Raw genomic sequence first — 133,047 nt, forward strand, 5'->3', positions numbered from 1 at the left:
ACTCATAAGGGATATGGGCAGGCTAGGTGTCATCTTTTACAAATGAGGAAACCAGCAAACTGAAAGGTAGAGTGACTTGCAAGAGAAACACAGCTATAAATGATATAAATGACAGACCTGGTTAATGCTCCTGACTCTGTCTCTAGCCCTCTGCTCTTCCCAATATCTGACTCTCGATCCTATACAGGTTTTGTGAATATCCACCTGAAAAAATATCCACCTGAAAAAAATGAACACACATAACTTGTTTAGCTCTCTGAAAAAAATGAATCTTACTGTAAATATCCTCAAATACGAACTTCAAGTTAAAACTTGAAGTTTGGAAAGTTTCTATTTTGGGGTGTGGGGAGGAAAGCAGAGGATATTTTTTGTGAGAATGCAGAAGTTCTTTCAAAGTGAGAAAGTAACAGAGAATCATAAAGGAAACTTTTCCACATCCTCCAGTCCAGGGCTTTCATACTTTAAGATGGGGATATTATTAACATGCAGATTGCTGAGCTCCACCCCCAGAAATTCTGATTAAGTAGGTCTGGAGAGAAGTCGCCGTTGTTGCAGCTCCCAAGGTGATGCTGGTGATGCTGATCTATGGACTACACATTACGTAGCCCTGCTGTAATCCACGCTTTAATTTTTTTTATATACTAAAAGAATAAAGATTTTTATTAAGCATTGTAAGTTGCATTCAGTAGCCTTCAGACACACCACACCACAACCCATCTACAATCGGTCAAACCCAACAGCAGTTCATTCTTGCACAATCCATGAGTTAGGGCAAAACTCCTTTCAACTTACAGTAAGATCCTATTCAGGTCTTGTCACGCCTTAATTTTTTTTATTATTAATTAATTAATTTTTTAACATCTTGATTGAAATATAATTGCTTTACATTGGTGTGTTAGTTTCTGCTTTATAACAAAGTGAATCAGATATACATATACATATATCCCCATATCTCCTCCCTCTTACATCTCCCTCCCACCCTCCCTGTCCCACCCGTCTAGGTTGTCACAAAGCACCGAGCTGATCTCCCTGTGCTATGTGGCTGCTTTCCACTAGCTATCTATTTTACATTTATGCCTTAATTTTTAACACCCCTTACGTTGTACCTTTTTTTTTGCGGTACACGGGCCTCTCACTGCTGCAGCCTCTCCCGCTGCGGAGCACAGGCTCAGGACGCGCAGGCCCAGTGGCCATGGCCCACGGGCCCAGCCGCTCCGCGGCATGTGGGATCCTCCCGGACCGGGGCACGAACCCGCGTCCCCTGCACCAGGGAAGCCCAGCCCTGTCCCTTTTTAATGTGAACATTTTCATTTCTGGAAATCTTCAACTTGCTTTTTATATTCTTATTCTCCTGTCCTCTTATTTCTATGCTGTGCTTTTATGTCCAGGAGTAGTAACATAATAAACTTATCTATCACTTTCCAAAGCACTTGTCACGTACCAGTAACTGTGTTAGTGCTCTATTCATATCATTTTTTCACCCTTAAAACAACCCTGAAAAGAGGGCATTATTATCCTAGTTTTAGAGGTGAGAAAACTGAAGTACTAGGACTCCCAGTATGTGGGAAGAACAATTTACTTTCCATTTTACTGCCCTACCTCTTTCACACAGTGGTACATGTCACCAAGTCTCCAGTGACATGCCTTCTCAGTCCTGTCCCAGCTGCTTAGCTCCCCAATATGGAACACCCCTCACCTCAGAATCTGTCTAGATCCCATCCAGGCCTTCTACGCCAGGAAGCTTTCCTAGCTATACCCTGCCCATAGCCCACACCCCTCTGCATCTTTTGTTATAATCTGGCCATTTATCATATGTGTTTGCATTTCCATACCAAGGGATTTTGTCTTCCTAACTGGACTTGGAACTCCTCGAAGGAAGGGCCCATCCCTTGCATCTCTCGGTCACCCTTGGAATAGCCATGGTGGGGACTGATTGCCTCCCTTATCACCCTTTCTACTCTTCTCCTTTCCTATCCCCCCAGTCTCTACCTTGTCCTTTCCTAATTTGGTAAAATCAAGCCACATCAATGAGAAGGTGAAAAATAGGCCAGGCTGAACCCTTCTTAATCCCCTTCCCTGCAGTGCAGTTGTGGGTGGTTTGCTGGTGTTTGCCCTGTTGTTCCACAGTATCATGAGAAGGAAGGTTTCCATGCGGCCGTGCACTGGGCAGCAAAGTACCTGCAGTGCCCTTTAACCCTTGGCTCTTCTTGAGGGTTTCCAGACACCCCTCCCCTCCTTTCATATTTCCTCAAATCCCATTTCCTTTGTTTTACTTCCCAGTAAAACAAGAGTTTCGGGCTTCCTGGTGGCGCAGTGGTTGAGAGTCCGCCTGCCGATGCAGGGGACACGGGTTCGTGCCCCGGTCCGGAAGGATCCCACATGCCGCGGAGCGGCTAGGCCCGTGAGCCATGGCCGCTGAGCCTGCGCGTCCGGAGCCTGTGCTTCACAACGGGAGAGGCCACAACTGTGAGAGGCCCCGCGTACCGCAAAAAAAAAAACAAAAACGAAAACAAGAGTTTCACTCTCCATCCTTGTCTTCATTCAAGTATATGTCAAGAAGTTCTCACTTGCCCACTCCTAACTTGTACATCTTCGGAGTTACTTCCCCCCTAATGAAACCTCCTAGGGCCAGTACAGTGGGACACATTCACCTGGTCTGTACACTTTGGTTCTTTTCTCCTTTCTCCTCCCCTCCCCTTTCCCCTCCTCTTCCTCCTCTTCTCCCTCCCTTCATTTCTCCCTTCCTCCTTCTGAGGTCATCATTCCTGATATTGCTTGGTTGGTATTATCAACCCACTCTGATAGCTTACACATCTCAGGCCTTGTAAGCTTCCTTTTGTAATTTTCCCAAAACTTGTAAGGGGTCTTCAGAGCAACTGGGCCTCGTAGCAAAAGGGTGAGATTTCTGTGTTGCTTTCATTTCCTCCCTGTCCATTAGATGAAAGTATTGGTTGTGTCCGCCTCGTGGAGCTACACTGCTAAACGGACACCTGCACTAGTACATGATTCTAGATTCAATTAGTTTTCTCATTCAGATGGTTTTTTGTGACCATGGTTATGAACCAGCTCCGTGGTGATCCTGATACTCTCCTTCAGTGTCTCCGGGGTCTCAATTCCTTCCCCTTGGGGCCTCATTCCATTTTCTTGGATGCTTTCAGAGTGAAACCCTAGGAAAAAATGTCTTTCTGAGGACTGCCCTTTACTGTTTCTTTAGTGTTTCCAATGTATTAGGCATGGTGCTAAGCATTTTTTTTTTTTTTGCGGTACGCGGGCCTCTCACTGTTGTGGCCTCTCCCGTTGTGGAGCACAGGCTTCAGACACGCAGGCTCAGCAGCCATGGCTCACGGGCCTAGCCGCTCCGCGGCATGTGGGATCTTCCCGGACCGGGGCACGAACAAGCATTTTTATACCTTGTTTTGTTTAATCCTGTCAAAAACTTTAGTTAGGTATTATCCCAATATGATGGGGAAACTGAGGTTTAGGAGGTTGACTTGCGTGAGGTCTTGTGGCCAGTAAGTGGAACAGGCTAGATACAAACCTATGTCACATAATTCCAAAGCTCATAGTCAAAATTTAGTTTCTGGGCGCTTTCTTCCATCCTTCAAAAAATATAATGATTTTGCCAAAAGCTCTCACGTACATCACTGTGACAGTATAAATGGGTACACCCTTTCTGGAGGGCAATTTGGCCATACATATTAAAAGCTTTAAAAATGTTCTTATCCTTTAATCTAACAATTTCCATGCCTGAATTTATGCTAAGGAAATAATCATTAGTATGTGTAAAGACTTAACCCTAAGGAAGTTCAGGGCAGCAATATTCATAATATGAAAAATTTGAAACAGGCTCCATGTCCAACAGAAAGGAATTGGCTAAATTAAGTATGATACATAGAAACAGTGAAATACCAAGCAGTCATTATAAATTATTTGCAAAAAAGAATATTTGGTGGCATAGAAGTGTGTTCATGATGTAATAAATAACATACTATAGGATTTCAGGTATGTAGCATACATAAAAACTGTGAAGAGTCATGAGATAAAGGAGATAGAATTAAGACTGATTTTTATTTTCTTCTGGAGAAGAAAATCTCCAGATTTTCATATGTAATATGAAATATGTAATATGAAAATCTTTTTTCATATGTAATAATTACTTTTTTAATTGACATTGAGGGTTTTTTTATATTTATTTACTTTTTAATTGGAAAAATGGCTGCACGTTGTTTGGACATGCAGTCTTTGTTCACATTTACTTAGTGCTCCCATTTTATATTTATAATTTCCCCCACAAACAAGCATTTCTCCAGACACTGAGTTTATCTTTGCAGTTTCTTTTATTTATTTTTTTTTTAGTGTAGGTTTTCATTCGTTTTTTTCTCATTAGCCCAGTGTGCTTTGGTGTCCTGACCAGGTCACCTCCCAATTGCCTGTGCCATTGACTCACACTGATCTCCTGCACTCATCACACTGCCTCTCCTTCTTTCAGGACTCAAAGCGTCTTTGCAAAGTGCCCTCATTCTTGCCTCAGCTTTTCTTTCTGCTCTCACCACTCTCATCATCTGTCTGCTGCTTGCTTCATCAACCCCTTTGTATTCCCCTTTTCTGTTTCTGTCGGGCCCACCTGTCTGTCTCTTATCTATTTACAGTAAGTCCCCTACATACGAACCTTCAAGTTGCAAAATTTCAAAGATGTGAATGTGCGTTCCATCAACGTCAGGTGGGAGTGAAATTGCAGCTTGCCCTCAGTCCCCTATTGCTGATGATTCTTCAGCTCTACCATCTCCCACCTCCTCTCCCTCCTCCAGTCAGTAATTCTTCTTGCCTGTTCACTCCATGCCAGCCCCTGTATGCCAGCTGTTGTACTGTACTACTGTACTTTTCAAGGTACTGTACTGTGAGATTAAAAATGATTTCTCTGTGTTTTGTGTTTGCTTTTTATGTATTATTTGTGTGAAAAGTATTATAAACCTACTACAGTACTATATAGCTGATTGTGTTAGTTGGGTACCTAGGCTAACTTGGTTGGACTTAAACGAATACGCTCTCAGAATGGAACTCGTTCATGGATAGGGGACTTATTGTATATTCTCCATTTAGCTGGTAATCCTTGGTCTGATCATTTCAGCCTTTGATCTGGGCCTTCCCTGAAGCGTTGTTTCAGGTATTTTAAAACCAAGTTCCAACAAAAAAAAAAGAATGAATTCAATTCTTTAATGGAAAAAAAAAAAGTCCTACCACACCCTGTCCTGAGAGGGGTGTGGAGTTTTCTGACTCGTGCCTTTTTCTTTAGGACCTAATCAGTTGTAGAAGGAACAGTTTAACCTCAGAAAAATAAAATACTAAAACAAAACATTAATTAGCATTTCCTCTATAAGATATATATATATTATCCCTGACTAACCAAAACAAGAGTTCGTGACAGAGCATTAATTTCCACCCCTGGGAATGAATCCTAAGAAGATCTCTGGCAAGTGTTAAAGAAGTATTTGAAACTAGGTTAATTGAAATGTTGTTTGTAATGGTAAAAAAATAAGAACTATCTTAAATGCCCAGCAGTAGATGATTGGCTATGTACATTTGGACTCGTATATACTACTATAAAATCATTGAATATGATTATTCTGTATTTATAGCAATAAATAAACTGGGTTGCAGACTGGAATGTATAAGAGGATCCCATTTCTGTAAAGTTATACATGTACGTCTGTATAGAGTCAGCAAAAGGAAGTCTCTTGATGATGAACTTTTTGGATGATTTTTAATTTTCTGTTTCTTTTGATTTCTTCTTTATACTTTTCTACATTGCTTGCATATTTTACAGTTAGCAAATTTTGTTTTTAAACAAAGAAAAATCTTAGTTTTTTTCTTAGTAAATTACATAAATAACTTCAATTTTTGATTGTTTATTTTATATTTTCCTACTGGTTACAATGAAAACATCAAACATCCTTTGCCTGGCTTCTTATTATGAAATCTGTCATTCATATCAGAGATAAGTTATATTACAGTTTAAAGAATAATAATAAAATGGATACCTGTGTACTTATAATTCAGCTTAAGAAAATTAATTCTTTGGAGCCCGTATGTGCCTCTAGTCAAGTCCTACTCCTTTTTCCAAAGAGGTAACGACTCCCAAATTTGTATTTCACATTCCCTTGCCTTATAGTTTTATGAGATACATATGCTCAGTTCATTATGCTACAACTTGGTGTTACTGTAATGCCCATTGATTCATATGAAATAAGTAAATAAGGGAATTGTGTCAATATACACAGGAGTCACATTGCTTATACAGTATTTTTACCCACATGTAAATGTGCATCACCAAGGAGCAGCAGCTGACACAGAGTACACGGACACAGCTGAATGCAGCAAGCTGTGAACCTCTGTTCCCGAAGCTCGTCCACTCCAAGTTTTTCTCTTGGCTCACTTTGGCCTAATACCCTGTGTGGGAAGTGCTTGTTACACATGCCTTGATCATCAGGCGTTTTGTCCAAAGGCAGCTTCCTCAACCTTTCTTAAACCTTCCCCTAAGAAGCTATCTTCCTCTTTTCTCATATTTTCAGTATTATTTATTTATTAAGAATGCAATGTATGTTGTGATTATACTAATGTGTTTATTAGGGTTTTTATTGGTTTTATTAATACTCTGTTTACGAAATGATATAGCATTATTTTTCATTTTTTCCATAGGAAAACAGTCCATAGTCTGTTACTTTTTAAATTTTTTTTAACATCTTTATTGGAGTATAATTGCTTTACAATGGTGTGTTAGTTTCTGCTTTATAACAAAGTGAATCAGCTATACATATACATATATCCCCGTCTCTCTTCCCTCTTGCATCTCCCTCCCTCCCACCCTCCCTATCCCACCCCTCTAGGTGGTCACAAAGCACCGAGCTGATCTCTCTGTGCTATGCGGCTGCTTCCCACTAGCCATTGGTTTTACATTTGGTAATGTATATATGTACATGCCACTCTCTCACTTTGTCCCAGCTTACCATTCCCCCTCCCTGTGTCCTCAAGTCCATTCTCTAGTAGGTCTGCATCTTTATTTCCATCTTGCCCCTAGGTTCTTCATGACCATTTTTATTTTTTTAGATTCCATATATATGGGTTAGCATATGGTATTTGTTTTTCTCTTTCTGACTTACTTCACTCTGTATGACAGACTGTGGGTCCATCCACCTCACTACAAATAACTCAATTTCATTTCTTTTTATGGCTGGGTAATATTCCATTGTATGTATGTGCCACATCTTCTTTATCCATGCATCTGTCGATGGACACTTAGATTGCTTCCATGTCCTGGCTATTGGAAATAGAGCTGCAATGAACATTGTGGTACATGACTCTTTTTGAATTATGGTTTTTCTCAGGGTATATGCCCAGTAGTGGGATTGCTGGGTCATAGGTAGTTCTATGTTTAGTTTTTTAAGGAACCTCCATACTGTTCTCCATAGCGGCTGTATCAATTTACATTCCCACCAACAGTGCAAGAGGGTTCCCTTTTCTCCATACCCTCTCCAGCATTTGTTTGTAGATTTTTTGATGATGGCCATTCTGACTGGTGTGAGGTGATATCTCACTGTAGTTTTGATTTGCATTTCTCTAATGATTAATGATGTTGAGCATTCTTTCATGTGTTTGTTGGCAATCTGTATATCTTCTTTGGAGAAATGTTTATTTAGGTCTTCTGCCCATTTTTGGATTGGGTTGGGTTTTTTTTTTTGATATTGAACTTCATGAGCTGCTTGTAAATTTTGGAGAATAATCCTTTGTCAGTTGCTTCATTTGCAAATATTTTCTCCCATTCTGAGGGTTGTCTTTTGGTCTTGTTTGTGGTTTCCTTTGCTGTGCAAAAGCTTTTAAGTCTGTTACTTTTAATGCATGGTTTTGTAGGATGAGAGAGGTTTTTTTTTAAATACATATATTACCTTATGTGAGAAACACCTATGTATCCCTAAACAATGCATTGTTTAATTTGCATTGTTTTGAATTTTGTACAAATGGAGTCATGTTCTTTGCATTCTTCTTCAATGTACAGTTTTTTAAATATTTTATTTGTGAGAGTAATCCATGTTAATGACTATAGCTGTGGCTCATTCATTTTCACTGCTATATAGAATTTCATTGTACAAGTGTTCTAAAATTTATGTATTCTCCTGTCGACCAGCAACTAGTAGTTGCAGTTTCCTGCTGTTGTAAAAATAAAAATGTTGTTATAAATATATATATATATATATATTTTTTTTTTTTTTTTTTTTTTTTTTTTTTTTTTTGCGGTACACAGGCCTCTCACTGTTGTGGCCTCTCCTGTTGCGGAGCACAGGCTCCGGACGCACAGGCTCAGCAGCCATGGCTCACGGGCCCAGCCGCTCCGCGGCATGTGCGATCTTCCCGGACCGGGGCACGGACCCGTGTCCCCTGCATCAGCAGGTGGACTCTCCATCACTGCGCCACCAGGGAAGCCCGTTATAAATATTTTTGTACATGACTCCTTGGCATATGTGCAAAAATCTCTAGTGCATTCTACCTAGGGGAGGAAGGGCTGGGCTTAGAGTATGGACATCTTCATGTTTACGAGATAATGTGAAATGGATTTGCAAAGTGATTTTATGAATTCAAACTTCCATCATTAGCGTATGCAACTTCTCATGTATTCATGTCATTGCCAAGAGTTGAGTTGTTGCCAAATTGTTGCGGTTTTAATTTGTTTACAAATGTGTATATATTTCTTTCCTTGTCTACTCATTTTTTCCTCTGTGAAATGTCTGTTGATGTCTTTTGCCCATTGTTTTTCCATTGGGAGGTTTCTATTTTTCTTACAATAGGAATGCTATATATTCTGGATACCACTCCTTTTTCAGTTATATTGTTACAACTATCCTCTTCCTTTTTGCAGCTTATCTTTTCACTTAATAGGGTCTTTTTATGAATGGCAGTTCTTAGTTTAATATAGTTGAATTTATCATCTGTTCTTTTGTTGTTTGTGCTTCTTTTACTTGTTTAAGAAATCTTTCCATATTCGGGGTTATAAAGACGTTCTATATTTTCTCCTAAATTTTAAAAACTTTTGTCTATAACATTTAAACCTTCAAGCCATTTGCAATTGATTTTTGTGTATGATCTGAGTACAGGTCCAATTCATTTCTTTCCCACATGGTTAACCGGTTGTCCCAATACTGTTATTGCATAGTCTGCCCTTTCTCCTACCAGTACAGATGCCATCTGTCAACGATCGGTTTCATGTATGCATGAATCTGCTTCTGGGCTCTCTGTTCTGTAATATCTGTCTTCTCTGCCATTATCAACTGTTTTGATTATTCCAGCATAGTATTGTTTTGGCAGCTGGTAGGGTGAGCCTTCCTTCCATGTTCCTCTTCAGGAGTATTGACTATTCTCAGCCTGTTGCTCATCCATATAATTTTAGAAGAAGTTTGTCAAGTTGTGCACATGCAACACACACACCTGCTGTCAAGTACACACACGCATGCGCATACACACACACACACACCTGTTGAGATTTTTATTAGGATTGCAGTGAATTTATAAATCAGTTTGAGGAGAATGACATCATAACAATATTGAGTCTTACTATCCATGAACACAGTGGAGATCTCCATTTATTTCAATTTTTTCAAAAAGTTTTTCAATAATGTTTGAAATTTTTCCATACAATTCTTACACATCTTTAGTTCATTCTATTTTTGAGAAACTTACTTTTTTTCTATTATAAATAGTATCTGTTTACAAAGTATATATTTCTGTTACTGATGATTAATAGAAATGCAGTTGACTTATATAGTATACGTCTGGTAACTTTGCTCATTTCTCTTATTCTAATTATTTGAATGTGGATTCTAAGGTTATCATGTTGTCTATAATTAATGATAATTTTATTTTTTTTCTAAACCTTACACTTATGATATCTTTTCACTATGTTACTAAACTGGCTAAAACCTCTGGGAAAATGTTAAAGAGAAGTGGTGAGGGGGCATCCTTGTCTTCTTCCTGATTTTGAAGGGAAGGCTTTTAACATTTTATCATTACATGTTGTTTTCAGCACCTGTAGCACCAAGTTTCTGTGTATTTTGGAGTACACTTTTCTCATACTTAATTGGAAAGAGCGCAACTCAAGGTTAGCCTTGGAGAAAGGGGCACGATTGCTTGCCTTAGTCTAGATTATTTAGGCTAACGTAGTGGAGAAAGAGGATCCTCCATGTTGTTCACCCTCAGTTACTAGAGTTTGACATTGGGGTTGGGGGGCAAAGCCCAGCTAATATTCTCTGTACTTGCATTTTCCTCTGAAACCTTGAGGGCAGGATTTGAGTAGTTCTGAGTCCCCAGCCAAAACCACCTTATAATGCAGTGGGTGGGGTATCAGAATTACACATCGTTGGGTCCCACCCCAGAGTTTATGACTTGAAAGGTCTAAGTTGGGGCCTGAGAATTTGCATTTCTAAGAAGTTCCCGGGTGATGCGGATGCTGCTGGTTTTGGAATCACACTTTGAAAAACACTGTCCTAATACTGTCTCTTTAAAACATCCCAACACTGGGCAGAACAGAGACAAGGAAGCAAAATTATTAAAGTGCCTGAGAAGGAAGGAGGAAAACTCAAGAGAGTGACAGCAGCTACCATGAGTAGCACCCCTGGAGGATGACAGACGGCTACCTCCAAACATGGGAGAATGGAAGGAGAGGGAAATGCAGGAGGAAATGGGAGATTTGGGACAATGAACAATGGAAGGAACTCATGGGAAAGTATGAAGGGAGACCATGAATAAGCAAATACATCAGGTAGGGCTGATCATTCAGTTTGCATCCCACAAAGGACACTGAGGGGAACGACAAGAGACCTGTGTAACTTTAGGAAGGAGAAGTAACAGGATGGCCATTTAAGCCATGGTTCCTTGTAAAGATCTGTTCCACATAGAGACAGGCCTCTGCCTAGTAAGACAATAAGTGCTATATAAAACAGAAACCCAAGCCTCAGGAAATGAAACTTAATGCAAATTTCCTATTAAGCAGATAAACTGGATTTATTCTTTTTTTTTTTGATTTTTAGAATTTTATTTATTTTTTTATACAGCAGGTTCTTCTTAGTTATCCATTTTATACATATTAGTGTATATATGTCAATCCCAATCTCCCAATTCATCACACAATGAATTGGATTTATTCTTAAAGTGGAGAAGAAAAGGGGAAGTATTATAAGCAAACAAGGCTTAAAATCACGTTCATCACTTGAGGAGCTGCAATTCCTGCCAGAGACGCTTTGACTTGGGCTCAGGGCCTGCGAGGTGGCAGGAGTGGGACAGGGAGAGTCACTCGAAGAAGAGGAGGTTGGGGCTTTGCCCTGCTGGAGGGAAGGCAATACCAGAGGTGCCAGAGAGAGCCAAAGGCTAACTCTACACAGAGAACTGGAATCATATGGTGCTTTCGAATCTGGGTTTTTACTCATCAACAGTGTGAATAAGCAACTGATAAAAATAAGAAGGGCATGAGCTCTCCACTCCCCTTGCATACCTGCTGCCAGCCACCTGCCTGTCAAGGACTAGCTGGCTTTCTGGGGCACCATGTCATAAAGCTGCCTCTGGCTTTGATAGTGTACAACATGTCAGAGCTGGAAAGATCTGAAGAGGTGATCCTCACTGGTCCAGCAGGGCCCAGACAGCAGGAGTGACTTGCCAAAATTCAACCAGAGTAACTGCATTCATTCATTTATTTTATTTTACAAATTCATCATTAGGACTGCTTGATTCAATTTATTGACATATTAAAACATAAAAATCAGTATCCCCATATTTACTGTATAAAATCTGAAAAGCTTGCCTTGGATTTATGTAGTATCTTGCCTCTGGGTAAACTCAAGTAGCTTCATAGGTATAAGTGCATAGAAACCACTGAGAATTATATTCCTAGGAAGGGTTTTGGTGTTTTTTGTTTTCAGTGTTTTCAACTTAATTTTAATGATAAAACTCAGCTTCTCAGACTGATACATCAGATCTCACCGGCTCACTGGGGCCCAGATTCTTCTTGCTATGATCACAGAGTGAATGGCAGTGAGGCCTTATGCCCAACGTCCAGAGAGAAACTGAAATAGTACCTATGTGTTAAAAGGGCACATTTCATACCTTTTATATTTTTAAGACATTAAGGGAAAAAATGCAAGCATTTTAAAAAAGCTATCAAAAAAGCCTTCTTAAACTAAATGTTTTTCAATTATTTAAAAGCTATGCCTTAAAAAATATTTTTAATCACTCTCCTTTAAAAAAAAAAAGATTTATTTATTTATTTATATGGCTGTGCTGGGTCTTTGTTGTGGCGCACGGGATATTCGTTGCAGCATGTGGGATCTTTTAGTAGCGGCATGTGAAATCTTTTTTTTTTTTTTTTTAGTTGTGGCATTCGGGATCTTTAGTTGTGGCGTGCGGGACTTTTAGTTGTGGCATGTGACCTCTTAGTTGCGGCATGTGAGATCTAGTTCCCTGACCAGGGATCGAACCCGGGCTCCCTGCATTGGGAGCTCAGAGTCTTTGCCACTGGACCACCAGAGAAGTCCCTAAATCATTCTCCTTCAATGTTATTTGAAATGTCAAAATAAATGTTATGATTTTTAAATTAAGAATATTAAATCTACTTTTGCAAATCACCACTTCTGTCATCCCCACTAACAAACAACAACAAAACCCATTGCTTTAACCTGCAGCTCTCTGTGGCCACTAGTATTTCCTAGAGAAACTGTTTCCACCAGAGCCTGGTGGCTGCTGATTGACAGGCCCACAGAAGGGCTGTGCTGCCCCTGTGGGCAGCATCACTGCTGGGGCTCATACGAGGCCCGAACTGGGAGCTCCTAGGAAGGGTTTTCATCCCAAATTGGCTGCAAACAATTTTTAAGCAAGTTGCTTCATTGTTCTGTGATTCACTGAATCTTGTGAGACTAGAGGTAAAGGCACTTTAAGTTCCAAGAAAGAAAAGTGCAGGGACTTCCCTGGCTGTCCAGTGGTTAAGACCTCACCTTCCAATGCAGGGGGTGCGGGTTCTATCCCTGGTCAGGGAGCTAAGATCCCACATGCCTTGGGGCCAAAAATCCAAAACATAAAACAGAAGCAGTATTGTAACAAATTCAATAAAGACTTTTAAAAAATGGTCCCCATCAAAAAAATCTTAAAAAAAAAAAGAAAAGTGCAATATAAACTCAAGATTATTCTTAGAATTGCAGGTTCCTCTAGTTGGACCTACACGTCTCATGTCCACACTTACCCTGGCACGATGTCCTCTCTGCTTCCCTTACACCTGATCATCTAGCCTTTTTCTGAAAATGTTTTCACTTTCACTTTGGGAGGCATTATTTCCATTGTTGACTAGCCCTACTTGTTGTAATGGGAAATTTTTCTTGTGCTGTGTTGGAAGCCTAGTGCATTGCTGTACAATTCTGAGGTTAGAAAATTCTTCCTCACATCACACCAAAATCTATCGCCATGGAATTTCTGCCTGTCTGTCCAGCCCTATTCTCCATACCCACCTAGAAAAAAATCTGAGACTTCTTTTAGCATCTCGAGTGTCCAAACTATGTCCCAAGTAAGAGTTCTTTTCTCCAGGCAGACTCTCAGGGTTAGTTCCCACTATTGTTTCCTCCCCATGGCTTCATTTCCAAGCTTTCACTGTCCTGCTCTCCTTCTCTGAACATAGGCCAGCTTGTCTGGGTCCCCTTCTCTGAGACTGAGGTACACAAACTTGGACACCATACTGCATATGAAGTCTAGGCCAAGGCTGAGACTGATAGGTCCCCCTGGTCCTTGCTAACGATACATTGCTTTTAGTAATCACCTGACCCTGAGGCTCATGTATTGTCTTTATGAGGCATCGTAGACTCTTTTGTCTTTTTTTCTAACTATTTACAAATAGGGACTAAGCCAGTTTCATAAACACCTGTCTGAATTACTGAAATCACTTATTCCCTATCTGCCATTTTGACAACCATAGCAAGGAAAGGTCAAGGATAATCTAGGATGACTTGCTCAGGGTGGCTCCTGACTATTTCACCTGTCGTTTCTAAGAGGTGCAAGACCTCCACTTGAAGTTGTCTTTCTCATTTCTCCCATGTGGTTGTTCCTCTTGACCAGATTCTGCCTGTTGTCCAGGACCTATATCAGTGCATTGTCTGCCCACATTTAGCTCCTCAACATTGATCCTGTGTCATCCCCTCTTCTGGAGAACGCCAAGGTGACTTTTAGAAGTGCCTGCATTTCTGTTGTTTTGTATACTATTTCCTTATCCCTTTGTCCCTCTGGTCTCTGTGCCAGAGTCTGTCATTTGCTCTTTTAGGCTTGTTGATTCGACTTTATGACTCTGTTCTTTTTTTCTACCTACACTATCCATTTGAAGATCCTTTAATGGAGCATATCCATTTTACCCATTAAAGTCTTTATTTTGTGCTGTCTTGTAAAAAAAGAGAAAAAAAGGAAACAAGCTTCCTTCTGAACCTCTCTAAAATATACCATAGTAGCTTTATGGTATCTTAAATGGGAGGGGAGTGGTGAACAAGCAGTTTCAAAGCTGGAAGAAAAGCCAGTTCTCCAGCTTCTCATTTGTGTGTCTCAGACAAGAGCATGGAGACACAACCTTCTTATTCTTTCTTAGTTCAGAATGTTTATAAACCTCCAGGAGATAGTGGGGTGGGTGGGAGGTGGGGGTGCTGGGCTGGGCACATCAGGAGCATCTAATGCCACATCTGAGTCCCAGCTCTAGCCCAACAGGGAGAGGTGTACCACTATTCAAGTAAGCTCTGTTGTCGTTCACTTTGTACTTGGACTGTATAGGAATGCTTTACGGTCTAGACTCTAATGGCTAAAATTTAGCCAAGTAAAATTTTTCTTGGCTGCCAAGGAGTCCTTGGAATGAAAATGGCCAAAAAGGACCATTTTCCCTAACAGGACACGTGGCAACGAGGCAGTAAGGCCAATTCCTTATTTGAAAGTGCCCATAGCACAGTACTTTTTCATTGACTGGACTGAGGGTCACACAAAAGCCCATGATAAATGACTTGCTTTTCTTCAGAGTCATTTATTAACCTCAGGAGTGTGGAATGCATCACCAAGAGACTAATCTGTGTCACTGAAAGGACATAAACCAGAGTTTTCTGGACCTGTAAGGGGGAGGGTAGAAGAAAGGAGGAAGTAGGTTTATCCTTGCCTTTGCTACTTTCTCAAATATGGATGCCGCACCATCTAACAAATGGATAAAGAGCCTTGCCTGCACATAGGAGTAAGGTGGGCCATATTATGATTACCTCTGCCTCCGGGTGGGAGCAAAGGGCACAGCTGGACCGTTGGACTACGAATGAAGCATAAAATAACTTGTTAATTTATTTTCCACCAACACACTGGTGTGTGCACAGCCAAATGGGTGTGGTCTTCTTTTAAGAAAAGCCTTTCGAAAGGCTTTCCACTTATTCCATGATGCTTCCGTTGCTCAAAAGATTGTTGGGGAACTGGGTAAAGGAAAACACACACATGCACACAAATGACAACCATCTACATCTACAACTCAGAATTAGATACTGTTAATATTTTGGCATATTTGCTTCCAACATTTTTGTTTATTTAAGAAATCTCTTTCTATTGTTTCTCATTAAAATGAAACATGGTTTATTATAGCAATTTCAAGTCAGGTAGAAAAGAATAAATATTAAACGATTTTTTATAAACACCTGAAAGTTCATCATTAATATTTGGTGAACATTATTACAGGCATTTCTCTGTGTTTCCCATGCTTTTGAATATCTTCAGTTTGGGCCAAGTTTCCACCTTTGAAGGAGGATTTGATTTTCAGAAATAGGTCCAAGTTGCCAGGAGCCAGCTAAGTCTGGTGAAGGTAATGATTAAGCTAAGTAACAAGATTGTGTTGCCAAGTCAGGTGTAATTGATTTTCTTGGACAGCTTAGAAATTGGCTCTAAGAGGGGCACTCATATCAGAAGTGTTCTGACCATCAAGAGCTGCTCTCTGAGGGGCTGTCTCTGAAGGACATGTGCCTGGGATGGCAGAAGCCTAGGGAACCATAAACTCTGGAACCGAGCCAGGCTTGTGCCCTAACTTGAGGGCTGTGGCTTCGATCAGGTCCTTACCCTCGCAGAGCTTATGTTTGCTCATATTTAATGGGATGTTCCTAATGTCCACTTTTCATGAGCTGTTATGAGAATCAAATTAGGTCATGGACATGAAAGCTCTTTTGCAAACTGTCAAGCCCTATACAAATGTAAGGCACTATTATTTAAGTATGTTTGTCAAATTAATCTTGTTTCTTCGTAGGTGCACCTCCTACAAACACAGTCACTCCATGGCCACATCATCAAAGCATAAGTGGGTAGGACCATTCTCTTCCCTTTTGCTCTCCTTGGGCTGCAGGTTTATTATCCCTTCGAGGCTGCTTTGCCCTTGACCTTATGATCATTTTACCTGATTTTTCCAATACCCAAGCATGGGCAAGGGAAATCAGAGAAGGCCAGTGGGACACAGTTTCACACATCACCACTGGCATTTCTAGCTTTCAGCAGCAGGTGTGAATGATCTCAGTTTGGGGTGTCTATCTTGGAAGTTTAAAAGGATCTGATCGATTTACTAGTTACCTCAAAGTTCTTTTGACATTTGAAACTCATCAAATCATCTTTCACAGAACAAGGGAATCTGAGTTCCCATGATGCATTTAAAAAGGGAAGAAAGATTTAAAACTACAGTTATCTCATCTAGAAAAATGGGAGTAAAACTGTACCATCCTAACAGGTGGTTGGGTGGGCTAAATTTCAGGTACTAGTACAGTCTGGCACATAAAGCGTGCCCAATAAATGTTAGCTGTTATTTTTGGTGTTATTATTAACACGAAGATTGGAATCTATTGACTCTGTAAGTTAGAAAGATGTCAGTGTATATGTTATCAGTGACTTTTGATGCATGAAAGAGTACCTCAGCAATAATGAGCTCTACTACTCATACATAATTTATAGATATAATTTCACCATTTGGAATGTCTGCTTTTTAATTTTTATTCATCATATATTCATTGAGTGTTTACTACATCTAAGGCATTGTGTGTCCACTGGAGATACAACAGAGAACCAAACAGCCCTCATCCCCATGAAGCTTACTGCATAGTGAAGGAGACAAGCAGTAAACAATTACGGAAATGAATATTCTATTAGAACTTAAGTGCAATGATGGGAAAGTATAATTCTATGATGTCATGTAGCTGAGTAGACCCAATCTTGTGTGGATGAATGGGGAATGGGTAAGGAAGATTCAGGGGAATTTTCCTTAAGTACATGACAGGTGTGCTGAGATCCAAATAATGAGCAGGACAAATGTAGCGAAGAGTGAGGAGAAGCAGATTCCCAGTGAAAGGAATGACAGATGCAAAGGCCCAGAGGCTGGAAAGAACAGGACATAGTCACATCTTGGAGTAGTGAGAATGATGGGTGTGGAGCAGAAAATGAGGTTGGGGGCAGGCGGTGACCGAAAAAGGCAGGGCTTTATAGACCATGATAACAGTTGTGGTCTTGACCCTCACAGCAAAGGAAGCCATTGAAGTGACTTAAGCAAGAACATGAAATGACCAAATTCCTGTATTCAAAGATCACTCCCATTGCAAAAAGAAGCATGGATTGGAGGGGAGGGGAGCCCAAGTTAATGCAGGGAGACAGTGTGAGAGGCCATCACAGCATGCCACATGAGGGCTGATGGCAGCTTGACCTAGGTGATAGTGGTGAAGCTGGAAAGAAGTGGGAAGAATCAGGCGTTATCTAAGAAGCAAAAGTCTATAGGATCTCCTGATGAATTGGATGGTAGGAAAGGGGAGGGTGAATAGTCTGTTCATTCAGCAAATATTTATTGCACCCGTATTAAATTCCAACATATGCTAAGTACTGAAGATTCAGCTATGAACAAGACAGGCAGGTCCCTGCCCTCAGGGGGTTACAATCTAGGTTTGGAGCTTAGAGGGTTGATAATAAGTAAGTAAACAGATAAACAGATAACAGATAAACATGCTTGCCTTTGCAAATTACAATTCCGTGTTACAGAGTGTGTGACTACAGATAAGTGCTACGAATTTAAAATATACAGGGATGTCAGAGACTAGGTGAGGGCAACTTTTGATATATTAGTCAGGAAAGACATGTGGGGTCAGACCTGAAGGATGAGAAGGAGGCAGACAGAAGAAGAGCATTTCAGGTAGAGGTAACAGCAAGGCCAAAGAGCTTGGTGTGTTCCAGGAACAGGTAAGAGTCTAGGGTGGCTGAATATAATGAGCAAAGGGAGAATTGTACAAAATGGAGCTGGAGAAGCAGGTCATTTAGATTTAGATCGTTTAGGAGAGGCAGATCCGTCAGTATTTAAAAGATTACTCTAATTGCTATGTGAAAAATGGGGGGTGGGGAATGGATTATTTAGAAGGAAGCGTGAGAGCAGGGAGACCAGTTAGGAAGCTGTCATTCAGGAGATGGAAGATGATGGCTTGGACTAGGTGGGGTGTTGGTGAATCAGGGAGAGGTAGACGGATATGAGGTGGATAGTTGTGTTTCGTAGATAAGTCTAACTGGCTTCACTTAAGATCTAAATGGCCCCTAAAGCAGTGGTGACATGATTCATTTGCAGATTTGCAGAGGTTGACAGCCTGGTGTAACCTACCTATAGAAACAATATAGGGCTCATTTCCTGAGTCCAGGCAAGGATGGGGCTGCAATAGTCCAAGCTCCAGAAGAGCAGGTTGTTGGCATTAGGGAAACCCAGCCTGGATCAGGGATCAGAGACTCAAACCTGGCACCAGGGTAACTGGGATCAGAGTTCACCAAGACTGGGGTCGCCAAAGTCACACAGTGAAGGGGAAATCTGTTGAGCTAGGTCTCAACAGGAAGAGCTGCCTTCCTGGCACGAGAAGTAGGAACTGGTTCAAAACCTGGGTCAGGGCTGGGCCAACCATGGAGGTTAGAGTGGCAAAGCTGCCAGTTAAAGGTTAGAAGGATGGAGACGTGCCGCCTATCACACCAGTTTGATGAGACATTTGGAGGATGAGTCAGACATTTGAGATCTTTGTAGAATAGCACATAGTGTGATCTCAATGTTCTTTATTTCTTTGTGCTTTAGACAGGAGAAGTCCCTGCCTCCCAGTCTTGGTTTGATCTAGAGCATAAGACCTTTTGGAACCCTTGCTGGGAACATAATTGGCTTCATGATTCCATTCTGTTTCTCTGCCATTTCAACAGCATTTTGCACATAAGGTAAAATATTCAGAATTCTGTGACAAGTTTCATTCCAGTGCTCCCATGCTGGTATATCTGCACGCACATAGGTGTATACACACGTTGTGTCAACCATGATGAACACATGTGGCAGCTGGGGTGCGAGTAATGGCTACACTAAGGTGCATTAACCTGCAGGGTAACAAGCATCACCATGCTCTGAGTTACATATGAAGTTAAAGATAAGCAAAACTAATCTCAAGTAATAGAAAACAGAACAGTAGTTGGGGGTGTAATTGACTAGGAGGGGGGATGAGGGAGTCTTCCGGGGTGCTGGGAATGCTCTATGTCTTGATCTGATTGGTGGTTACATGGATGTTATACATTTGTAAAAGTTCATCAAGTTGTACTTTTATGATTTGTGAACTTTGTTGTATGTTAGTTTTACTTCAGTAAAAATGCTTTTATAAAAGAAAGAAAAGTGACACCTGATTCCAAGGCAGACGACAAATAAGGATGGTCCATTCTGGTGTCAATCACAAGGATCAGCAATTACCTCCTCCCAGAGCTTGGCTGCATCTGACCACTCCTTCCTGTTCTTCTCCCAATCTCAATCCCAGCCAACGTTAAATACCAAACAACACACAGAAAGTTTGGCAACTTATGACAATAAGCCAGAAGCCAGTGACATGTCAGATAGTACTGATTATTTCTAACTAATCCAGTGTGACATAGACTGAAAATTTCTAGAGAAACACAGAGCAGCATCCCTGTTCATCATCATCAGGGAATCACAGTTAACCACAAATGAATTAAATAAATCATAGAACATCAAGGACTTACAGCACTTTGAACTTGAGATCCAGGGAAGAGAAAAAATAAGAAGAAAATTAACAAAATGACATTAGTTTGTCTTAACTTTCAACTTTATTTACTATGTCCTTTTCTTGGAGATTATACGATGCACATTAGACTGTGTATAAATCCTGCAGTAAAGAGACATGTTTACTTTTATTTGACACTGTGTTTCCATATATATTTGACCAAGAACACTTTGCGAAATTCCACCTTAAGGCTATCGTTCATTTTCTTTTCCCCTTACTGCCTTCCTTGGAGAATCATCACTCCTCACCATTTGGTGCTAAAGTCTTTCTTGTCCCAGCCCCAGCCCCAGCCTCTCCCTGCCCATAGCAGATCTTCACCTGGATGGTCCACAATGGGGTAGAGTAAGGATCTACAGAGGTTTGGAGGAAGCTCTGAATTTATTAATCTTTCATTCAACAGATATTAAGAATGAACCTAATTGGTATAGAAGAGGCTCTAATTCTGCAGTTTTTATTAAGCCATTTAAACTCAAATCTTTTATTAAAGTTGTAGACTCTTTACTGATCTATTACAGCTAGAAAGACTGTAACAATAAAAACAACAACAAAAATCTCCAGTACACCAGTGAAGTCTTCTGGGAACAATCCACCCTAGGTTTAAATTCTTTCTCCATCATTTATTACAGTGTGACTTGGCCACATTGCTTCACATATCTGAGTGTCACAAAATTCATCCTGTGAGCGGGGAAAACATCTGTGGAGATCGTTGGGAGGGTTTAATGAACAGCTATGGCAGATACCTTTTACCTTTTACTCACGTCTCTCTTATTTGTGTATTAGCTCTCATCTTCTCCTACTTCCTTTGAGATCCCATTAAGCTGCACATTCTCCACACAAAATACCTGCATCCACATCTATGAAGCCCCTTCCTCCTGACCCAGGCACATCAACTAAGAATTCTACCAGAAAAGGAGAACTTTCTTTCCGGTTTGAGGTGGGGTTGGTCTTCTTCTGGGATAGCCTCTAAAAGACAACAGCATTATTTCAGAGTAGATTCTACAAAGTGAGATAATGGGGACTGGAAGAGGCCCTCAGGAGTGTCCATTCCCAGCTGGGGGTAAAGACAATTCACTTTGTCTTGACCCTTCATGTTCTCATTTGCTAAGTATTTCCCAGGGTTCCCTCCAGCTCTGATAGCCTAGGGGCAGAGAGTGTGTGCATAACGTGCCTGGCAGCTTGCCCATACGACTTGCCTATGAGAGATTCAGGAAGCAGGGAGGATGTCTTTCTAAAGGCATCTAAATGACCCTGTGACCATGTCAGTATGGCTACCGTAAAGTAACATGTCCTTCCTGAAATGTTATACCTATGAGGGACACCAGCAATCTGGAGGAGTGGCTTAGAATGGTCCAGTGGAAGAACATTGAAAGAGGAATGCGAAATCTGGCTCCAGCTGAGGCTTTGTCAGTTACCAGTTATGTAATATTGGGCAAATAAGTTGCTTAATCCCCGTGAACCTCAAGTAATTTTGCTTTTGCTGTTGTTTGTTTTCAGCATCATGGGACCAACACTAGTAATCTCTTCCCTATTTAGCTCACAGGGATGTTAATACTCCTCCATCTTTTCTTCCTTTGTCTATTCGTATTTTCAGAACAAATTAGTTTGACTGTACATTCTGTTCTGTAAATTTGTTTTTTAAATTTATTTAACAGCATATCATAAGTGTTGTCCCATGTCTTTAGGTAGTTTTACCGTGTGTTTTTTAGGACTGCACAGTCTTCTGTTGTGAGACTGTACCATCTTTGCATGCCAGTCCTCACGTGTTGGGCATGGAATTCCATTATTTGCTGTTATGAATAGTGTTGCCAGATGCAGAGAAAAGGAAGGAATCTGAGCTCCTCAGATTGAGGTCACACCTCTTGGGCTCTACTTACATAGACCCCTCTGTCTCTGGCTGGAATCAAGACCCTGAAAACCCGAGGGACTGAAGGGCTGGTAACTTTGAAGAGGGGAAGGGTCTGAGTAGAACAGAGCCAGAGCTGTGTCTGTTTATTGGGGACTAACACTTTTACGTGTGCCAGAACAGCAACACTGTGAGGTAAAGGTTATCCCCTAAGAATAGAACCACCACTGTGCCACCCCCTCCTGTGCTTCCTGTCCCCACCTTCCATCCCCCAACACCCCACTCCTTTCAAATACATCCCTCAGATACTCGCTGATTTATCTTTTCCGCGATTCTCAACCGCATATTGAGCAGTTTATTATGAATGACTTAACCCTCAGATTCTTAGGGTTACCACAGTTGATTTACACAGCCCTGCCTGCGTGCAATCACGTCCCTACAAGATAGACAAACTCCTTGAGCTTAAATTTTCGTGATCCCACAACACTATAAAGATACTCTATATTAAGTGTATATTTTATGGTAAACAGTCTTAAATTTTAAATGTACATAAGTCTGCTAAACACTTCTTACCAGCCTCCGTACTTTTCCCTCCCACTCCACCCTACCCTCAAAATCAGGACACACACTAGAAGCAAACTTTTTTCCTTTCTTACTGGATTGTGTGTATGGATTTTATTTGCATTTCTATTAAGATGAGTTTCCTTATTTAAAAACAGCTGGAGCAGTGGCAGGGTCTGTGGGAGTCTCTGCTCTTCTCTGCCACTAAGCAGTCCGTGACTGAAGTGAGTGAATGAGCCAGAAGACCTCTAATATCCTTTCCAAATTTAAAATTCCGTATCATTTGGACACAATATGTAAATGTTCCAGTGGGATGGATCTTTCTGTCGACAAAAACAAATTAGCCAACAGTCAATCTAAGAAAGAAAGAGAAAATTTTATTCAAGCCAAACTGAGGATTATAACCTGGGAGTCAGTCTCTCAGAGGGCTCTGAGAACTGTTCTGAAGAAGTAAGGGTGGGGGGTCAGAATATATGTGCTTTTGATGAGGAGGGTGTGTGCAACCAAGCATACGTCTTGGTAGAAGGTTGCTGCTGGTCATGAGGAACAGACATCTTAGTTAACGGTTTTAGTGCTTTTCTAAGTATGGGAAGATGCAAGAATCCAGGCTCATAAAAAATTTCTCCTGAAAATATCTATCTGAGAGCCAGTTCTGTAAGTTTTCCCAGGGCACAGTCCCTCATCCTGATCTTTGGCTCTGAGTTCCTTTTAGGATGTATTGTAGGTCAGCGACTGCAGTGGCGAATGACTTGATTCGTATAGAACAAGAGGTCAGGCAACAATTACTTTATAATCCCTTCCCTTTCAGACTTAATTTCGACCAAGATTTGGGAGGCATTTTGCGACCAATTTGTTCCAGGGCACTAGGAATGCTCATTCCCAGGTCAGGTGAGGATTTTGTTGTTAGGCCACTCAATGTGCTGTTATTGGACTAGGCCCTGTTAACAGTAGCCAGAAGCCTCTGGATTGCCTGTCTTATTAGTCTCTCATGGTCCAGGAAATGCTTCCCTCTTATTGCTTCTTCCCATATCTGGAGTTACACTGTTAAAATCATTGATCTTATAGGACTATATATTTGGTCAATTGTTTGTTGTTAATTTTATCGGAGGCTCAGTCACACATTTGGTAATGCAAGAAACAGCAATCTTATAAAATAGGCAGAATACAAGTAATATAACTAGTAACATTAATAAGGTCATAAATAAGTATTTAAGCTAAGAACTTCCATTAGGTGCGGCCCAGTATCTTCCCAGGTCAGCTGACCAATCTGCACCAACTGATATCTTTAAGGAGATAATACGTTGGCATTTGTGCATAACGTTCACCAAAGATGTCTGCACATGCAAGTCATTGTGACGTTACATTGTGACCTGTAAGGTCAGCCTTACGGGATTGAGAAAGGAATGTTATCTTCTGGGGAGCTACAGGGCTGGCACCAGAAGAAGAAAACTTAACTTTTATAGCTGAGCAGGTATTTCTGCCATTGGGGAGGTCTAGTTAAGACATAATGCACAATAGAGAGGAGGGGGGAGGCCAAAATGGGCAGAGAAAATTTTTATGTTTACGTTTTTCTTGTCATGCCTTAAAATATGAATTATTTCATCATTTCCATTGTTTTATTTTCTTTTGTAAAAAGTTTGTACACTAAAAAATTTTGAAAACCTTCCATTCCTTACCTAAGTAAGCTCTATGGAGTGAGAGACATTCACATCCTACTCCTAGCACTGCTAGAGGCTGGCCATGTGACCTTGGCAAGCTGCCTCCCCTCTCTGAGCCTCAGTTTACCCTTTTGTAAATGGGAGATTTAAGCTAAAAGTATTCCGAGATGACTTCTGGCCCAGGCATTACTGGATTCTAATTACGTATTCATTCTGCTTAGAGTATGTCGCTGATCTTAAGTTATCAATAACCCCTGGAGGAGCTAGGACCCTGGGCCGGGATGCTCCGAGCCCAGTAGAGGCACGCAGGGGCGGCCCTTCGGAGGAATGGCCCGCCTGGACCAGGAAGGCTCAAAGGCAGCATCCCCGCGCCGTGGAGCCGGCGCCCAAGGCCAGAGGGCCCCTCCTCTAGCCCCATGCATCACAAGTCAAAACAATCTCTCTTCCCTGCTGACGCCACGGCCGGGTTGGGGCTGAAAATCGATCTTCAATCTTTCTGCTCCAGCACAGCCAGCCCCGCGGCGGATGTGGGCATGGACGCACAGGCGGAAAGGCCGGCTGGCTGCTGACGGCGGAGAAAGCAGCCCGCGTCCGGGGAGAGCCCTTCTCTCCCCACACGGCGCCCCTAGCCGCAGGACGGTGGCTGAGACCCCAGGAGATGGGCGGTGGGTAGGAAGGAGGAGGGAGACCCTCTCACCCACGAGCCGAGGGGAGGGGACAGGAAGAGTGGCCACTTCTAAGCCCAGCAGTCACTGAGGCTCCGCCTGCATAGAAGGGTCCTCGCAGGACCCACGAAACCCGCGCTGCTCAACCCCGGCCCACTTACAGATGAAAAGACCAACACCCAGAAAAGGGCAGCAGCTGGTCCCAAGGGGCAGTGGCAAAGCCGAGCCTAGAACCACGGTCTCCTCCACCAGGTTTCTTCAGCCCGAGGGCGTTCTCTTGGTTTCTTCACTAGCAGGCTTCCAAGTTGTTGCGTTGACCTGTCAGATTGTTGGGTTTGCACATTGGGAACCTGAAGCCCATCCCTCCCTGTGGAATCTACAGCAGTCTTTCCTTGCTTGTTCTGCTTGCCATCAGTTCAGACTTTTTGCAGCTTTCTGAATGTCACCATCTGGCCTGTGTCACCTTAGAGATGTCAGCAAATGTTTTGATCATGATCCCATGTAAGAGTGTGTCACACAGCTAATCTCATCCACCCTGTGGACAGCATGCTAACTGCATCTGGGAGGGTTCCATTTCTCTAATCTAGCTGTCGGGTGACGTGCCTGGCTTTCTGAAGCAGTCCTGTCTCATCGTCATACACTTGCTGTTTGAAGGCAGCCATGCTGCAGGTGAACTAAACCAGGTGTGTTCTAGGACCAGAGGGAGATGGTACACTGACAGTTCTGCTCAATTCAAGTGGGGCATCACTATCCTCATCATATGAAGAACTAAGTTTCTTGAGCATTTACTATGTGCTAGGCTCTCTGCCAAGTTCTTACAAGTATTTTAATATAAGCAAACCTGCTATTGTTCTTCCTGTATTGTTATACAGATGAGGAAACAAAGTCACAGAAATTAAACAACTTGCCCCAAGTCAGCAGCTAGTGGTTGTCGAAGCAGAGATTTGAACCCCAGGTTCATCCAGAGCCCATACCTTCAAAGGTTATGCCCTGTTGCCGCTCGTGATGGGATAAACATTTTGTTGTAAGGGAAAGGATACTACATGAGGAATGAGGAAACAAGCCTTCTAGTCTAGCTCTACCTCTGTGGGCAAGTCACATAACCTTTTTTTCAGGTACATGAAACCCCTGAGACATTTAGAATCATGTGCAGATGTGCATTTTTCTGGGACGAGCCTCCATAGTTCTCATCAGCTGAATCTCAGCTAGATTCATACACCCTCTCTGCCTCCCCCCTGCCCCAGAATACTATATATGTATAAGAACTCTCTGAACTATCTTAGCTTTTATACACTTTTTCATGTCAGTCTTCTCTATATTCTCTTCTAACATTTTAGATAATGATGCAATAGCAGCTTCAGACTCCAGGACCTTTCTCTGGTTTAGGGGTGTGAAGGGCTCCTGGCTGCACTCTGTTCTTTCAAGCACACCCGCATGTCCAGATAGCGATCGCAGGAAAGACGACGTTGGAATAAGCTCATCAAATTAATCCTCCACCTCCTTGCAACACCTCAGCATTTTTACTTTAGCCCGTTGTATTCTTTACTTGCAATCAGACTGTACGTTTATATAGAGGCCCCAAGATTTCAGAATCCTTTTTTTACTCTACTATAAAAAAATTCTAGTGGTAGAGCCTCCAGCAGGCTTGGGGTAAAGCATCCATTCATTAGTGAGCATCTGCTGTGTCCTGAGCATACATCAGTGAACAAGATAGACCAGACCCCCGACTGCATGGAGACTCAGAGGGAAGTGTTAGAAAGATGCACAGAGCACAGGAGAGTGGGGCCTGGGGAATCAGGAGGGGGCCTGCTTAAGAACTGGTGTTTGAGCCAGTCCCTAAGGATGAGGAGGAATGGATTGAGCAAGAGGTGGAGATCATAGGGGTGGAACAGCGTTCCAAGCAGAGGGAACAGCTTGTGGGAAGGGCCTAAAACAGTAAAGAACCTGACCTGTTGGAGGAACTGAAGGGATGGGCAGGCTGGAGCACAGAAAGAGGGAGAGCAAGGTAGGCTCTCCCTGCACCTGTGGATGAGGCTGCTGAGGAGGTACAGCCAGTGTATGCAGGGCTTTCAGAGTCGGCTGTGACATGCCACCTGTGATGCTTACTGGCTGTGTGATATTGGCAAGGCAGGTAACATCTCTGAGCTTTCATCTCTTAAACTTAAACATGAGAGCTTTGAACTAGGTGGGGTTTTTTTTGTTTTGTTTTGTTTTGTTTTTTGCAGTACACGGGCCTCTCACTGTTGTGGCCTCTCCCGTTGCGGAGCACAGGCTCCAGACGCGCAGGCTCAGCGGCCATGGCTCACGGGCCCAGCCGCTCCGTGGCATGTGGGATCTTCCCGGACCGGGGCACGAACCCGTGTCCCCTGCATCGGCAGGCGGACTCTCAACCACTGCACCACCAGGGAAGCCCTGAACTAGGTGGTTTTTAAAGTCCTCTCTGTTTCCACTATCCTGTGATTTTGTGACTTTGAAAAAAGTGAAGTGGTTAGTGAAAAAGAGAAAAATGGCCCCTGATAACCAGGAGCAGGGTTGTACTGTCAGTGAGGCCCTGGCGTTCTCCTGTTGAACATAAGCAATTTCATAGAACATCACTATCAAACACGGCCACTCTGACCATGATAAATAAAGACGAAAATAAGGCCACTCCACAATCACATCCGCACATGGACAAAAGCACATTAACATTGTCACCACTCCACAGTCACACCTGAACACACACACACACAAAATTAACACTGTCCAAACCTCAAAAATGACCAAACATCCCCTCATCCTGGCTCAGATGACTGCTGCTTCTTTACCGATTACAGCTTCTGCATCACGCTAGTCTTCCTTCCTTCTAGACAAGATTTACTAAGATACCCAATCATAGAATGACCCCTGCTTCCTGACAGCATGCAAAGCTCTGCTTCCTTAAACCCTCCCCAGAATCACCGTGCACAAGCCCCAACCCCGTAAGTCCTTTCTAACAGTCTACTTCTCTGCAGTGAGTAATGAACCCTCTTGTCCAACCACCGGGGTGTTCCTCAAGCAGGGTGGGACTAGGGCCACTACAGCAAGCAGCGCCTTTTGCATTTTGCACCCTCGCTGTCTGTCTCTCCTTCCTCACCCTAGTTCCAGCCCCGTCCTAGTGTTCCTTGGCCAAAGGGCATCCGCTGCTGATGCTCACCCAGCTCTGGGCCTCAGGGTGTTAGGGAGTGGAGCCTTGAAGTTGTGGGGCAGGGGAGTGAGGAAGGGAAATGCAAGATGACGACTTCACACAGGAATTTGCTCCCATCCAGCAATGAGGGAGCGGAATTAAGACTACCTCCAGAGTGAACGTTTCTTCCCTCACTTGAAGCCCTGGGCTTTTTCCTTTGGGCCTACACCCCACCCAGATTATGCCTGGGCTACTTGGGAGGTAGCCGTACTTCTGTTGTACTTCTGTACAGCCACACCACATCAATCATACCCTCCCTCAGAGTCGTCTTCACAGGAAGGTCACTGGCTCCCAGAGAACTGACTCATTTGCCAGTGTTGAAGGGGCAGAAAGCGCTGCTGCTGGTGATTCAGCTTGGACTTCCCATTCTTAGCTAAAGTTTTTTCACTGGCGGGAGAGTCTCACCGCACAACCCACTCTATTCTGTTCATGTGAACGAATGGTAAACAGACACCACGCCTGGTGCCTTCTGAATCAGATGGCAACCAAGGGGAAGAAGTGACCTGTTTGGCCACAAAACAGACTGTTGGACTCACTCCTCTGAGAAAGCTAGTGGAGTCAGCTCCTTCTTACCTGCAGAAACCAGTGCTCTCACCGGCACATAACTATTTCCAAAGCTGTCATTATACAGTCATGGCAAAAGTAGAGTTTTCTCTGTGTTCAGTTTAATGCAGGAGTCAACAGACTTTCTCTGTAAAGGACCAAACAGTTAACATTTTAGGCTTTGTGGGCCAAACAGTCTCTGTCATCACTACTCAAATCTGCCCTTCTAGCCCGAAAGCAACCATAGATAATATGCAAATGAATAGGCATGCCTATATTTCAGTAAAACTATCTACAGAAACAGGTGGACCAGATTCGGCCCACTGGCTTGGTTTGCTGACCCCTGGTCGAATGTAATCCACACATGGGCACAGCTGAATAAGAAAGGAATAGTGTATCCTTACATGTAACTTTTAAAAGAGCCTTATTTTTCATCAGAAAGATTGGAAGAAGACTTTTTTTTTAAAGTTTAGAAACTTCCAGAAGACAAAGGAAAGAAAAGAGGGAGAGAAGAGAGAAGAAAGCAAAAATAAGAGAATAGGATTTTATTTCAAAAAATGAATGGGGACCTGAGATGGGGAAAGCTCTTTTAAGGCGTCTGGTGGCTGCTTCTTACCCCGGCCAGCTCTGCAGGAGCCCCTTACTGGCTCAGGGGCAGGCAGAGAGGCACTGAGAATGCACTGGATGGCCAGGGATTGCAGAGTATTCAGGACTGTTCCAGCTCCTGAGGAAGAGGCCTTTCTGAGCCCTTGGAAGGACTCCCAGAGAGCAGAAGAGACTGATGGTGCTGAACAGAGGGGATTCGTGAAGGTGACTTCTAATGGCCCCATGTAAACAGGGTCCCAGACCTTCCCAGGCTTCTGGGGCTAATGCACTGGCTGTGAGGAATATTCCCTCAAATTTTGCAAATCTGAAAATGGTTAATAATGAAAGATTTAAGTTTAAAAGTAGAGGTCCCAAGATTCTAACAGGGAAAGGTAGAAGAGAATGGTAACCAGATAGGTAAATCCCCTCCATTTCTCTGGGAGAAAAGGCAAGAAGTGGCTGGTCTATGGTAAATGGGCATTTTCTGTAGTTCACAGAACATGCATACTGATTATAGGTTCAGAAAGTTACCCTAGCAGTGGAGCAATGATTTCTGAATTGTGTTTCCTGGAAAACTAGTGTCATAAAATGTTAGCAATTATTGCATGAGAAAAATTTCAAGGAATCTGAAGAATGAATTGACATTGACAGGAAACTGTTGTGTTGCTGTGCATTTCTGTTTTGCTAGGTTATGCTCAAGGGTGTGGGGGAGGGAGAGTCATAGTATTAGGGAAAAAAAAAAAACACGTTCATTTTGAAGATTATTTTTAGGAAACAGATTTTTCAGGGCCAAGACCAGACTACTAACCCGAGCTAGTGCAGTGTTTCTCAAAATTGAGTGTACATTAGATTTATCCAGAGGGCTTGTTAAAACACAGGTTGCTTAGTCCCACCCCCAGAATTTCTAATTCAGTAGGTTGGGGTAGGACCAAGAACTCACATTTCTAACAAGTTCCCAGGTACTGCTGCTGATCCAGGGACCTCACTTTGCCCTGTACCCAGCCTGACAGATATGAGGCTCTTTATACCGTCACATTTCTATCTGAGGGGTACCACATTACAGAAAATCAATTGGTTGGGTTTCCACCATGTGTGAGGGTGTGTTGGATAATCCAGCTTCAAAGTCAGGCTTATAGAAACATCCATGGGATTTATTTGGGGAAAAGGCTTATTACTTTGAGACAGGCTTCCTCCAGAACAGCTGCAGATATCATTAGCAATGGAGCATCTTCTCACAGGGACAATGGAAGGGGGCATATTGCAGGATTTATTTTTTAAATGATGGCTCATGATTCTCCTGTGCTAAGCTGGAGAGGCCAGTTGATAAATCCTTAAATTTTTCACTGACATTTTCTGACAGGGAGACATGGTCCTTCAAAAATGGGAACAAAATCCAAAATGAATTTAACAGGGGGCTATAGTTCTTCGGTAATAAAATGCAAATTCAACAATTGCACTGTGATATATTTGGGGATTTAAAAAATACAAATATAAGTTCGGATAGGACTGTTCAAGCAAATGTATATTAGAAAAATGAAGAGGACCTAAATGACCAGAATGTGGATGTGAGTCAGCCAAATTATGGAGTTACGGGCAAAAGGCAACAAAACACAGTCATGGAAGGGCTGGGACATGATGCCTCCCAACCTTAGGTCAGTCTCAAACATGGTACCAATTTTTGTTAGCATACTCTAAAAAATGACATAAAGGAGTTAGAGAAAGTCCATGGGATATTAGCATATATCTCTAGAAAATATGAAATAGCCCTAAGCAGAAACATTTGAAAGTAATTTGGGTTGTTAAGCCTGGAAAAAAATGAAGACCACTCTATTCTATCTTTAAATGAATGAGAGTTTTCTGACTCTGGTCTTTCATTGCAGTGGTAAAGTAAGCAAGAGGAAATGGCCCTAATTTTTAAATATTGGTTTGGCCAAAAAGTTCATTCAGGTTTTTCTGTAAGATGTTATGGAAAAACCTGAAAGAACTTTTTGGCCAACCCAATATACGTGATTTTCACTAACTTTGAGGAAAACAATATTCTTTAAAACAGCATGATTAAAACACTGGGGCATGTCATTTTGACCTTGCAAATGTGCAAGAAGCTAATAGCAGTTATCCATATTTTTTTTTTTGCGGTACGCGGGCCTCTCACTGTTATGGCCTCTCCCGTTGCGGAGCACAGGCTCCGGACACGCAGGCTCAGTGGCCATGGCTCACGGGCCCAGCTGCTCCGCGGTATGTGGGATCTTCCCGGACCGGGGCACAAACCCGTGTCCCCTGCATCGGCACAGCAGTGAGAGGCCCGCGTACCGCAAAAAAAAATAATAATAACTTAGAAATAGAGAAATAAAAGTGGGCGAAGTTGGTCAAAAGGTACAATCTTCTAGTTATAAAATAAATAAGTCATGGGGATGTAATGTACATCATGGTGACTATAGTTAATAATACTGTATTGTATATTTGAAAGTTGCTAAGAAAGTAGATCTTAAAAGTTTCATCACAAGAAAAAAAAGCTTGTGACTATGTACGGTGTTAACTAAACTTATTGTGTGATCATTTCACAATATATACAAATGTCGAATCATTATGTTGTAAACCTGAAACTAATATAATATTATATGTCAATTATATCTCAATTAAAAAAGAAATAATATTCCTAGAAAATACTAGAGAATCAATGAATAATAAAGCTAATTTAAATGATAAAAGAACTCAGTAAGGTATCAGGATATATAATTAACATACAAAACTCAATAGCTTTCATAGACACAAACAATGACCAGCTAGAGGAGATAATGGTAAGAAAGCCCCATTTATAATAATAACGAAGGTGATTAAATACTTAGGAATAAATTTGACAAAAATGTGCAAAACCTAAAAGATGAAACAGTCTCGAAAGACACAAAGTTAGACTTGAACAAAAGGAAAGGAATTTCTGTTCTTAGGAAGATTCCTCATCATAAAGATGTAACACAATTCCAATAAAAATATCTAGGGACCTAGACAAGTTCATGCTCAAGTTCATAAGGAAAAAGAAACCTGCAGGAAGAGCCAGGAACACACTAAGAAATAAAAGCTACAAAGGTGGACTAGTCCACCAGGTATTAAACCATACTCTAAGTTCCCATAATGAAAACAGGGTGCTACTGCCACAAGAATAGATGTACAGACCAGTAGAATAGAATAGAAAGACCTGAACTAGATCTGGGTAAATATGGAAATAATAAACGTGGCATCTTAAATCATGGAAGCAAAGATGGGCTTTTTAATAAACGTTGCTGGCACAACGAGGCAGCCACTTGGAAAAAAGATAAAATTAGATCCATACCTCACCCCATACACAAAAGTAAACTCCACACTGATTAGGAAACTAAATGTAAAAAAAAAAAGATAGAAAATAATTTAATAAGCTAGAAAGTATGGTGAGTTCCTCTATAAACTCTGTAAGGAAAAGCTTTCTAACACTGACTCAAAATCCAGTGGCAATAAAAGAAATAATTCATAAATTTGACTACATAATAATGTTTTTAAAAATTGCATAGTAAGGTAAAGTCAAAGAAGAGCTGCTAAATTAGAAGAAAACGTTTACAGCATGTATCACAGATAAAGGGCTGATCCATAATATATAAAGAAGTCTTAAAATTTGAGGGGAAAAGGACCAAAACTCTGATGAAAAAATGGGAAAGCTATAAGAACAGAAAAAAATTTAAATAATAATAATAAAGAAATAAAAAAGGACCAGGCATGGGCCAATGATAAAGATATGTCACCAACCAAGGATTATGATTAATCCAATTTTGTGCACCTGAGGTTCATTAAAACTACGAGAATTCCCAAAATAGATTTTAGGCTATAATTGAAAGTAAGTTTAATCTTCTGAAGACCTAAAATAATACTAAAACACACTAGGGTGCTCTGACAAATCAGAAAAAAAAAGAAAAAAGAAAATGACTTCCTTTTCATCACAAAACCTCACACAGTTTTTTCAATGAGTTCTGAGTTCCAATTCCTACTATGATAAAATTGGCCACCACAGTCCAAACATCAGTGTGTCAGAAGCCTTCAGTGTGAACCAGATAAACTTCCCAGGTCCCTTTTACCTCTAAAATTCTGTATTTTAAACTAATGACCTGGTGTCCCAAATGGTCTGTTTAAATCCACCCACTCAGTTAATGAGGCAAAAGTGACTTTCCCAGGCCCCTTCCTCCTAATTACACAGGGAGTTTCACCTGGGGACACAATTGCCTACAGCAAAACTCTAGATTTATGCATTTGTTTGTTTCTTTGTGTGTTTATATCCCTATCACTGTTTATAAAAATGAAAGATTTAACATGGTGAGGAAATTGGAGTGAAATAAGAGCAGTAAGAAATAAAAAGTAATACTATAAGTAATATTAGAACACAAAAATGCACACTTTTGGTTTCTATCTTAGCTACAGCTGGGCCACACATTTGGCTTGCAGTTTCCTAACAGTTGGAGCAGAGATGGAAACAGGAGGAGATAAAAGATTCACAATGCCTATAAAGTAATTTGGGCAGTTTTTCCAAAGACCAGGATTCCACTTACTTAGAGATGTGTCCCAGTGGTGTGCTGCAATAGGTTCTACCAGTTCACAAGAGGCAGTGGTTAAATATCAAGGATTTTTGCAAGTTGGCTGTTAAACCATTGGTAGCTTGAAATTAGCCATGGTGGGAGTATTCAGCAAACACTACAAATCAGGGCATTTAGGGGTTTGTTTGTTTTTGTTTTTTCTTTTTGCCTTCAGAGAGCTGGTTTGCCAGCACTCCACTGCATGTTCCAATGGTCCTTGTAGGGGGACACAATGCAAGGCCAGAAGAGCTACAAGTAGGAGAGAGAAGGGCTCAGTGTGCAAACTTATTGAGTATAGCAGAAACTCCCTCAGGAGAAGAGAGAGGGCATATATGCCTGAGACCAGAGAATGATGGCAGAATACATCCTCATTCACCTAACCCACCTCAGTCCTTCCTTCTTTCTGGTACTACCCTTTGGAATTTCATAGCTGGGGTTACAAAAAATGTTAGGTCCAGTGAGAGGCAGACATACCTCTCCATTCAAAAATGCATCCAGAGAGACTGGGAGAGGCTCAGGTGAAGGGTTTTATGCTTTCCACTAGGTGAGCACTTCCCAAGCCTGTATTTCACAGCATTGTAACAAGTGTCCTGCAGGGAGAAAAGTGTCCCAGGCCGAAATAAATTTGGGAATGAGTGGGTTAAAGTTAAGCAGTTTTCTTTACTGCAGGTCTTACAAGAGCCTTTGGGAGGTGAATGTGCCCTTTGGCACAGAGTACACATCAATTCCCAAACTTATCTTACACGAGAATACCTTGCGGTGGCACGTCTTGGGACACCAGGCTGAAAAACGCCAGCCTGGGTAGTCAGGGTTCCTTGCGATTTTGAAAGGCAATACTGAGGATGTTATCCCACAGAAACATTACTTTCACGTAGGACTTGAAGCTCTGGCATTTTTCTTTATAAAAACATGACTTGCATGTCTTTGCTTTTCACCTGAACCGTTTCATTAAGTCTGTGGGTATCCACATATCCGTCAGCAGAGCTTACTTAAGGGAAATGTTTCAGGCCAAGGAATTTCGTAACTCGTGTCCCATGTCCCAAGGAACTCACTCAGTCCTGGACCACCCTGCATTAGTAATGTTAATGCCCAAAGCCAGTGTCCACTTACTTTCAACTCACCAGATTCTGGACCGGAGAAATGAGCATTTCTTGTCATTTTTTAACCTTGATTGTTCACCCCCCTCAACACCCATTCTATTTCTTTTTTCTTCTTCTGTCACTTTCTTTCTTCTTGCGATAGTTTCATAAACTTCTAAGACAGTGTATCATGCCGTGGGCACTCCACACATATTCAGTCCTTTACGGAGCCCCTCCAGGTCCCCAGGCCACGAAAGGGACGGACCAGGCCCTGCGTCAAGGAGCTCATAGTACAACATTAATGAATGTTCGTTTCCTCTCCTGTTTGTCTTCTTTATTTGCTTTGTCTCCGCTCTTTGCCCCACTTTGCTCGGCGCCCCCCTGTGCTGCTCCTCCCCATTCTCGTTCATCTTTTCACCTCCCTCCCCTGATAGCTTTTTCCAATGACTAACGGGGACCCAACTCAGCTGGTTTTTATCACGCTCCTGTCCTTGCATTTTTCCGACTCAGTTAAGCCATTACCAGAGCTAAATGAGGCATGGACTCTCCAAAAGTCACACCTGTCGTCGGGGAGATGGAGGGTAAGACCCTGTGCAGCTGGCGGGCGGGCAGCAAGCAGGGCTGGAGGGAGGCAGCCGAGTGTGACCTGGTAGTTTGTGTTCCCCCAGTGCTGAAAGAGGGCCCTCGTTGTGAAACAAGATGCCCCTTGCTTTAATATAGAAAGCATGGAGTCTGACACAGAACTGAGGACGGTCACGTTTGTGATGACAGATGAGATGTCCCTAATTCTTTGGCAAATGTGTACCAGGTGCATAGAATAACCCACGTTGTGGATGTGTCCTCAGCAAGAGGTAAAGAAAGCTGTAACCAGAGCCAGCTACGCCGGGTTTCATGATTATTGGTTGAACTTCCTCAGGTTTTTCCCTGTTCACCCTCATTAAAACACACACGTTTCACCTTTCTGCAATGGTGGCTTCACGCCCTACTGTTAGTATTCTTTACGATCAGAGTGACGAAAGAGGGCAAAGATCACAGTACAGTAAACCGGAGACAAATCAGTGTACTCACCCTACGAAGATAAATGATAAACTATCTCTACTGGAAATCAATTTTGGTTTCCACCTTATTTCTAGGCAACCTAGAATGTTTATTTCTGCAGCCTAGGAGTTGAGAAATTGTAGCTTCTGAGCTTGTTGTGCTTCTAATTTACAAGAGTTGTTTTATGTTCAGAAGATCTATGCCTCTCTTTTCTCTAGTTGAAATGTGGGCAAAATCATTCTGCTCTAGAGTTACACAATTTCCAGAAATGTTAAAGCCAAGAGGCAAGAGCCAGGGTTTTTACTTTGATGAGTGTTGCTGTGTTGACCCTAACCTTGCCTTGCTATCCTGTGTTAATTTGTCCTTAACTCTGAAACTTGGATGAGCCATCCAGCTTTTTGGACAAATGCAAGGTCAACAGATTTTTTTGAGCATTCATTCAGTACCAGGTTCCTTGTTCCATGCTGGGGATGCAACTGTGATCATGATGAGGCCCCTGCCCTTGGGAACCTTCAGTCTTGTGGGGTGACCCCTTCCCTGTTCTGTCCTAGAATTGCCCAACCAGCCCCTGGTTTTTACTGGTTATGCTTTATTCATTCATTCAGCAAATATCTGTGGAGAATCTACTAAGCTCTAGGCACTGTGCTTGGTACCAGGCTACAATGAGAAAAAGAGACGGGCCCTACCCTCATGAAGCTTCCAGTCCCCACCTTGAGTTAATTCACTGTCCTGGCAGTCACCAGAAAGAGTGTCACTCCTCCCTTTGTACTTTCTCAGTGCTTAGTTCATGCCTCTTCCTAGGTTTTGTATCACTGTAATTATAATACATCTTCCTGTCTCCTTTTAAACCATGAGCACGTTGAAGGCAACTGTCTCAACTTTCTTTCCTCAGTACCTTGTACTCCCTAGTGTCTAGCAAATGGAGGAGCTCAATCAATGTTTCTTGAGTGAATAAATAGTTGCATGAATTTAGAAGTTCATGAACCTGTGGAACCATAGACCAGTCTGCTCTGACCTCCCATTCCAAGTCTCTTGGACGAGGAGCTCAATGATCAATCAATCACCTGTCAGTACTGAAACACTCCTCGTGATTTCAAGGACATTCTAAATGTAAAACCAGCTGTTCCACGGGTCATTTCTTCTTCCAAACATATCTGCCATTGAGATAAAGAACAAATACTAGCTTCAGCTTGTATTTGTGATACTTTTTGCAGGAGGGTAAACATGATTATATATGATTTAAATGAAATGAACTTACAATAAAGAGAACGAATGGGTTTATTTGTGACTCTTGGATAGATACTGTTAATATATCTGCAGTGAGAAAAATATAACAGTGGCTTAAACAAGCTAGAAGCTTTTTTCCTCTGTCATGCCAAAGTCCAGGAACAGTCTGATATAGAGCTTCTGCTCCATGAAATCCTCAGCTCATGGCACCATCATTCCCTGGGATAGGCTTATGGTTCAATATGGGCTCCAGCTGTCACACCCACCTCCATGCAGCAGAATGGAAGAAGGCAGAAGAACAAACGCCAACTGTCTCTTAAGCAAAGTTTCCTAGAAGCTGCCTCAGGGCCCTTCAGCTTACATCCTACTGGCCAAAACATAGTCATATAACCACATATAATTATAAAAGAAGTTGGAGAAAGTAGTCTTTATTCTGGACAACCTTGTCCAGCTAAAAACTATTTTACTGAGCCATAAAAGGAGTATGGTACAAGGGCTACAATTTAAAATCTCTACCATAGATCCTAAAACTGAAATGTTAGTGATTATTCAAGAACTTTTGTATTCTAATTGTTGCAAACTGAAGTCACAATGATGAACCCAATAATTAATCCATTGTGCTAGGGTCATGCTTGGTACTGCTGTGATTGTCGATATCTAGTGGGTAGGAGGAGTGAGGTAGAAAGAAAAGAAAGCTTTTGCGATAAGGATGTTGGTGGGGGGCGATGGGAGCCTGGCAAAGGCAGTGGCAACAAGAATGGAAAAGGGAAGGCAGAGTGGAGAGAGATGGTAGAATTAACAAGACAACGTAATCGGAGATGGGAGGAAAGGGGCAGGGAGGATCTAGAATGATTCTCATCTTTGAAAGCAAATTAGACCCTGGTAATTGGACTAAAAAGGGTGGTTTGGAGACTACATTAGACTTGAGGAGTTAATTGCTACAAATTGACCTGAAATCTCTCCTTCATCTATTACTTCTTGCCATGAATTTTCTCTTGAATGGACTAATGAAGTTAATAAACTTCTCCAAGTAGTTAATCTTTCACAGGAAAAATCTAACAGGTCTCAGTGACTTCCCCTAGCCAGTTATAATGTTCCCTTTCCTAATTCAGTACACCACACAGGACTCCTTAATATTCTGAGTTCTTGAGGCCTTCTTAATTCAAGTGCCAGAATTTCTCACTTGAGTAATCCAGTCCCCCGTCTCAAAAGTGGAGTTTGTATGGCCCTCTTTACCACTGTGAAATTTAAAATACATTGGATGTTTAAAGGACCTGACACTCTGCTTGGTTCAATAAATGCTAGTTTCTGTCTCCTCCCAAAGTATTTTCTTTTCTTGTGCATGCATTCAACCAGCATTTATTCAACAGTTACTATTTCAGACATTGTGCTAAGTACTGGGGAGCAAAGTTGAATTTAGTCATTGGAAACAAAGTTACTATATATATTTTTTTCACTTCTGAATGTTGAGGTAAATTCTGCCCACTGGCTGGGGAGCTCCTGAGGGCAGGGAACATGATGTGTGTGGTACCTTTATATTTCCAGTCCTTAGCACGTGTACTTGTTAAATGTATGAATGAATATATGACCAAGGTTAAGAAATGAAGCCAAAAATCTAAGAGCAGGACTGGAGTCAGAGAACTAGGATGGTCATGGATGTTCAGATGTTATTTCAGACAGTTCTGTGACTGTTGAGTGTCTGCTGGGGTGCTCCTTCCATTTGGGGCCCAGCACCCTCTACTTGTAACTCTGTAGGAGAAAGAGCCCCCTTCCTAAGGGGCAGGGGCAGCATATGACAATGGTTAAGAGCTTGGGGTCTGGAATCAGACATTTATGCATCTAATTATAACAAAATATGATCAATCTTCCAAGAGAGGAACTCCAAAATCCAAGATATAAAAGACTATAACAGGTGGACCTACCTAATCTGAGAGTCCAGGGCAGGCCTCCTTAAGGAGTCCTCAAAGTTGCTCACTGCACAACTGAGGGGTTAGTGTGGTTAGAAATCCAACCTGTGCTCCACTCCCCAAGCTGGACATCTTGGTACAAGATTGTATCTGGCCCATAGGAGTCCTTTTCTCCATTCACACAACGACCCCACAGTTGACCAAGCCATGCTCCAATAGTTATGGATGTCTGAAAGCTAAAAGACAAGTAGATGTTTTCCAGAGGGACCAAGGAGGTGGAACAGCATGTGTGAGGTCTGAGAATTTTTTAAAAGGCCTAACTTGAGGATCTAAAGGAAATTCAGTGTGCATGCAGTATGGAGTTCAAAGGGAAGACTAGCAAGAGTGAGGCTGGAAAGGTATTCATTACAGCTGGCATTTCCTGTGAGTTTACTAGTTACACTGTGCTAATGGCTCTCCATGAATTATTTTATTGAGATCAGAGGTTAAGTGACTTTCCCAAAGTCATATGTTAGGAAATAGTGGAACTGTGATTCAAAGCCAGGTTTAACTCCAGAGCCTGTGCTTCAAACCACTTGTTCCATGGCATCCAAAGACTTGCAGAGGTGGGTTGCAAAGGGACAAGACTGAAGGCAGGAAGACCAGTTAGGAAATAGTTACATAAACCCAAATAAGAAATGCCAGGGTACTTAAGATGGCCTTGGAAATGGGAAGGTGTGGATGCATTCCAAAGAGATTTAGGAAGTAGAGTCTACAGGACGTGGTGGTTGTTTGAATATGAAGGATGATGATGAGAAGAGGGAGGGGGTAAGGAGGATTCCTTATTTTGTGTCTTTGTGGATGGCATGTCGTTTGCTGAGGAAGAAGACAGTGAAGGAGGAACAAGGTTGGGAGGAAGGTGAGTTTAGAGTCTGTCAAGTTGGAAGCACCTGTGGGACATCCAGGTGGCGATGTCCAGTCGACAGTTCAGTGCTTGGGCCTGAACCTCAGGAGAGGCTGTATAGTTAGTCAACATTGGCATGTAACTGGTAATTAGTAATTGACCCACAGAGTGGGTGAGATAGTGTGTGGAGCGAGAAGAGCAGAGAGTTCCTACTAGGATAATGATGCTGAAGCAGAAGGACCATTCCCTAGATCCAGCTGTAGAGTTTGGTAGAACATAATCCAACCCTTGATTTACCTGCATCCTTTCCAAGAACTATTCTTCAAAGGTTTATGGAGTATCATATTATAAATGGAACCAGAAATCTGGGATGAGGAGGCCCCGAAAGTGGGGTGGGGGGAGTACAATAATAAATAAAAATAAGTGGCCTTCTCTGACATTTTTGTTTGATTTGGAGTCAGATTTAAACTTAACTATGACTCATTCTGTATTTTCCATACAAACATATATGGTGAATAAAATAGCATTACTAGTAGTATAATACAAGGAACTGCTACCACTAGGCCAACTCTGTGCATTATTCACACGGAAGAATGAAGGGATTAAAATCCAGTGGCAACATCAGTGAAGGCCTCAGCTTATCAATGGCCTCTTTAAAATGAACATGGTCCTTCTCTGATATGGGCAATTGAAATGTTCTGTATCTTATGTGAAGTGCTATAAAAATGAGGCTCAAAGCCATGCCCTCCCCACCTGCTACCCCTCAGCCTCTCTAAGTGGAAATTCTGAGCCACTTCTGTTTCAGTCATCATAACAACATGGGATTTAGGCTTAGTTGAATTCATTTTGTTTCTCTTTTGTTTTTAGAAAGTACTACCCGCGGTCTCTGCATGATGTGGCTTCTGAAGACTCAAGAACCACCCGCCTCACTAGCCTGCGATGGAGAGGGCAGAAGTGGAAATTCAAACACCACGGTTCCATTCTGTTACTAATTCTGTAGACATGTGCCTCCACCGCAGGGAGTAAGTCACACCAAGGGGGAAAGTTCTCAGGGGCCCCCAGACCACCAGCACCCTTGTCCCTCCCCCTGGAGAGAAAGCAGAACTATGGCATTTTATAGCTGCTGTTGGATCTTCTTGGCTTTTACCTGGTGTACTTCTGCCTATGGGCCTGACCAGCGAGCCCAGAAGAAAGGGGACATTATCCTCGGGGGGCTCTTTCCTATTCATTTTGGAGTAGCAGCCAAAGATCAAGATCTAAAGTCGAGGCCGGAGTCTGTGGAATGTATCAGGTAAGGTCAGGAGCCACCCTGGAGAGTCTTTTCTCCTGGTGGTTGGAGAAAAGCTGTACCAAACCTGAAATAATTTTTTCAAAGTTGGTTCTCTCTTTTCAAAAATGGTGACTGGTAACCATGCTGAAGCTTATTATTCCCCCCCCCCTCATTTTTTTAAAAGAAATTTTTCCAAAAATAAAATGTCAAAGATACTGAATAGAAAAATCCATGGCCTGTTGGAGCCGTGCTTGGTCACTTGGTAACTCAGTCATCATTGTTCACCTGGAGGCTGTGTTACTTAATGGAAGACCAAGTACCTAGAAAGAAATTTATTGTAGGTTTTGCAAACCTGAGTAGTAAAATCTCCCAATGACCTTAAGTGCCCCAGTGGTCATAATACCTGAGTGTTGGCTGCCTCACTCTTATTTTTTTTAAGGATTTTAAAGCTGAAAGAAACTTCAGTGGCTGGCATGACCTGGGCGTCTTCAAAATGCAGCCCGTAGCATTTGGAATCACTCCCATTAGAATTCTTATAGGAAGCTGAAATCCCCCTGCTAACGCAGAATCCATCTACATAGATAGAGAAACACAGAATCCATCTTAACTCTCTCACTGGACTCTGTCTTCGGCCATTTGAAGACAGCTAACATGCCCCCTTGAATCATTTCTTTTCCAGACCAAATAGTTTTCTAAATAGTTGTTTCATGACATGATTTTCAGACCCTCACCATTCTGGATGCCCTCTCTCTGATGTTCCCTAATTTATCATGACTCTTAGAATATGGCGTCTAACACTAGGTACAATTCCTTCAAATAGTATCTGACTTCTGCGGAGTACAGAGGGCTGTATATCACCTGCCTTAATCTGGACATCAGAGACCATTACTGCACCTCAAGTCTTGACCCATCTTGTGAGAGAGAAGAGCACTTTCTCTTGAGATTTGCAACTTCCAGAAGGGATCCAGCACTTTCCCTTGGTCTTCCTGATACCTAGAAAATGAAAATGAAAACTAGAATCGTTCCAACAAAACTGGATTTCTGCTCGTGTTCTAATGAGGGCTCACAAATTAGATAACATTTTCACATTTTTTTATGAGTGCAGAAAAACTAAGTGTAGAATTTCACTGATGCTGTTTATATCCTTCACGTAACCCATGTGGACAAATATCCTTTTTGTTGTTCCCTTGCTGGACAGAGTCGTGCAGGTGCCACATACATACCTGAGATCAAGCAAGAGCTTGTTCTGAAATAATATATATATATATATATATATATATATATAAATTGTATTAAAGAAAGATAGGAAAATCAGTTTAGCAGTATAGATGTTTTAGGTAATGAAAAATTCAGTAATAGATCTTCATAACTTTGCAGGTTTAAAAAAATAAATAAATGAAGGAAACATGAAGAAAATGACTAAGAGAAAATGTCACATTAAAAGTTAGACCAGGACATTTAGGACCCTAACTGATACAGTGAAGTATAACAGCTTGTATTTCTTTCCCCCTGCCTTTGAGTTCAAGTCAGGAAACCCACGATACAAAGAGAGAAACTGCAGACTTGTTAGCTTTTCTTCTCTGGGTGCTGATACACTGATTCAGAACATTTATCAAGCTCTCACTATGTGCTGTGTCCTGGAAGAGTGAAAACTATGTCACTGACCCTGTTTCGCTTTGTTAATTTGCTTGATTTTTATTTAAAATAATGTTCTTTGAAAAGCAATGCATGCTTATTTTTTAAAATAGAAAGTATAAAGACAAAATCACACAATTTTAAAACTCATCATTCTACCACCCAGAAGTGACCACTGTTTGTGAATAGCCTTCCGATGCATAATATTTGTTTGCTTGTTTGTTTATGAAGATATCACTCATTTCCCTTTCCTCTTCTACCTCCAGGAATGTCAGTTTAAATTTGTGACTCTGCAAATCTGAAGTTATTTTTAGCTTCTTATGTATTCAAATCCTAATCTATTTATATTTTCCCTGGTCCTTTTTTTTTTAATATCTCTGTATTACTTTTACTAAAGTACCTCATATCAGTTATTTCAAATTCTTTGTTGGATAAGGCAGATACAAATGATTCATTCTATTACTAACCACAATCCTTGTTATTATTAGTCCCTAACTCTGTGTGAGGCACCATGCTGAGAATTGTGCATAATTATCTCATGCTCACAGCCACCCTCTGAAGTAGGTGTTATCCCCATTTTACAGAGAGGACTTTGAGTCTCAAAAAACACAACGTCATGAAACCAGAGTAATGGAACGAGGTTCAAACCAGCTTTGCCCAGTCTGTACTCTAAAGAAGTTGACCAGAAAGCCTCTTGCTTTCTTCCATTTCTTTCTTCCAGGTATAATTTCCGAGGATTTCGCTGGCTACAAGCTATGATATTTGCCATAGAGGAAATAAACAGCAGCCCAGCCCTTCTTCCCAACATGACCCTGGGATACAGGATATTCGACACTTGCAACACTGTTTCTAAAGCCCTGGAAGCCACCCTGAGTTTTGTGGCCCAGAACAAAATCGATTCTTTGAACCTTGATGAGTTCTGCAACTGCTCAGAGCACATCCCCTCTACTATCGCCGTGGTGGGAGCAACTGGCTCAGGCATCTCCACAGCGGTGGCAAACCTGCTGGGGCTCTTCTACATCCCCCAGGTACGCGTGCCATCTCAGATGGGGCAATGTGGGCAGGGGCCAGGAAAGCAGGCTGGGAGGATGCCACACCCAGTGTCCATACAGTTTGCTATTTTCCCTTCTCTGGCTTTACTTTGGCACAAAAGATCTTTTAATTATCTCTATCGTGACCACTGGGGATTTTTGAGACCCCAGAGTCAACAATGTCAACTGAGCCTTCACAATTCTTCCAAAATTTTTTTAAACATACCTTGTATAAAACTTTGCCTTTTATTCCAAAGGGTTCAGTTATTTATTTTCCACTCCATTCCATCAGTAAATGGCTGTTCTTCTGCCTTTACTAAAAGGAATGAGACCAAATGATGTAAATCCCACCTTTCAAACCCAAAATATCTGCCCCAAATCCTAGTCCCTTAAAAGTCTCTGCCTCTCTCTCCTCTGGTTGAAAGTTTAGCTCGGAGGAAAGCAGAGCATATTTTCTCACAAAATCGGAACTTAATCATTATCTTGCACATTCTAGAAATGGAAAATATTCTATTTCATTCAACAAATACTTGTAGAGTGTATATGAATAAGCAGTTTCCACCCTGCAGGAACTCAGCCTAGACAGGGAAATAGACGTCTACATTTTCAGATACTAACAATTCACTGAAATAAGTGCTTTAATAAACATTTGTTCAAAGTTGCATATGTTTTTCACCAAAAAAAGACAGCAAACTCTAAATGCCATCTTATAACCTGATTTTTTTCCCATTAACACTATAGAGCAAACCTTTTTTTCATATTAATATTTATAGGGCTGTGACATCATTTTATAATAGTGAAAAACTGGAAAAAACCTAAATGTCCATGGGTGGGAGAATCAGCTCAATTGTGTTGCATCTCATATATCAATTTTTTAATTTAATTATATATCACACTTTAAATTATTTTCTTCAGTGTCTAGTATTTAAAATTTTTAAGACTACCTTTGATAAATTCACATTTCTATGCTGGGAGGTCTCTGTTTCCTTGGTGATAGCCATTATCCCTTTCTATACATGTGGCAACTGAGAAAGTCTTGTCATCATTTCCCGAATCCTTACTTCAGGGAATTAAAGGTGTTTCCCATGGGGAAACCCTGGCTCTATAATCTTTGTGCCAAAATGATCTGACAAAGCCCACAAGAGTAAATGTGTTGGGCAAGATGCAAATATGCATCTTTATATTTGGCATATTGCGTAGTAGTATTTTAGATACACAGTTAAAGCAGGTTGTCATAGCCAACAGACATAAGATGTAATTGCCACCAAGTAAATAAAGAACACGAAGGGGAGGGTTTTAATTCATTGTGGTTTGGATGAAATATAAGGTTAAGTTGAGCTTGAATTATAAAAGTGCTGAGAAGGCTATAATGATTATCAGTCAAACCAATGTAAGTGTATCCGCAGCAGTGGTTCTCTGTCATGGCTGCCTGTTGGAATCACTTCAAGAGCTTTAAAAATACTGATGCCTGGGACTCACCCCCCAGAGATCCTGGTTTAACTGATATGAGATGCAGCCTGGGCGTCAGGAGTTCTGAAAGCTCCCTAGATGAGTCTAATGTGCAGCAGAGCTGGGAACCACGCCCTGTTGGGTGAAGGCAGAGGCCCCAGTTGAACTTCTTATGCCACTCACGCCACCTAGTGGATGGAACAAGCAGACCAGCTAGAACAAGTTGTGGTTAGAAGTTTTCTGAATCATTCATGAAACTCTCCCCTCTTACAATAAAAAAATTTTGTGTGTTTTTAAGGGGTTTTTTTGGGGGGGAGTGGGTAATGAATTGGTATTTATCCCCACTTTTATAGTTTTCCTTTTAAAAAGTGGACAAATATTATAAATGCATTCTTTAAGAGAAACATATCCATGGAGGATATGTTTATTTGTAATTTTTATATCTTTAAAACCCTTTTTGGCCCATTTTTCAAAAAAGTATCAAGAAGTAAGCAATACTGAATGAATTTACAAAAGGCCTGAGTAGACTTTTCATTTGCAAAAACCTGATCAAGAAGCCTGTTGTTTGGGTCTGCAAATAGAGCTCTCTAAAAACAATAACATCTCAACAATTACTTAATCTAACTACCTGCCTCATGAGGTGTCACAGTAGAGCAAGAAGGAGCTTATTTTAATAAAAGGAAAAAAATCACTTTCATATTATAACTCTCAAAATCAAAGCTCTTGTCAGAAAAATAATGCCTGCTCATTAGCAAAGTTGGACCAGGTCTTTCATGTATCAATGTCTTTTATGTTTTTGATGTAGAAACTATTCATTAATAAGAAGAAATATATAGAAAGAATTCATTTTAAAGCACTGAACATTGAAAACTAATTGTTTCAATCAGTGAAAAATAGTAAAAAGGCATTCCCCCAAATTTCTTCAACATGGTATTCTTAAGAAGTTTTAAATCTCTCTAGAAAACTGGAGAACAAGAGATATTAAACGTTCTTTCATTACCAAGAAGAAATTCCATTCAGTGTAAAAAGGTTTTGTCCTTCATAGGGAACAAATGTATGGACACCAAGGGGGGAAAGTGGCGGGGGGTGGTAGTGGTGTGATGAATTGGGAGATTGGGATTGACATATATACACTAATATGTATAAAACGGATAACTAATAAGAACCTGCTGTATAAAAAAATGAATAAAATTCAAAAAAAAAGAGTTGAAAGACAAGACTGCTAATGGCAAAAATGCTGAAAGAATGCAGGGATGAAATATGAATAAACCTCAAGTTAAATTAAAATAAAAATACTTTGTCCTTCAGAAGAAATGGTTCAATAACTTGGAACTTCCTAACTGGTGAGCCAAGACACACAGGAGTGCTGCAGATAGGCTGAGATACTGACCCTCTCCAGGTCTGGGATGGTGGGTGGGGTCTAGGGTGGTCAGAACACACCCATCAGGGCTGGTCAGCCTCCTCCATTCACCCCACCTTCTATGTTTGCCACAACTTGAAAAGAAATTGGGAAGCTCTGCACTAACGAATGCTTTACATGATATTTGGAAACTTCTTCAGGCAAGAATCTTTTACCACAAAAGGTAAGGCTTTCTACCCTTGGTGACCCACATCCATGCTCAAATATAGTACTGGCTATGTCCTAGAAAGTGGAAACACATCAAGGCAGCTTCTCCAGGGTTCCTTTTCAGCCTCTTTAGGTTTTGGAGACCCACAACAAAAGCCTGTCAAGAGGCCTCGACCACCACTTGAAATTGCACAGAGGAAAGGGCTGCCGGTGGTGGCTGAACTCACTGAGAAGCCAGGAGAGGAAAGGATGTTTTTCTGACTGTATTTAATGATGTACATCATCATGATTGTGATGAAGGGGAATTGAGCCTAATGAACCTAAATGGCTAATTGAGCCTAAATAATAAACAGTTCTTAGAAATGACTGCAATTGAGGGTACTTTTATCTAAAGTACTTCTGGCATGGAGGAGGTGGGGAGATAGGGGAGGGGAGAGAGGGAATAGCTGGAGACTGGAAGAGAGAAACTAGGCAGAATAAGAAAGGGGAACCCCAGAGGCTTCTCTAAAGAGCCTTAGGTTCATAACCCAAAGGGAACCTGATTCCTTCCAGAAGTCATGGACAAAGTGTTCATTATAGTAAAGGGGAAGCTAAAATGTTCAAATGAGAACCTGGACCCCACAGGCAGAAGATATGTACGTGGATATATTGTAGCCAATGAGGCAGCATGGAGGAAGTTAGGAGAAACTATGGAACAGTGCATAAAGGTTAAGTAGATCCTACTGTTGTTGGGTTGACTTTATGATCAGACCCATTTTTGAAGGTAGCATTGTGAAGGATCACCTGCTGGGAATTAGAATGCTCCTTGATAGACTGACAGATGCTTGAGTGCTCACACTGGAGAGGAGTAGATTCTGGTTGTCTTCACGCCTTCATCCTGTCTGCAGTGACCAGCATTTGATATATTAGATCAGTGAATGTTCAAAAAGCCTCCTCCACACAGTCTGGAGGCTCACCTGGCACCTCAATCACTCACTCATTCTGTGTTCTTTCCAGGTCAGCTATGCCTCTTCCAGCAGACTCCTCAGCAACAAAAATCAGTTCAAGTCCTTCCTCCGTACCATCCCCAATGATGAACACCAGGCCACCGCCATGGCTGACATCATCGAGTACTTCCGCTGGAACTGGGTGGGCACAATTGCAGCTGATGATGACTATGGTCGGCCAGGGATCGAGAAGTTCCGAGAGGAAGCTGAGGAGAGGGACATCTGCATCGACTTCAGCGAACTCATCTCCCAGTACTCTGATGAGGAAGAGATCCAGCAAGTGGTGGAGGTGATACAGAATTCCACAGCCAAAGTCATCGTCGTCTTCTCCAGTGGCCCAGACCTGGAACCCCTCATCAAGGAAATCGTCCGGCGAAATATCACGGGTAGGATCTGGCTGGCCAGCGAGGCCTGGGCCAGCTCTTCCTTGATCGCCATGCCTGAATACTTCCATGTGGTCGGAGGCACCATTGGATTCGCTTTGAAGGCTGGGCAGATCCCAGGTTTCCGGGAATTCCTGCAGAAAGTCCATCCCAGGAAGTCTGTCCACAACGGTTTTGCTAAGGAGTTTTGGGAAGAAACATTTAACTGCCACCTCCAAGAAGGTGCTAAAGGACCATTACCCATGGACACCTTCCTGAGAGGTCACGAAGAAGGTGGTGGCAGGATAAGCAACAGCTCCACCGCCTTCCGACCTCTCTGTACAGGGGATGAGAACATCAGTAGTGTCGAGACCCCTTACATGGATTATACACATTTACGGATATCCTACAATGTCTACTTAGCCGTCTACTCCATTGCTCATGCCCTGCAAGATATATACACCTGCATACCTGGGAGAGGGCTCTTCACCAACGGTTCCTGTGCAGATATCAAGAAGGTTGAAGCTTGGCAGGTACATCCTTCACTTAGATAGCAGTTCACTGTGTAATAAAGCAGAGTTAGACTGATCCAAGCAAGACAGATTAAAGTGGTTACCTCAAAAAGCCAATATCTAAGTGAGGTCACTAGATGTAGCCTGGGATTCAACTTGCCTTTTCAAACATCTGAGCAACTGACTTCTGCAAAATTGATAGTAATTTAATTTGATTATCTGTTTGAACCCTTGAGCTCAACTATTCTTTAGTCTAGTGGTTCAAAATATCAGGAGTATGGTCCCTAAATGTTTTTAAATATCCTGGGACAGATTTAGTACTGAGTGGAGTGTTTTTATAGTGCTTAAATTAAATATATTGTTCCCTTGTACTTAACAAGTATTTCTTGAGTACCTATTATATTCCATATACCAAGGGGCATAAAACCATAAAACTAGTGTCACTATGTTTAGCCACCACTTTTGCCATTATATTATTCAAAATATAATGTGCTGGACCCCCCCATAAGTCAACTAAGCTTAGGACACAAGCAAATCAAGGGCACAGAAAAAACTCTTCTTAAAAGGATATTGGATATTTCAAAAAGAAGCACTGAAGTAGTTGTCATAGAAAATAATCAAAACTTAAGTGGATTGGGCTTCCCTGGTGGCGCAGTGGTTGAGAGTCTGCCTGCCGATGCAGGGGACATGGGTTCGTGCCCCGGTCCAGGAAGATCCCACGTGCCGCGGAGCAGCTGGGCCCGTGAGCCATGGCCGCTGAGCCTGTGCGTCCGGAGCCTGTGCTCCACAACGGGAGAGGCCACAACAGTGAGAGGCCCGCGTACCGCAAAAAAAAAAAAGAAAAAAAAAATTAAGTGGAATCCCTACACTTTAGTTTAGACTTGTTTTGTATTCTTCAATTATATGCAGGAGAGACATCATAATCTTTTTTATTTCATAGAGCTTCTGAAGATAAAAGTCTGGCCCAACTTATATCCCATGGAGCTGTTCATGTCTTGCATATGTACCTTGATTTTTCAATAAGACCGTGTTTTACGCTCCTTTTGTATTTTCCTCAGTCCCAGACTGAGCTATCAGAGAGTGCATGATGCGGGGTGGGGCGTGAGGGGAGGGTGTGAATCCCTGAATATGGGTTGAATGACTCAGCCTCCAGCTTCAGCTATGGCTCCCCCACTTACTGGCTACATCATCTCAGGAAAGACACTGCTCTGCTCAAGTCAGTCTCCTCATCGTTAAAATCACCCTAATACCCAGCCTACTTTCCAACCAAGTTTCTTTTGAAGAGGAAGTAAGATGATATATGTAAAAGCAATTTGTAAATTTTCAAACTCTTAAACAGGTGGTGATTATTTTAAGTAGGATTTCAATATGCCTCAAATTAATCAATCAACTGAGTAAAACATGATAATGAAACCAGCTTTGCATACAGAACCCAACCACCACAAACCTTGGGAAAAGATGCCAAGAACCAAAAGAACGTACATCCTATGTCAGTCACTTTAGAGATTCTCATGGGATGAGGAGTGACTGTCTAGGCTGGTAGAATGAGCCAAAAGGACCTACAAGTTCTTAGCCCTTCTCGTGCGTGGGACGTGTCACTCAGGCATCATCGTTGGCTAAAGTTTCTAATCTTTATGAGGGACTGAAAGTTTCCTTCCTCACATTGCACCCCACACACTGCCTGGCAAAAAAAAGGGAGCTCTAATGAAGGTTAAAGACCAAAAAGACTTCAGGAGCCATGATGCCATGGAGTGGAGTTTTAAGAAAGAGGAATAAAGGGACAGTCTTTTCGTAAATACTAGTGTCTTTCTCTCTTCCCTTCCATGTCTCCCTCCCCTTCTTCCTCTCCCTCTTGAAAAGCCTATGGGGGAAAAAAACCTAAAGAAAAATCCCAGGGTGGGATTGAAGGGAAAAGAGGCTTCCAGTAGGTAGTTTGACAGTTCTGCTCTCCAGGGACTCCTCTCCCAGACAAGGAAGTAAAATCCAGATGGCCAAGATCAAAGCATGGGCACATGAGAAAAAAAGCCAAGAATTAGGCTATAGTCAAGGGTGGGACTCTCCGCTGCATGCAATAGAAAATTCAAACCAAAGTGACTTAAACAAAAGAAGGAACATTATTAGCTCACAATACTGAAAAATCTCAGAAATACCGCAGGTACAACTAGATGCTCTCATCTTCATCTCTTTGTTCCTTTTCCTTGGGCTTAGCAGTTTCCAGCCTCTGTAGCAGCTTCAGGCTCATAAAATCCTTACTGCTAGGCTCTGCTTACTTCCCAGGATTTCTTGGAAAAGTCCCAGAAACCACGTCGATTAGACAGCCTAAGATCACAAGTCCATCCCTGAAGCTAGGAGTGGCATTCTCCCAAACTACTTAGACTGAGAGTAAGAGGGGGGTTGGATCCCCAAAGGGCAATCAGAATGCTCTTACCGAAAGGAGGAGGAAAGAGTAGCAAAGTGGGCAAAATAAAAAGTAGCCACTACACAGACACCTCAGCTGACCCTCGGACAGGTAAATTCGTGTCCTCCTGGCTCACATGCGGTCTGGCACAATTCATCCAGGAGAGGAGACAGATAGGAAAATAGGGTCAGAGCTCTGGGGAGGAGCAACATGTGGGCATTGCCCAAAGTGTCCTGTGTGCTTGCTGTAAGTCTCCTTTAAGCCTTAGGAACCCAGGCGGTTGGGTGGGCATTCTGGAATTTAAGCACTTGGCCATGTCTCTGTCTATCAGGAGATGGACCAACAATTCTTCACTCTCATTACTAACACCTCCATGGAAACCTATCACTCATACAATCTAATCCAAGTATCTCAGCCTGGAATTCCAGCCCCACCTTCTTTCAGTTCTCTTATAAGCCAATCTGCCTGGTACCTCCCCACAAGCACTTATTAGTTTTTGGCACAGTACTTTTACCTGAAGAGCTATCAAGTTTTGTCTCCTCTATCATTGTCCACCACGAACTTTTAACTCTTTTTCAAAATTCACTTTCTCCTGGAAGTCTTTTCAAATCATACTACCCACACACACTTGCTGACCATGCTTTCTTCCTCGCTTTTGCCGTTTATGTATACCCAAGTTAATCTTCCACAGCTCTTCAGTTAACCAAAATAGATTCTTATCAACTAAACTTCTGATTAAATAAGGTCAATCACAATCTTCTTCTTTTGTTGATCTTTTCTCCCCCTAAAATTTATCAATCAAGTCATATGCCTTTAAAGTAACACCAACCAACAGGTAACTTAAGAGCACACAACACCCAATTCCCTCCTGACCTCCACAGAGACCCCAAGCCCTCCTCACACGGTTCCTCAGCTCTCTCTTCCCTCTGATTCCTCTGCAATACTCTGAGCTTCATACGAGCAGGAACTATGTCTGTATTGTTCAGTGCTGTGTCCAGAACACCTGACACCTGAATATGCGTAGAATAAGTGAATGAATGAATGAATGAGTAGCAATCTAGTTGATTTGACCTGACAACATGACATAGAGTCCTTTGCAGAGAATTATTCTACCCAATAACCCAGGCTTGAATCAAATGACTCCGGCCAGGGTAGTCTAGACTCTGATTAGATGAGCCTGGGTCACATGCCTAATGATCAAATTTGAATGGAACATCATGTAAATAAGTAGGTAAGGAACCACCGGCTTCCTTCTCTCAGGACAATTGTGCACAAGGCATGCTTCCTACTTTCCCCCACCTTACACCAACCACTCACTAGTCAAAAAATAGGCATGCATGGGAATTTCCTGGTGGTCCAATGGTTAGGACTTGGTGCTTTCACTGCTGGGGCCCAGGTTCAATTCCTGGTTGGAGAACTATGATCCTACAAGCTGTGCAGCGTGACCCCCCTCCAAAACAAAGGCATGCATGGTGAAAGAACCATGGTGATAACAGAAGTCAAATGGAATTGATCTGACCAGGAAGTTTGGGGGAAGGGGACGAATTGAGGTGAGAGCCAGAGGAGATGGAGGGGAGATAAGAAAATACGACTGAGGTTAGAGAAAGCAATTGGTCCTGGGCTTCCCTACACATAGCACAGGAAGCGGCCAAGAAGCAATAGGCTCCTTATCTCTGTGAACTGTCCCTCATTATCTATGTGAATGGGGTGCTTCGTGCATTCCATCCCATTTTCCCTCTGTACTAAAAAGTGATACCCTATGTAAGCTCTGGAAATTCTAGTTTCTAGTCTTCGGCTTAATTCAATTGACCTTGAGAGTACATACCAAGAGGTGATTCCCATTTATGCTTATAATGAGCAATAATTTGACTTTAAAACCCTTTAGAGGAAATACCCTAAAAGGCCACAAGATGGAAATATTACCACATAATAGATAACACATGACCATCTAAGTGACGCGTGTTACGCGCATCTGTCCCTCTTTTAGTAGTCTTTCTCCGTGTTTGGTTTTCTTTTTGAGCCTGTCAGTCTCTGTCTGTATATTATATTCTATGTTTAAGTCTTTCTTTTAGCTTTTTTCTTTTCTCTTCCCCTTCATTTATTTTTTCTTTCTCCTCATATTTCTCCCCAAATAAAACAACTTAGAAGTGTATTATACAGAATTATAATCTCAAGTATCGACAAAATTGTGTATTTTCTTTTTTAATGGAACTATTAGTTCCTTCTTTGAAAATTCGCGAAAAAAAAAAAGGGAGTTCCTTGGCGGTCCAGTGGTTAGGACTCTGCACTTTCACTGCTGAGGGCCCAGGTTCAGTCCCTGGTTGGCGAACTAAGATCCCACAAGCCTCACAGTGCAGCCAAAAATAAAAAAATAAAAATAAATAAAATTCTAAAAGAAGAGTGTTTTCTCTGGAGGAAATATCTAAATTATTTTTTAGCTTATGTTGCTTTTTTGTGGTTCAGTGGTTATCAATTTAAAGATTCCCTATCATTGCTTTTAAGGGTGAAATTGTTCCCATCTCCACCTTCCCTGTTATGCAAGGTATGATGCAGAAAATTAGGTGCTCGAGTGCAAAACATGCAAGTCAACATGCCAAAAGAAATATTAAAGATGCCTAAAGAGATGACTTAAAGACATGACTTAGTAAACAGATAAGTGATTATTAATGGACAAGGTGCAAATTTTGACTAGAAAAATGCAACACTCGTGTGATCTTGCTTGCATACCTGCTGTGAGGATGAAACACTACAGTACTATGCAGGTTAGGATTTGAAGTAAGGAAGAAAGTAAAAGATATCATCTGAATAGGCCTTTAAGTATGAATCAGATGTGTGAAAGGGATCTATTCCTTGAAGGAAATATCAAATGCAAAGGCAATTCCCAACAACACAGGCAAATCACAAAAACATCATGCTGAGTGAAAAAATCTGGACTGAAAAAAAAAAGTACAGACAGTATTGTGCAATTTATATGATATTCTATCTCTAATGGTAGAAAGAAAACAAGCAGTGGCCTAGGGCTGCAAATGGGGTGAGGATTGACTTGAAAGGGACATTAGGGAACCTTTTGGGGTGACAGTAGTGGTGGTTACACAGGCAAATACATTTGCCAAGACTCAGAGCTACACTCTTAAAATGGGTGCATTTTATCCTATGTAAACTGTACCTCAATAAAACTGATTAAAAATGGAAAACAATGGAAAGCCCCCAGGGAAGGGGGCTTGCACGGGGATCTGAATGCCATTCAGTTTGGACCACTTTTCCTATTACTGCCTCTTCGGTTGCCCCAAGCATTATATATGTCTCTACCATCCCATTTTTAAAATATGTCTATCTTCTCAACCTAAATTTTATACTGTTCAACCTGTTGTAACTAGAGATAGGCAACCTAGTAGATGGGCTATATAATCTAAGTATATAGTGTCATGGTTGAGAGTTTGGACTCTAGAGCCAGACCAACTGGATTCAAATCCCAGTTACTACCTAACGTAACAGCTTTATGGCCTTGAGCAGTCACTTAGTGTGCCTGTGCCTCACTTTCCTCACCTGAAGAATAGATATCTCTATCTGAAACTTATGAGGTTTTTATGAGGATGACATTAGTTAATATGCATACAGTGCTTAGGATACTGCCTATACATAATAAACTATTTTTAAGTAATATTTTGGCCTTTTTTACAAAAAGAAAAAAAAAGGAAGCCTCATCCCTCATGCAATTAGTCTGAATTACTTTATCATAGCTAATTGAATAATTCTGGTTCTCTCTATATTAAGAGACTTCCAGTCCCACATTTTAGGTGTTGGTTGCTCTCTTCATCCTTCATCTGGCATCCTCCTGTCACATTCTTATATGGAACAGTTGTGTTTGGGACTTACCCTTCTCCTCAAGCAACTCCCAGCTGTGACTCCAACACTATTACACTATGGTGATTCCAACTCTCTTTTCCCTCAAGAAAGTGGTGGAGGTTTTATAATCAGTTTATTCTATGTCTTGAATGCTTACTGAGAATTAAATTATGCCTATAACCGAAAACATGACATGCAAAATATAATATTTAGCTCGAGCCTTCTAAAAAGACCGCAAAGGAAATATTTCCTCAGAAAAACCCAAGATGCCTCTTTTTCCTTCGTGAAGAGAAAGTTATTTTATCCTATGAAAACTGTAATTTACTTAAGTGTGATAGGATGTATCTATCCTATCACACTTAAGTAAAATCTTCTAGCACATTTTAAAGCAAATTCTAGTATTTCCCTGTTTGCTTGTTTGCCTGCTTGTTTGTTTGAATCTAGAAGTTTGATTTTTCTTTTTAAATCAGAAACCAAGAACTTAGGTTACATTTATACCTCAAAAGGAGAAACTGTGTTGGCCCTTAACCCCATAGTATAATTGTAAGTATTCTGCTTTTTAATATATAGGTTTAAATTGCAACCAATTATATAAAAGCCTTAATTTTTATGGTCCTTCTTCCTATTTACTCTTTAACGAATACAGATCTCACGTTGACCTTGTTTTTCTCATCTATCCTCAGACTGGTGAAAACCTCATTCTGGGCACCATTTGACAAACCTAACAGTGTTGATTTAATGTTTACTCTATTAACCAAAACCTTTAACACACATAGTTTGAGTAGCCATTAAAATTCAGGCCCTCTACAAATCATTAGGAATACAAAAAGGAATAAGAAAACATCTGCTTTAGAGGAGCTTGGTCTAATAAACTGTAGGTATAAATTTTCTAGCCACAAAGATTCCAGGGTGCTTTCTTTTCTGGATAAGATGTTTGCACTACTAACTCTTACCTTCTGCCTGTCTTTATCTCCTGTCCCATTTGTGGCTAGAGTTACCAGGTCTCATTAGTAAACTCTCAGCACCAAGTATCCTAGAGGTCACCTTGGTATCAAGGTCTCTACCTGCAGCTGAACGTCAGCTCCACCAATGAAGTCATATTTGTATATTTTAAATCCCTTTCTATACTTTCTTTTTTTGGAACAGCTTTACTGAGATATAATTCATATACTATATACAGTTCACTCATTAAAGTGCACAATTCAATGGTTTTTAGTATATTCACAGAGTTGTGCAGCCACAACCACAATCAATTTTAGGACATTTCGCCATATCAAAGCTGTCACTCCTTACCACCTCATTCCCCCAATTCTTTTTTTAATTTATTTTATTTTTTTAATTGAAGCATAGTTGCTGTACAATATTATTTAAGTTACATGTGTACAACACAGTGATTCACAATTTTTAAAGGTTATATTCCCATTTATAGTTATTATAAAATATTAACTATATTCCCTGTGCTGTACAATATGTCTTTGTAGCTTATTTTATAGCTAATAGTTGGTACCTCTAACTCCCCTACCCCTGTACTGCCACTGCCCCCTTCCCTCTCCCCACTGGTAACCACTAGTTCTCTATATCTGTGAATCTGTTTCTTTTTGTTATATTCACTAGTTTGTTGTATATTTTAGATTCCACATATAAGTGATATCATAAGTGTTTGTCTTTCTCTGTCTGACATATTTCACTTAGCATAATGCCTTCCAAGTCCATCCACGTTGCTGCAAATGGCAACATTTTGTTCTTTCATGGCTGTGTAGTATTCCATTGTGTGTGTATACTATATCTTCTTTATCCATTCATCTGTTTTTTTAATTAATTTTTGCTGGAGTATAGTTGCTTTACAATGTTGTCTTAGTTTCTACTGTACAGCAAAGTGAACCAGCTATACGTATACATATATCCCCTCTTTTTTTTGATTTCCTTCCCATTTAGGTCACCACAGAGCACCAAGTAGAGTTCCCTGTACTATACAGTAGGTTCTCATTAGTTACCTATTTTATACATAGTAGTGTATATATGTCAATCCCAATCTCCCAGTTCATCCCATCCCCCCTTTCCCCCTTGGTATCCATATGTTTGTTCTCTACATCTGTGTCTCTATTTCTGCTTTGCAAATAAGATCATCTATACCATTTGTCTAGATTTCACATATAATGTGTTAATATACGATGTTTGTTTTTCTCTTTCTGACTTACTTCACTCTGTATGACAGTCTCTAGGTCCATCCACATCTCTACAAATGACCCAATTTCATTCCTTTTTATGGCTGAGTAATATTCCATTGTATATATGTACCACATCTTCTTTATCCATTCATCTGTCGATGGGCATTTAGGTTGCTTCCATATCCTGGCTATTGTAAATAGTGCTGCAATGAACATTGGGGTGCATGTGTCTTTTTGAATTATGTTTTTTTCTGGGTATATGCCCAATAGTGGGATTGCTGGGTCATATGGTAGTTCTATTTTTAATTTTTTAAGGAACCTCCATACTGTTCTCCATAGTGGCTGTATTGATTTACATTCCCACCAACAGTGCAGGAGTGTTCCCTTTTCTCCACACCCTCTCCAGCATTTATTGTTTGTAGATTTTTTGATGATGGCCATTCTGACTGGTATGACCCAATTCTTAAATAACTACAAATCTACTTTCAGTATCTATATATTTGGACATTTCTGGACATTTCATATAAATGGAATCATAAAGTATGTGGTCTTTTGTGACTGGCTTCTGTCATTTAGCATGTTTTCAAGGCTCATCCGTGTTGTAGAATGTATCAGTACTTCATTTCTTTTTATGGCTGAATAGTGTCCCATTGTATGACACATTTTGTTTATCCATTCATCCAATTGATGGGCTTTTAAGTTGTTTCCACTTTTTGGGTATCATGAATGATGCTGCTATGAACATTCATATACAGTTGTTGTGTGGACTTATGTTTTCATTTTTCTTGGGTATATACATAAGAGTGGAATTGTTGGGTTGAGTGGAAACTCTATGTTTAACTTTTTGAGGAAGTGCCAGACTGTTTTCAGAAATGACTGCACCATTTTACATCTCCACTAGCAGTGTATGTCAGACTCCAATTTCTCTACATTCTTATCAACACTTGCTATTACCTGATCCTATGCCTTTTGACATGAAATCTAGCCTCTTTGCCTTGACTGCTCTTTGCCTCTCAACTTTATTTTCCCTTGTTCTCTAGCACTTACATAAATTTTGAGAAGTTGGTCTCTTCACTGCCTCCATAATATTGATACTTGTTTTCCCATGTTGTGCCCACTGTCTTTAATACCTTTCTTCCCCTTGTCCTTTACCACTACAAATTCCTACCATACCTCAAGCCTGTGTTGACCATTTCAGCCCTTTTTAATGTCCATCTCCCCTGAGTTTCTCTGTACTTAGAGTTGATACCCCATAAGTTAGGCATTAACTGTATTTTATCTTGCACTGTTGGCTCTATCATCCAATGTCTTATATCTTATCACCCTAATCCATAGGTAAACTCCATGAGAACTTTATTACTATTACATCCTGTACTACTGCAGCCCAGTTCAGAACACACAGTGGATAACCTATAAATATTTGTTTGTTGATTGATTCTAACAGTATACAAATCTAACCTTGTATTTACAATGAGTTTTTTAATAGAAAAATTTTTAATGATTTTGATTGGTTCCATTTTCTTTCAAGGTAGGTTATGGTAGAAATCGCTAGCCTGTGCCAATAGCAATACAGAAGAATTATAGCCAGCGATGATCTTTGAGACACTTTTCTGTCCAATCAAATGTGGAAGATGACCATTTAATTATGAAATGATCTTATGCCAGTTCCCCTCCCAATTCACCCACTGTTGTCTGGAGAGTTTCACTGCAGAGAAGCTGTAGACTGAGAAAAGGAGAGAGGGAGTTTGTTGCCTGGAGAATAAGAACCTAGGAATTGAAACCTGGATAGGAGGAAGAAAATTTATGCTAACTACTTTAGCTTTACTGCTGCATATGCTTTTTAAAGTATTCTTCAAACAAGAATGATGCTTTTTAAAAATATATTTAATGAGGAACTATTACTAACAAATACCTGCCATCAACACTCTCAACAATTTATATTGGAGGCAGGAGGGTGAAGCAAAAAGCACATGTTTAAATCACAGCTGGAGAACTTTATAGCTTATGACTTTGGCAAGTTTCATGCCTCAGTTTCCTCATCTATAAAATGAAGATACTAATAGTTCCTATCCATAGATTTGTTATGAGGATTAGATGAAATAGTGTGTGCAAAGCATTAGTACAATGTCTGGCACATAGGAAGTGTAAATAAGAGGTAGTCCCCTACCTCTCCACTCTTCTCATCTTTTACACACATCAGGGCAAAGGCAGAGTTAGCATGACATGTGGAAAGGATATGGTGAGGATAAAACATTTGCACTAACAAGTAGTGGTAGTTACATGGGACCAAAGTATGGAAGGCTTGGGAAGCTACCTAGAGAAGGTTGAAGCATATTTCATCTGAACCATGGTAGGTCCCCAGGAGGAAGTAGGAGGGGCATGGGTATGGAATGGAGAAGGGTGGATTGTTCATGTCAGAAAAGTTCCAGATTAGGTGGGAAGAATGAGGTTCTGAGTACTACAAGAGAGGTCAGCCTCATAGAGAAGGAACGTGTGTTCCTCTAAGAGAAGGAGATGTATCAGGACAGGGATGTGTTAGGGCAGAGACAAAAGGATGTACCCCACTGCATAGGAGGAGATCATCCCAAGAGCAAGGGGACAAAGGGAGGAGAGTTGGAGGTATAAGAAAGGAGTATGTCAGTGGCACCACCTCTCTGAGGAATGTTTTAAGGACTCAGTAAAAATGAAGGGAAAAAAGTAAGATTGATGACCATTGAGGAAGGCTTGGGAGAACATGGGTGGCATGAATCCTTGGTAGGATTCATTCTCCATCTTTTTTGAGGATGACTCAGCAGCTCTGGTTGCAGAACAGAAGAACCAGGCAGCAGGGAGTAAGGGGTCCCCTTTCCCCCACAGGCCTGGGACAAAAATCAGGGCAGCCAGCAACAGCCAGGGCAGCAGTGAGAGCACTAAAGGAGTAACCACACACAGCAGTAATCACACAGGCGCCCTGGGTGCTGTGCCCGTGCACACATGTGGCTGGCCACAGACTCTATCCCCAAGCTCATCCCAGGGCTGTTTATGAGCAAATTCAGGTGGCTCCTTTTCTTCATTTGATTTTCCTTACAATAAATGCTTACTTTAAAATAAAGTCAATACGGATAGAAATTGTTTAAAAGCTGTGTCATCTCTGGAGTGGAGTAGAACATGGAAGGTGCCTCCCTCTGTCACACATGTGGATAATAGGTGCTGGGCCCAAAGGTTTCCCAGTGTCAGATCAGATGCTGTTTTTTTAGGCACCTTAAAAGTTTTGCTAGGGGGACTTCCCTGGTGGCACAGTAGTTGAGAGTCCGCCTGCCGATGCAGGGGACACGGGTTCGTGCCCCGGTCCGGGAAGATCCCACATGCCGCGGAGCGGCTGGGCCCGTGAGCCATGGCCGCTGAGCCTGCGCATCCGGAGCCTGTGCTCCGCAACGGGAGAGGCCACAACAGTGAGAGGCCCGCGTACCGCAAAAAAAAAAAAAAAAAAAAAGTTATGCTAGGGAATTCCCTGGAGGTCCAGTGGTTAGGACTCTGCACTTCCACTGCAGGGGGCACAGGTTCGATCCGTGGTTGGGGAAGTAAGATCCTGCGTAGCGCGGCCAAAAAAAAAAAGCTATGCTAAAAGGGAGAGGGACCTCTAAATGTACTCCTGGGGTACGCCAAACCATAGAACAGAAAGAAGTTCATACTAGAACCTGGAGATTCCTGCAGCCTCTCTGGCCCAGCCCTCTCATCCTGCAGGTGAGGAAACGCACTCAGAGCCAGAGAGTGAGAAAGCCCCATGAGTCGTGAGGTACAGTGGACGTGAGCACCCCTACTCTCACAGTCTGGACTGTGTGTGCTTCACTCTCTCTTGGTGCCTCAATGGCCCCCTGGCCCTGGGCAGGTCCCGCATGAAAGATAAGCTGCAAAGTTTCCACTGCTCCCTCTTGACCAAAGTCAGGGGCACACAGGAAGCAGAGGCAGGAGCCTAGCGATGCTGCAGTGGAGCAGAGCCACTACAAACGTAGGCTTGGCACCACTTGCTAGCTGTGTGACCCTGGACTAGATACTTCTATTTTCTGTGCCTCGGTTTCTCCATCAATAAAGTGGGGGTAATAGTACTATTTATTGTGAAGACTAGATAACGAATATAAAGTATTTAGCATTGTGCCTCAAAGGTAATAAAATGACTAGTAGGGTTTAGTAATTATTATCATTACTTTTTTTGTACAAGGGCTTTGTGACCCATAAAACCCTGTAAAAAGTAAAGGATTGGCCATGATTATTACAACAGTGATGGCCAAGACTCCACTCACACCCTTGTTTCTTCCTTCCACCCTCTCTCTGTGATCTTTGGCAACAAGACACTTCTACAGAAGCAGTAGCGTAGGGAAAGATGGTGCAGAGCGTAAGAGTACTTACTCTTTCCAAAGCCCATCTCAGAAGACACCAGGGATGGCTCTGGCTTACAAACCCTGCCCCCCTCCTGGACACCGCCAGGTGATGGTACACCTGCAAAAGTCTTGATTTGGCCAGTGGCCATGGTGAGATATATTCCTTTTCCTTCCCTGACTTCAAGAAAGTGTTTCCTACCCCAGTTACAATTTGAGTATCAAATAAAGTTGAGTATCAAAGTTCATGGGTTACCAGGGCTGCCATTAACACATATAAGTACCTTAGTGTGAATTGCAAAAAGGCCTCTCTTCTTCAAGTCATGTTCCTTCCACTTTGTTTGAACAAGATAGTTTACTGTCCTGTGTAGAGCTCAACCTACATGACCATACATGGCAGCCTGTGGCTTCTATTCAGAATATTCATCTCTATTCTTTAGGTCCTGAAGCACCTACGGCACCTAAACTTTACCAACAATATGGGGGAGCAGGTAACTTTCGATGAATGTGGAGACCTGGCAGGGAACTATTCCATCATCAACTGGCACCTCTCCCCAGAGGATGGCTCCATAGTGTTTAAGGAAGTTGGATATTACAATGTCTATGCCAAGAAAGGAGAAAGGCTCTTCATCAATGAGGAGAAAATCCTGTGGAGTGGATTCTCAAGGGAGGTACGTGTTGTCCATCAGGATACCAGATGCCTCCACCACAGGCAGAAACTGTGCTGGGCTTTGGGAGGGCCTTGGACTTCACCACTGGACTTCCAGAATCATGAGTCCACTTCCCTCAACTCACTAACTGCATTGCCAGGGCTCCCTGTGAAATCCATGAGTGTTTAGTGTACAGAAGAGAATCTTCAGAACCTGAGCCCCATACTTATTATATTGAAACAATTTTATTCTTTACAAATCTGACTCCTTGGCTAATAATAGTTTCCTTGGCTAAAACTTTCCCCAACCAGAGCAAAACATCACTCAAAGCAGGGCATGGACAATTCACACAGAGGTAGTTCCCTGTCATCCAGATAGCTCAGGACTGACGTATAAGTCAAAAGCACAATTTATTCTCCTGCTATGGGAGACCTGCAACAAATAGGAGGATGCTTGTGACCATGACCAGGACCCCCTTCCATGAGTATCACTGCATCTAGAAGCTTGATTAATAACCAGAAGCACATTACCCAATGAATATGCCCTTAAGGAAAAGACTCATAATATGCTGAAATAATAACTATTCCATGATGGTTGTGTCCTAGAATATAGTAGGCTGCTGAGGACCCAGATCCTCTCTAGAAACAGACCCTGGACCGGGCATCCTCTTTAACTCTCCCAAGAAACCTGGATGAGACCCACTACATTTCTCTTTGCATTTGCCTTTCTATTATTACCTTTGAGTGTCTTGAACCACTTTTTATAACATGACCAAAAATTCAACTTCATCTTTTTACCAAATGCTTCTTAGGTTGATGGGCTTCTGATGAAATACTACAATTTCGCTGTTTCCCAATATATAGGATAAGTTACCCACGAGAAGTTCTCCTATAGATAGCTAATATCATCCACAGTGTGCAAGTCTTTTTTAGCTTCTAACTCAGAGGGTGGATTCTCAATTATAAACATGTCATAACCTTTTCCAGACAGAACTTTTGGGGTTCCAGAGGTTATATCCCTCTGTCCACTATTTATACTCTTGTCTAAATTATCACAAGTTTCAACTGACTGAAGTCTAAATTGATCAGCTATATTATCAAGTCTTCCCTGCTGTTGACTCATCCAGGTTATATTTTACCTCCATTCATGCACATAATTGATTGTCTCTAATTGGTGTAGACTGAACCATTTTTATTTTGTTTTTTTGAGGTTTTTGTCACTCACAGCCTAACAGAAGCCAAGAGGGAAAGCTACTAAACTCATTTTATGAGGCTGATATAATCTTAACACCAGAAACAGACAATAACAGTACAAGAAAAGACAATTATAGGCCACTTTATAAACATAGATGTGCTCACATCCTAAATAAAATATCAACGAACTTGGACCACCAATGTATAAAATATATAATATATCGTGATCCAGTAGAGTTCGCAGTGAATTTACAGGAACATAATGATAGCCAAACATTCCAACGTTGTAGTGTTTGTAGATGTAGTTTATCCTTTCCTTCCCTTTCCTTTCCTTCGAACCAGGGTCCTGAGAATCTTAGCAATCATCAGGCCTGATACTGCCATTTCTATTCCTCTTTCATTAGAAAATAGTGTCAATCATCTTCTGTTCAAGTGTTTTGAAATTCCTTGTTAAGCCAGTTATTTCTTTTTTGCTGGAAGCAATGATAATTATTTTATTGCTTTCCACGTGTTTAACTTTGTAAGACGTCTCCAGTTCAAGCAGTCGTGGGGATGGGGAAGGTCTTATTAAAGAGATATTTTGGAAATAGTATGAGCGCTACCACGTATCAAGCATTATTCAAGGCTTTGTAACTGGGGCTACAAAAATGAGGAAGACTTGCTCCCTACCTTCAAGATGCTTTTGCAAAGTATACTTCATTCTTATGATACATCTATTATCGCTGATACACATAGACTGTTAGGCAGTAAATACCTAATAAATTTCTAGAGTAAGTACTCAGTTACCTGGCATGATCAGAGAACGAGATAGAAGCAGGACTTCTGAAATGGTGAAGCTATGGTAAATTGGGCAAAACTGTCAAAAACAACCCTTTAAGAACCTAAATATCAACCAATAGCATACATCAAAGGTGAAGGATTTTTTTTTTTAAGAAAAACTAATGAAACTCAGGTAAGAATAGTGGCAGTCTGGGCATTTTAGCCTGGGGCTGCTCTCCAGTTGTTTCTAATGTGGACAATCATATCATCTGCAGTTTTATTTAAAATAACAGATTTATTTAGCCTTTTCCAATATGTTTGCCCTTATTTTTCTTGTTTTATTCCACCAGCCAAGAACTCCAGTGCAATATATAATAATAGTGGTGATACTGAGCACCGTTGTTTTAAAGTAAATGCTTTTAATATTGTGTATTAGAATAGAATGATTTTTAAGAATTTTGGGGGCTTCCCTGGTGGCGCAGTGGTTGAGAGTCTGCCTGCCGATGCAGGGGACACGGGTTCGTGCCCCGGTCCGGGAGGATCCCACATGCTGCGGAGCAGCTGGGCCCGTGAGCCATGGCCGCTGAGCCTGTGCGTCCGGAGCCTAAGAATTTTGGGGGTCTTTTTCAAGATAAAGGTATTTCTTCCTACGCTCTTTCATTGTTTTTATCACTAGTTTGTGTTACATTTCATCAAATACTTTTCATCCATTGATGATCATATTTTTCTGTGTTAATTTATTATTGCAGTGAATGACACAGATTTTCTAATATTAAACTTGTTTGCATTCCTGGCATAAACTCAGCATGATCATGGTGTATTTTCTTTTTCATATCCTTTGAGTTTTAGTATTTTTCATCTACTTTCAAGTAGTAGAAAGTAGTTGTACTCTTCCCAGATCCTTTCAGACTCCTTACACTTTGCATGTATCTCCAGGACTTCTGTACATTTTTACTTCCAATAACCAGAACTTGATGCTGTTTTTCAGAAGACTGCCTGCAGGCTAATGGAACCCATTTTGCTCACAGGCTCAGAGAGGCAAAGGAGAACCTCAGAAGAGCCTAGGAATTTACATTTCCCTTAACCTATGAGTGGTGTGGAAGTGTGAAAGCCCTCGCCCTTTTCTTCAGATCAGGACAGCTCTGGGGTATAACCTACAGTCCAGAGCTCCCGTGGGGGATCAGGCAGAAGTCTGAGGGATGTTGCGCGGGATCACACCCTTGCTTGTTCTCCTCCCTTCTATGTCCTACTTCCTCTAGTCTCTTCCTGGTTCCCTTGGGAGAACTTTCCTTATAAATCACTTGGACACAAATCCTCAACTCAGCTCTGCTTCTGAAGACAACTTAATAAGTGAGATGGGCCTGTAATATTTTTTTTTTCTTTTTCATGCTGTCCTTGTCTTGTTTTGGAATCAGGGTTATTATACTGGCCTTACACGACTGAGTTGGAGGGTACTCCTTTTTAAAAAAAAAAATTATTTTCCTGATCTCTGATAGAGTTTGTACAAAATTAGGTTGCTCTATTCCTTGAGAGTTTAGTACTACTTGCCTGTGGTGAACACAGGATGACAGTCATCTCAGGTATGACTATGTGCTGAGGAGGAAGTAAGTGGAAAGGGGAGTGTATAGTTAGATGTAGGTTGTTGTCCCAGTCCTAGTTTTTGTCTTGGATGGTAGTCATTAAAAATGACTAACCAAAGTGGTTCAAACATGGACAAGTCATGATGGAAAGAAACAAGGATTATGATTAATCAAATTCTGTGCACATGAAGTCCACTACGGAAATAAATAAATTAAATTAAATCCATGTTATCTGAAGTTAATGTAGCTACTGAAGCTTTCTTTTGGTTAGTAATTACCTGATATATTTTTCTGATCCATTTACTTCCGACTCCTCCATGCCTGTCCTGCCTGCCTCACTGAGCTGTTGCAAGGATCTCAGAAATCACCCTATAAAGCCTAAAAGAAAATTGCAGGAATTGCAATTCGCTACAAAGTTCAAAGTCTCATTTTCAAATAAATTTCCCTTCGTCTCAGCATCTCCCCTTGTGACTCTCCCTCTCTGTGTAGGTCCATGTTCCTGTGTCTTTTAGTTTGTTTCAAACTTTTACTTCTATGGAAAGTAAACAGATGTCTCATTATGGGACTTGGAGACGATGGAAGGGAAGACTGTTTAAGGAGGATTTTGTCACGGTGTAGACTCCCAACAATTAATCTTTCTAGAATCCCACTGAGGTATGTGTGTGTGCACGCACGCGCGTGTGTGTGTGTGTGTGTGTGTGCTCAAGCGCACACGCGCGCGCCTGCACTTGCCCATAGGCATCCCTCCCTTTCATAGATAACAGGAACAAAGACCTCTGGACTTTCCTATGCCTGGATTGGGCCTGAGTCTGCCTCACTGGTCCTGGTGCCCAGCCCCTCCGTTTTACACATGTCAGTGGAGCTGCAAGACTGATCCTGCGGCTGCAGCCCCTCACTATTGTGATCTCTGTCCTCCAGGTGCCTTTCTCCAACTGCAGCCGAGACTGCCTAGCAGGGACCAGGAAAGGAATCATTGAGGGGGAACCCACCTGCTGCTTTGAGTGCGTGGAGTGTCCCGACGGGGAGTATAGTGATGAGACAGGTAAAGGAGCAGCCCCTCGTGGACACCATGCAGAGCTCAGTTCACTTTGGGGCCCTGGGATCAGCAAAGTACCTGGAAGGGCTGGGCTGCGATGGTGCTTAGCATGGTTTCTCATTTAACAAGGTGTGTCTGAGCGTCACGCTGGGCTGGGCACTGAGGGGGTAAGAAGAGGAATGTTAGTCTCTGTAATACCATAAAAGCTTACAAACACACCTGTTACACATCTTTCTCTTACTTCAATACTGCTCTCCAATATTGTTTTCTTTTTCTTATAGCTCAATGATCCTGAATAGACAAAGTTCTGTCTGTTCCCGTCTCCAGAGTTAATAGGCCATGATAGATGGCCTGCTGAGTGATTGGCACCGTACTTACACTGTCTTACTTATGTTTTTCCTGTGCCTCAGTTTCTGCATCTATAAAGTAGGAATAATAATAAACCTATCTTATAGAGTTTGGGGTATTCATTGAGTTAGTATTGGTAAAGCACATGGTAAATTATAGATAAATATTTGTTAAATAAAAACCTTGATTAGCATATTGGAAGCACTCTATAAATATGAACTATTATTATTTTATCATTGTTTTTGATTCATTTCGTCCTCACCACAATAATGGGGTTATTATTGCTTACATTTCACAGATGATGAAACTGAGGCTCAGAATGTTTAAGTAGCCTGATGAAAGTCACACAGCTAATAAATGGCAGGGCCAGGATTCCCATCCAGATCTCTGACTGCAAAGCCCATGCTCCTTTCACTCCCCAAAACTGCACACTGCATGAGACATAGCAGAGACTTAATAAACATTTGTTGGTCAAATGAGTCTGTAGACTCCCTCACTAGAAAGCCGTGGATGAGGAAGGTACAGGTCACATGCATGGGAAGCTTTGCCTTGATCTATGAAGAAGTCTGCTCTGGCATGTCTACAAAGCCCATCCTTATGTCCAAAATGAGTCAGGCTGAGCGTGAAGCACTGTGAAATTTGGTGGCCAGTGCCAGACCCTTAGCGTGCAGGGCAGCCACCTACCCAGCAAGACTAATCATTCTCTGCTACAAACCATCAGCAAGGAGTGTTAAAGGAAACAAGCAGCCCCCTTATATACAAAGGAAAAATATAATGGAACCATCAAAGACACATGAAATTAAGTATATTATTAAGCATAAGTCAGGGTTCAATACATTATTTGATAACGTAAAAATCACAATTATTTCATCAATAAAGAAAATTTAAAGTGCCCTCACCACCACATTCACACTCACAAAGTTCAGTCTTTGCCACACAGTACTAACCCTTTACTGGGACATTTTACAGACGCGAGTGCCTGTGACAAGTGCCCTGATGACTTCTGGTCCAATGAGAACCACACTTCCTGCATTGCCAAGGAGATTGAGTTTCTGTCCTGGACTGAGCCCTTTGGGATCGCTCTCACCCTCTTTGCTGTGCTGGGCATTTTCCTCACTGCCTTCGTGCTGGGCGTCTTCATCAAGTTCCGCAACACGCCCATTGTCAAGGCCACCAACCGAGAGCTCTCTTACCTCCTCCTCTTCTCCCTGCTCTGCTGTTTCTCCAGCTCCCTGTTCTTCATTGGGGAGCCCCAGGACTGGACCTGTCGCCTGCGCCAGCCGGCCTTTGGTATCAGCTTCGTGCTCTGCATCTCGTGCATCCTGGTGAAAACCAACCGCGTCCTCCTGGTGTTTGAGGCCAAGATTCCCACCAGCTTCCACCGCAAGTGGTGGGGGCTCAACCTGCAGTTCCTGCTGGTCTTCCTCTGCACCTTCATGCAGATCGTCATCTGTGCCATCTGGCTCAACACCGCGCCCCCCTCGAGCTACCGCAACCACGAGCTGGAGGATGAGATCATCTTCATCACCTGCCACGAGGGCTCGCTCATGGCACTGGGCTTCCTGATCGGCTACACCTGCCTGCTGGCTGCCATCTGCTTCTTCTTCGCCTTCAAGTCCCGGAAGCTGCCGGAGAACTTCAACGAAGCCAAGTTCATCACCTTCAGCATGCTCATCTTCTTCATCGTCTGGATCTCGTTCATTCCCGCCTACGCCAGCACCTACGGCAAGTTTGTCTCTGCCGTGGAGGTGATCGCTATCCTGGCAGCCAGCTTTGGTTTGCTGGCCTGCATCTTCTTCAACAAGGTCTACATCATCCTCTTCAAGCCATCCCGTAACACCATCGAGGAGGTGCGCTGCAGCACCGCGGCTCACGCCTTCAAGGTGGCGGCCCGCGCCACGCTGCGCCGCAGCAATGTCTCCCGCCAGCGGTCCAGCAGCCTTGGGGGCTCCACGGGATCTACCCCCTCCTCCTCCATCAGCAGCAAGAGCAACAGCGAGGACCCCTTCCCGCAGCCCGAGAGGCAGAAGCAGCAGCAGCCGCTGGCCCTGACCCAATGCGCGCAGCAGCCGCAGCCGCGGCCGCCCTCGACCCTGCAGCTGCAGCAGCAATCGCAGCAGCAACCCAGATGCAAGCAGAAGGTCATTTTCGGCAGTGGCACAGTCACCTTCTCGCTGAGCTTTGACGAGCCTCAGAAGAGCGCCATGGCTCACAGGAATTCCACGCACCAGAACTCCCTGGAGGCCCAGAAAAACAACGACGCCCTGACCAGACACCAGGCGTTACTCCCGCTGCAGTGCGGGGAGACAGACTCGGAACTGACCGCCCAGGAGACAGGCCTGCAGGGGCCTGTGGGTGGGGACCACCAGCCAGAGATGGAGGACCCGGAAGAGATGTCCCCAGCACTTGTAGTGTCTAATTCACGGAGCTTTGTCATCAGCGGTGGAGGCAGCACTGTCACAGAAAACATGCTGCGTTCCTAAAACGGAAGGAGAAGGCCAGTCCAGGGGGAATTCCAGAGAGGTTTCCTGGGATCACGGTCTCCGACAGGGATGAGGAATCGCCCCAGACTCCTTTCCTCCAGGAAGGAGGAATAAGACACCCCAAATGCGTGGAACTTAGTTGCACTGCCACAAACGACAGTGAATTGACTAATGTTCCCTTTAAAATTAAAAAGAGGAGAGCTGTGTGCTTCTGTGGTTGGATTTGTCAGAGCGCTGAGATCCCCGTAGTCAGGTTCGCTGTTCATGTCCCTGCCTCTGTTCTCCTCCTCTGTTCTATCCCACTCAACAGCCCGGAGATGAAACCAAGGCTTTAAACTACCCACCTACTCCCCCTGTTTTATGGGTTCTGGTTTTTGGTTTTAATACTGAAATGTTTGTCCTGAACTTTGCAGACAGCCTGGTCCAGAGACAAAAGTGTGCAGAGTGACAGAACATCAGATTTGACCACCACTAGAGTTGAGTCTGAAAGACAGAATGTCACAAGCACTGCCCAACACCGTGATGATGGAAAGAACTTGAAATGTCCAAAACTGTAAGGTGAATGTGTCCCCTCCTATTTATGAAAACCGTAAAATATTTAGACTCTTACTTGCTGCTGCTATCATGTGACACTGAGAAGGTTAGCATCCCTCCTGTACCAGGACATCTGGTTTGGTCCAGAATGTGTTAGTGATGTCATGTTTAGATTCCATGATCACAAGAATCACCTCAGATTGTTGGGAAGGGACTGCATGAATCCAATGATCTGTATCTGTAATTAATATTGCCATATGTAGCTTTATCCTTAAGAAAATACTTCTGTCGTAATAGTCCGTGGACAATATAAACTGGGAAAAAGTGCCCCAGTCTGGTTTATATAAGGCAGTATTATTGAGCTCCATTTTCCTTGCCCATCCCACCACCTGCACCCCCATGAGCTAAGGCCTATGTGAGTCCTTTCAGGGCCCCAGGGGTCCAGAAACTCCCCGCTTCCCTGCCGCAAAGGCTTCCTGAAGCCAAATCCATGCCTTCCCCTGTGAAGAATAAGCTCCCAGTCACTGGCCTCCTACCAGTTGCTGGGGTAAGAAAATGTGATTCTGAGAGAGCTCTCATGGGGAATTACCCTGGCACTCTATCCCCCAAATGCTGTACCTACGTTCCCTCCAGCAGTGGGAGTCTGCCCACAGGTAGTTACAGGATTGAACGTTGAACGGCATGCTGCTGAACGGTCAGGCTCTGGAGCTAGAGAGACCTGGGTTCAAGCACTGGGTTGGTCACTGACAAGTTGCGTGACCGTAGGCAGGGAACCTTGACCTCACTCAGCCCCGGCTTCTTTGTGTCTAAAATGGGGGTAATAATCATTCTTTTCCCTCAGAGCTCTTATGTGGATTAAATGAGATAAATGCATGTAAAGTACTTTAGCATGGTGCCTAGCCCAGAGTAAGCAGTCAATAAATATTAGTTAATATTATTCCTGATATTGTAAATTTTTTCACGTGTTTAAAATACAAAACAACACATTTATTTACCATTCAGATTTTAACAACAAGCTCACTGAGCACAATAACTTTCTCCATAATAAGCCCAAGAACTCTAGGGCCCAGTTCAGGGGGTCCTGAGCGACACCGCTCATGGTGAAGCCAGAAGGTCACTCCCCCAAGCGCCCCATGCTATCTCCACCTCTGGTGCCAGAACCCAGATCTCTAGCACCAAGGGGAGACCATTCCACTCTGGCATTAATTTCCCAGATCACTCTAAATGCTGCCCTTAGGCCAAGGTCAGGTAGAGCAATCAAATCTGTGGGGTCCTCATGACTTCTTCCTCTGACCATTTTTCTCCAAAGGGCCACCTTTCCACGATTTTTAAAGTGACTTGTGGAAATGATGGTTGTCCATCTGGATGAAAAGGCATCAGAGGGCGCCATGTGGGAGCACCGCTGTGAGACACAGAGAAGGTGTCACACGGGAAGACCTGGTGAGGCACCTGCTCCCTGAAGCCAGGCCCAGCCTGCCGCCCCCACCCCGGTTACGCCTCTGAGCAAGGCCCAGAGCTGAGTGAAGATTTATATTTAACATTTTACTTGGACTTTTTAAGAAATGGCTGAAAATTTGATGGCTGGGTTTTTGTTTTATTGGTCAAAACAGCTGTGTGCAAACAGCTACTTTGCTATGCAGAGTGCCACACACTCAAGCTCACACTTCCCAGGTTCGACAAACAGCTCCCCCTCGTGGCAGAGCTGCAGGAAGAGGCTCGTCGGGGAAAACACACACCATTTGCAATGAGCCTCACTTCACCAAGTGCTTGCAGATGAAGTCATCTCTCCCCACGTCCTTGTCAGAAAGGGAGACGGCATCACTGTTCTCAGTCATACGTAGCAGGCACAACTCTCAGCACACAACCAGGGGTGTCAGATATGAACCCTCATTATTTTTCTGTAACAGCCTAGTTTCTTTCTCAAATTCCCATTCAGCCTAATGACAGAAACTTCATCTTAGTCAAGCTGGGTTTTTTCTCAGTAACTTCAGAGCTTTCTGAACCAATTTAGATTTCTGGGGATCTGTTCAGAGGTTTCTTCCTTCCCGCTTACAGGAAGGTTTTTGTAGCGTAAGGAGGTGGTGTTCCCCAAACATCTGCAGCTCCTGTTGACATCTCTGAGAACATTCTTATCTGACCCTCAGTAATTGTTATGCCTCCACACTGGCATCCTCTGAGGCATCTCATCCCTGTGTATCCCGAGTCATGGGATCCACAGTGATTTTCACTGCTGCATCACTTTGTCCCAACTACGAGGCCCCTGCCGGGCCTGCCAGATCTCTAATGAGACAGCCCTGGGGCCTGGGAATGACCAGGCAGCTCTCAGGCCCCTCCCTCCTGGCCCCTCCACTGCCATGTCTGCTTGACGGGGGCCCCCCCATGACGGTATGGAGAAGTCACAGAGGCTAACAAGCTTCCAAAGCGCCAGAGGAGGAACAGGGCACTTATCGCCAAACCTATACAAGCCTTTGTGGAAGGGTGAACAATGGCCCCCCCAAAGATGCCCACACCCTAATCCCTAGAACCTATCTATGGTTGTGTTAAGTTACATGGCGAGGTGAATTAAGGTTGCAGATTGAATTAAGGTTGCTAATCAGCTGGCCTTGAGATAGGGAGATTATTTTGAATTATCCAGGCAGGCCCAATGTAACTACATCTCCATAAAAGAGGGAAGCAGAAGCAGCGGCGTCCGAGTGATACCATGTAAGAAAGACTCCACTGACTATTGCTGCCTTTGAATATGGAAGGGAGCCATAAGCCAAGGAATGCAGGTGGCTTCTAGAAGCTGGAAAAGGCCAGAAAACCGGCTCTCCCCCACAGCTTCCAGAAGGAACCAGCCCTGCTGGTTTTAGCCCAGTGAGACCTCTTTTGGACTTCTGATCTCCAGAACTGTAATAAACCTAGATACATAAATAAATAAAACCTAAGAAATAGATGTTGTTTTGAGCCACTAAGTTTGTGGTGATTTTTTACAGGAGCAACAGGAAACTAATATATATAGCATTTTTACTGTCATCTCCTTTCCTGAGGCCACGGCCTTTCTCAGAGAGCAACACCTGCTCCTGCTGTAGTTCTCTCCCCCCCCAGCTAGCTCCCTCTCTCTCCTCCACAGTTCCCTTCCTCCTATCTGCTTGGGGAAGTATAAACCTTGTGTTCCGAGTCTTTCTGGGCTTTGGTTTTAGACAACGAATGGCTGTGTTCTCCCAATCTATTTTCTGTTAGTAGCAGAAACCTGAAAAATAATAGCTTCAAAAAAGCAGTTTGTTTTTCTCTTATATAAAAGAAGTCAGAAGTTTTTGGAGGGACTTTCCTGGTGGTCCAGTGGTTAGGAATCCGCCTTCCGATGCAGGGGATGAGGGTTCGATCCCTCTTTGGGGAACTAAGAGCCCACATGCCACAGGGCAACTAAGCCCGCGTGCCACATCTACTAAGCTCGTGCGCCTCAACTAGAGAGCCTGCCTGCCACAAACTACAGAGCGTACACAACAACTAGAGAAGAGGAAAAAGACCCGCACGCCGCAACTAGAGAGAAGTCCACACTGCAACAAAAGATCCCACATGCCGCAAGGAAGATTCCACATGCCGCAATGAAGACTCAACACAGCCAAATAAATAAATTAAATAAATATTTTTTAAAAAGTTTTTGGAAAGATTCTTTAGAGTCCCTTGGCAATGGGAGACAATCTTTCTTTTGAAAATAAAAATGAATTATATAGTTATGAAGGATTTTCACTCAAATGAGTTTCTTAGCAGATTCTAAGAATTTACATTGGAACTTAGGGGTAATGATCACCATATAACATTCTACCCTGAAAGTCCCTATGATCATCAAAATGGTGTTGAATTGCGTTAGTTTCAATTTGGGGGAAATTAGGCCTGCCCTACCTCTGTCTCAAAAAGTTGCATTTCAGGACAATATTATTTCTCCTCTTGGCCTGGCTAAAGCCATATAATCTGTGGGCTGGCTCTGCATGGAGCCAGAACTTCCCTCTGCTCATCTTCTGCATTTGAACTCATTAGCGCTGGAAGAGCAAGGGAACATCAGTAAGGGGTGCTGGTTAATCACTGGAGGAGGTGGCCTGCATTGCTCCGAGCCTGGCTAGTCATTTCAGGAGTCCGCTGGAGACAAAGGCATCTCCCAAAGTTGGGCGGAATTTGGGTAAGTGGAAAGGAGTTGTTATAGTGAGATCACGCGTCTCTAGGAGACCCTGTATTTCCTGTCACTAATCATGGAAAAATACTAGGGATTGGTCAAGAACTTATATATATATATCTATATATATATCTTTATTGGACTATAATTGCTTTACAATATTGTGTTAGTTTCTGCTGTACAGCAAAGTGAATCAGCTATATGTGTATATATATCCCCATATCCCCTCCCTTTTGAGCCTCCCTCCCACCCTCCTTATCCCACCCCTCTAGGTCATCACAAAGCATCGGAGCTGATCTTCCTGTGCTATGCAGCAGCTTCCACTAGCCTTCCATTTTACATTTGGTAGTGTATATATGTCCGTGCTACTCTCACTTCGTCCCAGCTTCCCCTTCCCCCCACACCCATGTCCTCAAGTGCGTTCTCTACGTCTGTGTCTTTATTCCTGCCCTGCAGCTAGGTTCATCAGTACTGCTTTTTTAGATTCCATATATATGCGTTAGCATAAGGTCTTTGTTTTTCTCTGACTTTTACTTCACTCTGTATGACAGACTCTAGGTCCATCCACTTCATTACACATAACTCAATTTTGTTCCTTTTTATGGCTGAGTAATATTGCATTGTATATATGTGTCACATCTTCTTTATACATTCATCTGTCGATGGACATTTAGGTGTCCGTGGATGAGAACTTTGAATGAATTTTGCTGTTATGCAAGAAGTGAGGTAGCAGCTTCCCTGGTGGTGCAGTGGTAAAGAATCTGCCTGTCAATGCAGGGGACATGGGTTCGAGCCCTGGGCCGGGAAGATCCCACATACCACGGAGCAACTAAGCCCGTAAGCCACAACTACTGAGCCTGTGCTCTGGAGCCCACGAACCACAACTACTGAGCCCGCGAGGCACAACTACTGAAGCCCATGCACCTAGAGCCCATGCTCCACGATAAGAGAAGCCACCGCAATGAGAAGCCTGCGCACCGCAACTAAGTGTAGGCCCCGCTTACCGCAACTAGAGAGAGCCCGCGCGCAGCAACGAAGACCCAACACAGCCAAAATAAAGAAAGAAAGGAAGGAAGGAAGGAAGAAAGGAAGAAAGAAAGAGAGGTAGGGATCAGAGATATACATACAGGGTAAGACCAGCCATGGAAATAAAGGTACATTCCGAGGATACGGAGAATTTTAGCCTTGATGGGAACTGCTCAACCGGTGGTATGAGAAGTGAACTACTCAAAGAAGGCCAGTAGGGGCAGGAAACTGGGAAGAACCATCATGAAAGTGCATCTAGGAACTGGAGGGACAACTGTGACCCAAGCATCAAGTGGGGCTAAGAGCACCTTCTTTTCTGTTGGAATGACCACCACATCCCTCCCTCCCCCAAGTCCCACACTGGAGTGGAGGGAGTTTGGAGTGGAGGTAGGGGTACCTGTTTATATAGTAAGAGCTGGATTGGAGGAAGGGAATAGAAATAGAAGTATATCACAAGCTGCCTCCCTCTGAAATCTGGATACTGGCTGTCTGAGTAACTAGCTAGGGTAGGAGGCTAGAACTAATATACGCAATTAACTCTAGGACTGAGTTCCCAGGGCATGGAGGGCAAATGCCTGAGAGTATAGTGAAAATAGGTAAGAGATCAAAGCCAGAGAATAATTCTCAGGGTTGGTACAGGATTTGATTCCTGACAAAAGCATCAGGAAATGTTTTTTGAAGAATGTGGCTGTTCTCCTTGACATCAGCCCAAAGATGTGGGTATTGCTCAAAACTTCCCGATTTTCTTTAAATGTTTTGTTTCTATCTCTGAAAATATTCAAATTATAAGCAGAGATTTCATGGAAAAAGGTATTCCATACAAGTGGAAATTGAAAGAAAGCTGGAGTAACAATACTTATACCATGTAATGAAGTTTCAAACAGATGAGCATACCATATTAAATAAGAATCACCCTACTAGGTCAGTGGCCACGCCTATAAAGTTTTGCTAGAGCTCTAATTGGTCCCAGGACTTCTACAGAAATATTTTTTGTTTTATTTACTCATGTTTTATTTATTCCACTATATGGAATAGTGTAAAACCAGGAGTGGGATTCTAAGCAGCATAGCAGATAGACTATATGTCCTTGGATGAGCTGCTTAATCTTTCTTTCTCTCCGTTTCTTATATAAAGTGGATATAATATTACCTGTCATAATTACCAATTATTGTTACTTTCCAAATAAAATAATTGATGTAAAGTCACTTTCAGGAACATGGGAAAGCTATGGAAAATCATTAACACTACAAGTGACTGAAGTTAAGAGGGTTTGCTTTTGAATACTCAAAAAAAAAAAAAAAAGAAGTACCATGGAATTAAATGGTTTCATCTATCAAGTTTCTTAGTTAGAGACAATGGAATCCACTCTAGCTACTTTAAGCAGAAGGGGATTTGTTATAGGGTATAAGAAAACTTATAAACATTTTTTTTTTTTTTTTTGCCTGTGCCATGTGGCTTGCAGGATCTTAGTTCCCCAACCAGGGATCGAACCCGGGCACCTGCAGTAGAAGCACAGAGTCCTAACCACTGGACTGCTAGGGAATTCCCAGGAAGCTTATAAACTTCTAATGATCCAAGTCTGGATGTTACACAATCAGGAACAATACAACCAGAAGAAATGCTTAATTCCTCCATGGGGTCATTTTGGCAAAAACCTTACTACCTCCCATGCCTTGCACTCAGCACCTGTGACCCACAGAACCAGACACTAGAACCTTCATTGCAGCTGGAGGAACCAAAGTCCTCTGCCATTGTGCTTGGCCCCATTAATATCAACTTTCCAAGACTCCCATCAGTCACATGCAGAACTCTATGTACAAGAGAGTCTGGAAAAGTGGCCTTTGCTGTCCAGCCTGTGGAGTACAGGAAAACGTGCTGGAAGAAGGTGGATGATGAATGAGCCAGTCTGCAGTATCCACTGCCCACAAACAAAGCATGTTTAAGATCAAACACAGGGACTTCCCTGGTGGCGCAGTGGATAAGAACCCGCCTGCCAATGCAGGGGACACAGGTTCCATCCCTGGTCCGGGAAGATCCCACATGCCGCGGAGCAGCTAAGCCTGTGTGCCACAACTACTGAAGCCCTCACGCCTAGAGCCCATGCTCCACAACAAGAGAAGCCAGCACAATGAGAAGCCCACGCACCGCAACAGAGTAGTCCCCGCCCACCTCAGCTAGAGAAAGCCTGCGCGCAGCAACAAAGACCCAACACAGCCAAAAATAAATAAAATTAAATCTTTAAAAAATAAATAAATAAAGGTTAAACACAAAATGAAAAACACACTCTGCTGAGAAAAAATAAGCAAAATTTGATTCCCTTTCATCTTAACAGCTGTGGTAGATAGAACAGAAAGGTACTGTGCTGAAGACAGAACTGCAGCCGGCATTTTGCCATGAAAGAGACGCTGCTGGCAGGTAAGAGAGAGCAAGCAGGGGCAAGCACGGCAGGGGGTGGGACTGGAGGGGTGGGAGGATGGGAATTTGATTATAAGGTCATTAGCACTATTGGATTTTTTAAATGATATGCCGAAGTTTGTGTGTCTGTCTGTCTGTGTTTGTTGAATAGCCTGGAGAAAGATACATAATCATTTAATAGTGATTATGTCTGGGTTAGAATTATCAGTGATTCTTATTTCCTTTTTAATATTTTTTCTGGGTTTTTTCCAGGAGTGTGACTTATAGTAAAACAAGAAAAATCTGTTTCTTGGATTATCAAATGTGATGATAATATGGTCATATTTTTTGTTTGCTCTTTTTTTTTTTTTACTTTTTATTTAGAAATCATTTCAAACTTACTTCTACCTAGACTTACTTATTATTAACATTTTACCACATTTGCTTTGTTGCCAACACTATGGTCATTTAACAAAATATGATGCACACTGAAGTATTTATGGTTGCGATCATACGATGCCTGGAATTTGTTTTAAATACCACAATGGGGGAGGAAATAAGGATGTAGGGAGAAAGATGAGAAAGAACAGCAGAAAGTTAGTTAATGGTTGTTGAAACTGGGTGATAGGTACATAAGGCTTCATTTTTCTACTCCTATTTTTAAAATTTTTTTCAAATTTGCGTAAAAAAATTAATGTTAAAAACCAGCCAAAGGATGAAATGGATTCACCAGTCAAAAAATCACACAAAAGATTTCAGTGATTTGAATGGCCCTATTCATCACAAGAGAAGTTAGTCCATCAAACACACAAAAAGAACCTGAAAGTCTGCCAAGCAGCTAAAATTTTAGTTGAAAAGCAAAAAAATTTTAATGTAAGACCTTTACAACAAGGTTCAAAAAGCAATTCTCTGGAGTATATCAGAAAGGCCTTGTTGGAGCTTGATGAAAGACAAGTCTTCCTGGATCTTCACATGATCTATTATGATCCTATCCTTAAATGAACCAGCTGTGGACTGGTTCAAGTTTTCTGGATTGTCCTCGGGCAATAGATTTAACAGATCCCTCTTAGCTTTAGTGCCAGTAATTTTTCTTTTATGAATATACTCCCAGGGAAATAAGCCAACAGGCAGCAAAATTAATTAGTACCTATGTGTTACAACTACATGAGCCCCCACTGGGGCCACATGCGGGGAGGCCTGAACCCAGGGGAGCACAGACACACTGCTGAGATCCCGAGATGCAGATAAGAAAGAGTCCAGACACCCAACACCCAGGAGATGGCTGAGGAAATTATGCTATGATCCCATTGCTGGAGAGCCCAGCCACAAACATCAGATGTGACAGGCATGTGCACTAAGTCAAAGTAGGTAATCAAGCTTAGAAATAATAATAAGGGGGAGGGCAGGACACAGAATAGTTATGTCCACACAGAATAACATGAATAAAGTTTCATTGAAAAGAAGAGGAGGGAATACAGGGGAGGAAAATAGTTTATTGTTTGCTTCTTTCTTTTGTAAAGTTACATAACTTCATTGAAATGAGGGAGGCAGGAAGAGAAGAGGAACAAACACAGCCTTACCTGAGGTACTTTAGCTATGATTTAAGGACTAATAAAGCCAAGATACAATGGACAGTAGATTAGAAGAAATCACTTGCAGGCTCAATCCACCAGAATTCTTGATTGGATAGGCTATGGAGAGCATTAACCCATTTCCCAACACCCTGGCCAATATTAAGTGACCTTAGATAAGGTAGAAGATAAAACATTCAAAGAAAAATTTTAAAAATCACTTCATTATACAGATGCGGTAAGTAAACTTTAAACCAAATATGAAACAAAGAAAAAGTTATTGGCATTCCTCAGCATCTCCTCTTTTTTCAGTCTCTTGACCCTCCTTCCCTCCCCCACGCTAATGAAGGCACGAGACATCTCTGTCCTGGACTTTCGCAACTGTAACCATCATATTGAACAAGCAAGGCTCCAGAACCTCAACTCTTAGTAAAGTGTTACGCCGTGACACTATACGAGTCTGGGTGTTGACAGCATGACCCACCTCAGATCTGACTTTAACAGATAACCCAGGAGGGGGTGCGTGTGACCCACCCCCACCCCAAACTTACGGTTTTGGACTCTTACTGTAGCTTGAAGTGATAGAAGAAGATAACTAGAATTTAAGATGTTGAGTTGAAGCAAATTATAGGACTTACGCCACTTGGATTCTCTTATAGTCAAAGAAAACACAACTTCCTTATCAAAATCAAAGAAAACTAGCAAGTGAAACTATCTCACTTCAGATAAATCAGATACACAAACCAGCACTATCCTCCAGAACCAAATTATGGCTCCGCCTGGTTACGAGAATGTAATTTTGTGATAACAACCTTCTAATGCCTCTTATATTAAATTCTCTTGCATAGGGTTCAACATAGGATCACCTTTTACTAAATTCCAATGCAAAACAAACAAACATATAAGGTTGCAGTGGGACTCCTGTGAGTAAGTAATGAATCTTTATCAAGCCACTTCCTGTCATAGGCAGAATAATGGCCCCCAATGATGTCTGTGACCTAATCCACAGAACCTGTGAATATGTTATGTTACATGGCAAGGGAGAATTAAGTTGTATATGCAATTAAAATTGCTAATCAGCTGATCTTGATATAGGGAGAGTATTCTGGATTATTCAGGTGGGCCCAATGTAATCACAAGTCCTTATAATGGAAGAGAGAAGCAGGAAAGTCAGGGTCAGAGTCAGAGATTTGAAGATACTACTATGTCTAACATAGATAAGCTACAAGGACATATTGTACAGCACAGGGAATAAAGACATTATTTTATAATAACTTTAAATGGAGTATAATCTGTAAAGGTATTGAATCACTATGTTGTATACCTAAAACTAATATAATATTGTAAATCAACTATATGCTTCAATTTTTTAAAACTATATATATATGTTTTTAAAGAGAGATTTGAAGATGTTATGCTGCTGGCTATGAAGATATAGGAAGAGACCATAAGCCAAGGAATGTAGGTGGCCTCTAGTAAGCTGGGAAAAGCAAGAAAGAGTTTCCCCTAGGGTCTCCAGAAAGGAATGCAACACCTTGATTTTAGCCCTTTTTGGACTTCTGACCCCCAGAATTGGAAGATAACAAATTCGTGTTGTTTGAAGCCACTATACTTGGAGTAACTTGTTACACCAGCAATAGGAATCTATTACACTTACCTTTTCTACCACGTCAGTGGCGGGTGGGCTTTCTGGCTTCAACATTCTATGGCTGCAAACCTTCAGGAGCCATGAAAGAATGAGTCAGACCAAAAGATTTTGTGGCTTCAAACCACTGCAGCTTCTGAAAACTTTCACATGGTAATAGGAATTGGTTGTCATAAAATTAATTTGACAATCTACTCTTAGAGTTAAATGACACTGCGAGGAAAAGTCAGACAAATGTCCTGGTCTCTTCGAAAAGTCAGTATCATTTTTAAAGGCCTTTGTAGATTATAAAATTCTAAATAACAACCAAAAGTAATGTGTGAAATTTGAATTTGAGTGAAATTTGGGAAATGAGAATATGGGCTGGTTATTAGATGAAATTAAGGAAGTATTGTTAATTTTTTTAGGGGTGATGATATAGTTATGTAGGAGAATGTCCCTATTTTTAGGGGATGCTGGCTGAACTGTTTAAGGGTAAATGATCACAGTAGTTGCAACTTACTTTTAAATGTTTCATGAAAAATATGGATACAGGGCTTCCCTGGTGGCGCAGTGGTTGAGAGTCTGCCTGCCAATGCAGGGGACATGGGTTTGTGCCCCTGTCCGCGAAGATCCCACATGCCGCGGAGCGGCTGGGCCTGTGAGCCATGGCCCCTGAGCCTGCGCGTCTGGAGCCTGTGCTCCGCAACGGGAGAGGCCACAACAGTGAGAGGCCCGTGTACCGCAAAAAAAAATATATATATAGATAGATAGATACATACATACATACATATTGAAATATATGGCAAAATATTAATAATTGCTTAATCTGAGTGGTGCTGTGGGGTGTTTATTGCACTATTTTTCTGAATGTGTAGAAATTTTATAATAAAAGTTAGGAATTTACTTTTTAAAACTTTATAAATGTCAAGCTACTGCTCAGAAACTTTACATTTTAGCTTAAAGTGCCCTCTATGCATAGAACTTTCTTTCTAAAATTATTTGTAGCAATTCAGATTTGTGGTTAGAATGTGGCAAGATAAGTACCATCATATGTAAAATAGTTTAAATGAGTTTCCAGTTAGCAAGCTGATGGGAAAAAAGTAATGTCAACCTATGAATCAGTGGAAAGTTACTGCTCTCTAATTGAAGAAAGTAACCTGGTGGAATGGGGATTTTGGTCTCAGCAGGTCAGAGATTTTCATTTCTTGATTTTGTCAATAGAAGGAATAAAAGTGAAACCCTGAAAATAAGAAGTGGAAACTATGGACAAGTAAAAGAAAGCAGGCACAAAAATTATTCCCTGAGCCTCCACAGCCTGGAATCAGAAGCAGAAGGAAATTGCAAGAAATATGTGTTACCCAGTTTCCTATGGACATATTACTACAAGAGAACATCAGAAGGAATTAAAGAACAGGATTCTTGTCAGTCCATAGATAAGAATAGAATTAGTTAGGCTTCCAGAACTTATGCTGCCAGTGTCCTTGTCCCCACGGTGAGCCACAGCCACCCCTCCCGCCTCTGCAGGAGACCCTCCAACACTAGCAGTTTCAGGCTCTAGACCAGCTTCTCCAGTGAAAGAAGGCATTGCTTCAGACTGATCTGGCACCCCGTCTGTAACCAGAAAGGAAGAAGTTTTGCCTCTTCCAAAATGTCATTTAAATAGAATCATACAGGGCTTCCCTGGTGGCACAGTGGTTAAGAATCCGCCTGCCAATGCAGGGGACACGAGTTCGAGCCCTGATCTGGGGAGATCCCACATGCCGTGGAGCAACTAAGCCTGTGCGCCACAGCTACCGAGCCCGTGTGCCACAACTACTGAAGCCCACGTGCCTACAGCCCGTGCTCCACAACAAGAGAAGCCACCGCAATGAGACACCCGCACACGACAACAAAGAGTAGCCCCCGCTCATCGCAACTAGAGAAAGCCTGCGCACAGCAACGAAGACCCAACGCAGCCAAAAATAAATAAAATTTAAAATAATAAAAAATAAAGGGCTTCCCTGGTGGTGCAGTGATTGAGAATCTGCCTGCTAATGCAGGGGACACGGGTTCGAGCCCTGGTCTAGGAGGATCCCACATGCCGCGGAGCAACTAGCCCCATGAGCCACAACTACTGAGCCTGCGCGTCTGGAGCCTGTGCTCCACAACAAGAGAGGCCACGATAGTGAGAGGCCCACTCACTGTGATGAAGAGTGGCCCCCGCTTGCCACAACTAGAGAAAGCCCTCGCACAGAAACAAAGACCCAACACAGCAAAAATTAATTAATTAATTAATAAACTCCTACCCCAACATGTTCTTTAAAAGAATAAAAAAATTAAAATTTCTGGGGCAAATAAATATATGATGGGAGGACAACAAGATAACCATTCCAAAAAAGATCAAATTGGATTATACCTCAAACCATACACAAGACTAACTTCCAAATGCATCAGAAGTTCTAAATGTAAAAAATAAAATTATAAAAATACTAGAAGAAATATATGGTGAATTCTTTTTTTAACCTGAATGTGGGGAAAGGCTTTCTATCTATGACTTGAAATCTAGATTCAGTAAAATACTGATAAAGTTGACTACATAAAAATAAAAAATTGTCACATCACAAAAAAAAAATACCAAAAGTAAAGTCATATTGGTAAATCACTAATTGAGGGGAAAATATTTGCAACATATATCACAGATAATGGGCAGTATCTCTAATATATAAATTATTTTTAGAAATCATAGAAAACAAAGACCAAAAACCCAATATAAAAACAGGCAAAAGATATGAACACACAATTCACCCTAATGTGAGAGAAGGAAAAGGCTGTAAAGATGAGCAGGCTCCTCTCCTGATGGTTTATAAGCAGAGTTAGAGGCCACCAACTTCTCTTTTAATAAAACAATAAATACCAGCTAGCTGCAATCGCTTTCAAAGAATATCAGGTGTTTCAAACACTTCTGAGTGGTACTTAACTGAAAACAACCTAATGAGTTAGAAAGCTGTGGTACAGTCTAACAACAAGGTCAGTTTTATCAATGATTAATGACAAAATAGCACCAAATTGTATGTGTGATTTTGCATTTCTTTACATCTGGCTTTAAAAGTGAGTAAGGAAGGACTAAGGACTATGCTTTTCTAAAACACAAAACAAAACAGAAAAAAAAACCCTCTATTTTTATTTCTAACACTTGACTAGACAGCATTATGAACCCTTTAATCAATGTTCACTATTAAGAGGCTGGAATTTAAGATTGGTTCCAACGATGAAACCCTGTCATACTATGATAATTCTCTGATAGCTCAGCTGGGCAAGCATAACCAAGGTGCCACTGGCCACTTGGTGGCAATAGATCCTAATTGTCTTAAAGGCCTTAATGGGTGGATTTGGAAACTAATTTATAACGACATTTCATGCAGGTCACAAGGTGCTTTAGTTGGAAAGGTTAGCACAATCCCAAATATTCTTTAAAAGGGCATTAGAAGGAAAGAAAACATATCCTGTCTTTGTTAAAAACAGTTATGGATACATTCTAGAACATTCCATTAGGAAAGGTCTTTGGAGCTAGAAAAGGTTCAAAGGGAAGAGAGAACTGCTGACATAGTAATGATAACTAAAAAGATATAGGCTGAAAAGAGACGTCATGAATAATATTAAGAGCTCACTTACTGTTTAGCCATCTGAGCTAGCCAGTTACCCTATCAGGGCCTCATGCTCTTCACCTGAACCCTGAGCTAGATCAGCGGTCAGCAAATTTCCTGTAAAGTGTCAGTTAATAAATATTTTAGGCTTTGTGGGCCACACATTGTCACAACCGCTCAACCACGTCATGGTCGCACAAAAGCAGCAATAGACATTACATTAAAAAATAAGCAGGCGGGCTTCCCTGGTGGCGCAGTGGTTGAGAGTCCGCCTGCCGATGCAGGGGACACGGGTTCGTGCCCCTGTCAGCGAAGATCCCACATGCCGCGGAGCGGCTAGGCCCGTGAGCCATGGCCACTGAGCCTGCACGTCCGGAGCCTGTGCTCCACAATGGGAGAAGCCACAACAGTGAGATGCCCGCGTACCGCAAATAAATAAATAAATAAATAAATAAATAAGCAGGGCTGTGTCCCTGTAAAACTTTAGTTACGGACAGTGGGAAATCTGAATTTTACATAGTTTTCACATGTCATGAAATATTATTCTTCTTTTGATTTTTTCTTTTTTTACAACTGTAGTTTGCTGACCCTGGGCTGGATGGTCTCTGAGCTCCCTTCCAGCCCCATGTCTCTGTTGATTGAACTGCTGTAGATTCCCTACTTAACTAGCACAGGGGTTACACTTCTTTTACACCTTCTTTTTTTTTTTTTTTTTTTTTTGTAGTACGCGGGCCTCTCACTGCTGTGGCCCCTCCCGCCGCGGAGCGCAGGCTCCAGACGCACAGGCCCAGCGGCCATGGCCCACGGGCCCAGCCCGCTCCGCGGCACGCGGGATCCTCCCGGACCGGGGCACGAACCCGCGTCCCCTGCATCGGCAGGTGGACTCCCAACCACTGCGCCACCAGGGAAGCCCTTTTTACACCTTCTTTTACAACTTAAAGCAGTTTTTCAAGCTTTATTTACTCACATCCCATTAGAGAAGATTTAGAAAAATGTCACATCATATGTAGCTCACAATTTTTTTTTGGCTGTGCGGCATGTGGGATCTTAGCTCCGGGATCGGGGATCAAACCAGCGCCCTCTGCATTGGAAGCACGGAGTCTTAACTACTGGACAATCAGGGAAGTCCCTGTAGTTCACGATATTTTAAAGGCAGCTAACTTTGGTCTCCCAAACATGTACAAATACGGGTTTTCAACTTTACATGTCCTTCCTCTCAACTCACCACAAGGAGAATCCAAGGCTTGTGCTCATGCCTTTGAAAATCAATGCCTTACAGTTGCTTAGACTTGAAAACTCCCAGCAGGAAAGCCCCCGCAAAAGCCTCACTTCTGCTTTCTGCTGGAAAAGAACACCAGTTTTCCACAAAATCCTATGTAAGGGAGGATGGCTAACTTAAGCTTACTCCGTGGACCAGAGAGGGTTCCAGGTAAGACCTGGACTTCACTTCCTCTCAGTCCTTCCTTTCTTCCACGTGGTCAGAATCCACAGTATGAGAGCGAGCTAGGGTTCCTGCACTTGCCCTTCTCCCCTGTTCGCCTAAGACCATGAGACAAGATCTGATCAGCTTGATGACCACGTAACTGGTTACAATTGCTACAAGAATAAAACGTAGGAAGTTTACAGTTACGGTCCATGTATATAAAATGTCTTTAAACTGTAGAGGAGAGAAAGAAGTTAGTTGCTTTTAAACCCCTACCTGGTGACAAGCAGCCTTAAAACTTCTCCTGGAAGGATGGGACATTATAAAATGGCCCATCTTCGTAAATAAGTCTTTCCCTGTTAAGGAGCCACATCAGAAAGATGCCCTGGGGGCGTGAATACTGAGTGCCCAAGGTGAGCCAGCAGAGCAGCACTGGGTCACATCATCTCTTGTGTGAGCCTGTTTATCGTGTGAAGTCCATGCAGACCATTAGCATCCTGGGGCACATGAGGCCTTGAGGTTTAACCCACTTACCCCAGCTCACCTGTACCAAGGAGGAGCTAGGACTCAATTCAGACCTGCCTAGAAAAGCAGTTATCCATTCATTCTAGTTGTCTGTTTCTCTATCATATCCATCTGTCCAGTCTAGCTATCTATGTACCTATCTCATCTCAACATCTCCTCCCTGGAAAGCATTAGGTCACTTATGTTTGAATAATTAAAGTCCCCTAGGAGTTATTTGGCCAATCAAACCAGGTTAAAAGACTCCAAAGAGTAGTTGTCCACTGGGAATTTACCAGATAATCTTACCTGCAATGTTCTCTATCCAATCCTTATCACAAACCTGGTTATGAGAAATGTTATTTTTGCAGGATAGCCAGAGAGAGTGGAGCTCAGGCTCTTAATACTCCAAGTTTGACTATTAGATCAAGTCAGAACATTAGAGACCCTGATACGCCACTCTTTGACTTTACTGAATTATAAAATGTGACATGATTAACATGACTGAAAGTTAATAAAAACTACTAAAGTATACTTTAAAGCTCTAAAGCTTCTTATTTTTTAATATTTATTTATTTGGCTGTGCCAGGTCTTAGTCGTGGCACATGGGACCTTTGTTGCGGCATGCGGTATTTATTTCCCAGACCAGGGATCGAACCCGGGCCCCCTGCACTGGGAGCAGAGTCGTAACCACTGGACCACAAGGGAAGTCCCTCAAGTTTCTGATTATTATAAATTAATTCTTAAAATATCCAAATCACTGCTTCATTCCTTTGAAATAGTGTGAAGGAATGTCAGATATTGTTTAAATAACTCCATGATATTATCAGATGTTGTATGGATTATGTCTTACCATTCTGCCCCATAAAGCTTTATGCCCCATAAAAATATGTGCCTGGATTTGAAGCAGTGTAGCTGAGAATGACCCTATCTCTCATTAGTACTTTTGTTAGGATTTTGGAAAATTTTATTAATTTCTACAGAAAATAGAAAAACAAATGAGTGGATATAAATTTCAAACCATCGTCTAAATATCAAAGAAATATAACTTGATTTTCTGTATTTCTATTCCTATTTTGAGCTCTCATCTCACAGAGAAACAGCTTTAACTCTTTGGGGGTTTCCCTTACTTCCTCTGGGTTGTGCTGTTGTTCCAGAACCTTACATGATGCCGAAGATGGGGGAATACGGGTCACAATCTGGTTCCAAGTCTCAGCAGAGATGTCCACCATTCCAATCAGCCTTCCCCTCTGCTCCCACCCCTCACTTGGGCACAGGGATTTTTGCAAGGCTGTCTAGCATCCCATATGCCTGGATGCACCTTGAAGCTGCTTCCTTTTTAGGGTTTTGCTACCACCCTCCTTTGCTCCAGGCCCCCACGATCTCTATTCATTCATCACTTCCCTTCCCCTTAGCCAGGACAATATTTTCAAGTCTCACTTTGGTTTCAAACACCTTTTCTACCTCTCCCTATTCTAGAACGTAACCTCTTAGAAACAGAAGCCAGAAAGTCTAGCAGACTTCTGCTTTCTGACATGCAACATCCCTTCCTTAAGACAATGAGGACAGCGTGACCACTAGCTTGAATGGGCAGGGGAGATGTATAAGAAGAGCAAAAATATAGATAAATATCGGAAATACTATCTGGCCATTCTTTTATTTTTCAGTATTTACATAGGCTCTTAGATGCCTTGCTTGCACAATTTTGTATCTGTCATCAACCCACTTACTGAACTAAGTTGGCAAATTTAATTTCTACTTTTAACCCCATTTTTCTCAGTTGAATATTGTACTTTGTCCCTGTATTTCTGTAATACCAAGGATCCTGGGACTTTAAAATATAAACTAAACCTAACCCCAAAAATCAGGGCATCTGGTCATCTTCACTAAAGAAATTGATATACTAACATCCTCTAATCAATGAACATATGTGGGCAGGAGATTATATTGAACAATGTTTGTGCAGCATTATTTATATTGGCAAAAAATTGAAACAACCTAAATGCTCAATAATGGAGAATTGTTTAAATAGAGTAAGATCACATGATAAAATTCTATGCAGCAGTTAAATGTCAAGTTGTAGAAGAATATGTGATAATATAGGGACCTAGTCACAATAAAAATAATAAAGGCAATATGAACCGTACAGTCAAAATTTTATGAAGGACATACTTCAATAGAGTCTATAGCAAAAGGCTGTAAAGTTAAAAGGGATCTCTGGGCTTCCCTGGTGGCGCAGTGGTTGAGAGTCCGCCTGCCGATGCAGGGGACACGGGTTCATGCCCTGGTCCAGGAAGATCCCACCTATCGCGGAGCGGCTAGGCCCGTGAGCTGTGGCCGCTGAGCCTGTGCGTCCGGAGCCTGTGCTCCACAACGGGAGAGGCCACAACAGTGAGAGGCCCACATTCAGCCAAAAAAAAAAAAAAGATCTCTGTGTGATGGGATTATTAATGATAATTATTTCCTTTCCATATTTTTAAATATTTCTACAATGCACATATGTTGTTTTCATAATCAGAGAAATAATGTTATTTGAAAAACTAAGCATTTATTGAGCTTATGATTTGTGTACCACATATATGCTATACCTCAATAAAAAGATTTTTAAAAATAAAAAAGAGCAGAGATCTTTAACAAGGAGAATAAGAAAGAAAAGAAACATCTCCTGAGATGATCTCAGCCCTGACTGGGCTTCCTTGCTCACCAAAGAAATCTTTTGTACTAATTAAATTTCTTGGCTATCCCATGGAAAATGTGCTCACTTTTTTTAATTCTCATATACTACTGTGCCTAAGAAAAGTATGTTGCAAACCATATGTACACTAATTACTGATCCAAAGAGGAGATTGTACGGCAGTCTCCCCACAGCTGACTGCAGAACCAGGAAGTAATCAGAATATGTCATACAGGTTATGAATGTCCTGGATCACAGGTTAAATGAGTCATCGAGAACCTGGTGGGTAAATCTGGTCTGACTACTTGTCCTGGACTTCCTAGCTCCTGACTCCATCCTCAGAGCTCTGCTCTGGCTGCTTGACATCCCCACCCTCTTGCACAGGCTTGCAGAGCAGATGAGGCCAAACAATGATATTCAGAAGGAGGAACGGCGCTTGGCTGAGGCATGTCTAGTGCAGAATGATGGATATGAAGGACAAGAACCCGCTTGCCATTGCTGAATCTGGGCCTGACTTCACCTATAAGCACTTTATTTTTTTTTCTTCTATCTGAATCAGTTAGCTCCATTTGGAGATATCAGGTGGTTTGTTTCAATCAACAATGTCATCCTCTAGTGTCTTCTGCTTGGTTTCAAGGTTATTGTGTAACCAGAATGGTAGAAGAGGGTTGATTTCTATGACTTGTGCTGGTTAATGTTCTTTTAACTGATCTCTGACACTGAATATTCAGAGAAAGCCTCAAAATTACATCCTGAGCCTCTAGGTCTAGGTGACTTTTAATTAACATTAGTTTAACTTGTAGGACTTTAACCATCCTCAATTCATTCATTCATTCAACTATTTATTGAATGCCTGGAATGTGTAAGACACTATGCTAGGCACTGGGGATGAGGTAGGGAACAAAAGAGACATGGTCCCTGCCTGTGAAGCTATGGTTTAGACAGAAGTGCAGACCAAAAAACAAAAGCAAAATAAACAATTCAAAAAAAAAAAAGCAAAATAAACAATCTAAAAAAAGCAAAACAGGCAATTCCAATACACTGTGGTAAAAGCTCTGATAGAGAAATTACCATCACAAAGTGCCATAGGAGTACCTAGCAGAGGCATAGGCAGTGAGGGAGGGGGAGTTGAGGGAGGGGGAGTTGAGGGAGGGGGAGTTGGGGGAGATCGTGTCCCCAGGGCTTAGGTCTTGTGTTAGTTTGCTAGGGCTACCATACAAAGTGCTACAGACCAGATGGCTTAAACAATAGAAATTTGTTTTCTCTCCTTGGCATCTAGATGTCCATCTTCTCCCTTTTCTTCACACGGTTTTCCCTCTATTTATTTGTGTCCTAATTTCCTCTTCTTATAAGGACACCAGCCATATTGGATTAAGGTCCACCCTAATGACCTCATTTTTAACTTAATTACCTCTTTAAAGACCCTGTCTCCAAATACAGTTGCATTCTGAGGTACTGGGGGCTAGGACTTCACCACATGAATTTAGGGGGGACACACTTCAGCCCATAACAGGCCTGAAGGATGAAGAAGTATCAGCCAGCCACATGGAAACACTGGGAGAGGTTTCCAGCATGAGTAGAGGCAGCAAGAAAGGCACTCTAGGAGAATTTAGCAGGAATCAAATCAGAAAGTGCTTGTGAGCCACATGTTAAAGAGGGAGAACTGTATCCTAAGGACAATGGAACGCTATTGAAGGGTTTTAATTAAGGAAACAATATGATCAGATTTGCTGTTTCATATTTGGCTGTTGTGTGAAGAATGGATTAAAGAGGAGCATGGTTGGGACTTCCCTGGAGGTCCAGTGGTTAAGACTCCGTGTTTCCAGTGTAGGGGGCATGGGTTCAATCCCTGGTCAGGGAACTAAGATCCCCCATGCTGAGCATGGCATGGCCGAAAAAAAAAAAAAAAAAAAGGAGCATGGTTGAAGGGGGAGACCGGGGGGAGCTATTGCTGTTATTTCAGGGGAGATCCAATGGATCTATTTTTCTAGATTCTTTAGATTTTATCTTTGGATTAAACTAACTCAAGGGATTTTTACACTGATTATTTTTTCTTTTTTTTTGGCCTCGCCGTGCAGCATGCAGGATTTTCCCTGACCAGGAATTGAACCCATGTCCTCTGCATTGGGAGCACATAGTCTCAACCACTGGACCACCAGGGAAGTCCGAAGTTGCTTTTTCTGCATTGCCCTTCCATCCGTATACAAGAAACAGAATTCGTAAGCCTTGTGGAGCTTGCAATTACCGTAAGGATGTGTTGAAGACAGCCCTCATTGCTTTACATAACTTCTCTTTCTAGGCCCATGGGAGAAAAGTCCATCAGGCCTTGCTATCAGGAAACAGATATGCTTATCATTAGAAACTCTTTTTTGTTGTTATTATTGGAGTATAACTGCTTTACAATGTTGTGTTAGTTTCTGCTGTACAATGAAGTGAATCAGCTATGTGTATACATATATCCCCTCCCTTTTGCACCTCCCTCCCCCCCTCCACCCCACCCATCTAGGTCACCACAGAGCACTGAGCTGAGCTCCCTGTGCTATACAGCAGGTTCCCACTAGCCATCTATTTTACACATGGTAGTGTATTTACGTCAAACCTAATCTCCCAGTTCATCCCACCCTCCCCTTCCCCCACTGTGTCCACACAACTGTTCTCTACATCTGTGTTTCTATTCCTGCCCTGCAAATAGATTCATCTGTACCATTTTTCTAGATTCCAAATATATGCGTTAATATACATTTGTTTTTCTCTTTCTGACTTACTTCATTCTGTATGACAAACTCTAGGTCCATCCACATCTCTACAAATGACCCAATTTCATTTCTTTTTATGGCTGAGTAACATTCCATTATATATATGTACCACATCTCCTTTATCCATTCATCTGTCAATGGGCATTTAGATTGTTTCCATGTCCTGGCTATTGTAAATAATGCTGCAATGAACATTGGGGTACATGTGTCTTTTTGAGTTATGGTTTTCTCAGATTATTTTCTCATCTCCATGAATCGTGTAAGTAATCCTGTTTCCTTCTTCGCTTTGGCTCCAAGGACCTTAAAAGCCATATTTGTAGTTTGTCTCCAGCAACTAACCCTACCTTAGATATGCCAGCATTTAGTGTAATAACCTCACCTTGGCTTCATTTTTTTTTTCTTCTTACCCTTATTTTTCTTCCCTCCTCCATTCCCTATTTCTTTAATTACATATGGTACATGTTTATCTTGTTGATGTGTTTTAAGCACCTGGGCAGGCGGATTGGAATCCTTTTTAGAATATTGCAGGGTGGAATAGATCATCAGTTCAAGATGGAAAATTGAAGGCTGTTGTATGAATGTTGTTTAGACCCAGATGTGTAAGGAATGATAACCAGGGCCAAACAAGGGTTCCCTTTGCAGTTTTGAAACCTGCTTCAGTTGTTCCACAGGTTTATCAGTTTTGACCTGCTTCCTGGCTAGCCCTCAGTTGCTGCGCAAGACAGAGATCGCCAAGGCTCTGGCTACCCACAGTTTCCAGGGGTGTCCTGCTTTTCTTGCCATTAAGTTGTCAGTCTCTCTAGAGCCCAACCATTTTCTGTATGAAAATACAGAAAATAATTTTCAGCTTATCTGTAAAATGTAAGCCCAGCTTCTCTGTATGAAGAGAAGAAAGAAAGCAAAACAAGAAAAGAAGAAGAATGTGACCCTTATCATTCTTACATATGTGAAACTATGTTTTATCATGAGAGAGACACAAATAAGCAGACAGACACCTGAAGGTGTTACAGCCTGCCGGCAAAGTGATTGACTGGATTTCTCTCTCTTTGTGGTTTTTAAGATCATTTAAACTGGTAGTTAAGTCCAGTCCCAGTCCTATGATTAACAAGCACTGTGAACCCAAACTGATCTTCAGTTTCCTCAACTGAAAAATGGAGAACTTGACCAAAACATGTTCAGCAAATGACCTTCAAGGATTCCAGAGGTCTATGGTGGATGGTTGACCCCTTCTCCCGAAATGAAAGTGGTGAGACTTACGAATTTTCTCACACATTTGCTGGGCAGATGCTGTGTTTGATAACCTCAGAAATACAACGGGTAGCAGCCAAGACAACAGGGTCTGCCACGGAAGAGATTACAATCAGATTGTGGAGAAAATAAACAAAATAGAAGTGTAATACCTGCGAGAACAGGAATATATAGTGCAAACCAAAAGCTAAGGGGAAACAGAAAGCTCTGGGTGGTGTGGTTTTTGAAAGCAGTACTGAACATAAACCGATGGAGAAGAGGAAGGATAACATCCATGTGAAGGGGCATTGTATGAGCAAGAACGTGCAGGCAAAGATGAGAATGAGGAAGGGGCGTGAGAGACACTAGGACTCACCTGGAGGGGAGTTCCGAGGGAGGAGGCTGGCTCAAGAAGGATCTTGAGTACTTGAGTGTGATTCTTAAGAATTGAGGGTGGATTTGATCGATGACAGGAAATTCCCAGGTTATGTATGCAGAAAATTATAAGACACTGATGAAAGAAATTAAAGATGATACAAATAGATGGAGACATATACCATGTTCTTGGATTGGAAGAATCAACATTGTGAAAATGACTCTACTACCCAAAGCAATCTATAGATTCAATGCAATCCCTATCAAACTACCACTGGCATTTTTCACAAAACTAGAACAAAAAATTTCGCAATTTGTATGGAAACACAAAAGACCCCGAATAGCCAAAGCAATCTTGAGAACGAAAAAAGGAACTGGAGGAATCAGGCTCCCTGACTTCAGACTATACTACAAAGCTACAGTTATCAAGACGGTATGGTACTGGCACAAAAACAGAAAGATAGATCAATGGAACAGGATAGAAAGCCCAGAGATAAACCCATGCACATATGGACACCTTATCTTTGATAAAGGTGGCAGGAATGTACAGTGGAGAAAGGACAGCCTCTTCAATAAGTGGTGCTGGGAAAACTGGACAGGTACATGTAAAAGTATGAGATTAGATCACTCCCTAACACCATACACAAAAATAAGCTCAAAATGGATTAAAGACCTAAATATAAGGCCAGAAACTATCAAACTCTTAGAGGAAAACATAGGCAGAACACTCTATGACATAAATCACAGCAAGATCCTTTCTGACCCACCTCCTAGAGTAATGGAAATAAAAACAAAAATAAACAAATGGGACCTAATGAAACTTCAAAGCTTTTGCACAGCAAAGGAAACCATAAACAAGACCAAAAGACAACCCTCAGAATGGGAGAAAATATTTGCAAATGAAGCAACCGACAAAGGATTAATCTCCAAAATTTACAAGCAGCTCATGCAGCTCAATAACAAAAAAACAAACAACCCAATCCAAAAATGGGCAGAAGACCTAAATAGACATTTCTCCAAAGAAGATATACAGACTGCCAACAAACACATGAAAGAATGCTCAACATCATTAATCATTATGGAGCAACATTTTTGATGGTGAATGAGAAAGAGTTTGATTTTCAGGAGGGACTAGAAGGGCGAGACCCAGCTAGGAAGTGTCAGCAATAATCCAGTAAGGGGAGGAGGACAGTTTTGATGGACTGACACCTGTGAAATTAAGGAAGGGTGAATTTGAGAGACCTTGTAAAGTCATAAACCGCCAGTGTATTTCAGTAATTCCTGGCAATATTGCCCCTGGGTTTCTGTGCAACTGAGCCTTTAAGTTAGCTTTCCAGGATCTCAATAATATGATGCCAAGACCTCATTTATTCAGTTTAATGCTAGGTTTGGGCTGCTAATGCTCCATTTCAGTTCTGAGAAAGCCCTCTATAAGAATACAGTATTTCGGGGCTTCCCTGGTGGCGCAGTGGTTGAGAGTCCGCCTGCCAATGCAGGGGACGCGGGTTCGTGCCCTGGCCCGGGAAGATCCCACATGCCGCGGAGCGGCTGGGCCCGTGAGCCATGGCCGCTGAGCCCGCGCGTCCAGAGCCTGTGCTCCGCAACGGGAGAGGCCAAGGCAGTGAGAGGCCCGTGTACCGCAAAAAAAAAAAAAAAAGAATACAGTATTTCTAAATATCAATGGATGTAAAATAAGAGATGGTTTAATGTTTAACTCTGTCTTACCTTCTTTCCCAGGATGGCTGAGTCAGTGCAGGGGAAAGGGAACACTAGAAAGGTTAAAATGGAAATGACACGGTAGGCAAAGGGATTCCACAGATTGCAGAGAAATATTGATCAGTTTGAGTTTTGATTAACAATGTGGTGAGGCTATTATCATCTTCTGTCCTCTGCTGATTAAATAGCTCCACCTGGGACTTCCCTGGTTGCGCAGTGGTTAAGAATCCGCTTGCCAGTGCAGGGGACACGGGTTCGAGCCCTGGTCCTGGAAGATCCCACATGCCGCGGAGCAACTAAGCCCGTGAGCCACAGCTACTGAGCCTTCACTCTAGAGCCCGCGAGCCACAACTACTGAGGCCACGTGCCACAACTACTGAAGCCCGGGCACCTAGAGCCCGTGCTCCACAACAAGAGAAGCCACCACAATGAGAAGCCCGCGCACCTCAACAAAGAGTAGCCCCTGCTCGCTGCAACTAGAGAAAGCTCGCGTGCAGCAATGAAGACCCAACACAGCCAAAAATAAATTAACCTGCCTGGCCACAGAATCCTCAGCTAGGATTGGGGCCATGGCCATTGGACTAGGACAAGCGCTTTTAAGGACTGGCTCATTACATGACCCCAGCTGAATGTGCTACAATGTGAAACCCAGAATCGACTTGCCTTTAACTTGATATGAACGACACATTACCAACATCCGCTTTAGCTCTTTCCTTGAGCTGTGTTCATTTGTTTTCTCTTTGTAAAAATGGCTTCCAAGTAGCAATGGACTGGTCTTCCAGATTTCCTCCTTTTCACTGCCCTACTACATCTGTAAGCTTAGGACACCAACGCTGTTATTTGCTAGGTCTCTAAATTTAATGCACACAAGACTTGCCTGGGGAGCTTTTTTAAAATGCAGATTCGAAGCCTCACCCTAGAGACTGTAATTTAATAAGTGTGGGATGGGGCTCAGAATCTGCATTGAACAAGCACCCCAGGGGATTCTGGTGTAAGTGGCCCCCAGATCATATGTTGGAAAGCACTACTAAGTTGAACCGGCAGCACAATTAGCCCATGCCAAGCCAAACATAAATTAACATATAACAAGAAAGCTTTGGGAGCACAGCCTTAAGTTTATGTATGAGTCTATTTTTCCCAGGGTGTAAGCTGACACGAAGCCATGCTGGGAGACACCTATGATCCTACAGTATATGCAGCAGGACAGAATTTTCTCCCTAGGGAGAGGCGTGGTAACATTGATTGCATACTACTACTCCACCCTGGCATTTATCAGTCATAAAAATTGACTGAGCCAACTCCAATTCTGCCAGGTCACTTGATGAGTATCCAGGGTGTGTAAACCCCTATAATTCCCTTCCCTGTCCCCTCAAAGGGCAATAACACAATGTAACTCAGAAACTAAGCTACTGGGCAAAGGTCATACAAGCTTTTCTACATTGTTCTGAGAGTTCCCAAAAGCCATTGGGTTTGCTGAAATCACAGTTCCTTTGTCCTGCAGAGAAGGAGAAGGTGATCGATGTTACACTCTCTTTTGAAGTGAGAAAAGCTGCAGGTTGCTGAAAGATTTATTCTTAAATTCTAATTCATATGATCCAGCAGTTCCATTTCCGGGTTTTTCTGAAGAAAACAAAATCACTATCTTGAAAAGATATCTGCACCCCCATGTTTATTACAGCATTATGTATGTATAAAGCATATATATATATATATATATATATATATATGCATGTGTGTGTGTGTGTGTGTGTGTGTGTGTGTGTGTGTTATTCAGCCATTTAAAAAAGAAGGAAAATCTGCTATTTGAGACAAGGTGGATGGGCCTCAAGGGCATTATGCTAGGTGAAATAAGTCAGACAAACAAAAGCAAGCACTGTATGGCCTCACTTATATATGCTAGCTAAAAAAACAAAAAAAAAAAGAATAAAATTTTTAAAAAAACAAACTCATAGAAACAGAGAGTCAATGAGTAAATCAGCCATTTCCAGGGGCAAGCATGCGTGAAATGGATGAAGGTGGTCAAAGGGTACAAACTTCCAATTATAAGATGAATAAGTTCTGGGGATGTAATGTACAGCACGGTGATTATAGTTAACAATACTGTAATTGTATACTTGAAAGTTGTTAAGAGAATACATATTAAATGTTCTCAGCACACACACAAAAAGGCAACTATGTCAAGTGATGGTTGTGTTAACAAACCTTATTGTATGGTAATCATTTCACAATATGTACATACATCAAATCATCACCTTTTATACCTTAAATTTACCCAGTGTTATATGTCAATAATTTCTCAATAAAGCTGGGAGAAAAAGACAAGAGATAACAAATACTGGGGAGAATGTAGAGAAAAGGGAGCCCTTGTACACTGCTGGCGGGAATGTAAACTGGTATAAACACTATGGAAAGCAGTATGGAGGTTCCTCAAAAAATTAAAAATAGGGCTTCCCTGGTGGTGCAGTGGTTGAGAATCTGCCTGCTAATGCAGGGGACACCGGTTCAAGCCCTGGTCTGGGAAGATCCCACATGCCGTGGAGCAACTAGGCCCGTGAGCCACAACTAATAAGCCTGCACGTCTGGAGCCTGTGCTCCACAACAAGAGAGGCCGCGACAGTGAGAAGCCCACGCACCGCGATGAAGAGTGGCCCCCACTCGCCGCAACTAGAGAAAGACCTCACACAGAAATGAAGACCCAACACAGCCAAAAATAAATAAATAAATTAATAAATTAATTTTTTAAAAAAGTAACAAATGTTCAAGTACAATTGGTGTCTTTAAAAAAAATAGAGTGACCATATGATCCAGCGATCCCACTTCTGGGTATATAGCCAAAGGAAATGAAATCACTATCTTGAAGAATACTCCCATATTTATTGCAGTATTATTCACAGCATTCAAGGTATGGAAACAACCTAAGTGTTCATCAACAAATGAACAGATAAAGAAAATGTGAGATAGATGATATATTGAATAGATAAAGATATATGGAACGTTATTTGGTCTATAAAAAGAAGGAAATTCTGCCATTTGTAACAACATGGATGAATGTAGAAGGCATTTTACTAAATGAAATAAGCTAGACATGGTATCTGGCTTATTACTGGGTAAATACTACATGGTATCACTTATATGTGGAATCTAAGGGGAGAAAAAGCAATTGAACTCATAGTAACAGAGTGGAATGGTGGTTTCTAGAGGCTGGGGATGGGAGAAATAAGGAGAGGCTGGTAAAAGGGTACAGACTGTCAGTTATGAGATGATTAGGTATGAAGATCTAATGAGAAATATGGTGACTATTGTTGATAATTCTGTATTGAATAATTGAATTTTTTAAGAGAATAGACTGAAGTTTTTCACTACCCCCGCCCAAAAAAGGTAAATATTTGAGGTGATGGAGGTGTTAATTAACTCAACTCTGGAATCCTTTCACAATGTACATATATATCAAATCATCACAATGTACACTTTAAATACCTTACAATTTTATTAACTAGTTATACCTCAAGAAAGAGATGAAAAAAATATTAAAGAAGATTTAATGCAGACACCAATCACTAAATTGTATATTTAAATAGAGTTTAAAATCTAGTGAGGGCTTCCCTGGTGGCGCAGTGGTTGAGAGTCCGCCTGCCGATGCAGGGGACACGGTTTCGTGCCCCGGTCCGGGAAGATCCCACATGCCGCGGAGCGGCTGGGCCCGTGAGCCGTGGCCGCTGAGCCTGCGCGTCCGGAGCCTGTGCTCCGCAACGCGAGAGGCCACAACAGTGAGAGGCCCGCGTACTGCAAAAAAAAAAAAAAAAAAATCTAGTGAAAATTTAAGAAAGTGTAAACACATGGGGACAACTAGATACTTTTTTTCGAAGTTTGCAGCTCTTCTCTAGAATTTTTCAATCCAACATGTTTTTCCCATATTATAAAACTACGTCCTCTCTTGTGAGCAACTTCCGCCAACTTTAGATTGTTGGAATGAATAAAGGTGGGTCCCTGGAGAAAGATGGAGGTAGAAGAGGCATTTGTGGTTTAGCAAAGTCAGAACAAGTTTTTGAATCAAGGAAACACTGCTTTATCTGTACAAAGGAGAGGTGATCACCTAACCGGTGTGATTAATAGATTAATAGACTATAAATACTTCCCAAAATGTATTTGCTCGTCTCATATATAAAATTTCACCATCGTATTTCTTCATCTCAAAGCACTTACTCCAGCCAGAATGTCAATATCCATGAAAGATTTTTGTTAGTCATTTGTACCTTTTTGTGACAGATTTGCAGATTCTTTCCTAAGAGTAAATTTTAATAGATGAGACAGGGAAAGTAGGTGAGTATAGTAACAGCAAAGGGGATTGGGGAAAGGATGAAAATCTGAGAGCCTCGGTCACAGGCTAGGTCACCCCCTAAATTCACATAACCTGGTTACAAACCTGGCATTTAGTGCCTTTACCAACAGAAAAACTATATGCATTATAGGAATATAGTTCTTAGGGACAGGGAAGGACAAACTTAACAAACATGCACCATTTTCTTCCACGTGCCTTACTCTATAGATCTAGATTTCCTTGGAAAGATACCTGAAATTTGCTGTCTTTTCCCCTTTCTCTCTCTCTCTTTTTAAAAAATTTTATTTATGTATCTATTTATTATTTTTGGCTGTGTTGGGTCTTCGTTGCTGCGCGCAGGCTTTCTCTAGCTGCAGCGAGCAGGGGCCACTCTTCGTTGCGGTGCGCGGGCTTCCCATTGTGGTGGCTTCTCTTGCTGCGGAGCACAGGCTCTAGGAGCCTGGGATTCAGTAGCTGTGGCATACGGGCCCTAGACTGCACGGGCTTCAATAGTTGTGGCGCACGGGCTGAGTAGTTGTGGCGCATGGGCTTAGTTGCTCCGCGGCATGTGGGATCTTCCCGGACCAGGGATTGAACCAGTGTCCTCTGCATTGGCAGGCAGATTCTCAACCACTGCACCACCAGGGAAGTCCCTTTTCCCCTTTCTCTTGACTTATCAGGACCTAATGGGAAAGACACACTTAATAGTAAGTGTACAGATCTACACTTACATAATCAATTTATTTTCAACAACTGCATTGATTAAATTCAGTGGTGAAAGAAGACTTTTTGTTTTGTTTTGTTTTTTTCCAGTAAGTAGTATGGAGCAACTAGCAGTCTAGCAGAAATTTCCAGAACAGAAGAAAAAAAAAAAAGTAGGGAGCATGGGGCAAGACTAAAATAGGCACTTCATGAAAGAAAACATCCAAATAATCAATAAGCACATGAAAAGGTCCCAAAAATTGTTACTCATTAGGGAAATGCAAATTAAACCACAGTGAGATACACTATATAACCACAAGAATGGCTAAAATTTAAAAGACTGACAAAACCAAGTGTGAAAGTGGATGGAGCATTTAGAACTCTCATGAACTGTCAACGGAGTTTAAATGGTACAACCACACTGAAAATTATTTGGAAGTTTTTAATAAAGTTAAACATACACCTCCCCTAAATCCCAGGATTTCTACTCCTAGGTATATACCCAAGAGAAATGACTTGTTCATAGCAGATTTATTCAAAATAGGCAAAAACTAGAAACAACCCAAATGCCCATCAGCAGGAGACTGGATAAACAAATGTGGTACATTCTTACAATGGAACAGTGCACCACAATAAAAACAGAAAACAAAAAAAGAACAAACTATTGATAAAAGCGACAACATGGGTGAATCTCAAAAACATCAGCAAAAGAAGCCAAACACAAGAGAACATCTATTATATGATTCCATTTATATGAAGCTTAACATGGGCAAAACTGGTGGTTGAGCGAACGGTAGCGACTGGGAAAAGGCATGAGGAAAATTGGGGGGATGATGGAAATAGGATATAATTTACTATATGGGTGTATACAACTGCAAACACGTAGGCATGTATTACTGGGCTGTGCACTTGAAATGTGTGCATTTTGCCACACATAAATTATGCTTCAATTTTTAAAATGGGGGAAAGAAATCCCACCTGGAACCTCAAAGTACATGTAGCCTAGATGGGAATTGGGAGCCCCCGTGAAAAGAGATCTAGGTAGGGTTACCACACCCCTACTCTGGAGCTGGGGGAAACCCTATGACTCCCCAAGAGTTTCCTGAGCCCTAAGGTCTCCCGATTCTCTTCTGTTCACTCTGCTTTCCTCCACAGCAATACAGGCATGAAACTGAGACAGCGCACTCCCCCTCAAAAAAAATCCTCTCATGCCAAGCATTTTGCGAGTTTAGTCACCTTTCTGCTGGTCTGAAGTCACAGGGAGGGGTCTCATCATGGAGCACAGGCTGGCCCCCTGCCACCTGGCGGGCTGAACTGTTCCCCCTCCTTCTGAAGGCAGAACAAAAACTGCTTTTCTCAAGCCAGGAAGCCAGCCAACACCCAGGCCACAGGGTCTCAGCTTCCTGCCTCAATGGGCTGAAGAAGAAAATTCTTTTGTAAGAATAGAGCAATCCTTCTAAAAGGAATTCTGGAAAATACAGAATTCTCCTCTCTGCTCTGTGCGTAGCCATGCCACTCTGGTTGAAGCAAAGAGCAGAGGCAAAGCCTCTAGGGGAAGCTAACTGCTATTTCTCCTTCCATGCTTCCCCGTCCCCTTCACCTCCAGGCGCTGGGAGAGCTCTGAGAAAACGTTAGAGTCCCTTGAGGACAATTTGAAAACCACTGCACTAAACTTTAGGAAAGGAAAGAACTGTGACAAAAAATGCAGTTTAAAAAAAGAGGGCATTAGCCATGTGTCTAAAGAGCTGGAGTAGGGAGTGGCTGGAGGGGAGATTCTAGTTACACGAGTGTTGGCACCAGGTGCTTTGGGATCTGCTATGGTCACAGGCAGCCACCCTCTAACTGCCTCAACAGTCCATGTGCATTTCTAATATGCAAACATCCACTGGAAGAGGCCACTGGCCCGTGAACTCCCCTTTCCCTCCACTGAGGCCTCCTCACCTTCTTCCTTCCTCTTCCTCTCACTGTCACAGCCCCTCCTGCAGGCCTGGCCCTGCTTAGATGTTAGTGACAGGACTGATGTGGGCTCCCTCAGTCCCAGCATCTTCCAACCCCTCCTCAGACGCTGGCTCTATTATTTTAGAGATTTTCTATTTCTTCATGATTTACTCTTAGAAGATTGTATGATTCTAAGAATTTGTCCATTTCTTCTAGGTTGTCCAATTTGTTGCCATATGGCTGTTCATAGTATTTTCTGATAATCTTTTGTATTTCTGTGGCAGCCATTGTAATTTATCCGCTTTCATTTCTGATATTATTTACCTGAACATTTTCTCCTTTTTTTTTTTTAGTGAGTCTAGCTAAAGGTTTGCCAATCTTGTTTATCTTTTCAGAGAACGAGCTGTTAGTTTCATTGATCTTCTCTGTTGTCTTTTTAGTCTCTACTTCATTTATTTCCACTCTGATCTTTATTATTTCCTTCTCCTGACTTTGGGCTTCATTTGTTCTTTTTCTAGTTACTTTAGGTGTAAGGTTAGATTGTTCAGTGAGATTTTTCTTGTTTCTTGAGATAGGCCTTTATTGCTATAAACTTCCCTCTTAGTACTGCTTTTGCTACATCCCATAGATTTTGGTTTTCATTTGTCTTCAGGTATTTTTTTATTTCTCCTTTGATTTCTTCATTGACCCAATAGTTGTGGTTTTTTCCAGCTTTCTTCTTGTAGTTGATTTCTAGTTTCATACTGTTGTGGTCAAAAAGATGCTTGATATGATTTTAATCTTCTTAAATATGTTGAGATTTGTTTTGTGTCCCAATATACAGTCTATCCTTCAGAATGTTCCGTATGCCCTTGAGAAGAATGTGTGTATTCTGCTGCATTTGGATGGAATGTTATGTAAAAATCTATTAAGTCCTTCTGGTCTAATGTTTCATTTCAGGTCACTATTTCTTTTTTGACTTTCTGTCTGGATGACTTATCCATTGATGTAAGTGATGTGTTAAAGTCCCTACTATTATTGTTCTGCTGTCAATTTCTCCCATTAAGTCTGTTAATTCTGCTTTATATATTTTGTGCTCCTATGTTCAGTGTATGTGTATTAATAACTGTTATGTCTTCTTGATGAATTGTCCCCTTTATCATTATATAAGGTCCATCTTTGTCTCCTGTTACATTTTTTATCTTGAAGTCTATTTTATCTGATGAGATATGGCTACAACTGCTTTCTTTTGGCTTCCAGTTGCTTGGAGTATCATCTTCTACTCCTTCGTTTTGAGTCTATGTTTGTTTTTAGAGCTGAGATGATTCTCCTGGAGGCAACATATAGTTGGGTCTTGTTTTTTTAATCCACACAGCCACTCTGTCTCTTTTGGTTGTTGAATTCAATCCATTTATATTTAGGATGTTTATTGATAAATGAGGACTTAGTACTGCCATTTAATCTTTTGTTGTCTGGTTGTTCTATATCTCCATTATTTCTTTTTCCTTATGTTTCTGTCTGCCACTTGGTTGGTGGTTTTCTATGATTTTTTTTCTCTGTTTCTCCTTTTTTTATGTTTTGCATCTCTACTCTAGATTTATGTTGTGTGGTTACCATGAGGTTTATATAAAACAGCTCATAGATAAAATAGTCCTTTTTCTGTGATAGCATCTTATCTTCATTTGCCTATACGAGTTCTGTCCTTTTCCCTTTTTATTATTATTATTTGTTATTGTTGTCTCTAACCCTTTTAAGGTTGTGATTTTGTTACCAAGTTGAAGTAGCTATAGTTATTTTTATTGATTTTCCCCCTTTAACCTCTGTACTCTAATTAAGTGTTTAACAACCTATTCTGGATTGATGTGGTGATGTCACGCTCTCCTGGGCCAGGCCAAGCCACACCAGACAAAGGACAGACGTTCATGGCAAATGGGCCACTCTTCTCGTTCTGTCCGTGGGGCCCCTTGCCTCTCCTCCCTGCCCATTGGTGGTGTGTGGAAGGCAGGGGTGCAGCATCCAGCTGGCAGTGCTGGAGTCCTCTGATGCAGCAGACACTGTTGCTTCAACTCCTCCCCGTGGTGGGGAGGGCCATCCTGCCGCTGCACTGCACTCCCATCAGTCAGCATGTGAACATGTCTCACCTGGCCCCCTGTGGTGCCCATGGAGCACTCCAGGTCTCCCCTCAGGTGCCCGAGACTGAGCGATGAGTCGTTTCCCTTTCCCAGCTAGCCCCTCGGGTCTCCACTGCAGTGGTGTGTCCTGTGAGCAGCTCTCTTGGGGGGTGGAGACAGAAAGGGAGGCACACCTGTCCCCCTTGCAGGGCCAGGTGCTGCCTCCTCATGGTCATCCCCACTCCATGGGGGCAGGGGGGACTGGTAAGTGATCACCAGAGAGGTCGCCAAAGAATATGGGGCTGGGTGTGGTGGGAGAAACTCCTAGAGATCTGAGTCCACGCTGCTATGTCCCATCATCTCTGCATAGTGAGGCAAACACTGGTTTACCAAACCTTTGCTTTTCCATCTCCGGGTGAGTGACCTTCCTCCCCTTTGAAGTCCCAAACCACTACCCTCCACACCCTCTTTGGTCTTTAGGAGCCAAAGGTGTTTTTCAGAGGAGGGCTTTGGCCATTTTGGCAAGTGACTCGGTTCTCCCAGCAGGGTTTCTCCTGTGGAAGCATGTGTAGGGGAGCAGAATTTGCCACCCTCACCTATGTCTCTTTGGCATATTGTTTGAAGCTGGTTATTTCTTGAGTTGTGGAAAGGGCTCTGGAAACCAAATAGGAGTTGCCCTTTCATAAGGAAATTCTCCATTTGTAAGCGTGACTCCCTCTCAGGACCTGGAAGAGGAGGATCACCCATTCTCTAAAAAATCTTATTGAGGACAAGGACGGCCAGAGAGAGGAAGACACAGACTTAAATGTGCATCACAATCACGCTTGTCCACTGTGTTTTCCCTGATCACCTCCCCAAATGGACTCTCTCCATCCTTGACATCCTCGTTTGTCTTTAGCTGAGAATGGTATTGAAGATGAGGGCTTCAGCCACTTTGACGAGTGAGTCAGTTTTCCTGGGACTCTCTCACGTGTTATTCAACTTTGACTTTCTCCTGTTCATCTGCTGTCTTGTGTCAATTTAATTCTTAGATCAGCCAGAAGAACCTAGAAAAGCAGAGGAAAAGCTCTTCCTCCCCGACAACACTATCGATACACTTGTCACTATGAGATACACTTGTCAAAACCTATAGAATGGGGACTTCGCTGGTGGTGCAGTGGTTAAGAATCTGCCTGCAAATGCAGGGGACACGGGTTCGAGCCCTGGTCCGGGAAGATCCCACATGCTGCGGAGCAACTAAGCCCATGCGCCACAACTACTGAGCCTGCGCTCTAGAGCCCGTGAGCCACAACTACTGAAGCCTGTGTGCCTAGAGCCCGTGCTCCGCAACAAGAGAAGCTACTGCAATGAGAAGGCAGCACCGCACAACAAAGAGTAGCCCCCGCTCACCACAACTAGAGAAAAGCCTGCATGCAGCAACGAAGATTCAATGCAGCCAAAAATAAATAAATAATTTTTTAAAAAAATTCTTTAAAAATAAAAACAAACCTATAGAATGTACAACACCAAGAATGAACCCTAGGGTAAACTCTGGACTCTGGGTGATCATGAGGTGTCCACGTAGGTTCATCCGTTGTGACCAAACGTTGCTCTGGTGCAGGATGTTCATAGGATAGTTGAAGAGTGCCAGGCTCTGAGCGCCTGGAGGGCGTGGGGCAGGCAGGGAGGAGCAGGGGACATAAGGGAACTCTCTGTCCTTTCTGCTCAATTTTGCTCTGAACCCTAATCTGCTCTAAAATATAATTCAGACTATTTGAATACAAACAAACAAGAAAAAAAAAACCCTATTCTGATATAGAGTTGTGATTTTCTGATTCTATTTACTACTTTACTCAAAGTTTTGTGTACTTTTGCCTTTTTGTTTCAGGTAGAAGAGTTCCTTTCAATATTTCTTGTAAGGCAGGTCTAATGGTGATGAACGCTCTTGGCTTTTGTTTGTCTAGGAAAGCCTTTATTTCTCCTTCATATCTGCGTATTCTTGGCTGACAGTTTTTATCTTTCAATATTTGAGTATATCATTCCATGCTCTCCTGTCAGGTAAAGTTTCTGCTGAGAAATCTGCTGATTGCCTAATGGTGGTTCCTTTGTAGGTTACCATCCTTCTTTCCCTGGCTACCTTTAAAATTCCATCTTCATCATTCAATTTTGACAGTTTGAATATAATGTGTCTTGGAGGAGGTCTTTTTGCACTGAGGTAATTAGATGTTCTTTTAGCTTAATGGACTTGTATCTATATATCCAGTTCCTTCCCCAGGCTTGGGAAGTTCGCAGCTATTATTTCCTTAAATAAACTTAAATAAACTCTCTGTTCCCTTTTCCCTCTCTTCTCCTTCTGGGATATCCATTATCCTAATACTGCCCTTCCTAATAGAGTCAAACAATTCTCAGAGAATTTCTTAATTCTCTCCCCATTTACCTGTATCATTTGTACATTTCTATCTTCCTGATCACTCTCTCTTCCATGTGGTCTGCTCTATTTCCAATGCTTTCTGATGCATTCTTCCTCTAATTTATTGAGTTCTTAAGCTCCAGAATTTCTGTTTGGTCCTTTTTAGAATTTCAATCTCTTTGGTAAAATACTCCTTCTGTTCATTAAATTTATTCCTGAGTTCATTGAACTGCCTTTCTGAGTTTTCTTGTAGGTCGTTGAGTTTCTTCATGACAGCTGTTTTGAATTCTCGATCAGTTAGGTTGCAATATTCCATGGCTTTCTGTTTGGTTTCTGGAGAATTGTCCATTTCTTTTTGGGATACCATCTTACCATGGTTTTTCACGGTGCTTGATGAGTTTTCCTCTGCCAGTGCATTTGAAGTGGCAAACACCTTTCTTCTTTAGGTAAAGCTTTTTTTTTTTTTTACTTGATTCTAAACAATTCACCAGATTAGTAATTAGGAGCCTTTCTTTTGTTTTTCAGTAGGTGGACATTTAACACATTTCTGGTTTCTCTTACCTGAGCTACCTCTCATTACATTGGGTTGGCCAAAAAGTTCGTTCGTCTTTTTCCAGAAACCTTATGGAAAAACCCAAACGAATTTTTTGGCCAACCCAATACTTGAGACTTGGCACTTTTCACTCTCACTGCCTCTGCCAAAGATGGCACCACGTACCCTCATTATAGCTGCTTGTGCCTCCAGGTTTTCTGGTGCCTTGCTGCTTCTGGTGTCACTGATGTCATTGGTGTCACCACCTGGACTCCAGGATGGCTGGCGCCTCCACCTTGTCTGGATTACGTGTGGCCAGAGCTGAGCCAAAATCTTAAGATGACTTGTGGCCTCTTGAGTGAGCATCATGTCATCCACATTTGCTATTTTTCTCAACACATAGATAAAGGCATTCCAGGGACTTCCCTGGTGGCACAGTGGTTAAGAATCCACTGGCCAATGCAGGGAACACTCTTATATTGGAAACTCTTTTGTTCCTTTTGAACATTTTTATCATGTGTACGTGTTACACATTCCAAAAATTGAATAAAATAATACAAATAAATATGCACACAAAACAAGATTTACTTCTAGATAATTTGCCTGCAAAAGCCCTCACACATGTATAAAAGGAAAAAAAATGCCTCTTGTTTATAAGGGTAAAAAACTGGAAACAACCAAAGTCTTCATCAGTAGGGGAATAAGTATGTAAAATATGGAATAGTATATAGCACTTAGAGGGAATGGATAAACGGTAGATAGATAAATAGATAGAGATAAGTAGATAGATAAATAGATCTATCATAGAATAACACTTAAAGGAAATGAACTAGATTGATCTCTCTGTGTATCAACACGGAATGACTGAAAAATATATTAAGTAGAAAAAAAGCATAATATAGAGTATATGTTTAGCATAAAATTTAAGTAGATTTTTAAAAACACACTAAATAAAAGTATAAAAAATGGGCTAGAAGGATACCAAACTCACAATGTAGCTTACAAGTGTGGAGAGCAAGATTGGGGGTTGGGGAGTGGGGAACTTGTGATATCAATAGTTTATTTCTTGAAAACAACTACCAAAAAAAAAAAGGAAACAAATATGACCAAATGTTAAAAGTTTTCATTCTGGATGATAGGAATATAGGTATTTATTGTTTTATCCTTTGTGTTTTTCTGTATTTTAAACAGTTCTAGAAATGTAAATAAAAGTAAAATACAAACATTCAGCCAAGATTCTCCAGATAGATCTTTACTTTCTTTATAAAGTCAAGTCCACTTTAAACAATCAGCCTTGACATTATTAAAAAAATATTCCTTTAAAAAATAAAGTTTTTGTTAGAAGTTAAACATTGGGAAACTCTCTGGTTGGGGTTTCGGATTTCATACTTCAGATGCAACAGGATGGAACCAAGGTCAAAGAGAACGCAGGCAGGTTTGACTCTTGTTCCAGCACTACACCTTGTATACACCCACTTGTTCCTCCACAGCCCCGCCTTCTTGCCAGCTCCTGTTAGCATATTCTGCTGAGGAAGCAAGAAGACTTACTTCAAGACCTACTCCCTTTGTCCCTTCAAGATGTACTTTCCCTTTGCCTTTTGTTCTTTGAGGAAAATAAAACCTTCTACGGGTGGAGCTTGTGAACAACACCTTCTTTAAAAACCAGAGCCTCCACCCTTACCTGACCACTTCAGCGCCAGCATCCTGCCCAGAAAAGACGCGGTTAGCCAAAATGATATCTGGAGGCGTAATTGAAGCCAAACCTGCCACTCCAGAAATCCAGGAGATCGCTAACACGGTGAGTGGATGCAGCCCATGAAAAGGTTTGATCCCAAATCTTGGTTTAGGTTGGCCCTGTGTTAAATGTGTGGGTGAACATCAAAACCAGAATATGGGGAAATGTGTGGTTTTGTTCAGGTTTCCTTACAACTGAAAAGTTTTTCAGATGAAACCTCTGATAATTCTAAATGTAAGAGTGATATTGAGCAAGTCATATCTCTTCTCTGAGCCTCAGGTTCCCCATTTGTAAAAGAAGAATTTTTATTGGATCATCTCTAAGGCTCTTACAATGTATGGTTCTAGGATTACTAATTCAGTTTCTAATGAAACTTTTCTATTCTCACCAAGTGGAGCCAACATGTAATTAAAGTCTGAGGTTGTTAACAATTGACGAACTAGGGACTTCCCTGGTGGCACAGTGGTTAGGAATCCGCCTGCCAATGAAGGGGACACAGGTGTGAGCCCTGGTCCAGGAAGATCCCACATGCCTTGGAGCAACTAAGCCCGTGCACCACAACTACTGAGCCTGCGTGCCACAACTACTGAAGCCCGCGCGCCTAGAGCCTGTGGTCTGCAACAAGAGAAGCCACCACAATAAGAAGCCTGCGCACCACAACGAAGAGTAGCCCCCGCTCGGCGCAACTAGAGAAAGCCTGTGCACAGCAATGAAGACCCAATGCAGCCATAAATAAATTAATTAATTAAGAAAAAAAAAAGAAACTGCTTATGGTTTTAAAAAAAATAATTGATGAACTAGACGTCAAATGCACTACAGGAAAAAAAATTTTAATAGATTGAATGAAGAGCAATATCATAAAGATGATCCACTTACAGACTTCCTACAAATCTGACTCAATGGACAATGTTTTAGTATTTGGAAGATGATTAAACTAGTAGAGAAGTGGCATAGTCTATGGTGATTCCAAAATTCATTATGGTGAAAATAGAATTCAGTGTGTTTAGCAGGTTAATACATTTTTCTAAGTGTTGTCTGGTTAGCCATTACCTATATAGTAAACATTTATTGTATTGCATATTTTATGAAAAGAAAAAGTATATAAATTTCTATTTTAGGTTTATAAATTGTCGCCCTATTTTCTTGTATCATTCCTTCTTGCTTTTTCTCGCTGAAACTTCATTCTATGATACTGTTTGGCAAAGATTAGCTTGTTGTGTAAGTGGAAGAGATGGGATTCTCTATGTTAAGACACTGAGAAGCTCTCTAAGAGAGCAGATGCCTGAAATTCTACCACTCATTCTGTGGGGCTAAGTATTTCCCTTTCAAGAGTTCTTTTAAAAAAGTAGTTACTTTACAATAATGTTAATAAATATATGTGAAAGAATATTAGATCAAAAGTTTCAATTAGACACCAAGATACAAGGTGTCTTAGAAAGTGCACATTCCAAAGGATATGGTAATCCAGATGCAAGTTTTCAAAGAAGTAGCTAATAATAAATTAGATGATTCACCCATGTTAAGAGTAAAAAAAAAAAAAGTAAATACCTTGTCATTTTTTCTTTCTTGAAGAAGGTAATATTAAGTTATTAATGCCTTCATTCAAATCCCTGTATTGTCAGTGTTTTCAAACTTGAATGTGCACACAGGTCACCTGGAGGTATTGTTAAAAGACCAGATTTTGGGGCTTCCCTGGTGGCGCAGTGGTTGAGAGTCCACCTGCCGATGCAGGGGACACGGGTTCGTGTCCCGGTCTGGGAAGATCCCACATGCCGCGGAGCGGCTGGGCCCGTGAGCCATGGCCGCTGAGCCTGCGCGTCCGGAGCCTGTGCTCCGCAACGGGAGAGGCCACAACAGTGAGAGGCCCACGTACCACAATTAAAAAAACAAAAAAATAAGACCAGATTTTGACTCAGTAGGTCTGGGGTGGACCTGAGTTTCTGCATTTCTAACCAGCTGTGGTGATGCCCAGGCTGTCCGTGACCTCACTTGCCTGCAGTACTACAGATACAGGGTATTCTGAGAGGCCTATGGGAGATGGGCTTTCTAAAATCAGAGGGTGGGCAAAGAATCTCAATTTCATCTGTGAAATGAAAATAACACCTCTTGCCCTTCGACCTCAGAGTCGTAAGGACTAATGAGAGCACCTGCATAAAAATGACTTGGAGGGAATTCCCTGGTGGTCCAGTGGTTAGGACTCTGAGCTCCCAGTGCAGGGGGCATGGGTTTAATCCCTGGTTGGGAACTAAGATCCCGCAGGCCGTGACTTGGAAATGAGAAAGCAATGTGCATAGGTGAGGCATTACAATTGTTTACTTCAGATTTTTGCCTGAAGGAGGGGAAGGTCATCCCATAGAGAGGGGAAAGCATCAGAAAAATGATGACTGCAGGTTCAAGGAATTTGACATCAGAATGAAAGAGAGAGGTTGGATCAGTTCAGAAAGAGAAGAAAATCAAACAAAAGGCTTGGGGTTGAGAAGACTTGAACATTTTTGGAGGCAGAAGAAAGGAGTTTCTCCATTCTGAAGATAACAGAGACTGGAAGGTAGTGCTGGTATCAGGTACTAAAGGCTGTTAGTAGTACTTGGGTCCAGAGTACACGTGGAAAAAACCCCCTCTTCCAAAGATTCTCTATGCCCCTCTTCTTTCCTTTTTCCTATTTGGGGAGACAAGTTGTCACGAAGGAAAACAAGCCTGGTTTCTTCATTCAGAAAACATTGATTTGGGAATTAGCTGGAGGTGCAATGGTTAGGACTCTGCTCTCACTGCTGAAGACCCAGGTTCAGTCCCTAGTCTGGGAACTACTAAGACTCTACAAGCCGCGCAGTGTGGCCAAAAGAAAAAGAAAAAAGAAAAAAAAGAAAGAAAGAAAACACTGATTATGTACACAGTACTGTGTGAATTGCTATAGGGAGAGAAGGGACATAAAAAATGTCCCTACCCTCAGAGAAATTTATAAAATAGATTGGAGAAAAGGGATACACACAAGGAAATAAAGAGCCAAACATGGCCCCATCCATAAAAAGCCATAATTAAGGAGCAAATGAATGGCCCACTGGCAAAAGCCTCCGGATCAATATGGCTGATCCGTTATCTTATGCCATATGTAAAAAACCATTGGATGAGAATTCTGAGTATGTTTATGTGCAGGAAGGAAATGTTATTTCAATAATTATTTTTAGAAATAAGGGCTATTATTACACATGCACAGATGCATACACACACACACACACACACACACACACACACACACACACACCCCTAAGTCAAACGTGACTGCTGAATACCATTCCTGGCATACACACAGATCATGATTTTTGTCTGCCAGGACACCACACAAACATCCCATCTGCATACCATTATGGACACATCCAGGAGCTTAGCATGTCATGGCTCTTACCCACAAATCTGTGTTTTCCTCTCTGACTACAGCCCGCTCATCAGTCACCTCTTCCATTGTCCCCACGTCCAGAGAACCTGCCATTCATCCACACCAGAATCCTTCAGACACTCACCTCCCATCTTCATCAGAGCATGCCTAGGCCCACTCTATCACTCATCCAGCTGGATCACATGATGGGTGGTTTCATACTCTCCTCTACCCCTGATTTCCATGGCTTCGTGAGCTCTGGCATTCCAGTCCTTAATTAGAGGTCACTGCCACAACTTCCTCCTCAGCTTCTACTCCAGGTTCAGAGAACTTTGCTCAAGGAAGATGTAAAAACACAGAAAACTCACCCATTACAAATCTACAGATTCATGCCAGTGAACAACCACAGCAGGACCCTAGGGCTGCCAGGACATCCTTTCAGTCATATCCTGTTGATCCTTTTCTAGAAACCCCACAGAGTTGGATCTGGACCTTCTCTCTCCTCAGTTTCTCAATCCGTCCCATCCCCATGGCCCAACCAGATGGCGTCTCAGTTCTTTCTCTTAAAAGATTGCAGCTGGGCTTCTCTGGTGGTGCAGTGGTTGAGAGTCCGCCTGCCGATGGAGGGGACACGGGTTCATGCCGCGGTCCGGGAAGATCCCACATGCCACGGAGCGGCTGGGCCTGTGAGCCATGGCCGCTGAGCCTGCGCGTCCGGAGCCTGTGCTCCGCAACGGGAGAGGCCACAACAGTGAGAGGCCCGTGTACCGCAAAAAAAAAAAAAAGATTGCAGCTATCTTGTTCGAGAATGCCCTGAATTACTTATCCCCTGCTGATCTCATTCCTCTCTCCAGTCTAAGACTTTGAACTCCTTAAGCCAGGTGCCATCATTTCTTGTATGCTGGGTGCCTTGCCCCATACTTCCCCTGCCCTCAAAACATAGGTGACAAATGTCCACAAATTACCTCTCACCAACCCTACTGTACTCTCATGTTGCTACCCAAACTCTCCTTTGTTACTCTCTAAAACTTCCCAAATATGACCTATCCATGCTGCCACCATTATCTTTCTATGCATTTTTTCCTAAATTATGCATAGTCCAAGTGTTTCTGCAGAATGATTACAGGTAGCCTGGGTCTTGGGTTCAGTGTGGCTTAAATCCTCAGATCCTAGAGAACTAGCAGCTTACCGAGATTCATGCTCTGCAGCAACAAGAAATGCTTGAACAGCTCTGGGGTAACTGCATTTTACCAGGCGCTCCTCCCTGGAACCATCCTTCCCCTGGTTGGGACCCAAGTAACAAACCTACACTGTTCCCTTCAACACCTCAACCACCACCATGCATGGCAGGCGGAGGAAGGTGAATGCCAACTGTGTTCAGCTCAAGGTCTGTCTGTTTACCACCAGACTCCGGACCACCATTCCCAGGTGCGCTTCACCGTCCTAGCACCCGTCCTGGGGGGTCTTTCAACAACAACCTGCCTTCTGAATAAGGTTTCACTGATCAGCTCCTTCCAACTCTGCCCCTTTTCCTCCTCCTCACCTGAAATCTCATCATCCCAGGTTCATAGCCTCCAACAATAGAGCAATACAAATCTGTTTTACTGGAAAGGGGGAGCAGGGCTATGGGTTATAAGTACAGTGAACCTGCAATCAAGGCACACAGTCTGATAGGTGCCAGAGCACTTACAGAAACAAACCAGGACATTTGAAATCAACTCTCTGATGGAAAATTCTGGACTTGTGGACTGCATAGATACAATGGAAAGGTTACAGATTTGGATGTGTTTCTAGGACAGATAGAAATAAAAATGTCTGATACATAGTTTAAAAAAAAAAGATAAATCAGATACTCACTATTCAAGGCATTTAAAACGCCAAATAACTATAATCAGTAATTTTTCAGCCATTAGCAGTCATGTTCTCCTCACAGCCTTAGGTTCCTCATCTGCAAAATGAGGCTTAAATAGATAATTTGGGGTTTTGTGTAGAGATTAACCCTTCCCAGCTCAGCTCCTAACTTGACTGGTACCCAGTGGCTCAAAAGGCTCAAAAGGATTAGGTAGGGGGGAGCAATAAGACAATGAACTCTTCCCTTACTCATTCTCTCTGCATGCTTGTCCACTTTTCTCTTCTCTCTCCTGCGCCCTACCTCTTCCCATTTCTTTCTTTCTTTTTTTTCTTCACTATTTGTTTCCTTCCTTTCTCCACTTTTTAACCTCACTTTCCATCTCAAGAAAGCAATCACATTCCTCCCATCTATTCTGAATGTTACAGGAGAAATGGGTAGTGGTCCGAGAAGTGTTTGCCCTTCAAAAATGGTCTGAGAACTCAAAGAGTTTGCAAATGTCTAGATCTTCGAAAGCAATCTGGTACCCAAGCCGAGGCACAAATAGAAAAGGTTTCAAAATGCTTGCCCACTGATGGGAAGGACTGTGCGGCCTTGGGAGAACCCTAGATGCACTGGAGGCCTGACTAAAGCTGTATATGCACATAAAATGTTATGGGCTGCGGCTTCACTGGTGGCGCAGTGTTAAGAATCCGCTTGCCAATGCAGGGGACACGGGTTCAAGCCCTAGGCCGGGAAGATTCCACATGCCGCGGAGCAACTGGGCCCGTGAACCACAACTACTGAGCCTGCACGTCTGGAGCCTGTGTTCTGCAACAAGAGAGGCCGCGATAGTGAGAGGCCCGCGCACCGCGATGAAGAGTGGCCCCCGCTTGCCACAACTAGAGAAAGCCTTCGCACAGAAACGAAGACCCAACGCAGCAAAAATAAATAACTAAATTAATAAACTCCTACCCCCAACATCTTCTAAAAAAAAAAAAAAAAGATGTCTACGCCCTAATCCCTGAATCCCTTAAATATGTTACCTTGCACGGCAAAGGGACTTGTGGGTGTGATTAAAGTAAGGGCCTTGAGATATGCTATACTATTTTTGCAACTTTGAGTCTGAAATCATTTCAAAATAAAAAAAAATTTGTAATGAAATAGTAATTACGGTCTCCCATTTTTATTAATCAAAGACATGTTTACCTATTTGTAAATACATATTTAACAGATGTGTAAATCACATAAATGGAGTTCGATATAGCCTTGGTAATTTGTTTCCTCTTGTCAACAAAAAATTAATCAGTTGATTTAAGAAAGAAATGGGAAATTTTTTCGAGCCAAATTATGGATTATAACCCAGGAAGAACAACATCTCAGAAAGCTCTGAGAACTGTTCCACCCATTAGAAGTCAAGGCACAGGTACATAAGTTTTTCGAGACGGAGGGTTGTACATCAAATGATGTATAGTTGACAGTTTATTTAATCCAGATCTAAGCAGCATGGTGGTGGGTCATGTGATTCCTTACAAGATAGAGGAGGGATGTTATCTTTTAAGGAATTGTCTTGTCGATGCTAGGAGCATGTTAAACCATGTTTATGGTTGAGCAGGTATTCCTGCTGATGGGAGTGGTTTGGTCGATGCATAATGCAGATACAAAATGCAAAGTGGGGGGAGAGGGGAGGCCAAAGGGCAGAGAGATTTTGTTGTTGTTGTTTAAATTTCTCTGGTCTTGCCATAAAAATATGACTTTTATTTCATACTCTTTTCTTAAGGTTAAACCACAGCTTGAAGAAAAAACAAATGAGACTTATGAAGAATTTGAAGCTGTGGAATATAAAACTCAAGTGGTTGCTGGAATTAATTACTACATTAAGGTTAGAGTTCAACATTCGCTTTAGCACTAAAAGATATTGTTGTATCTTTCACTTTATGCAATGCTCCCTGTCTCCCCTACCTTATAATTTGTTCTTTCTCCTTGTCCTAAATCAAGATGCCTACCTAGCATGGTGCTGCCCAAGTGGTAAACTCTCAAACTTGGCAGATGACGGTATATTTATATCATCTTTTTTCTTGTGAATTTAGAAACCTTTCTTATATCAATTCTTAACTTAATTTCCAGAAAATGTATAGAAAAAGACTTCAGAATTCAGGGCATGATTAGCTTGCGGCCATGGCTTCTTCATGTGGGATCCTAGGATCCTAAAGATGTGGGACTGGACCAGATGCTATCTTGAAGCTTATTCCATCTCAAAGCTTTGTGATTCTATGTGTCTAAATGAAATGGGTTTAAGGAATGATTTGAATCATTAGCTGGGAAAATCATTTAAAACAACTTTTGCCCTTTAAATAAGAATTTTGATTAATATAATTTAAATATATTATTTTTGTAACTCAAATAACTAGTTTCAACTTGTGGCACTGTAGGTGTAGTTTGAAGCAGTGGAGTATTAAAAGTCTTTTAAAAATTAATTTTATAGTTATATCAGAAAATTAAGTGATGCACTGATCCAGTTCTAAATGAAGAAAACTTTTTTGTGAAGTTATTGAGAGGGAACCAATCCAGCAAATCAACCATGGATATTTGGAAGCCATTTTCAACCTTTTGTATTGAGAAGATGATAATTCTCATTTAGTAAATAATTACAACAGACATTCAAATGTATTTACTTAACCTTTACTAACCTACTTGATGAGGGCACAGTCTGGCTTATTTCTCTTTAACAAACAATTAACCACTTAAGATATAAATTTTTTTTTAATGTTTTCAGCAAAAAAAATAAAAATGTGTTGTTAAGCAGCTCTGCATGAAAAAATTACAAGACTGGGTCATGTGAAAAGATCAGCCCAAATTGGGAGATTGGGATTGACATATATACACTAATATGTATAAAATAGATAACTAATAAGAACTGCTGTATAAAAAAATAAATAAAACAGAATTCACACACACATACACAAAAATCAGCCCAGTCCTACCACATTTGAGGTCCTGGTACATGCCAGGTGCTGGGGTGCTACACAGGGGTGAGATCCTGCCTCGTCCTCAGAAAGCAATGGTCTTGTTTCCTCCCTTCCTGCTTTCTTCACAGCTAGAAAAGAATGGTTTCTAGTTAAAAGTGGTTTTGTTCAAAGATAAGAAACATTCCATCAAAATTGGGATCATTATTTTAATAATTTATGATTAATCCAAGTACAAAAATTTCGCATACTAACCAGCTCATACATTTCTTAAAAGGCCCATCAGAAAACTATCTTGGAAATTTCTTCCCTTAAGACCACAGTCCCCTTCCCTCCCTACCTCACCCTCCATCTGCTATCAACTTTCTCCTATGGGATTAAAGTCACTGACCACAGTTTCCTCCTTACTTCCTGGCCATCTAGCTGTTGACCTCTTTGATCTGAGACACTCACTCTCTGGATTTCAGATCTGGCTGGTGATGTGACCTCCTCTTGTTTTTCTCAAGTACCTGTCAAGAGGCAGGTGGTAAAATGGAAGGATTGTAGGCTTTGGTGTCAGACAGTCCTGGGTTTGAACACTTACTCGGCTTGTTTGACTGGTTAAAACCTGTGCGATCCACAGCCCCTCATCTTCTCTGAGCCTTAATTCCTTTAGCTTCACAACATGAATAATAATAACCTACTTTGCAGGGTGTTATGTGGAATAAATGAACTAGAAATTTACTAAGCACTTATGGGGACTTCCCTGGTGGTCCAGTGGATAAAACTCCATGCTCCCATTTCAGGGGGCCCAGGTTTGATCCCTGGTCAGGGAACTAAAAGTTCACATGCCACAACTAAAGATCACACATGCTGCCACGAAGATCCGGTGTGCCACAACTAAGACCCAGCACAGCCAAATAAATAAATAAATATTTTTTTTAAAAGAAAAGAAGTTTACTAAGCACTCACAATGTGCCAGGCACTGTCCTAAGAGCTGGACATGTATTATCTCATTTAATCCTCTCAACATGTCTATAAGTATGATCATTTCCTTCGTGTTGCTGATAAGAAAATTGCCCCCTGGGGAGGTGAACTAACTAACTAAGGTCACAATACTATAAGAGCACAGCCAGAATTTGAACCCAAGTAGTCTGATACTTACCTATGAGCTGTGCTGCCTCTAATAATGTATGCAAAAGCTGGTGCCCTGTTCCAAGCACAGAATAAATGTTTTTGAAATGTTACCCCATAGAGTGAAACTAACACAGATGTTGAAGTTTGGCTTTGTCACTTATTAGCTGAGAGATTTATGAAAAATTACTTAATCTCTCTTAATCTGCTCTGCATCTGTAAAATGGTCCTTGTTCCACCTTTCTTCTTGCCTAGAACAAAATGTAAATATAATCAAGTATATAAGATGGTCATCATAGTGTCTGACTCATGGTAAACATTTGATAAATGACATTTATTAAAATTAGTTTAGTTAGATTTATATATAAAGAATGAACTAGTTGTTACCTGTGGGGAGAGGGAATGTGGGAGGGGCAAGATAGGGGTAGGAGATTAAGAGGTACAAACTACTAAGTATAAAATAAATATGCTACAAGGATATATTGTACAGCACAGGGAAATAAAGCCATCCTTCTATAATAATTTTTTTAAATAAAATAAAATTAGGTTAGGAAGGGACACCAGAGCACAATAAATATTATTCAAAGACAAAACTTTTACTGTCTGAACCAAGAACAAAAGTGGGAATTCTTACCATAGTTTTCTAGGTCCCAGATTCATGCCCAGATTACCATTTCAATCTTCATACCAATGATTTCCCAGCAAGATCCCTTTACTTCAGAAGGGAAACTAGACTCTACACCCCTGGGTCCTGCTCAGTTTTACCTATGGGCATTTATAAAGCAGGTTCTAATATAGATATGGGAACCACACATCCCAAATTCTCTAGGGCAATTCCGATTTTCTTCTCCTTGCTCAAACCATGTGACAAATAAAGTATCCCAATTTGGGAGTCAGAAAATGGAAACCTCAAAAAGACTGTCACTTGTTTTCTTGATCTGTGCATCTTTGAAAATGAAATGCAACTCTGGACTTTCATTTGTGCACAGAATATAGTAAACTATAAAATAAAATAAACCTAGGACCTATGTCTCTTGCCATGCCTTTAGCCTGCCCTTTCTCTCATAAAAGAAGATGGAAGGTTTATGTAAACTAAGGGTCTAAGAATGGTGGTCTAGGAATGCTATTCCAAAAGAGCTTATTGCAGCTAAATCTTTATAGGTCTGTAGATCTTTCATTTGACATGGATCCGTGTGAATGAATCTCCTTTTTCTTTTTTTCTTTTTTTTTAACTTCCAGATACGAGTAGGTAATGATCGTTATATTCACATAATAGTATTCCAGAGCCTTCCTCAACAAAATCAGTCTTTGGCACTTACTGGCTACCAGGCTGACAAAAGCAAGGATGACGAGCTCACCGGCTTCTAGCGACATGTTCTGAAAGCAGTCGATTCTTTCCACTGTCTCCTGATTAATGGCCCCTGCTAATAAATGTAACTATCAATAAAGAAGTATTCCTTTTCAAATAAATTAATCTCTTCTACTAGCTCTCATCTGTTTTTTTTTTAAGATGTTGTGGGGAGCTTCCCTGGTGGCACAGTGGTTGAGAGTCCGCCTGCCAATGGAGGGGACGTGGGTTCGTGCCCTGGTCCGGGAAGATCCCACATGCCGCAGAGCGGCTGGGCCCATGAGCCATGGCCGCTGAGCCTGCGTGTCCTGTGCTCCGCAACGGGAGAGGCCACAGTAGTGAGAGGCCCACGTACCGCAAAGAAAAAAAAAAAAGATGTTGGGGGTAGGAGTTTATTAATTAATTAATTTATTTTTGCTGTGTTGGGTCTTCATTTCTGTGCGAGGGCTTTCTCTAGTTGTGGCAAGCGGGGGCCACTCTTCATCGCGGTGCACGGGCCTCTCACTATCGCAGCCTCTCTTGTTGCGGAGCACAGGCTCCAGACGCGCAGGCTCAGTAGTTGTGGTTCACGGGCCCAGTTGCTCAGCAGCATGTGGGATCCTACCAGACCAGGGCTCGAACCCGTGTCCCCTGCATTAGCAGGCAGATTCTCAACCACTGCGCCACCAGGGAAGCCCTCTTGTCTATTTTATATAAGAGTAAAATTACTTTTTCTTTCTCAAAATCAATGCTATAGCTTGAGAGTAGAAATTCCATACAAACTGATGTCAGTTGGAAATCTTAGAAAAATTATGGAGGCCTAATGCAACTAGCTAAAGGATAAAACCACCACCACTCCCACCATTGGCAGGCCAGATCTTGGGTTATCAGTGCCCTGGGGCTGCTGAGAATTCAACGCTCCACCTCTACCCTCACATTTTAAAATTAAATCAAGTATTTTATTAAGCATATTTATATTTTAAAACAATCTCAAACTTACAGATAAGTTGCCCCCCCCAAAACTTTTTTCCTGGACATTTGAGAGTAAGTTATCTACAGTGATGTTCCATCACCAACAAATTTTGCATTTTGCACCTCCTACAAATAAGTACATTCTCCTGAAAAACTGAAATATAACCACTAAAATCAGGAAATTAACACTGAACCTGGAACCAAGCAAGACCCCATGGGGCTCCTGGGCACCAAAGCCTTTCTGTGTCCCCTGTTTCTTGTTTGTAGGAAATAGGCTTCATTCAGCCTCCATGACCTTCCCTGAGTTCCAAAGGGCAGGTTCAAACTATTGCTAATCTGGGAAGGAGGGGGATGTGAAGACAGGGAGGAGGAGTCAAGAAACAATAGTGCAGGGCTCCCCTGGTGGCGCACTGGTTAAGAATCCACTTGCCAATGCAAGAGACATAGGTTTGTGCCCTGGTCTGGGAAGATCCCACATGCCGCGGAGCAACTAAGCCTGCGCGCCACAACTACTGAGCCTGTGCTCTAGAGCCTACAAGCCACAACTACTGAGCCCGAGTGCCACAACTACTGAAGCCTGCGTGCCTAGAGCCCATGCTCTGCAACAAGAGAAGCCACATCAAGGAGAAGCCCGTGCACTGCAACGAAGGGTAGCCCCAGCTCACCACAACTAGAGAGAGCCTGTACGCAAAAACAAAGACCCAACGCAGCCAAAAATATTAATTAATTAATTAATTTTTTAGAAAGAAACAATAGTGCAGCCTTTGGGCAGGGTCCTGGTTCCTCCTCAAGGGATATACATAACAATATCTTTGAGCTCTTCTGCAGAACTAAAACCCACACCAGACTGAAGACGTTAACTACTTGGTGAAGCATTCTTCCTCCAGAGAGAAGGTCACAGTTCAATACCACCTGATGCCAGATGATCTCTAGATTGAAGGAATGCAGGTCCTGCAGGCACCCTGATCCTTATCAGCAACCCCACCCCTTGACTATAAGACTCCTCACAAACCCCCTGGGTTGGGCTACACAGTTTTGAAGGCATTAGCCCACTGTGGGCCCCTTTGCCTGGCAAGGCAATAAAGCTATTCTGTTCTACTTCATCCAAAACTCTGTCTATGAGATTCAATTTGGTGCTGGTGCAGAGAGGCCAGGTTTTGGCATCAAAACATTTGTTAACATCTAATCTTCCAGACAACATTCAAGTTTCCCCAGTTACCACAAAAATGTCCTTTATTGCAAAAAGATCCAGTCCAAAACTTTGTGTTCCATTTAATTGCCATTTTTCTCTTTCTTATTTAACACTTTTATTGAAATATAATTTATATACCATACAATTCACCCGAAGTATACAATTCAGTGGTTTTTAGTATATTCAAAAATATGTGAAACCATTACCACAGCAAATTTTTGAACTTTTTTTAAAAAGATTTTTGTTTTTGATGTGGACCATTTTTTAAAAGTCTTTGTTGAATTTGTTACAATATTGCTTCTGTTTTGTGTTTTTTTTTTTTGGCCACAATGCATGTGGCATCTTAGCTACCTGACCAGAGATCAAACCCGCACCCCCTGCATTGGAAGGCGAAGTCTTAACCACTGGACCACCAAGGAAGTCCCACGAATTTTAGAACATTTTCATCACCTCAAAAAGAGACTCCATGAACTGTCAGCCCCCATCCTTCTCCACACCCCCACTCCTAAGCAAACACTAATTTACTTACTTTCTGTCTCTATGGATTTGCCTATTCTAGACATTTCATATATATGGAATCATATTATATATGATCTTTTGTAATGGGCTTCTTTTGCTTAATAAATATTTTCAAGGTTCATCCATGTTGTTGCATATAACAATATTTTATTCCATTTTATAGCCAAATAATACTCCATTTTATGGACATATTACATTTTGTTTATTCATTCATCAGTTGATGGATATTTGAGTTGCTTTCACCTTTTGACTATTATGAACAATGCTGCTATAAACATTTGTGTATATGTTTTTGTGTATACTAATGTTTTTTTTTCTCTTGGGTATATACCTAAGAGTAAAATTGGTGGTTCATAAGGTAACTCCATGTTTAAATGTTCAAAGAACTTACAAACTGTTTTCCAAAGCAGCTGCCTTATTTTACATTCCCACTAGCAGTATATGAGGGTTTGGATTTCTCCAACTTCCTCATTAACACTTGTTATTACCTGACTTTTTGAGTCTAGCCATCCTAGTGAGTGTGAAGTGGTATCTTATCATGGTGTTTATTTGCATTTCCCTGATGACTAATGACGTCAAGCATCTTTTCATGAGCTTATCATCCATTTGCAGACCTTCCTTGGAGAAATGGCTATTCAGATCCTTTATTTTTAAATTGGGTTATTTGTCTTTTTATTATTGAGTTGTAGTTTTTGCATATTCTGGATACAGGTAACTTATCAGTTATATGATTTGCAAATATTTTCTCCCATTTTGTGGTTGTCTTTGCACTTCTTGAGAGTGTTCTTTTTTTAAAATTAATTAATATTTTTGGCTGTGTTGGGTCTTTGTTGCTGCATGCGGGCTTTCTCTAGTTGCCGCGAGCAGAGGCTACTCTTCATTGCAGTGCACGGGCTTCTCATTGCAGTGGCTTCTCTTTGTTGTGGAGCACGGGCTCTAGGCGCAAGGGCTTCAGTAGTTATGGCACACGGGCTTAGTTGCTCCATGGCATGTGGGATCTTCCCGGACCAGGGCTCTAACCAGGGCCCCTGCACTGGCAAGCGGATTTTTAACCACTGCGTCACCAGAGAAGTCCCCAACAGTGTTCTTTAAAACACAAAAGATTTTAATTTTAATGAAATCCAAATTATCTGATTTTTCTTTTGTTGCTCTTGCATTTGGTGTCAGATCTAAGCATTCTTTGCCAAACTCAAGCTCATGATAATTTACTCCTGTTTTCTTCTAAGAGTTGTGTTGTTTTAGCTTTTACATTTAGGTTTTTGATAACTTTTGAGTTAATTCTGTAAGTAGTATGAGGTAAGGATCCAATTTCATTCTTTTGAATGTGGCTATCTAGTTGTTCCAGCACGATTTGTTGAAAAGACTATTCTTTCCCACATTGGTCTTGGCACGCTTGTTGAAAATCAGTTGATCATAGGCACATGAGTTCATTTCTGGACTCTCAATTCCATTCCATTAATTTACATGTCTATCTCATGCCAGTACCACACTTTCTTGATTACGGTTGCTTTGTAGTAAGTTTTGAAATCAACAAGTGGTGAGTCCTCCAACTTTGTCCTTTTTCAAGAATGTTTTGGTTCTCCTGGATCCTTTGAATTTCTGTATGAATTATAGAATCCGCTTATAAATTTCTACAAATAAATTTCTACAATTTTAGCTACAAATTTCAGCTAGGATTCTGATAGGAATTGTGTTGAATCTATAGATCAATTTGGGGAGTAGTGCCATCTAAACAATATTAAACCTACCAATCCATAAACAAGGATGTTTTCCCAATTATTTACACCTTCTTTAATTTCTTTTGAGAATGTTTTGTAGCTTTCAGAGTATATATTTTGCACTTCTTTTGTTAAATTTATTCTATAGATGTTCTTGTAAATGGAATTGTTTTCTTACTTTCATTTTTGTTAATTGTATGTATATTAAAAAATGCAATTTTTCTTGAATTCTTCAAACTTGCTGAACTTGTTTATTGGTATATTCCTTAGAATTTTCATATACTACAAAACAGCTCATTTACAAAGAGGTAGTTTTACTTCTTCCTTTCCAAACTGGATACCTTTTATTTTAATTAAATACCTAACTGCACTTGCTAGAACCTCCAGTACAAAGTTGAGTAGAAGTGGTGAGAGTAGATAGACTTGTCTTGTTCCTGACCTTAGGGGGAAAGCATTCAGTCTTTCACCATTAAGTATGATGGTATCTGTGGGGTTTTTGTAGATGCCCTTTATCAAGCTGAGGAAATTCTGTAATATGTTGTGGTTTTTATCATGAAAGGACATTGGATTTTGTCAAATGCCTTTTTTCCTGCATCTATTGAGATGATCATGTGGTTTTGTTTTTTTATTTTATTGATACAGTGTATTACATTAATTGATTTAGGAATATTAAGTCAGCTTTGCATTCCTAAAATGAATCTCATGTGGTCATGGAGTATAATTCTTTTTTATGTGCTACATTTGGTTTGCTAGTATTTTGTTGAGGGTTTTTGCATCCATATTCTTAAAAGATATTGGTCAGTAGTTTTCTTCTGATGCCTTTGGTTTAGTATCTAGATAATACTGGCCTCATATAGAATGAATTGAGAAACATTCCCCCCTCTTCTATTTTTCGTAAGAGGTTGTGTAGGATTGCTATCAGTTCTTCTTTAAATGTTTGGTAGAATTCAGCAGTGAAGCCATCTGGGCCTGGGCTTTTCTTTGTGGGAAGTTTTTGACTACTAATTTAATCTCTCCATTTGTTATAGGTCTATTTAGATTGACTATTTCTTCTTAAGTTGGTTTTAGTAGTGTGTCTTTCTAGATATTTTTCCATTTCATCTGTATATTCTATTTTATTGGCATATAATTGTTCACAGTAATCCTTCCTTGGCCTTACCTAATGGATTTTGGACTGAATTGTTTAGGAAGGAGAGGGAAAGAAGAGGGAGAGGTGGGAAGGGAGAAAGGAGGGAAAGGAGGATGGGGAAAGAGAAGAGGAAATTTGTTTTAAAGATGCCCTAAATAATGTCTCCCTCTGTGTTCTGCACTCTGCTCACTACCCTGCTAGTGCCACTTGCCAATCCGCCACCCCCAAATAATAATATAGTATATATTAAGTGCTTATTATGTGTCAGGTAGAGTTCTAAAGACTTTACACATATAACTCATTTAATCCTCATAACAACCTCATGAGGTAACTATTATTATTATCTCCTCTTTACAAGACTGAGCTGTAGAGAGGTTAAGTTACTTGCCCAAGGCCTCATGGCTAGTTAGTAAAGTAAGGATATGATCCCAGGCTGTTTGCCTCCAGGACAAATGCTCTTGATCCATACACTTCACAAACACAAGCTCAGAATTCATTTACTCTGCTATTCTGACCCCTGAAGGAGGTAAGTGAGAGCTTGAAATAGTGATTTTTTTTTTTTGTAACCACTGACAACTCTAAATGCTTCTTAATAAGGAAACTGTTCTATTCATCTGCCTTCAGCTCTTAGCACATAGAGATTTAGTTCAATAAATGATCTAAAAGATCTCCACTGGCTAGCTAGTATTAATGTCATAGGGCTTTTAGGTAACAGGGACTGCCACATGATAGCACTGGCCTAATAAGAATCTTTTTCTGAACAATGCAAACACGGAAACAAATATCTATAGCTGTATACACAGAGGAGCTAGACAAAGATATATGAAACTCCATAATCAGATTGATTAGATTTATTTTTACTTTATCCTGATTTTGATATAGAAAGTCTGAATATACCACATGTTTAAGAATTAGTCTAATGAGGGGACTTCCCTGGTGGCGCAGTGGTTAAGAATCTGCCTGCTGGGCTTCCCTGGTGGCGCAGTGGTTGAGAGTCCACCTGCCGAAGCAGGGGACACGGGTTCGTGCTCCGGTCCGGGAAGATCCCACATGGCCGCGGAGCGGCTAGGCCCGTGAGCCATGGCCGCTGAGCCTGCGCGTCCGGAGCCTGTGCTCCGCAACGGGAGAGGCCACAACAGTGAGAGGCCCGTGTACCGCAAAAAAAAAAAAAAAAGAATCCGCCTGCCAATGCAGGGGACACGGGTCCAAGCCCTGGTCCGGGAAGATCCCACATGCCGCAGAGCAACTAAGCCCGTGCACCACGACTACTGAGCCCACGTGTCACAACTACTGAAGCTCTCATGCCTAGAGCCCGTGTCCCACATCAAGAGAAGCCACTGCAATGAGAAGCCCGCGCACCACAACGAAGAGTAGCCCCCGCTCGCCGCAACTAGAGAAAGCCTGCGTGCAGCAACGAAGACCCAACGCAGCCATAAATAAATAAATACATTTATAAAAAAAAAAAAGAATTCGTCTAATGAGGAACACACAGAACCTACGCAAAGACAATTACAGCACCTCACTGTCAGAAATTAAAAACTTGAATAAACGGATAAACATATCCTGTTGCTGGTTAGGTAGACTTCATGTTAAAGAAAACATAATAATAAATAGGAATAAATAGGAAAGAAGATCAAGTAATATGTGTAGTGATCCTCAATCTTGCCTACATATTAGAACCACTTAATTTATAAATTAAAAAAAAACCTAGATTGGGGCCCCACTACAGACCAATTAAATAAAAATCTCTGGGAAACAGTCCAGGTGATTCTAATGTTAGCTAGGGTTGAATACCTCTAGGATATAAAGGAAAAGAGAAAATGGTTTAATGGAAATGCTTGCCCTAATGGAACTGAAAATATATTTCAAAGTTTAAAATATTTCATTTTTCTGATAGTAGGTTAAAAACAGAATAGACAATGGGAACAGGAAAAAAAATGTAGGAAAGTGTGACCCAAATCTGTTTAAACCAGGTAAAATAAAAATAGTATGAAAATAATTTTTTATTTACTAAGTTTTGTTGAAAAATACATTTGGGGCGAGATAATCATTTGGATCTGTATTTTGTATATATCATAACAGTTTGCAAATTGGTTTAAATTTGAAAACTGGAATATTTTAAAAACAGTTTTAAGATAGATGATTTTTTTTAAAAGGGAGTGGCTTACTTAAAGGCTAAGGAAGTGGTATGTGAAAAAGTAGATGTATTCCCCCCAAATTGTTGGGATTCCCAGAGTAACAAAAAAGAAAATAGACCTACAACTGGATAAACTGTTGATGGAAAGGGTGTTCAAAAGTTGGTTGGCCATTTAGGACTTATCCAAATAAAGGAGCAGGATTTTCCCCAAAAGATCTGTCTTCTCTTAGCAAAACAACTGCAATCAAAGGAAAAAATTACATTTCTGAAACATTTCCCCCACCAAATTTGAAGTGGAATCTGGGAGCAAGAATCTGTTCTCTACTGCAAAAGTTATTTTCCCTAACCCCAAAGGAAAGACTGACAGAATGCACTCTTGCCTTGCAAAGCTGAGGGACTCAACCCCAGATATCTGTCAGGCACTTCCAGAATTCTCTGCCAAAGACCATGGTTAAATGACTGTGCATTGGGTCAACTGAAGATTCAGAGGGCATGATTCTGCCCAGGGTTGTAGGCAATGTCTACTCTGTTCTTTCTTGGGAAACAGGTTTTTTCCACTTACCTAAGGGAGTGAATTGATCAATTTCTGGCATGTTTCTCACTTAGAAGGCCAAAACTCATCCTGGATGCTGGTCTGACTCTTCCCTTGCTGGAACTGAAGTTCAGACACCATGGGGAGTTTCTTCCAAGGTATCCAAACACATCCATTGTGTTCTAAATGACAATATGAGAAAGTATTGGATGAAGAAAAAATGTCCTAATGTCAGTGGATTTTTTTTTAATTTAATTTACTTATTTTTGGCTGCATTGGGTCTTTGTTGCTGCACGCGGGCTTTCTCTGGTTGCCGCAAGTGGGGGCTACTCGTCGCGGTGTGTGGGCTTCTCATTGCAGTGGCTTCTCTTGTTGCAGAGCACGGTCTCTAGGCATGCAGACTTCAGTAGTTGTGGCTCGTGGGGCTCTAGAGCACAGGCTCAGTAGCTGTGGCACACGGGCTTAGTTGCTCCACAGCATGCAGGATCTTCCTGGACCAGGGCTCGAACCCATGTACCCTGCATTGGCAGGCGGATTCTTAACCACTGTGGCACCAGGAAAGCCCCGTCAATGGATTATTTAAACAGGGAGATACTGCTTGGCCACCTGAGTCACTGGGAATGTTCTTGATAGGCTCCTTCTGTTCAAGAGAACTTTATTTTATGTAATGCAGGGATTTATCATAAAGATGTATCCGCAGAGGAATCTGAATTCATTCCAAACAACTAGGTCTCATGGAAAAGAGGGACCCACACAGAACTGGATCTCACAGCCAGAACCAGGATCCAAGGCAGCTCTAAGAAACCGAGGAGCTGTGATGGTGGGTTTTTGCTCTAGGGGCCCGTCATTAATGGGTCTCAGCTATTCCCCAAGAAGCTGTCTGCATCTCTCTCTCTGTCCACCTTTATGCCAGCTCCAACTGGCATTCTCTTTACTATTCTATATACCTTTCTCTGCCTCATGGCGTGCATCCTCACAGCCCCTGCTTTCTCGGAACACTGGACTCACTGTCTTGGTCCCTGTTGCACCTCATCATCACTCTTCTTCAAGCTTCACCTCCCACTGCTAAGTACATCATTTTCACAGTATTGTCCTGATCACCTGTTTGCTCCAGGACTTGTCACAGAACACTGGCTAACTTAAGGTTTGGCAGTTCTTGAGTCAGTCACCCAGTCCTGGTCCAATCAACATAGTATAAAATGGGCTACCAAGGAGTGCTCTCTAAGTAGGAGCTGTGAACCAGAGAGTATTCCCTAGAAAGGGCTCTTGTATGGTATCACATGACAAGTATATAGACGGGTAGATGGATGGATGGACAGACGGACAGGAACAATTTGTCCTCAGAGAAGTAAGGCATGATTGATTAGGGAGACAGAAACTGAATGTGGGTTGAACAGCTGAGCAAAGAGAGAATTGCATTTGCACATTGATATGTTTGAATGAGATCTGACTCCAGCCCTTAGGAACCAAGTAATGCACTGATCCTGGCTGGACTGGCTATTAATGCCAAGTCTCCCTTCTTAGGGAAATGAGACAGATTTCCCCCCAGCTGCTTCACACACTTCTGGCTGTTCCTTCATGTAGGGCCTGGACTTCACCAGCCTTTCCCTAGTTATTAGTTTCTCCCAAAGTTCATTCCCCTCCCTCCCCAACTTCCCCATCCTACCTCCCCGCCCACCACCATGCAGCTTTCAGGATTTTAGCTCCCTGAACTGGGATCGAACCCCGGCCTGCGGCAGTGAAAGCACAGAGTCTTAACCGCTGGACCACCTGGGAATTCCCCCAAAGTTCATCCTCTAAATGGGGCAATCATGTAAAATGTTACCGAAAGCTCTGTACACATGTCGAATCTCGGAAACAAAGAGTTTTGGGTGAAGTAGAAAAGGATAGCTTTATTGCTTTGCCAGGCAAAGAAAGACACACTGGGCTTCTGCCTCAAAAAACTGTATCTCCTGGGCTTCTCTGGTGGTGCAGTGGTTGAGAGTCCGCCTGCCGATGCAGGGGACACGGGTTCGTGCCCTGGTCCAGGAAGATCCCACATGCCGTGGAGCAGCTAGGCCTGTGAGCCATGGCTGCTGAGCCCGCGCGTCCGGAGCCTGTGCTCCACAATGGGAGAGGCCACAACAGTAAGAGGCCCGCGTACCACAAAAAAAAACAAGAAAACAAAAAAACAAAAAAAAACAAAACTGTATCTCCTAACCAGGGAGGATTTGGTGAGGGGCTTTATAGCAGTGGTTCACAGGTGGGGTCTCTGACAAGATCAGGGTGTATGCAGGGCCTGCCCTCCCTTAATCGTCTCAGGTGGTGGGTCTCCTAATCTTGATGAACTTCTCTAGTGCCTTTAATCTTGCCTCAGGTGGTTTCTTGGCTACTCCCCCCTTGATTAGCAACTGTTCCACCCTTTGGAACTCAGGGTAGGTCATGGAGGCTGTAGTCTTGCCTACAAGAAATGGGGGAAAAAAGGGCCCCCATGCCCGGGAGCCCCACAGGGCCCCGCTTGGTTTCAGAAGTACTTAAAATGTGCCTAATTTGTAGTACACACAGAGCAAATGAGCTATTATTAGTAGCATACTTTTCATTCATTGAACAAATATTTGGACGGTGGGCTGCGTTTGGCTAAATATAATAAAATCCTAAATATAGAAGCTTAACCAAACAGGTTAACCACTCCTGTTACATCCCTTGAATGAACAGATAAAAAATCCCTGCCCTCACATTATAACAAATTTGGAGACACAGATAGCCCGGCTGGAATTGGCAACCCACAATGCCATCAAGGATCCAGTCTCCTATGTTTCTGTTCAGCCATCCTTAACATGTGGTTTTCATCTTTGTGTTTGTTATCACATAGGCAAATAGTCCTCATCCTTGGCACTCTAACCACACTCCGGTAGAAAGGAGGAGGAAGGGATAATGCCTTTATTAGGAAGGTAAGTTTCTCATAAATGTCCCAGCAGTCTTCTGCTTATATCTCATTGGCTTAAGTTGTCTCACTCTTATCTGGGGCTGCCAGAGAAGCTGGGCACACTGCTACTCTAGACAAAATCAGGAAGGGGAAAATGGATATAGGGTAGAAAACTAGCAGTTGCTCAGGTTCATCCGTCCAGGCACCGAGAACCTTGAAAGCTGGTGGGGTAGAGGTAAACCAGTAATTGAACAGTGTGATAAAGATCACAATAGGGGCTTCTGGAGCCTGTGCTCCGCAACAAGAGAGGCCACGACAGTGAGAGGCCCGCGCACTGCGATGAAGCGCGGCCCACCCTGGCCGCAACTAGAGAAAGCCCTCGCACAGAAATGAAGACCCAACACAGTCAAAATAAATAAATAAATAAATAAATAAATAAATAAAAAGATCACAATAGAGGTGTTTATCATGGGAGCACATAAAAGAGACAACTAATTTGTATTTCAAAGATCAGGAAAGGCTTGCTGAAGGAAGTGATAACTGAGACAAGTAGGAGCTGGCCAGAGAAGAGAGTGTGTTCAGAAGTTCAGAATTGAGACCAGGTCTTTTCTGGGAACAGAAAGTAGCTCCCTATTGGTGGACAAAAGAGTGTGCTATAGAGAGGGGTGATGTTGGAGGTAAGCAAGAGCACAAAGGACTTCACAAACTGTTTTGAAGAATTGGTACTTATCTTCAAGGTACTAAGAAGCCAGTGAGGAATTTCAAGCAGGAGACAGATTTTCTTGCTAGTTTTAAAAACTGGAATGGAAAAATCATTGTCTATAGCAATTATTTCTAAATGCCAGTGGATCTGCTGTCCCTTTTTAATGCAGCCAGGAGATGCACAAATTCACTTGGCCAAGCCCTCTCCCCTTTTACAGGGATGCCCTCAGCTGGCCACTGCATTCAGAAGCTGGGAGCTATCTTTGTTTAAAGTTACTAACATTTTGGCCTTCCTCCCTAACATAATGCTGTGGGTAAATTAGGCTTTTTCTGGAAATGCCATCCCTATCAGAAGTGATCACTTTTTTTTTTAAACATTGGAGTTTTTTTAATATATTAATTTACTATTTATTTATTTTTGGCTGCATCGGGTCTTCGCTGCTGCGCGCGGGCTTTCTCTAGTTGTGGCGAGTGGGGGCTACTCTTCGTGTGGTGCGTGGGCTTCTCATTGTGGTGGCTTCTCTTGTGGAGCACGGGCTCTAGGCGCGTGGGCTTCAGTAGTTGTGGCTCGCAGGCTCTAGAGCGCAGGCTCAGAAGTTGTGGTGCACGGGCTTAGTTGCTCCACAGCATGTGGGATCTTCCCGGATCAGGGCTCAAACCCGTGTCCCCTGCATTGGCAGGTGGATTCTTAACCACTGCGCCACCAGGGAAGTCCCAGAAGTGATCACTTTTTGACTATTTTCTTTACTCTGCAGTGTTCATGCTCAACTATTTTTTTTAAAAGAAACAATTAAGGCTTACCTAAAAGGTTAAGTATAGACAGAAATCATGAGTATCCTAAGTGATCTCTGATGTATTTGATTAGATCATCCATCTCCAGGCGGAATATTTTTTTCTTGATTTGAAATGAGACCACACGTTTGACTAATCTCCCAGCTTCCAAGTTATTCCTGGACGGTCAAATAGGTGGTGTGGCACAGAAGCACAGTCTACTGCAGTAGCACTGGGTACATTATTGCTGTTTCCCAAACTGGTATCTTTGGAGCACAACCTGAAAGAGACTGACTGAACAGTCATTTGAAACCCACTCTTTACTCCCCATTCCTGGTTCCTTGCTTTGGGGGCTGCGGGGGGGGGGTCGGGGGGGAGAGCGGGGACGGAATGGAACTTTAACACTTCCTAGCATGCTATATAATTACTTTCTATTGTTTGTCTCCCCTCACTACATGTAAGCTTTTTCAGAGCAGGTATTTTTTTTCTGTTTTGTTCACTGATGTGTTAGCAGTGGCTAATAGTGCCTAGAATTTGGATTTGGAAGGTACTGAAATACGGGGTTGGCCAAAAATTTCGTTTGGGTTTTCCCATAACGTCTTACAGAAAACACAAATTTTTTGTCTAACCCAATACTTGTTAAGAATTTGCAAATGGATTATCATCAGTGTTTCCTCTATGGTTATCTTCTGTTCTGCTGAGGAAGGGCCAAACTCATCTCAACTTTTGCACCTTCTGTTTCTTCTCTTTTTGGCTAAATCCTACCTATCCTTCAAGCAACAAAATCAACGAATTGTTTTAAGGCAGCGATTACATGCAAAACACTGTTTCAGCAGGCAAATCAACTTTCAAAAGCAATGCACCATCCCTTTCTTAAAAGTTGGAGGCTTAGGGCTTCCCTGGTGGTGCAGTGGTTGAGAGTCCGCCTGCCGATGCAGGGGATGCGGGTTCGTGCCCCGGTCCGGGAGGATCCCACATGTCGCGGAGCGGCTGGGCCCGTGAGCCATGGCCACTGAGCCTGCGCGTCC

General features: G+C 41.9%; 2 protein-coding genes and 1 long non-coding RNA gene across 4 annotated transcripts; 2 read left to right on the plus strand and 1 right to left on the minus strand.

The window, feature by feature from the left end:
- The first annotated feature begins 41,012 nt into the window (after positions 1-41,012).
- Positions 41,013-69,534, plus strand: CASR (calcium sensing receptor). Of its 2 annotated transcripts, none has more exons than XM_060009908.1 (6): positions 41,013-41,197; positions 43,533-43,839; positions 47,855-48,739; positions 61,926-62,156; positions 66,556-66,709; positions 68,021-69,534. In XM_060009908.1, exons 1-6 carry the CDS (start codon positions 41,013-41,015, stop codon positions 69,532-69,534), a joined length of 3,276 nt encoding a protein of 1,091 aa, XP_059865891.1. The 2 variants fall into 2 exon arrangements, with proteins under 2 accessions (XP_059865891.1, XP_059865892.1); XM_060009909.1 differs by having other exon boundaries at positions 66,586-66,709.
- LOC132424103 (uncharacterized) lies at positions 66,710-117,844 on the minus strand. The gene is made up of 3 exons (XR_009519166.1): positions 117,456-117,844; positions 117,021-117,133; positions 66,710-66,862 (listed from the first exon to the last, which is right to left on the minus strand). It is a non-coding gene; the product is annotated as an uncharacterized lncRNA (long non-coding RNA).
- Positions 108,749-119,598, plus strand: CSTA (cystatin A). Its single transcript, XM_060009911.1, has 3 exons — positions 108,749-108,901; positions 115,817-115,918; positions 119,355-119,598. Exons 1-3 carry the CDS (start codon positions 108,836-108,838, stop codon positions 119,481-119,483), a joined length of 297 nt encoding a protein of 98 aa, XP_059865894.1. The 5' UTR covers positions 108,749-108,835; the 3' UTR covers positions 119,484-119,598.
- Positions 119,599-133,047: the final 13,449 nt, after the last annotated feature.

Source organism: Delphinus delphis, chromosome 4, assembly GCF_949987515.2.
Source record: "Delphinus delphis chromosome 4, mDelDel1.2, whole genome shotgun sequence".
NCBI lineage: Eukaryota > Metazoa > Chordata > Mammalia > Artiodactyla > Delphinidae > Delphinus > Delphinus delphis.

Excerpts from the sequence above, each read along its gene's own strand:
- CASR (XM_060009908.1), top strand. The coding sequence starts at position 41,013 with ATGGCATTTTATAGCTGCTGTTGGATCTTCTTGGCTTTTACCTGGTGT. Across the intron at positions 41,198-43,532 it reads GAGTCTGTGGAATGTATCAG|GTATAATTTCCGAGGATTTC; the intron begins GTAAGGTCAGGA and ends TCTTTCTTCCAG. Across the intron at positions 62,157-66,555 it reads GGAGTGGATTCTCAAGGGAG|CCCCTCACTATTGTGATCTC; the intron begins GTACGTGTTGTC and ends CTGCGGCTGCAG.
- CSTA (XM_060009911.1), top strand. The coding sequence starts at position 108,836 with ATGATATCTGGAGGCGTAATTGAAGCCAAACCTGCCACTCCAGAAATC. Across the intron at positions 108,902-115,816 it reads TCCAGGAGATCGCTAACACG|GTTAAACCACAGCTTGAAGA; the intron begins GTGAGTGGATGC and ends TCTTTTCTTAAG. Across the intron at positions 115,919-119,354 it reads GAATTAATTACTACATTAAG|ATACGAGTAGGTAATGATCG; the intron begins GTTAGAGTTCAA and ends TTTAACTTCCAG.